This window comes from Oncorhynchus masou, chromosome 20 (genome assembly GCF_036934945.1).
Source record: "Oncorhynchus masou masou isolate Uvic2021 chromosome 20, UVic_Omas_1.1, whole genome shotgun sequence".
NCBI lineage: Eukaryota > Metazoa > Chordata > Actinopteri > Salmoniformes > Salmonidae > Oncorhynchus > Oncorhynchus masou.
Window position 1 is genome coordinate 7,297,886 of NC_088231.1, and position 134,217 is coordinate 7,432,102.

Sequence of the window (134,217 nt, forward strand, 5' to 3'; positions counted from 1 at the left end):
TGACCTCTCCCTCGATCTCATACCCTCTTTCTCTCCTTCGAACTCATACCCTCTGTCTCCCTCATCTCATACCCTCTGTCTCCCTACGCTCATACTCTCTCACTCTTCTTTTATGTCTCTGCAATCTCTCCCTGTCTCTTTCTCCCTTGCTCTTTCTCTCTCCCTATCTCTCTAACCTCATTTCTCTCTCTCTCTCTCTCCCTCACTTTATCGTCCCCTCTCTTTCATCATCTCTCTCCTTCAGTAGAGGACAGAGGACTGTAAAGAGCTACCAAGTGAATGACAGTTATTTGGGTGTGAAGGGCTAAAGCAAGACCTAGCTGAGCCCTCTAGGGCCCGAGTAGTGTGCAGACAGTGCAGCGGGCCAGTCCCGTCCTTCAGGCTATTGTAGCTATGTTGTTGTGGCCTGTCTCGTCGGGTCACACACACACACACACACACACACACACACACACATAGGGCTGTGGCGGTCATTACACTTTGTCAGCTGGTGATTGTCAAGCAGATAACTGCCTGTCTCATGGTAATTTACCTTTAATTAACATAAACAAATGTAGCATCTCCTAGTAATGACGTGATTTGGCGCTATGTTCATTGTTGTTTAACTAGCTAATGTTTCCAGGCTGGCTTGTTAGCTAACATTATGTGACGTGTGTGACCTGGACAAGGCCCTTCTCCCCCGATTGCTCCGTTTGGCCAGCCAGCTCTAGGAACAGTCTTGGTGGTTCCAAACTTCTGCCATTTAAGAACGATGGAGGCCACTGTGTTCTTGGGGACCTTCAATGCTGTAGAAATGTTTTGGTACCCTTCCCCAGATCTGTGTCTCAACACAATCCTACCTCGGAGCGCTATGGCCAATTCCTTCGACCTCATTGCTCGATTTATGCTCTTTCGTGCACTGTTAACTATGGGACCTTATATAGACCGGTATGTGCCTTTCCAAATCATGTCCAATCAATTGCATTTACCACAGGTGGACTCCAATCAAGTTGAAGAAACATCTCAATGATGATCAATGGAAAAAAGCTGCATATGAGCTCAATTTCGAGTCTCGTAGAAAAGGGTCTGAATAATTTTGTAAATAAGGTATTTATGTCGTTTTTTTTATAAATTTGCAAACATTTCTAAAAATCTGTTTTTACTTTGTCATTATTGGGTATATTGTGTAGATTGCTGATTTTTTTAAATAATCCATGTAAAAAATAAGACTAACAAAATGTTGAAAAAGTGAAGGGGTCTGAATACTTTCTGAAGGCACTGTATATGCTTAATGTATAGTTATTTATGCAACTTTAGTTGTGATACAAATGTTGGGCTATATGTCTCCAAGATATATAAACTATTATTAGCCAATGCCCTTCACACAGGAATCGTGGGTCCTTCTCACAGGCTACAAGTGAAGACAGACACATCGGGGATGCAACGGCTCGCGTCCTTATCGAATTCTGCGGCACACGGTGAGTATGTCAGAAGAACTGTCCACATGTACTTTTTGACAGCCAACAAGATTAGCAGGCTTAGGCCTTATGTTCGTTAGCGAACATCAAAAGCACTAGCCTACATCAATCTACCCTCCCCCATGGTACAAATTTAGATCTATTCTATTTTGTGCGAGAAATTAATATTCTAAATATTGTCTGGGATAGTTGTGGGATGCGATAGATTCCAAATGAATACAACCATTTGTCACGCCTTGGTCATTGTATTTTGTGTTTTCGTTATATATTTGGTTAGGCCAGGGTGTGACATGGGTTTATGTATTGTATTTTCGTTTTGGGGTTTGTAGTATTTGGGATTGTAGCTGATTAGGGTTGTGTGTGTTAAATAGGTTTGGCTGCCTGAGGCGGTTCTCAATCAGAGTCAGGTGATTTAGGTAGCCTGGGATTCGCTTTGCATTTCGTGGGTGATTGTTCCTGTCTCTGTGTTAGTTTTCACCAGTCAGGCTGTAATAGGTTTCACGTTCCGTTTGTTGTTTTGTATTTATTAGTTATTCATGTATAGTTCGTTTGTTTGTTTCACTAATAAACATGAGTAACTTACACGCTGCATTTCGGTCCGACTCTCCTTCGACAAAAGAAGAACGCCGTTACAGAATCACCCACCACACTCGGACCGAGCAGCGTGTTAACAGGCAACGACAGCTGGAGAAGCAAAGGGAGGAGGAATTATTCGGAGAATGGACATGGGAAGACGTGCTGGATGGTAAAGGTTGTTACACTTGGGAGGAGATATTGGCCGGAAGAGATCGCCTCCCATGGCAACAGGTGGAGGCACTAAGGAGAGCAGAGGCAGCCGGAGATAGGAGCCGACGATACGAGGGAACACGGTTGGCAAGGAAGCCCGAAAAGCAGCCCCAAAAATTTCTTGGGGGGGGCTATCAGGGAGTATGGCTGCGTCAGGTAGGAGACCTGCGCAAACTCCCTGTGCTTACCGGGGGGCTAGAGAGACCGGGCAGGCACCGTGTTATGCAGTGGTGCGCTCGGTGTCTCCGGTTCGCCTACATAGCCCAGTGCGGGCTATTTCTCCTCACAGCACTAGCAGGGCAACCGAGAGTACTCAACCAGGTAAGGTTGGGCAGGCTCGGTGCTCAAGAGCTCCAGTGCGCCTGCACGGTCCCGGTCTATCCAGTACCACCTCCACACCCCAGCCCTCCGGTAGCAGCTCCCCGCACTAGGCTTCCTGTGCGTGTCCTCGGCCCAATACCACCAGTGCCAGCACCACGCATCAGGCCTTCAGTGCGCCTCGCCTGTTCAGCGCAGCCAGCGCTTTCTCCCTCTCCTGCCTGTATGGAGCAGCTAGAGCTGCCAGTCTACATGGAACAGCCAGAGCTGCCAGTCTACATAGAGCAGCTAGAGCTGCCAATCTGCATAGGGCAGCCAGAGCTGTCAGTCTGCATAGGGCAGCCAGAGCTGTCAGTCTGCTTGGAGCAGCCAGAGCTGCCAGCCTGCATAGAGCAGCTAGAGCTGTCAGTCTGCTTGGAGCAGCCAGAGTTGCTAGTCTGCATGGAGCAGCTAGAGCTGCCAGTCTGCAAGGAGCTGCCAGTCTGCAAGGAGCTGCCAGTCTGCAAGGAGCTGCCAAAGTTGTTAGTCTGCATGGAACAGTCAGAGCTGTCAGTCTGCAAGAAGCCGCCAGAGCTGTCAATCTGCATGGAGCAGCCAGAGCCGCCAGTCAGCATGGAGCAGCCAGAGCCGCCAGTCAGCATGGAGCAGCCAGAGCCGTCAGTCAGCATGAAGCAGCCAGAGCCGTCAGTCTGCCAGACTCTTCCAGTCAGCCAGACTCTTCCAGATCTGCCAGTCAGCCAGACGCTTCCAGATCTGCCAGTCAGCCAGACTCTTCCAGATCTGCCAGTCAGCCAGACTCTTCCAGATCTGCCAGTCAGCCAGACTCTTCCAGATCTGCCAGTCAACCAGACTCTTCCAGATCTGCCATTCAGCCAGACTCCTCCAGATCTGCTAGTCAGCCAGACTCCTCCAGATCTGCCAGTCAACCAGACTCTTCCAGATCTGCCAGTCAGCCAGACTCTTCCAGATCTGCTATTCAGCCAGACTCTTCCAGATCTGCCAGTCAGCCAGACTCTTCCAGATCGGCCAGTCAACCAGACTCTTCCAGATCTGCCAGTCAACCAGACTCTTCCAGATCTGCCAGTCAACCAGACTCTTCCAGATCTGCCAGTCAACCAGACTCTTCCGGATCCGCCAGTCAGCCAGGATCCGCCAGTCAGCCAGGATCCGCCAGACAGCCAGGATCTGCCGGATTCAACTGCCTGGCTGGGCTTCATCTCAGTACTGGGCTTCTTCTCAGTACTGGGCTTCTTCTCAGTACTGGGCTTCTTCTCAGTACTAGGCTTCTTCTCAGTCCCAAGCTGCCCCTCAGTCCCGAGCTGCCCCTCAGTCATGAGCTGCTCCTCTGTTATGTAGGGTTCTGGGTGAGGACTATTCGGCCATGGTCGGCGGTGAGGGTGGATTATCCCAGGACGCGAAGGGGAGGAACAATGACATTTATGAAGTGGGGTCCACGTCCGGAACCAGAACCGCCACCATGGACAGACGTCCACCCGGACCCTCCCTATGGTTTTGAGGTGCGTTCGGGAGTCCGCACCTTAGGGGGGGGGTTCTGTCACGCCTTGGTCATTGTATTTTGTGTTTTCGTTATATATTTGGTTAGGCCAGGGTGTGACATGGGTTTATGTATTGTATTTTCATTTTGAGGTTTGTAGTATTTGGGATTGTAGCTGATTAGGGGTGTGTGTGTTAAATAGGTTTGGCTGCCTGAGGCAGTTCTCAATCAGAGTCAGGTGATTCTCGTTGTCTCTGATTGGGAACCGTATTTAGGTAGCCTGGGTTTCGCTTTGCATTTCGTGGGTGATTATTCCTGTCTCTGTGTTAGTTTTCACCAGTCAGGCTGTAATAGGTTTCACGTTCCGTTTGTTGTTTTGTATTTATTAGTTATTCATGTATAGTTCGTTTGTTTGTTTCACTAATAAACATGAGTAACCTACACGCTGCATTTCGGTCCGACTCTCCTTCGACAAAAGAAGAACACCGTTACACCATTAGCACCAAAAAAACTTCTGAAAACAATGAGTCTGATGCAAGTTCAAACCCCCGAGCTGACAAGGTACAAATCTGTCGTTCTGCCCCTGAATAGGCAGTTAACCCACTGTTCCCAGGCCGTCAGTGAAAATAAGAATTTGTTCTTAACTGACTTGCCTAGTTAAATAAAGGTAAAAAAAATAAAAGATAAGAATTAGCTTAAAATGTTGATAAACTAAGCTATTTCTTCACATTACAAGTGCAGCAATGTGCACACGGCAGTAGGCCATAACTGTGAATGTTCTAAAATGCAATCAATTAGCGATTCGCAAATGCGTTTACACATTTAATGCTTTATGGTGTATTTTGATGGCGATAAGGATCTTCCCCAAACATGAAAGTCATGCGCCGCCTATGTATGCCAGTTACATGCTGACCACACATACATGTTATTCAATCATTGCACCCACACTGCTCAACGAGCGTCTGCGTAGCCAGGCGCTAAGATTGTCATGACTTTCACCGAAGTCGGCTCCTCTCCTTGATCAGGCAGCGGTCGACGTCACCGGCTTTCTAGCCATCGCCGCTCCATTTTTCATTGATCCATTTGTTTTGCCTTGTTTTGCACACCTGGTTTGTATTTCCCAATCACACTGCATGTATTTATTCCTCTGTTCATTTCTCTGTTTATTCCTCTGTTCCCCCTCATGTCTTTGTGTGATATTGTTTGTGTTACTTGTCATGTTTGACGCGTCAGTCTGGTGTTCGTATATTCCGTGTTTTTGTCACGAGGTATGTTTATTTGTTTGAACATAATTATTGTGACTGCGCATTTTGCACTTTTGCCAATTGGCTGGAAGTTTGACGCATTGGCGTCCGTCTGTTGGTTTCTCCTGCCTCAATAAAGTGTGCGCCTGTTCACAACTCTATGTTCTCCTGCATGTTCTCCTGACTCCGCTACCAGTACGCACACCATTGACAAAAATAGAACTTGGTTCTATTTGTGACGCTTGACGCACTGCAAGTCCGGCCTCTCCCATCTCCTCATTGGTTTTTAGGAGCATATACCCACGTGGGTGATTGAAAGACGAACTGAGGTCCACACTCCAGTCCAGTTAGTGATGGTAATGCACCTTAAAGTTGGTTACCAACCACCATACAAAGAAGAAGAAGAAGAAGTCTGAAGGAGGAGAAAAAAACTTTTACTCTCATCTGTAGATACCTTTTCCGGGGAGAGGACCTTGTGCATTTCAGGTAAAACAACAACCCAATTTTATATCCCAGGACAAATTAGCTAGCAAGAGGAAGCTAGCTAGCTAAATTGCCATAAATGTTTAATGCTTATCAACCTGTCCCCAAATTAATGTAGTTGGTTAAGAGTTTGTTTTGATGGTCATCAGTACCATGACAAAGTTACCGTGACAAAAAGGTCACGTGGAATTTCAATGCAGTCATCACTCATGACCGCTGATGTGGCGGTAATACGGTCACCATAACAACCCCACTCTCTCTCTCTCTCTCTCTCACACACACACACACACACACACACACACACACACACACACACACACACACACACACACACACACACACACACACACACACACACACACACACAGGCTACTGCAGCTACAGTAGGGTCTGATCTGGTCGTCTGCAGCGGTTACAGCCTTCTGACCTCTGTGTCTGTCTGTATCTGTAATGAAAGCCCCAGGGCCCTATATGCCCACTGCTGTTAAGGGGACAAAACTTTACATAATCGATGCTTGTCTTCTATGAAATGGGGCCTGGGCAGCGGTTGGGGGTGTGTCAACAACTACAGGAATAAATGTGTGGGTAGCAGTGTGTGGGTAGCAGTGTGTGTGTGTGTGTGTGTGTGTGTGTGTCTACCAGTATGCACCCACACACGCATACACACACACACTAAGAAGAGACTGTCAGCCTATTGGCAGTATCCAGTATGAATGTTCATGTCCACAGAAACACGCACACACACTGACAACTCAAAGTCACCTTGTTTAAATATAGCATTGTAAATGTAGCATTAAATGTAGCATTGAATATGTCGCATTGGCCAGTGATTAATTAAGCAATAAGGCCCGAGGAGGTTTGGTATATGGCTAATATACGACGGCTAAGGGCTGTTCTTATGCACAACGCAATGTGGAGTGCCTGGACACAACCCTTAGCCGTGGTATATTGGTTATATATCACAAACCCCTGAGGTGCCTTATTGCTGTTATAAACTGGTTACCAACGTGATTAGAGTAGTAAAAATACATGTTTTGTCATACCCGTGGTATACTGTCTGATATACCACGGCTGTCAGCCAATCAGCATTCAGGGCTCGAATGTCCCAGTCTTTAATAGGAAATAGACATTTGAAGCACCTTGAGTTCTGAGGCGCCTATATCCATGGCTCCAAACACCATCTGTCAAATCAAAGGGAATATTAGCTCCTCTAGCCCTCCTCTATCCCTCCCTAAGCCTCCCAATCCCTTACCCATATTCTGACATTAATCCCAATGGATATATTAGACTTTTAGCGGAATCAGGGAATGGGCAAATATGCACATGGCGTAAGTCCTAAAATCGCCAAAGTCTGGAGTTGTCGGAGGACTGTTGTCAAAAGAGAAGAGAGTTTACGTTCAGCAATCCAATTTAATTGCATTTCTTTTTTTTAAGGATTGGGGGATTTTGTGGAAAGGTGTCTTGTATTCTCTTGAGCGTTGTACTCCGTATTGTTTTTCGCAAGGAGACATTATGGGAAATATTTATTCATTAATATCGACATATTAACCCTCCTCCTGTGTTCCGGGTTGAATTGGACCGATTTACAAGTCTTCTCTCTGAAAAATGCAGTTAATTTAATCTGACTGTCATAAGGTTCTGTGACTTTGTCAACACAGGGCATCTGAGCACACCAAATGCATTCTACCGATCCTCGACTTCAGTGATGTCATCTATAAAATAGCCTCCAACACTCTACTCAACAAACTGAATGCAGTCTATCACAGTGCCATCCTTTTTGTCACCAAAGCCCCATACACTACCCACCATTGCGACCTGTACACTCTCGTTGGTTAGCCCTCGCTTCATACTCGTCGCCAAACCCACTGGCTACAGGTTATCTACAAGTCTCTGCTAGGTAAAGCCCCGCCTTATCTCAGCTCACTGGTCACCATAGCAGCACCCACTCGTAGCACGCGCTCCAGCAGGTATATCTCACTGGTCACCCCCAAAGCCAATTCCTCCTTTGGTCGTCTTTCCTTCCAGTTCTCTGCTGCCCATGACTGGAACGAATTGCAAACATCTCTGAAGCTGGAGACTCACATCTCCCTCACTAGCTTTAAGCACCAGCTGTCAGAGCATTTTACACTGCACCTGTACTTAGCCTATCTGTAAATAGCCCATCTATCTACCTACCTACCTCATCCCCATACTGGTATTGATTTATTTATTTTGCTCCTTTGCAACCCAGTATCTGTACCTGCACATTCATCTTCTGCCGATCTACCATTCCAGTGTTTAATTGCTATATTGTAATTACTTCGCCACCATGGCCTATTTATTTCCTTAACTTACCTCATTTGCACTCACTGTATATAGACTTTTTGTTTTCTTATGTTCTACTGTATTATTGACTGTATGTTTTGTTTATTCCATGTGTAACTGTGTTGTTGTATGTGTCGAATTGCTACGCTTTATCTTGGCGAGGTCGCAGTTGCAAATTACAACTTGTTCTCAACTAGCCTATCTGGTGAAGGTGGAAAAAAAAATGTTTGATGATTTTCATTACATTTTGGTCGTTTTATTTAACTTTTCTCCACCAGTGGTGTTCCCAGTCAAAAATGAACGGTCATTAGAAATGAATGGGGTGAGACTACAATTAGTGTATAAAATTGAGTTCAAGCAAATGCCAATTGATCAGATGGACACACTTCCTCTCCCAGACCCCCACATATGCATGTGTGTTTGAGCCAAATGCACACACCTCACTCCCCTTCTCGGCTTCCATGGCAACCCCCACAAAAACCTTTCCCCAGTAGAATTTTCTCCCCACGGGAGCCACACCTGTTTTCATTCCCACAAACAATCGCAACATTATTTCAATAATATATAGAGCTTTTCTCGCAGCTCTGGTATATAAAAGCTTTTTTTGAGGCCTCTCGCTCACAATTCATTCTGCAGCAGCACAATCACCAAACAATATATTGTATGTGAGGCTCTTGATCATATATTTGATCGTGACACTGGTGAGGAGGTAAGAGGTCAGGAACCTGACAGTGAAGATGCATTAGAGGAGGAAGTGTCAGGAGTTGAAGACAACACAGAATACGATCCAGACAAAGAGACAACCGATGTGGAACGATCCAGTGATGAGGAAGAGGGCCCTGCTGAGGTTGTTGTTGCAATCCAGTGATGAGGAAGAGGGCCCTGCTGAGGTTGTTGTTACATTCCGGTCAAAGAATGGGAATTTGTCCTGGTCTTCATCCCCACCTGAGAGGAGAGGTAGGCTGTCGGCTAAATATGTTATCAGGATGACCCCGGGGTCAACGAGATACGCCATATCCCGGGCTGATGACTTAAAGTCCCGCAACTATTTAAAAATGTGAAATGGTTTCAAAACAAATGTCCTCGTTAAACTTTGACACAAAGTAGTCTGTGATAAATAGCACAATATGTTTCATCTGAGTGTTTGTTATAAGTCAAAATAATCCATGCATTATGCTTTTTTTTTTTACTCAAAAACGAGTTGTATGAACTCGGGTTAATGAAGCCTACATGCCATAAATAGCAAATAGAAGTTCAACACGTGTAATGTTCACAATAACTTAAGTTGATAAAAAGATCTTACACAACATTAGGTGATAATATATGTGTTACTATGGATTTATAATCAGCTATAATGGGGCGGTCGTTGTGGACCGGGAACACAGAATTAATTTAACACGGAACAAAAACAACCGGGTTAAAGGGTTTGTTGCTTTTTTCAAATATATTTATCTCTTGATGAACATCCTATCCCTGTAAATTAGGTTTCTTTGCATGCCGTATACAGCCAATTTAGCTGCATAGAGGGAGAAAATGCAGCACAGCGCTACTCTTCTATTCTCCATAATGTATTGAACAGACCTCCCACAAACCATTTCGATCCACAGACCTTCCATGTGATATTAGGACATAGCATTGGTGTTGTGCCAACATGAAGCGCTATGCCTTTAGGATGAGAGGCACGCTTCACACACAAGCCGATCATACATGACCTATTAGCGCTGATGGTAGCATATGGGGGAATTGAACTCTACTCTACCCAGCATATGGGTTTTACTTCCCTTCCTTCCTGAAATAACCTCCATGTTTCTCCATCTGTCCATCTAGCCACACTCCTGGGCAAGTGTGACAGGTTAAGAGGATAAGGGCTTGGGATAGTAGCTGATTGGTCGCTGGTTTGAATCCCTGAGTCAACATTGTGAAACTAGGTGTTGATGCAACTAGGTGAAACTAGGTGTCCCCTGTCAACACCTAGTCGCATCAACACCTAGTTTCACCAAGTCGACTCAGGGACTAGGCATTGACGCGCATTGAGGAAGGAACTAAACGTAATTGGCCGTGTAAGTCTCTCTGGGTAAGAATGACTGTAAATGTAAAATGTCTAACACAACCTACTGTAGGGACAAGGACAGTGTGTGTAGAGCTCAAGATCCACTTAGAAATTTAACGTCTGTCCTGGATGTCAGGAGTTGTCTTGAAAACTTGCCACTAGGGGCCAATGGTGAATGCTCTGGCACCTAGGGTTGTGTGCTCAATCCCAGTGCTAGGCTCGGATCTGTATTTACTTTGAACCATATCCCAACCCTCAACTTAACCATTCAGAATGAATGCCTAAACTTAACCTTTGAAATTGGACCTTTATGGACAAACTTCAGAGTCTGCAGTGGGTCTGCGAGAGCTTGTTGCAGCGAGCATGTGCGTGTGCGTGTGCGTGTGCGTGTGTGTGTGTGTGTGCGTGTGCGTGTGTGTGTAAGACCACGCTGTCCTCTAACATTATTACTCCCTACCCAGTGAGCAACATGCTCCTCTTGCCTGGTTAGGGTAAAAAACCCGCGCACACATATACGAAAACCCCACCGAGGCATGAATGGCCGCCTAGGACCTTGCTCCAGCTAGGGGCATCCCTCTGGCTCCCTCCATCTTTCCTTGTGAGTTTCCACCCATCATTTCTCCCTTCCCCACTTTCATTTCATCCTGGCCTGGTGGTGCTTTTTATGGCAGTCATTAAATGTAGAAAGCTCACAAAGAGGACGCCACTGCACACGCTAATTCCGTGTTCAGACGACATCATCCGTGATGTCGCCGGAATAGATTGGGCAGTCTGAATATGCCACTTTATAATGAAAAGCTCTAAAAATAAACCGGAGCTGGCAGCCTCATCTCTTAATGGAGTGCTTTAGCCATTTTGAAAACCCTGGCCTGTGTCCTAAATGGTGCCCTATTCCCTAGTGCACTACTTTTGAAGCAGGGCCCATAGGGCTCCAGTCAAAAGTAGTGGACAATGTAGGGAATAGGCTGCTATTTGGAACTAAAACCCCTTCAGTGGGATCTTTGGTCTTTTACGCTTTGAGATGTCAACGCAAAGTGCACAGCTATTTAGCGAAAGGTCCGCCACAGACAGCCTAGATTTGCGTCCCAATGACACTTTTGACGGGAAAAATGTGTTTCTGGGAGTTCTGTTGGATCTGCTTTGGGAGGGAGACATTGAGTCTACATTGATGAGATGGTGGTGCGACAGTTATGTGACATTTGTGTTAATTAACTAGTACCCTTTTCAAACTAGTGGGCTGAGCTGAACTGAATTGCTAATGAAAACTATACAATATATATATAAAAAAAAATGCTGAACAGTCTAGTATGTCATTGGAAATGACCAAGAAGCAAAAGTAGCCTTTTATCTTCACATTTCTCACTGATCTGTCACATTTCCCTGCTTGCTCACTGAGCAGTCAATCACGTTTTGGTCAGATTATGGCTTTTTGTTCATTAAAATCACATCTCCAAATCTGTCAGTAGAACATGTGGTATTAAAAGGCAATGTGTGTGAATCAGTGTTGGCTAAATTCAGTTGAATGCAAAACATACACACGTGCACATGCACGCATACTCTCATGCATTGATACACACACTCGTGCATATGCACGCATGCTCTCACACAGACACGCACATGACCGCACAAACACACACACACCCACGGTGCAGCTCCAATGCAGGCTTGCAATTGGTCGTGACCTAATTAACCACTCATGTGCAAGCACACTCTTTCTTTTCTCCTGCCAGAGGTTCTAAAATTATCCACACATGCTCAATGAAATATGACTGCACTTCAGTCTAAATAATATAAAGGGCTGGTTGAAGAGGTAGACGGCTGGAATATCGTAGGCGGCACATTCACAGCCCTGGCCAACACCTCACGTCCACCAGATGCATCAAACTCTTTGCTTTCCAGCGGAAGTCGTTCATTGTCAATGGAGCAGTCTGCAACTCTACGTTGGGGGTGCCGCAGTAGGCTGCGGTGCATTCTGTGTACCGTGTGCTTTCAATATTCTCAACTCGTACTGTTGTTTTACTGTGCTTTCTAATTAACTCCATGTGTGAGGGTGTTTCCCAGTTCAAAACCATATGGTTCTCATGTGCTAGCTGGGAAAGCTTCTGGCACGACTGATTGAGTTCTAATCTACCAAGGTTATGGGTGAAGGACCATTTCTCACATTATTCAAGTGGATGAAAGGTGCAGAAACAATTCAACTGGTTATAGTTATTCAAGACCTTATTTTCCTCCAAACCACATTGATACAGCAAGATTACTGGTATGGGTAGTATGGCCAGTAGTGGAATAGGGAGATTGGAACAAAGCTCCCAATGTAACGACGTTCTTCTTTTGTCGAAAGAGAGTCGGACCGAAATGCAGCGTGTAGGTTACTTATGTTTAATAGTGAAACAAACAAAACAAACTATACATGAATAACAAATAAATACAAAACAACAAACAGAACGTGAAACCTATTACAACCTGACTGGTGAAACTAACACAGAGACAGGAACAATCACCCACGAAATGCAAAGCGAAAAACCAGGCTACCTAAATACGGTTCCCAATCAAGAGACAACGAGAATCACCTGACTCTGATTGAGAACCGCCTCAGGCAGCCAAACCTATTAAACACACACACCCCTAATCAGCTACAATCCCAAATACTACAAACCCCAATACGAATACAACAAACAATAAACCCATGTCACACCCTGGCCTGACTAACTAATAAACTAAAACACAAAATACTAAGACCAAGGCGTGACAGAACCCCCCCCCCTAAGGTGCGGACTCCCGAACGCACCTCAAAACCATAGGGAGGGTCCGGGTGGGCGTCTGTCCATGGTGGCGGTTCCGGCTCCGGACGTGGACCCCACTTCATAAATGTCATTGTTCCTCCCCTTCGCGTCCTGGGATAATCCACCCTCACCGCCGACCATGGCCGAATAGTCCTCACCCAGAACCCTACATAACAGAGGAGCAGCTCGTGACTGAGGGGCAGCTCGGGACTGAGGGGCAACTCGGGACTGAGGGGCAGCTCGGGACTGAGGGGCAGCTCGGGACTGAGAAGAAACCCAGTACTGAGAAGAAGCCCAGCACTGAGAAGAAGCCCAGTACTGAGAAGAAGCCCAGTACTGAGATGAAGTCCAGCCAGGCAGTTGAATCCTGGCTGACTGGCGGATCCTGGCTGACTGGCAGATCCTGGCCGACTGGCGGATCCTGGCTGACTAGCAGATCTGGCAGATCCTGGCTGACTGGCGGATCTGGAAGAGTCTGGTTGACTGGCAGATCTGGAAGAGTCTGGTTGACTGGCAGATCTGGAAGAGTCTGGTTGACTGGCAGATCTGGAAGAGTCTTGTTGACTGGCAGATCTGGAAGAGTCTGGTTGACTGGCAGATCTGGAAGAGTCTGGCTGACTGGCAGATCTGGAAGAGTCTGGCTGAATAGCAGATCTGGAAGAGTCTGGCTGACTGGCAGATCTGGAAGAGTCTGGTTGACTGGCAGATCTGGAAGAGTCTGGCTGAATAGCAGATCTGGAAGAGTCTGGCTGACTGGCAGATCTGGAAGAGTCTGGTTGACTGGCAGATCTGGAAGAGTCTGGTTGACTGGCAGATCTGGAAGAGTCTGGCTGACTGGCAGATCTGGCAGCTTCATGCTGACTGACTGCTCTGGCTGCTCCATGCTGACTGGCGGCTCTGGCTGCTCCATACTGACTGGCGGCTCTGGCTGCTCCATGCTGACTGGCGGCTCTGGCTGCTCCATGCAGATTGACAGCTCTGGCGGCTCCTTGCAGACTGGCAGCTCCTTGCAGACTGGCAGCTCTAGCTGCTCCATGCAGACTGACAGCTCTGGCTGCTTCATGCAGACTGGCAGCTCTTTGCAGACTGGCAGCTCCTTGCAGACTGACAGCTCTAGCTGCTCCATGCAGACTGGCAGCTCTGGCTGTTTCATGCAGACTGACAGCTCAGGCTGCTCTATGCAGACTGGCAGCTCTGGCTGCTCCATGCAGACTGACAGCTCCTTGCAGACTGGCAGCTCTAGCTGCTCCGAACAGGCAGGAGGCTCCGACAGCGCTGGAGAGGAGAAAAGCTCCGACAGGGTAGGAGAGGGAGAAAGCGCTGGCTGCGCTGAACAGGCGAGGCGCACTGAAGGCCTGATGCGTGGTGCTGGCACTGGTGGTATTTGGCCGAGGACACGCACAGGAAGCCTAGTGCGGGGAGCTGCTACTGGAGGACTGGGGTGTGGAGGTGGTACTGGATAAACCGGACCGTGCGGGCGCACTGGAGCTCTTGAGCACCGAGCTTGCCCAACCTTACCTGGTTGAATACTCTCGGTTGCCCTGCCAGTGCTGTGAGGAGAAATAGCCCACACTGGGCTATGTAGGCGAACCGGAGACACCGAGCGCAAGGCTGGTGCCATGTAAACCGGCCCAAGGAGACGCACTGGGGACCGGATGCGTAGAGCCGGCTTCATGGCATTTGGCTCGACGCTCAATCTAGCCCGGCCGATACGCGGAGCTGAAATATACCGCACCGGGCTATGCACCCGCACGGTGCGCACCACTGCATAACACGGTGCCTGCCCGGTCTCTCTAGACCCCCGGTAAGCACAGGGAGTTTGCGCAGGTCTCCTACCTGACGCAGCCATACTCCCTGATAGAAGCCCCCCAAGAAATTTTTGGGGCTGCTTTTCGGGCTTCCTTGCCAACCGTGTTCCCTCGTATCGTCGGCTCCTATCTCCGGCTGCCTCTGCTCTCCTTAATGCCTCCACCTGTTGCCATGGGAGGCGATCTCTTCCGGCCAATATCTCCTCCCAAGTGTAACACCCTTTACCATCCAGCACGTCTTCCCATGTCCATGCACCGAATAATTCCTCCTCCCTTTGCTGCTCCAGCTGTCGCTGCCTGTTAACACGCTGCTCGGTCCGAGTGTGGTGGGTGATTCTGTAATCCGAGTGTGGTGGGTTATTCTGTAAAGCTCCCAATGTAACGATGTTCTTCTTTTGTCGAAAGAGAGTCGGACCGAAATGCAGCGTGTAGGTTACTTATGTTTAATAGTGAAACAAACAAAACAAACTATACATGAATAACAAATAAATACAAAACAACAAACGGAACGTGAAACCTATTACAGCCTGACTGGTGAAACTAACACAGAGACAGGAACAATCACCCACGAAATGCAAAGCGAAAACCAGGCTACCTAAATACGGTTCCCAATCAGAGACAACGACAATCACCTGACTCTGATTGAGAACCGCCTCAGGCAGCCAAACCTATTAAACACACACACCCCTCATCAGCTACAATCCCAAATACTACAAACCCCAATACAAATACAACAAACAATAAACCCATGTCACACCCTGGCCTGACTAACTAATAAACTAAAACACAAACTACTAAGACCAAGGCGTGACACCCAAAATGAAAGAAACAATTATTTAATGGTGGTGAGTTCCTAGGGAGATGTTTCCCCAAAACCAGGGCAGCTAGAAAAGTATGTGTTGAATGAAACTTGTCTCAAAGTTGGATAAAACACAGACTTGCCAGAAATAAGGCATTGGGGGACGTGGTGAGTGCAATAATAGTATTGCAATAAGAGTATCGATAGGAAAACCATAAGGATTCAACATAAGTAACACAACGAATGATTTTATAATAGAACTTAAAACGTTAGAACCTCGGATTGTGTCCTGAAGGGAAGTTGAAGTCCAAATCCAAGGAAATAGCCCCCCCAAAAGATAAATAGGTCATACCAACACAACTCCGTTATAAAGTCAGTAATCCAACATAAATCCAAAAGGCCAAATGAAAACAGATGGCTTTGAGCTATTCAATGTCTATTTTCAACCAAAGCAGTGTGCAAACAATGTTCTCCTCAGACTGTGGGCCTGCAGCCTAATTCGTTGTAATGCGATGCACGACACCGACTCTTCGGGGCTTTTGCGTCAAAATTTCAACGCTGTCTGATGCAGAATGATCGATGCTTGAATCAAATTTCAATTATCGTGATCAATGACTTCCCGAACCGATCGGACAAAAACTCGTTGAATCAACGTTGTTTCGACATCATTTCAACAACAAAAAATGTAATGTGATGACGTTGAATCAACGCGTCAAACTGATTGGATTTGCAGAAGGACTTCTGGTCTAAGACACTGCATCTCAATACAAGAGGCGTCACTGCAGTACCTGGTTTGAATCCAGGCTGCATCACATCCGGCTGGGATTGGGAATCCGATAGGGCAGCGCACAATTGGCCCAGGGTCGTCTGGGTTTGGCCGGCGTAGGCTGTCATTGTAAATAAGAATTTGTTCTTAACTGACTTGCCTAGTTAAATAAATGTTACATCAACGGTAGGGAATTTTAACCTAAATCCAATGACATGGTGTTTTTTGTTGTTGATTTCACTCTGAACTCACATAAGTTGACAACTCAAACAAATGTAAATCAAAACTATACGTTAAACTGATGTCTGTGCCCAGTGGTAAGTTTCATTGAACTCGGGTACTTTTTCGAAAAACGTGTGTTCCATTGGTCACAGGAAGGCCACAAAGGTAATAAGAAGGCCAGCATCCCGGAGTCGCCTTTTCACTGTTGACGTTGAGACTGACTGTTTTACGGGTACTATTTTATGAAGCTGCCAGTTGAGGACTTGTGAGGCATCTGTTTCTCAAACTAGACACTCTAATGTACTTGTCCTCTTGCTCAGTTATGCACCGGGGCCTCCCATTCCTCTTTCTATTCTGGTTAGAGCCAGTTTGCCCTGTTCTGTGAAGGGAGTAGTACACAGCGTTGTACGAGATCTTCAAGTTTCTCACATGGAATGGCCCTCATTTTTCAGAACTAGAATAGACTGGCGAGTTTCAGAAGAAATTTTCTGGCCATTTTGAGCCTGTAATCGGTCCCACAAATGCCGATGCTCCAGATACTCAACTAGTCTAAAGAAGGCCAGTTTTATTGCTTCTTTAATCAGAACAACAGTTTTCAGCTATGCTAACATAATTGCAAAAGGGTTTTCTAATGATCAATTAGACTTTTAAAATTATAAACTTGGATTAGCTAACACAAAGTGCCATTGGAACAACAGGAGTGATGGTTGCTGATAATGGGCCTCTGTACGCCTATGTAGATAATCCATTCAAATTCAGTAATTTCCAAACAAAAGTCATGTACAACATTAACAATGTCTACAATATATTTCTAATCAATTTGATGTTATTTTAATGGACAAAAAATGTGATTTTCTTTCAAAAACAATGACATTTTTAAATGACCCCAAACTTTTGAATGTGATTTTCTTTCATAAACAAGAACATTTCTAAATGACCCCAAACTTTTGAATGTGATTTTCTTTCAAAAACAAGGACATTTATAAATGACCCCAAACTTTTGAACGGTAGTGTATATTCTGTATTCTATTCTACTGTATTTTAGTCAATGCCGAAATTGTTCAAACTAATATTTATGTATTTCTTAATTTCATTCTTTTACTTTTAGATTTGCGTGTATTGTTGTGAATTGTTTTTAGATACCACAGCACTGTTGAAGCTAGGAACACAAGCATTTCGCTACATCTGAATTAACATCTGTTAAATATGTGTATGTGACAATAAAATTTTATTTGATTTTAACGTGGTCTTTGCTGACTACATACACTACATGACCAAAAGTATGTGGACACCTGCTCTCCGAACATCTCATTCCAAAATCACGTGCAGTAATATGGAGTTGGTCCCAGATTTTCTGTTATAACAGCCTCCACTCTTCTGGGAAGGCTTTCCACTGGTTGATTGAACATTGCTGTGGGGATTTGCTTCCACTCAGTCACAAGAGGATTAGTGAGGTTGGGCATGATTAGGCCTGGCTACTGATTCAAGATCAGTCTGCGTCCCAATTCATACCAAAGGTGTTCAATGGGGTTGAGGGCAGGGCTGTGTGCAGGCCAGTCAAGTCCCAGACCATTATTCCTCTTCCACCAAGCTTTGCAGTTGGCACTAAGCATTGGGACAGGTAGCGATCTCCTGGCATCCGCCAACCCCATATTCATCCTTCAGACTGCCAGGTGGTAAAGCGTGATTCATCACTCCAGAGATCACGTTTCCACAGCTCCAGAATCCAATGGCGGCGAGCTTTACACCACTCCAGCTGACACTTGGTATTGCACATGGTGATCTTAGGCTTGTGTGCAGCTTCTCGGCCATGGAAACCCATTTCATCAAGCTCCCGACGAACTGTCCTTGTGCTGACATTGCTTCCAGAGGCAATTTTGAACTCAGTAGTGAGTGTGGCAACCGAGGACAGACAATTTTTATGCGCTACGCACTTCAGCACTCAGCGGTCCCATTCTGTGAGCTTGAGGGGCCTACCACTTCGCGGCTGAGTCGTTGTTATTTTCATCATTTCATCATTTAATTTCTTTAAGTACTTTATTTACTTTTTTATTGTTTTATTACATTGTCATTTTATGCTTTGATGGTAGTGTGTGTTGCAAACTCTATGGCTCTCCAGAGGATGATTGTTGGGTGAGTCATCAGCGGCAGACACTCTCTTCCAAAATCTGGATTGTTTCCAGATGAACCATCCTCACTAGTGATCTATATCAACTGATTCCTGAAGTCCATGTTTCTCCTGTTACAAGTGTGAGTGGTTTATAGCGACATCTCCTCCTGTCCTCCTTCGTGGCGGCTAAGGAGTGACACATTTGGCCCAGATGGAGTGGGGAGAAACGCTTCCATTGTGAAATTCCCCAGGTCTCTACAAATCACCTTATTCCTTCCTCCCTCTTCCTCTCACACTACTTAACGCCTAGGCGGATCCATATAAGCCAGCTTAGATAAGGAGCCACTGCTTAATGATGGCGGTAATACTACTAATTACTTCTAATCTCCAGTGGCGTGGATGGGGGGGGGTGTTTGATCCTAAGCTCTCAAAGGTAATGTTGGTGGGTGAATAGCAATAGCAGGAGCCCCTTATTACGCTTCTGTGTTTTTGTGCTTCATGTCCCTTCATCTGCTGCTATGATGAAGGTCAAAATGGCCGCCAGATTGGGGTTGCGGCGGGATGAAAATAACTCATCGTTCATTTGATGTAAATCAAAGCTCATTGCCGTTTGGTGCCACTTCTAGCGGCACTTTTAAAAGAAGACATGTTTAATTAAACACTATGTTTAATCACTTGAGTTGGTTTAACTAGTTAATTATCAAACCGGCTGTATTAGTCATAGAAGATTGGGTGGTAATTGTTTTTGAACTCATTTTGATCCACGGTCAGGATTCAGTATTCTGCCTCTATGTGGAAAGAAAGTTCCAGAACTTTAACGGTGGTTGGTAGAAATACATTTTCCAAAGATTTAGATCTAAGTCAACCATGACACAGTAGTCTTTACTTGTGGGATGTTCAGGTGTGTGTCTGACATGGCCAAGTCCTAGGCTGTGTTCATTGGGCACTAGGCGAAAGAAAAAGGTCTGAAACATGGAGGGCCCACCTGTACTTGTCCAATACCAAAAATTCACTTTCATTGTGAAATGTCGTAAAATGTTACTCGTTGAGTGCACTAATGAACATGACCCAGGCACTGTAAGCAAGGACGGGGCAGGCAGATCACTTTTCAAACCCCATTCACAGCCATTTGCGTGGCTGTTTTAGGCACTCATCCCACTCTGTCACTGGGGCACAGATATCATCAGGAGGGGGGGAAGATGTCTACGAAAAACGTTTCAGGTACCGTTGACATTGGTATGAATTACAAATGGCGTCAGTTGATTCATTCCCCCTACTGAGATGCTATTTTGAAAAAAAAAGAAAGGAGGGATGGAGAGATGGGAGAGCAGAGAGTGGGGGAGGAGGAGGTAGCTGTGAGAGACTTTTGAATGCCAACACATATATTGATTTGGATCTCAAAAATTACATTACTGTTCCGGGGCTTGTGACGCACAAGTCTGCCCGACGAAAATAGCCAAAAATATTACCAGAATGGATAATGCAGAGAGGCTGGTTTAGACTGCATGTTTAGGCCTTTACACAGACAATGGATTCAAGCACCCAGCTCTGCACGCGCTGACCAATGTCATCGTATGACACTGGAAATATACGACTGGACAATAGAGACAGAAAATAACATAACCTCTCAAATTCATTTCTTCTAAAGAGTTATTGGGCTAACAGTGATAAAGATGAAAATGTATATGAATGGTTAACCCATTACATTTTAAATTGAGGGGGGGGGGGGTTCTACTAAGCTGTATGCAATTGTTTTAATAAAGACATACCAAGGATCATTTTTCTATTTGATTTAGAATTTTAAGACCCCTTGAAGTATCCCAAAAATATAATACAAAATTGTTTGATGAAGCATTATATTCGGCCCTACTTCTACTAGCCCATATAAACGCATTGAATAACAGACTCACTACACGGAACAACAGATAGTCCCCAAAAAATCGAAAGGAATTTTGTTCTAAAGTGTCTGTCCCCTTATTTTTTTGGCTCTAAACAGTCTCCATAGTATACTGCACGTCCATTCAAGGTCCATTCATGCACGTCCATTCAGGCCTGTGGCCGTACTAAAGCAAAACAATTGACATGTAAGTGTTGGTGAAAGTCTTGCCTTTCCACCGAGGAGTTATTAGTGTGTAGGCCAAGATGTTCAGACCCTACAGACAGAAGTGGGCAGATCAGCTGTACCGATCTCAGACACGTCCCACAACGCTTGTGGGGGTCATGGTTCAAAGTATCTTTTCATTCCATAGAGGGGCTAAACCATCCATAGGCTACAGACGATTTTTTTGACTGATGACTGATGGTCTGACACACGCCACTCTAGCGCTGTCACCTTTCACCACAGATGCTCCTGCGTGGCTCAGTTGGTAGAACATGGTAGAGCATGGTGCTTGCAACGCCAGGGTTGTGTGTTTGATTCCCAAAGGGGACCAGTATGAAAATGTATGCACTCAAAACTGTAAGTTGCTCTGGATAAGAGGGTCTGTTAAAATGTTGAAGTGTGACGTTGATGGGTTGAGATGCACCAGATATTTCTAGTTTAAAACTAACAGATTTGTATGAGTTTTTTTATTTTATTGTCCTAAATCGATTTCTGTGGGGGGCGCGGACATTGACTTTAGGTTAATGTGTCCATTTATTCATGTTTTTTCTAGATATGTTATTGTATTGTCATAGCATTATATTGTCATTTGAATAACTGTTTGGCCATCACCTGTTCCAACTTACCTCGTTGTACAATAACACAAAGGAGAGCCTTGAAGTAACATCGGTTGGAGAAACTAGATGCTCCAACCAGTCCAGAGAAGCAAGTCAAAAATTATAGGCAATTGTATTGGAACATAACACCTACCCACCTGAATGATATTGTGATACATGAGAGAGAGAGAGAGAAAGGGAGAGAGAGACAAAGGGAGAAAGTCAAGGGAGAAAGAGTGGAGAGGGAGAGAGAGAGAGTGGGAGGGGGCTCAGAAGGCCTGGAGTAAGCAAAGAGGTCACTCACCATACTCAACCGGACTGCTGACGCCCAAATAATGTACAATGCAACATAATGAGACGTTAAAATATATTTAATAATTTTCTGATCCAGAGGATCACATCCACGGCTTTGTCGGCGGCGAGGGCCAGTCTCCAAACTGTCACAAGAGAAATGGTCTGACGAGCACCGCCAGGTTTTGTTTAATCTGTAAATGAATGGGCTATCACTGGGGAGTAGGGTGAAGTGGCCCATAGACACTGATCTTGCTAGTTTTGCATTTTCCCCACTAATGATTAGGATTGGAAGAGGGAAAGCTGATCTTAGATCTGTACCTAGAGCAAACTTAACCTCAGTTTATCCCTGGACATCAGTCTAGACCATTGCTGTCATTAAGGTCAATATCAAAGGTGGCCAGAACACACACTTGTGTGACAGACTTGTGTCATGTGACATATTTATATGTCATTTCTCTTCTTGGTGATGGCGGTATTTTAGCGTGGTTCACCTTCCAAAGCATGGTGAATGTTTGGAGGTGTAATGGACTCTGTTTCCCCGGGGGTATAGCTCTTGTAACATCCTTTAGCATCACACTCCTGTATCCCCTCTCTGCTTACAGCTGACGTTGTGGCCACCCCTTCCCTGTACTTTGTGAAGTGTGTTTGAGTGCATTTGTGTGCATGCGTGTGTGTGTGTGGGCATGTGTGTGTGTGTGTGTGTGTGTGTGTGTGTGTGTGTGTGTGTGTGTGTGTGTGTGTGTGTGTGTGTGTGTGTGTGTGTGTGTGTGTGTGTGTGTGTGTGTGTGTGTGTGTGTGCGTGTGTGTGCGTGCGTGCGAGTGTGCGTGTGTGCGTGTGTGTGTGTGTGTGTGCGTGCGTGCGTGCGTGCGTGTGTGTGTGTGTGCGTGTGTATGTGTGTGAAGTACACAGGCTTGGGGGTTGTGTGTATACAAAATATTTAAGTTCCTTTGAATGGGGTATGGTAGTATGTGCCAGGCACACCGGTTTGTGTCAAGAACTGCAACGCTGCCGGATGTTTCACGCTCAACAGTTTCCTATGTATCAAGAATGGTCCAGGCAACTTGACACAACTGTGGGAAGCATTGGAGTCAACATGGGCCAGCATCCCTGTGGAACGCTTTTGACACCTTGTGGAGTCCATGCCCTGATGAATTGAGGCTGTTCTGAGGGCAAAAAGGGGGGGGGGTGCAACTCAATATTAGGAAGGTGTTCCAACCAAGATCCCTTCTCTGTTCCTGAAAAGACATAGATTTAACACAAGACACACATCGCAGAGGGCACTGCACACATCTTCTATGGACTCGTCCAGAATGGTACACGTAGTGCACTACGTACTTATAACCAGGGCCCATATAGATGTAGGATCTTTATTTGATCACTCTTTTGTTGCTCAGAATTTCCTGCACAACAGGAAATGCAAACTTGTGGTGTATGCAAGGTTTAAAAGGCTTCTAAAGCTAAAATGTCAGACTTGATTTGCCCTAACTAAGAATGTTTCATCCCCTACAAAAAAATGTCAATTTAATCATAATCCACATAATAATTCACATTTCCTGTTGCTGCAGGATTATTTTCCTGTTGCAGCAAACAGCCTCAAATTAAGAACCTACATCTGTAGGGCTCTGGTCAAAGATAGTGCACGATATAGGTTGCTGCCATTTGGGACTCAGCCCATGACTAATGTGGCACTTAGCTGAGCCCAGGATTAATCCTAATCTATATGCAGGATAGAGCATCATCCAGAATCACCCAGCCCCCCCTGATTCGATTTTCCAGAGTGTTGGATGAGCTTCCCGATCCCTTTGGATGAGCGTCCACGTCACTTCCTGTTGAAGGCAGAACGAGGGAGAGCTCTGGGTTTTTTTGTTTTAGGAAGTTTGTTGTTTTGGAACGTTTTGAAAGTCTGGATCCCGTGTAGCGTTTGGCGTCACCTTCTGGGACCTCTACTATCTGTCCAGGGATCCTGACGACCAAGGCCGGGTCTGAGGAGCCTGCTTAGTGTAGCAGTAGCAGCAGATCTATCACCTTGCTGCCAGCTCTTGCTGATGATTCAACCATATACGCATCAGCAACCAGAGCTAATGAAGTCACTGAAACCTTTAACTAAGACTTGCAGTCTATTTTGGAATGGGTGGCCAATAAATAACTGGACCTGAACATCTCTAAAACTAAGAGCATTGTATTTGGTACAAATCGTTCCCTAAGGTCTAGACCTCAGCTGAATCTGGTAATGAATCTGGTAATGAATCTGGTAATGAATCTGGTAATGAATATGGTAATGAATATGGAAATGAATCTGGAAATGAATCTGGTAATGAATCTGGTAATGAATCTGGTAATGCATCTGGTAATGCATCTGGTAATGAATCTGGTAATGAATCTGGTAATGAATCTGATAATGAATCTGGTAATGAATCTGGTAATGAATCTGGAAATTAATCTGGTAATGAATCTGGTAATGAATCTGGAAATGAATCTGGTAATGAATCTGGTAATGAATCTGGTAATGAATCTGGTAATGAATGGTGTGGCTGTTGAACGAGTTCAGGAGACTAAGTTACTTGGTGTTACCTTAGATTGTAAACTGTTATGGTCAAAACATACAGATTTAATGGTTGTAAAGATGAGGAGAGGTCTGTCTGTAATAAAGAGATGCTGAAGTCCTGCAGGCTTTAGTTTTATCTTCTCTTGATTATTGTTCAGTTGTATGGTCAAGTGTTGCAAAGAAAGACCTAGTTAAGATGCAGCGGACCCAGAACAGAGCCATATCTGTTGCTCTTAATTGTAAACAGACGGCTAATTCACAGTCTCCAGGTCTTTCCACAGTCCCCAGGTCCAGAACACACTTACCCCACCAGACATGCCACCAGGGGTATTTTCACAGTCCCCAGGTCCAGAACACACTTACCCCACCAGACATGCCACCAGGGGTATTTTCACAGTCCCCAGGTCCAGAACACACTTACCCCACCAGACATGCCACCAGGGGTATTTTCACAGTCCCCAGGTCCAGAACACACTTACCCCACCAGACATGCCACCAGGGGTATTTTCACAGTCCCCAGGTCCAGAACACACTTACCCCACCAGACATGCCACCAGGGGTATTTTCACAGTCCCCAGGTCCAGAACACACTTACCCCACCAGACATGCCACCAGGGGTATTTTCACAGTCCCCAGGTCCAGAACAAAATCAAGGAAACATAGAGTATTATACAGAGACATGAGTGCATGGAACTCCCTTCCATCTTATATAGCGCAAGTGAACAGCAAACCTGGTTTCAAAAAACAAATATACTAACAGCTCACGGCACAATGTCTCTCCTCCATGTGATCTACTTGTTGTGTACATGTACTGACATGTATGAGTGACTGATAGATGCACACTCGCACACACACACACACACTCCATGTTAATGTTTTTAAATGTATGTAAATTATATGTAAATAAAATGTAATTATTCACAGTGTGTCGGACCCCAGTAAGACTAGCTGTCTCCATTGGCGTCGGCTAATGGAGATCCTAATAAATCAAATTTAAAAAACAAAATTAAATACTTGTTTATGCCTTCTTACGCAAATGAAAAATGGCCAATATGAGAGACCCCACTGGGCACAGAGGTCAGCTCAATGATTTAAATTTCATTAACTAATATTCATTCATTCAAAATGAAATAAAATTCATATGTAACCATGTCATTGGATTTAGATCAGAGGTTGGGTGGAGAAAAAGACAACAATTGCTGAGGTTCCTTTATGACTCTTTCAAATCACTTTTCAACGTTTATTCACCCATTTTGTGTCCAGTGGGACCTGAATGTTTCAAAAATGTTCTGTTGCGTTCATGAATATGGCCATGCACAAATGAATAGGACCTTCATCTTCAGATGTGAGTGAATGAACAATATTTGATGGTTGTTGGTCTCCTCCTAAATGGACAGAACACCTTTTCCAAATCATGGGCTTCTTGCCTGGCTATCCAGCAACATCTCTCCGGCCAAATTACATTTCTTCTCCACGATTTGCCTCCCTCAAGACAATTTCTAGAAAATTAACACATTCTGACTGTTCTGATTGGTCCCAGAAACCAATAGGTTGGGCCAGAGCTGCCATACATGATGACGGTATAAACCTAGAAACTGATTGGTTCCGTTTTTTTAGAGACCATCCAAATGCTGATGAATTTGTTTTGTACAAATTCACACAAACAACTTCTAGGATGGCAGTGTCAGACTGAATATATGTAGCAATCGATAGAGCAAAGGAATTCAATTCAGAATGAGTTGTCTGGCTATTTGGTCTGGCCCGCTGATGGGTGGTTATGGGATGTGTGTGTGTGTGTGTGTGTGTGTGTGTGTGTGTGTGTGTGTGTGTGTGTGTGTGTGTGTGTGTGTGTGTGTGTGTGTGTGTGTGTGTGTGTGTGTGTGTGTGTGTGTGAGTGTGTGTGTGTGTGTGTGTGTGTGTGTGTGTGTGTGTGTGTGTGTGTGTGTGTTTGTGTTGTACAAGGCTGTGTGCGTGTGTGTCCTGGACATCCTCTGCATTGCGACCACATTATCTCAACTGTCAGTGCTCTCTGGTTGGCTGGATGTAGCATGGAGCGAGTAGCACAATATTATGCTGGCAGACACACTCATGTCCAGTAGCTCAGCAGGGCTTACGTGAAACATTATGAGGAGAGGAACGTTGTCACACACACACACACTCACTCATATAATTCTATAACCGAGGGTTAGGGAAGGAGTAAGGGGAAAACATTCACTGATAATAGATAATATGTGTAATAAATAAGTTGTTCATCCATGTACTGTGGCTTTTGCTTATTTACTGGTTTGTTTGACCAATTATTTCTAGTTGTGTATTTTGGAAGCCGGACTATTCCAAGTGTGTTTTATGAGAACGTGTCAATGGCTGCATGGTTTTTTTATTGTTTAAAAAAACAACAACATTTTTCTCAACAGAGACAACTGGTGAAAAAGGAGCGTCCTTGTCATTCAATGTTGAACCCATCTCTCTCTCGCTCGCTGTCGCGCCCTGGTCTTAGTATTTTTGTGTTTTCTTTATTATTTTGGTCAGGCCAGGGTGTGACATGGGTTATTTATGTGGTGTGTTTTGTCTTGGGGTTTTTGTAGGCTATAGGATTGTGGTGTAGTATAGTTGTCTAGGTAAGTCTATGGTTGCCTAGAGTGGTTCTCAATCAGAGGCAGGTGTTTATCGTTGTCTCTGATTGGGAACCATATTTAGGCACCATATTATTTGAGTTTTTCGTGGGTGATTGTTCCTGTCTCTGTGTTTGTTTGTACCAGATAAGGCTGTTTAGGTTTTTACGTTTATTTGTTTAGTATTGTATTATCTTTATTAAAGATGTATGAAGATAACCACGCTGCATTTTGGTCCGATCCCTGCTACACCTCCTCTTCAGAGGAGGAGGAAGAAGAAAACCATAACACTCGCTCCCTCTCTTCTTGTCTCATTCTGTCTCTACCCTTCTTCATGGATGCACTATGTGGGGCCCTATCTGTCCTCATTGCCCTGATTGGTTGGGCAACACCCCGAGTTGACATGGTCCATTCAGAAGACGGGGAATAGGAGTGTATCATCATGGGATATGGGGTCGACAGGGAGGTTTCTTTCTCAATACATTTTCTCATGATTTCTCGCATCCTCTCTCCACACATCCTTCATAAAACCGCTTAAAGAAGTTCAGAGGGGTGAGGGAAAGAGGTGAGGAGATAGGATGGGAGGAATCGTGGAAAGACATTATGAAAGAGCTCTATATAGAGAGAAAGAAACACCCGACCGACCAAATGATCATTTCAACATGGATAATTGGATAATTGGGTAATATTTGGTTGAGACGTCGATCAACGAGATTACGACTCAGCCCAGCCACAACCTATATTCACCCACTCAAAAAGACAGCCAAAGGGTAGATTATCACAGCAATTGGAAAGATCTCCACAGACCTGCGACAACCTATTTTGAACATGCACGCTTTATATGATTACATTAGTTTACGATAGAAGTCACCCCCAAAAAAATTCCCATGGATGTGCTACTCATTTTAAGGTTGAATGTTCGATTCTTTTGTAAGATAGCTATTTTTTGTTTTACAAAAGTAATAAAATGCATTGCAACTAGATATCAAGATTTAAAGGAGATGTATCTAATGCTTGGATGGTCTGAAACACTGGCTTAATCCCATTCTTTAAACTTTTCTTTTTGGTTCAATTGGAGATGTGAATCCAACATATAATGGGCTATTTATTGTATTTCAAAAGTGATATTGAATTTAATTCCATTTTGTCTACTAATTAATAATTGATATGTTGGATTCACGTCTCCGTCTCAACAAAATATCTCAACCAAATATCAAAATCAAATCAAACCTTATTTAAAGTCTATTTAATGTTTGAATAGATTTTAAAAAATTATTTTTTATTTATTTCACCTTTATTTAACCAGGTAAGCTAGTTGAGAACAAGTTCTCATTTACAACTGCGACCTGGCCAAGATAAAGCAAAGCAGTGTGACATAGACAACAACACAGAGTTACACATGGAATAACATGGAACAAACCATAAACAAGCCAATAACACAATAAACAAGTCAATGACACAGTAGAAAAAAAGAAAGTCTATAAACAGTGTGTGCAAAAGGCATGAGGACGTAGGCAATAAAGAGGTGTAGTAGCGAAGAATGACAATTTAGCAGATTAACACTGGAGTGATAAATGAGCAGATGCTGATGTGCAAGTAGAGATACTGGTGTGCAAAAGAACAGAAAATTAAATAAAAAACAGTTTGGGGGGGAGGAGGTAGGTAGATTGGGTGGGCTAATTACAGATGGACTGTGTACAGCTGCAGCGATCGGTTTGCTGCTCAGATAGCTGATGTTTAAAGTTGGTGAGGGAAATATAAGTCTCCAGCTTCAGCAATTTTTGCAATTCGTTCTAGTCACTGGCAGCAGAGAACTGGAAGGAAAGGCGGCCAAATGAGGTGTTGCCTTTGGGGATGATCAGAGAGATATATCTGCTGGAACGTGTACTACGGGTTGGTGTTGTTATCGAGACCAGTGAACTGAGATAAGGCGGAGCTTTACCTAGCATAGACTTATAGATGACCTGGAGCCAGTGGGTCTGGCAACGAATATGTAGCGAGGGCCAGCCGACTAGAGCATACAGGTCGCAGTGGTGGGTGGTATAAGGTGATTTGGGAACAAAACAGAAGGCACCGTGATAGACTGCATCCAATTTGCTGAGTAGAGTATTGGAAGCTATTTTGTAGATGACATGGCCGAAGTCGAGGATCGGTAGGATAGTCAGTTTTACTAGGGTAAGTTTGGCGGCGTGAGTGAAGGAGGCTTTGTTGCTAAATAGAAAGCTGATTCTAGATTTGATTTTGGATTGGAGATGTTTAATATGAGTCTGGAAGGAGAGTTTACAGTCCAGCCAGACACCTAGGTATTTATAGATGTCCACATATTCTAGGTCAGAACCGTCCAGGGTGGTGATGCTAGTTGGACGGGCGAGGAGTGCGGGCAGCGAATGGTTGAAAAGCATGCATTTGGTTTTTTACTAGCGTTTAAGAGCAGTTGGAGGCCACAGAAGGACTGTTGTATGGCATTGAAGCTCGTTTGGAGGTTAGTTTACACAGTGTCCAAGGAAGGACCAGGAGTATACAGAATGGTATTGTCTGCGTAGAGGTGGATCAGGGACTCACCCGCAGCAAGAGCGACATCATTGATATATACAGAGAAAAGTGTCGGCCCGAGAATTGAACCCTGTGGTAGCCCCATAGAGACTGCCAGAGGTCCCGGACAACAGGCTCTTCGATTTGACACACTGAATCCTGTCTGCAAAGTAGTTGGTGAACCAGGCGAGTCATTAGAGAAACAAAGGCTATTGAGTCTGTCGTTAAGAATACAGTGATTGACAGAGTTGAAAGCCTTGGCCAGGTCGATGAAGACGGTTGCACAGTTCTGTCTTTTATCGATGGCGGTTATGATATTGTTTAGTACTTTGAGCGTGGCTGAGGTGCACCCGTGACCGGCTCGGAAACCGGATTGCACAGCGGAGAAGATACGGTGGGATTCGAAATGGTCAGGGATCTGTTTATTAACTTGGCTTTCGAAGACTTTAGAGAGGCAGGGCAGAATAGATATAGGTGTATAGAAGTTTGGGTCTAGAGTATCACCCCATTTGAAGAGGGGGATGACCGCGGCAGCTTGCCAATCTTTAGGGATCTCGAACGATACGAAAGAGAGGTTGAACAGGCTGGTAATAGGGGTTGCAACAATGGCGGTGGATGGTTTTAGAAAGAGAGGGTCCAGATTGTCTAGACCAGCTGATTTGCACGGGTCCAGGTTTTGCAGCTCTTTCAGAACATCTGCTTTCTGGATTTGGGTGAAGGAGAATCTGGGGAGGCTCAGATGAGTAGCTGTTGGCCGGGGTTGGAGTTGCCAGGAGGCATGGCCAGCCATAGAGAAATGCTTATTGAAATTTTCGATTATCATGGACTTATCGGTGGTGTCCGTGTTACCTAGTGCTCTTGTTCTCCGTGGACTTTACAGTGTCCCAAAACTTCTTGGAGTTAGAGCTACAGGATGCAAATTTCTGATTGAAAAAGCTAGCCTTTGCTTTTTGACTGACTGTGTGTATTGGTTACTGACTTCCCTGATCAGTTGCATATCGCTGGGACTATTCGATGCTATTGCTGTCCTCCACAGGATGTTTTGTGCTGGTCAATGGCAGTCAGGTCTGGAGTGAACCAAGGGCTATATCTGTTCTTAGTTCTGCATTTTTTTTAAATGGGACATGCTTATCTAAGATGGTGAGAATATTACTTTTAAAGAACGACCAGGCATCCCCGACTGACGGGATGAGGTCAATATCCTTCCAGGATACCCGGGCCAGATCGATTAGAAAGGCTAGCTCGCAGAAGTGTTTTAGGGAGCGTTTGACAGTGATGAGGGGTGGTCGTTTGACCGAGGACCCATAGCAGAGACAGGCAATGGGACAGTGATCGCTGAGATCCTGATTGAAAACAGCAGAGGTGTATTTGGAGGGCAAGTTGGTCAGGATAATGTCTATTTAGTCCTTTGATTTAGTCCAAACTTTGATATTTTGTGGAAATGGATATGTGAATCCAACATGTGAATGTCAATAATTAATGTGTAGACTATATCTGCATTTTTGCATTGGATGTGTCTCAATCCACCGCATCCGCCTATGTCGTACTTCCACATCTGCGGTGAAAGGTGACACAGCTAGAGCGGTGTTTGTCAGACCATGAGAACTCGCGAAAATCGGTCTTCTCACAAAATGATCTGTAGCGTCCCAGCGGTTCAGCCCCTCTGTGGAAAGATGAGACTCTCATGAACACGATGGTATTCTCCGTTTTGCTCTACACCCTCCAAAAATGTAAGGAGACTCGTCTGAAATTGGTACAGCCGATTTGCCAACTTCTGTCTGCAGCATCCGAAAGGTTTGGGCCACACAAAAATATGACCCCTCTGTGGAAAGGTGAGATTCTCACAAACACGTACATGTCAGTGGCCCCACAAGACTCGTCTGAAGGTCCCCAGGACCAGTTGAAAAAATGTATGGAAGTATCTATGTAGACTTTTTAGTATCAAAAATATATTTTTCATTTTTTGTTGCCTTACAACCTGGAATTAAAATAGATTTTGTGGGGGTTTGTATCATTTGATTTACCCAACATGCCGACCACTTTGAAGGTACAAAATATCTCTATAAGCTTGGCACATCTAGCCACTGGGATTTCTGCCCATTCTGCAAGGGTTCCGCTGATGTACAGCAATTTTTAAGTCATACCACAGATTCTCAATTGGATTGAGGTCTGGGCTTTGACTAGGCCATTCCAAGACATTTAGGTGTATCCCCTTAAACCACTCAAGTGTAATTTTAGCAATATGCTTAGGGTCATTGTCCTGCTGGAAGGTGAAACTTCGCCCCAGTCTCAAATCTCTGGAAAACTGAAACAGGTTTCCTTCAAGACCTTCCCTGAATTTAGAGCCATCCATCATTCCTTCAATTCTGACCAGTTTCCCAGTCCCTGCCGATGAAAAACATGTCAACAGCATGATGCTGCCACCACCATGCTTCACTGTGGGGATGGTGTTCTCGGGGTGTTGAGAGTTGTTGGGTTTGCACCAGGTTTTCCTTGATGGCCAAAAAGTTACATTTTAGTCTCATCTGACCAGATTACCTACTATATGTTTGGGGAGTCCCACATGCCTTTTGCGTACACCAAATGTGTTTGCTAACATTTTTTCTTTAAGCAATGTTTTTTTTTCTGGCCACTCTTCCGTAAAGCCCAACTCTGTGGAGTTTACAGCTTAAAGTGGTCCTGTCGACAGATACTTCAATCTCTGCTGTGGAGCTTTGCAGCTCCTTCGGGGTTATATTTGAAACACTGGGAAATGAGGCCCAGGTTGGTGGTGAGATCATCACACATTTATTTTGTCTCGCTTCACCCTGATGAACACTCCACCCACACATATCCGACCAGGGTCATGTTCATTAGGGCACGCAACAGAAAATTGTAAACACATTTTGCAACGGAAAATGAAGATGAGCATTTCCCATTAGACCAGCTTGTCCCTTCCTATTTCAGTCTGCTTTCTTCCATTCTGTGCCTGATGAACACCAGCCAGGGGAATATTTGTTCCAGAGCCAGGGCCAAGCCTCCCAGCAGTCATCCCACAATCAAGTCACCATGGTCAGTCACCTACGGTTCACTTCACCCCCTTCTTCCTGGCCTCCCGAGGAGGACAGACGCTCAGTGAAAAAAATAGGCAGGACAGAGACTGGAGCAAATATAAAAATCCCAGGGATTTACGCCCTGCTCAAACAGAATTATACAGTAATCTGGTCCCTTCCTGCAGACTTTTATAACCTCCTTTGGCACTAGGATCTACAACACACACACAAACACACACACACACAGAGGGAGGAAAACATGTAACACTGTGTTTTCCCCCTCATCATCTCCCAGACCTCTGTGTGTGCATTTCTGTGTGTGTGTGTGTGTGTGTGTGTGTGTGTGTGTGTGTGTGTGTTGTAGTTCCTGGGTCCAAGGGGAGGTTATAAAAGTCCCCTTGGGGGACCAGATCACTGTATAAATCTGTTTGAGGAGGGCATATATCCCTGGGATTTGTATATTTGCTCCAGTCTCTGTCCTGCTCATTAATTCCCTACAACACACAGCTCACAGGATTAGCAGGGGGATTGTACGGGGAGGTGGGGAAGAGGTAGGGAGAACGATGACCTGGCTCTTTCGGAGTTGGTTGGTTCAGTGGGTGGAGGATGGTGTTGGATGGTCAGAGTCCATCAAGTGGATGTCAAATGCTCAGTTCAGCCTTTTGCAACCAGTGCAATTGTAGCGGTTTATGCTGCTTTTGTCTGTGGCCCACGAACCACCGCTGCCCACACACGTCAGGCAACAACAAGGACAAGGGGGGTGAGCGGCGTCGCACACAATCGAGCCCCCTATGACATTGGTCCTTAAACAAAGGCAATCCTGCTCACTATGAAACAAAGTAGCCCATAGCCGGCCCAGATTGACATGCAGAAAAGATTGATCAAAGCGGAAAGAGGATGGGATCTGCATTGAATACTGAAAGTGGGCATTGATTTCACGAATCTGCTTTATTCAAGTTTATTTGCTACTCGTCTATAAATCTGTGCGTGACAGCAGGATGTTCGAGAATGCACAGACTGAAAATGCACCATCCTGAATGCACATGATGCGCTGTTCCAAGTTGCCAACGAGGGTGTGTAAGGTCATGAAAAGTAATGGAAAATTTGTTTAATAACTTTTGTTTATGTAATTCATGAAGGCACACTTTTAAATATTATCATTCACAACAAATTGACACGTCATTCCATTAACATAATGACCCTTCAGTGTGTGTCTGTGTGTGCTAGTGCGAATGGCACGTTGCCCCAGGAGAGAGAGCGCAACATTTTAGCGGCAGGTATAACATAATGACAGACAACAGACTAACTAGATAGCCAATTCAAAACATAACTTGCAGTAGTTCTCGCTCTAGTTAACTAAACATTAATGTCGTTGTTTCTTTTCCACTGGCACTGTAGACAGCCTTAATAAATCGGGGTCCGTTGGAACGCTGGGATTCCACTCTATTAAACAGCAGCCATGTAATTGTGACGTCCAAAAATATTCTGAGAATAGCCTAATTGACAAATACCTTGCTGCGCATAGATCTCCCCTCAAACACGAATATTTGAGACTGATATATAAACATGTCTAGCTTGATACCTCGCTTTTAAAGTAACCTGCCTTGTCCATTTGATGTCTGATTCATTGAATGAGGGGATTATTTTAGAAAGACAAATGTAGTTGATTGTAATGTTGCAATATTTTATATCAAGGGTGGCAACCATCCTCCAGGATAGCTACTGGGTGTGCAGGCTTTTGTTCCAGCACTGGTCTAACCGAATTGTAGCCTAAACATCAGCTGCTCAACATGACCTTGCTAAGCAGCCTCGGGTGTTTCAGGACTGGATCAAAAGCCAAAAGTGAGCTCTCCAGATGGAGGGTTGACCACATATTGACAGCATGTGACTAACAGTGCAGTTCTACTTTGTGGAGGGTTTACGTGCCTTGATCAAGGGAACAATGGCAGGAGATGGTAGACCTACATGGGATCAGACACAGCAGCTTCCCAGTGTCAATAATGCTTTACTTTTTAATGAAGGCTATAATAAGTCATGGTTAAAAGTAATGGAGACGTCGTGAAAAATGTGTATTTAACCCTTAACTGTGAATAATCAGAGGTTTCTATAGCTTTATAGCATTCGAATAGACCGCATTGGATAAAGACAGCTCCTGCACTTCTTTCATCCCAAATCAAACACTGTTTCCAGGTAGTTGTTCAAATGTTTGATGGAAAATCTGGTTTGTTAGAGCTAGAATACCTGAAAGCTATCAAACTATATCATGAGCAGTGTTAAACGAATTGACCTTTGCCATGAGAGATAACGAATACAGTCTTCTTTCAGTACTGGTTTCTCGTAGCCTGGAATCCAAACTGATATAGTCCATTTCACCATAATAAGGATAGATATTTAGTTGGTTTACAGCTACTGTTAGTGATTGGGCCAGGTCAAATCACATATTACCTGGGCAGATTTGTAGCACCGCCGTCACTGTTGATCTCTGGTTTCTGGGCCAAAGAATAGGGTTGTGGAGCCAGGACCTCAGCCAAGTTGGGGGACATCAATTAACGTTGCGCATCGATACGGGCCCCAGCCTGAGACAGATTTGTTTGTTTTCTAATGGCAATTAAAGTGTAATCAGTGGGTTTGAAAGTGTATTTGTCTTAGCGAGTGCCGTTGGACAAATGTTTTCTTCAAATAAGTCCTAAGGAAGCTGCTGAGCTGTGAAAACCTACTGGCTAATAGCAAGGTAATCCATTTGAGCCAAATGTCTTTACTAAGTATACTACATTATGCATCGATATAGCATGCATGAATTTTCCAAGAAAATATCAACAACAACAACAAAAAGATGACATTGGATTTGAACAAACCGGACTGCAATATGTGTGTGCTTGTGTGTTGTTGTGCTGTACTGAAATAGTTGCACACATCTGCATCTGATCCTTTATTTTGCATATTAAAGATTCTTCAGATCCATGCATAAAAGGAGCTCACAGAGATAGAGAGAGACAGAAAGAGAATGAGAATGAGAAGTGAGTGAGAAAGAAAGAAATCCCATACTTACAAACATATTCCACCGAATGATGGGAACAGTTTTGCAGGGCATCGCGACACAGCAGCAATCCAAACATATTGCTTCCTCCTCCAAAGGAAGGAGTGTAACAGTGTCACACCCCAACAAAACGGATCATTAACATCGGTCAAATCTTTAACAAACGCTTTTGGTAATGTTTGTGACCAGACATTGCCGAATTCTTCTGGCTTTCACGGTATGATATATTTGTCATTTGTAGGTTTGCAAAATGCAGATTTTCTATGAATCTTGAATGCTGCTTATTCCCTCCTGATTCTGGGAATATTCCAACTGGGATTTCTGAAAAACCTGTTAATTTTTGAGAAGTTCCAGGAATTTTGCAACCCTAGTCATATTATTTCATCAGATTATTGATGTTGGTGAAATGAACCTGATATATATTCTCGTACATCTATATAACATATACTTCATATAAAATAAAAACATATAATATGTCATACATAGAGTCACTGTTATCATCACTGTAAACATGAAAACAAAAGTACATGATCACTTTTTTAAGTACCAAAAAAACGAACAAAAGTGCTTTTTGCAAAAGACAAAGATACATTTTCCCCGTTTCGCTTTGACTGTATAGGAGGTGAAGATAGCACAAATCACGGACGGTTCAGAAAGTTTCGTTTTTGTATTTGGTAATTGTTCTCCGTTCACTTGGATTTCTTTAACTAATCTTGCTATTTTATGTCACGTTGGTTCCCTTAAGCCTCCCTCCCCCTTCGTTCATGCGTGTGTGTTAGTATCACCCGGTCCCAAATCGCTCCCTACCCCTTCCCCTGGGCTCCTTAACTCCTCCAATGTTTGTAGATCTGCAGTGTACTGGATAGGTACAAGAAGCGAAATGGGGCAGCTTGAGCTTCCGCCATATTGCTTCCTTCCACCTTACAGATGTATAGACATCGATGGGTTCGCACCATGGGGGAGGGGTAGGGAGCTCACTGGGACCAGCTGGTCCTCTCACACCAACTCCAACTTGACCTGGTTGTTGTTGGTGATGAGCGGCGACGGCTTGCTCTTGAGCCGCTCGGCCGCGTCGTTGGAGCTGCCGTGGAAGAAGATTCGCGCCGTGCAGACCGACACCACAATGCGCTTGTACTCGCGCCGGAAGTTCTGGTTGAGCACCCCGTACACGATGGCATTAAGGCAGCTGTTGAAGTAGGCCATGAAGTAGCTCGCCACGAAGAGCCACTCGGGGATGAGAGGCACCACCACCTCTGGGTTGATGGCCACTGCCAGCCCAATGAAGTTGAGCGGCGCCCAGCACACGGCGAACAGCACAAACACCACGAACATAGTCACGAAGTTCCTCACGTCGTGTGGTGTCAGTTTCGGTCTATTGTCCGGTTTGACACGTCGCCTAACCTGAATGACCAGGATCCAGATCCTCAGGTAGCAGTAAGTGACGATCATGATTGGTAGGATGAAGTGGAAGAAGACCACGGCGATGGTGTACGCCGAACTCGCAGACTGCTCGAACGTACACGAATACACCCTGGGGTCATACTGCAACGAACCCACGAAGAGATTCGGCACGATGGCCACAATGGTCAACGCCCAGATGAGTAGGACGTAACACACTGAGTTCTTGTCGCTGTACAGCTTGTCGTACTTAAGGCTGTGACATATATAACAGTAGCGGTTGATGGCAATGCCGGTGATGTTGAAGATGGAGCCGATGACGCTGACGCCCATGAGAAAACCGCTGATCTGGCAGTGGACATAGCCCAGGTTCCAGCCTTTGTGGAAGATGGAGGTGAGGACCAGAGGGTAGGGGTAGATGGCCACCACCAGGTCGGCCACGGCCAGGCTCACCACGAAGATGTTTCCTAGAGCGAGAGAGAGAGAGAGAGAGAGAGAGAGAGAACAAAGATCATGGAAATTATAAACTATTCTATCCTATCACAATGAGCACAATCAAAGTCATCAAGACAAACACTATGTTAATGTCACTGAATAAGCGGCTGAATGGACGCACAGGTAATTGTGTTTCCATTCTTTCAGCCAGAAGGGCTTGACTAATTTATTTACATATACCATTTTGCATACCTCACAACACAGCAATCTGCTTCAAGGCTACTACTTTGACAACTAGGTGCCAACTAGATGCCTTTGAATCTGCATATGCTTGTGTAAGTGTGTATGTCAGTGTGTCAATGTCAGTGTGTGTGTGTATGTTTCTTTGTTTGTTTCTTAGTTAAGTACCATCAATCAATTACACAATGTAAATTAACCAATATTTTCATGTTGCACACCTTTTAGTTTATTTGTCTATGAATTTCCACAATTTATAGTTGTTATTAGGTTTTAAAGTCATTGACATTTGGAGCTATTGAAATTTTAGCATATTCTCCCATGTACATTGTGTAATTTACTGATGGTCCCTAACTAGCACCATACGGATATCCAAAGTCAACCCAAATTTACCACAGACATTACGATTGGGTCGCATGCAGCAAAGATGGTGGATAAATGAAGATAGTTCACTCAGGCCATTAGCTATTGAAAAAAATGTATTACGTTCCAGTCTGCTTAATTGGGTGTGTCTCCCATAGACACCAGTGTAATAGCAGCTGGGTCTGGTCAACTTCATTTATTAACTTTCATTTAACCATAACATTTTACAAAATAATCGGCAAATGTGGTGTCTCGCTTCTTCTTCCATCTCCGGCGTGCATCTGCACTCTGAATTCATAATTACTTGTGTGCTGCCAGCTCTGGGCATGTGGACAGGATTGAAAGTTTGAAACCAACCCAACCTTCATTTACATTGTGATGCAGTCATGACTACCACAAGTCTCACGAAAATACATTTTGGACAAGACTGACTTTATGACCAAAATTATCCTATTTACACTTGGTAGTCAGTTTTGACAGTTGTCATGACTTCCCTTCTGGGTAATGATCAAAGAGTGCACCCCCCTCTCTCCCACCAGAGAGGAAGGGGTGGAAATTGGGCCGGTTGATGACTTTAACAACCAGTCGTAAACTTTCTCTCTCTGGCCCCCTGCAGTACGGAGAATGGAATGTCTGGGTATTAAAACAGAGAGATACTTTTCAGTACTTTAACAACAGAAGGTTGGATATTGAAACAATATTTATATCATAAATAGTGTGGGAAATGGTTGGTGGGACTCCAAACAATAATCATGTCAAATCAGTTGTTGTTTTGTGATATCATTAAGGACGGTATAACTAAATAACAGTAACTCTACCAATGTATACGTATGTCCGAGTTATCAGATTTACATCTAGATGTTGTGGACTTTATATGATTAAATATGAGACTATTTGTGAGAAGATGAAATGTGATTCTAGCCTTCTAAATGAGATAATTGTTTTTCCTAAGAAACATTTGCCAAGTCAGTAACTACGCCCACGTGAGCACAGACATTGTGGCAACGTGAAGTATCCGCCATCCAAGGCAAGTGCATAAAAGGACAGCGAACAACATTTAGTGGTGTGGGGGCTGTGCTTTGGCAAAGTGGGTGGGGTTATATCCACCCTGTTTGGCCCTGTCCGGGGGTGTCCTCAGATGGGGCCACAGTGTCTCCTGACCCCTCCTGTCTCAGCCTCCAGTATTTGTACTGCAGTAGTTTATGTGTCGGGGGGCTAGGGTCAGTTTGTTATATCTGGAGTACTTCTCCTGTCCTATTCGGTGTCCTGTGTGAATTTAAGTGTGCTCTTTCTAATTCTCTCTTTCTTTCTCTCTCTCGGAGGACCTGAGCCCTAGGACCATGCCTCAGGACTACCTGACATGATGACTTCTTGCTGTCCCCAGTCCACCTGGCCGTGCTGCTGCTCCAGTTTTAACTGTTCTGCCTTATTATTATTGGACCATGCTGGTCATTTATGAACATTTGAACATCTTGGCCATGTTCTGTTATAATCTCCACCCGGCACAGCCAGAAGAGGACTGGCCACCCCACATAGCCTGGTTCCTCTCTAGGTTTCTTCCTAGGTTTTGGCCTTTCTAGGGAGTTTTTCCTAGCCACCGTGCTTCTACACATGCATTGCTTCCTGTTTGGGGTTTTAGGCTGGGTTTCTATACAGCACTTTGAGATATTCATATTCATTGATCTGGCCAAGGCTTTCGACTCTGTCAATCACCAGATCCTCATCGGCAGACTCGACAGCCTTGGTTTCTCAAATGATTGCCTCGCCTGGTTCACCAACTACTTCTCTGATAGAGTTCAGTGTGTCAAATCGGGGGGGGGGGGGCGCTGTACGGACCTCTGGCAGTCTCTAAGGGGGTGCCACAGGGGTCAATTCTTGGACCGACTCTCTTCTCTGTATACATCAATGAGGTCGCTCTTGCGGCTGGTGAGTCTCTGATCCACCTCTACGCAGACGACACCGTTCTGTATACTTCTGGCCCTTCTTTGGATACTGTGTTAATAACAACCCTCCAGGCAAGCTTCAATGTCATACAACTCTCCTTCCGTGGCCTCCAATTGCTCTTAAATACAAGTAAAACTAAATGCATGCTCTTCAACCGATCGCTACCCGCACCTGCCCGCCTGTCCAACATCACTACTCTGGACGGCTCTGACTTAGAATACGTGGACAACTACAAATACTTAGGTGTCTGGTTAGACTGTAAACTCTCCTTCCAGACCCATATCAAATATCTCCAATCCAAAGTTAAATCTAAATCAAATCAAATCAAATCAAATTTATTTATATAGCCCTTCGTACATCAGCTGATATCTCAAAGTGCTGTACAGAAACCCAGCCTAAAACCCCAAACAGCAAGCAATGCAGGTGTAGAAGCACGGTGGCTAGGAAAAACTCCCTAGAAAAGCCAAAACCTAGGAAGAAACCTAGAGAGGAACCAGGCTATGTGGGGTGGCCAGTCCTCTTCTGGCTGTGCCGGGTAGAGATTATAACAGAACATGGCCAAGATGTTCAAATGTTCATAAATGACCAGCATGGTCGAATAATAATAAGGCAGAACAGTTGAAACTGGAGCAGCAGCACGGCCAGGTGGACTGGGGACAGCAAGGAGTCATCATGTCAAGTAGTCCTGGGGCATGGTCCTAGGGCCGCGGTTCAGTTGAAACTGGAGCAGCAGCACGGCCAGGTGGACTGGGGACAGCAAGGAGTCATCATGTCAGGTAGTCCTGGGGCATGGTCCTAGGGCTCAGGTCCTCCGAGAGAGAGAAGGAGAGAATTAGAGAACGCACACTTAGATTCACACAGGACACCGAATTGGACAGGAGAAGTACTCCAGATATAACAAACTGACCCCAGCCCCCCGACACATAAACTACTGCAGCATAAATACTGAAGGCTGAGACAGGAGGGGTCAGGAGACACTGTGGCCCCACCCGAGGACACCCCCGGACAGGGCCAAACAGGAAGGATATAACCCCACCCACTATGCCAAAGCACAGCCCCCACACCACTGGAGGGATATCTTCAACCACCAACTTACCATCCTGAGACAAAGCTGAGTATAGCCCGCAAAGATCTCCGCCACGGCACAACCCAAGGGGGCGCCAACCCAGACAGGATGACCACATCAGTGAATCAACCCACTCAGGTGACGCACCCCCTCAGGGACGGCATGAGAGAGCCCCAGCAAGCCAGTGACTCAGCCCCTGTAATAGGGTTAGAGGCAGAGAATCCCAGTGGAAAGAGGGGAACCGGCCAGGCAGAGACAGCAAGGGTGGTTCGTTGCTCCAGAGCCTTTCCGTTCACCTTCCCACTCCTGGGCCAGACTACACTCAATCATATGACCCACTGAAGAGATGAGTCTTCAGTAAAGACTTAAAGGTTGAGACCGAGTTTGCGTCTCTGACATGGGTAGGCAGACCGTTCCATAAAAATGGAGCTCTATAGGAGAAAGCCCTGCCTCCAGCTGTTTGCTTAGAAATTCTAGGGACAATTAGGAGGCCTGCGTCTTGTGACCGTAGCGTACGTGTAGGTATGTACGGCAGGACCAAATCAGAGAGATAGGTAGGAGCAAGCCCATGCAATGCTTTGTAGGTTAGCAGTAAAACCTTGAAATCAGCCCTTGCTTTGACAGGAAGCCAGTGTAGGGAGGCTAGCACTGGAGTAATATGATCAAATTTTTGGTTCTAGTCAGGATTCTAGCAGCCGTATTTAGCACTAACTGAAGTTTATTTAGTGCTTTATCCGGGTAGCCGGAAAGTAGAGCATTGCAGTAGTCTAACCTAGAAGTGACAAAAGCATGGATTAATTTTTCTGCATCATTTTTGGACAGAAAGTTTCTGATTTTTGCAATGTTACGTAGATGGAAAAAAGCTGTCCTTGAAATGGTCTTGATATGTTCTTCAAAAGAGAGATCAGGGTCCAGAGTAACGCCGAGGTCCTTCACAGTTTTATTTGAGATGACTGTACAACCATTAAGATTAATTGTCAGATTCAACAGAAGATCTCTTTGTTTCTTGGGACCTAGAACAAGCATCTCTGTTTTATCCGAGTTTAAAAGTAGAAAGTTTGCTGCCATCCACTTCCTTATGTCTGAAACACATGCTTCTAGCGAGGGCAATTTTGGGGCTTCACCATGTTTCATTGAAATGTACAGCTGTGTATCATCCGCATAGCAGTGAAAGTTAACATTATGTTTTCGAATAACATCCCCAAGAGGTAAAATATATAGTGAAAACAACAGCGGTCCTAAAACGGAACCTTGAGGAACACCGAAATTTACAGTTGATTTGTCAGAGGACAAACCATCCACAGAGACAAACTGATATCTTTCCGACAGATAAGATCTAAACCAGGCCAGAACTTGACCGTGTAGACCAATTTGGGTTTCCAATCTCTCCAAAAGAATGTGGTGATCGATGGTATCAAAAGCAGCACTAAGGTCTAGGAGCACGAGGACAGATGCAGAGCCTCGGTCCGATGCCATTAAAATGTCATTTACCACCTTCACAAGTGCCGTCTCAGTGCTATGATGGGGTCTAAAACCAGACTGAAGCATTTCATATACATTGTTTGTCTTCAGGAAGGCAGTGAGTTGCTGAGCAACAGCCTTTTCTAAGATTTTTGAGAGGAATGGAAGATTCGATATAGGCCGATAGTTTTTTATATTTTCTGGGTCAAGGTTTGGCTTTTTCAAGAGAGGCTTTATTACTGCCACTTTTAGTGAGTTTGGTACACATCCGGTGGATAGAGAGCCGTTTATTATGTTCAACATAGGAGGGCCAAGCACAGGAAGCAGCTCTTTCAGTAGTTTAGTTGGAATAGGGTCCAGTAAGCAGCTTGAAGGTTTAGAGGCCATGATTATTTTCATCATTGTGTCAAGAGATATAGTACTAAAACACTTGAGCGTCTCTCTTGATCCTAGGTCCACGCAGAGTTGTGCAGACTCAGGACAACTGAGCTTTGAAGGAATACGCAGATTTAAGGAGGAGTCTGTAATTTGCTTTCTAATAATCATAATTTTTTCCTCAAAGAAGTTCATGAATTTATCACTGCTAAAGTGAAAGTCATCCTCTCTTGGGGAATGCTGCTTTTTAGTTAGCTTTGCGACCGTATCAAAAAGGAATTTTGGATTGTTCTTATTGTCCTCAATTAAGTTAGAAAAATAGGATGATCGAGCAGCAGTAAGGGCTCTTCGGTACTGCACGGTACTGTCTTTCCAAGCTAGACGGAAGACTTCCAGTTTGGTGTGGCGCCATTTCCGTTCCAATTTTCTGGAAGCTTGCTTCAGAGCTCGGGTATTTTCTGTGTACCAGGGAGCTAGTTTCTTATGAGAAATGTTTTTAGTTTTTAGGGTGCAACTGCATCTAGGGTATTGCGCAAGGTTAAATTGAGTTCCTCAGTTAGGTGGTTAACTGATTTTTGTCCTCTGGTGTCATTGGGTAGACAGAGGGAATCTGGAAGGACATCAAGGAATCTTTGTGTTGTCTGTGAATTTATAGCACGACTTTTGATGTTCCTTGGTTGGGGTCTGAGCAGATTATTTGTTGCAATTGCAAACGTAATAAAATGGTGGTCCGATAGTCCTGGATTATGAGGAAAAACATTAAGATCCACAACATTTATTCCATGGGACAAAACTAGGTCCAGCGTATGACTGTGACAGTGAGTGGGTCCAGAGACATGTTGGACAAAACCCACTGAGTCGATGATGGCTCCGAAAGCCTTTTGGAGTGGGTCTGTGGACTTTTCCATGTGAATATTAAAGTCACCAAAGATTAGAATATTATCTGCTATGACTACAAGGTCCGATAGGAATTCAGGGAACTCAGTGAGGAACGCTGTATATGACCCAGGAGGCCTGTAAACAGTAGCTATAAAAAGTGATTGAGTAGGCTGCATAGATTTCAATCTAGAATTGGCTATTCCTATTTCGCAACAAAGCATCCTTCACTCATGCTGCCAAACATACCCTTGTAAAACTGACCACCCTACCAATCCCCGACTTTGGCGATGTCATTTACAAAATAGCCTCCAATACCCTACTCAACAAATTGGATGCAGTCTATCACAGTGCAATCCGTTTTGTCACCAAAGCCCCATATACTACCCACAATTGCGACCTGTACGCTCTCGTTGGCTGGCCCTCGCTTGATACTCGTCGCCAAACCCACTGGCTCCATGTCATCTACAAGACCCTGCTAGGTAAAGTCCCCCCTTATCTCAGCTCGCTGGTCACCATAGCATCTCGCACCTGTAGCACACGCTCCAGCAGGTATATCTCTCCAGTCACCCCCAAAACCAATTCTTTCTTTGGCCGCCTCTCCTTCCAGTTCTCTGCTGCCAATGACTGGAACAAACTACAAAAATCTCTGAAACTGGAAACACTTCTCCCTCACTAGGCTTTAAGCACCAACTGTCAGAGCAGCTCACAGATTAATGCACCTGTACATAGCCCACCTATATTTTAGCCCAAACAACTACCTCTTTCCCTACTGTATTTATTTATTTTATTTATTTTGCTCCTTTGCACCCCATTATTTTTATTTCTACTTTGCACATTCTTCCATTGCAAATCTATCATTCCAGTGTTTTACTTGCTATGTTGTATTTACTTTGCCACCATGGCCTTTTGTGCCTTTACCTCCCTTATCTCACCTCATTTGCTCACATCGTATATAGACTTATTTACACTGTATTATTGACTGTATGTTTGTTTTACTCCATGTGTAACTCTGTGTCGTTGTATGTGTCGAACTGCTTTGCTTTATCTTGGCCAGGTCGCAATTGTAAATGAGAACTTGTTCTCAACTTGCCTACCTGGTTAAATAAAGGTGAAATAAAATAAATAAATATCAGCTGATGTACAAAGGGCTATATAAATACATTTGATTTACATTAGACCAAAACATGCCGGGTGTGTAAATTGCTGTACCCTGAACAGCTGTACCCTGAACAGTCATAACTTAGACTAGGGTTCGTGCAGATTTGAAGTCAACGACATTCAGAATGAGACTGATACGAGGTAATAATTATTAATGGATGATGGTATGATAACGATTTATAACAATATATTATTGAGTTAATTCGTGAAACGGTAACTCATTAAACCAACTATTTCCATGGTGCCCCAAGATTGCTAATGAGTTGGTGTTACATGATTATTTTTTTCACAATAATAATTAAACATAATTAATTGATTTGATAAAATAACCGTCATCACATTAATCGATAGTCATGTCACGACACAGTAGAATAAATGTTTCTGATTCATATTGATGCCACATAGGGCTTTTTCTAAATGAGAAGTTGGTTTTTAGACTGTTTCTTGGTCGTCTTAAACAAATCTACTTTGAAACACAAGAATACACCTCACACACATGGTTATGGGCAACAACAACAAAAAAAGAAGACACCCATACCAGATATACAGATTGAAGCAGATATACAGGCAGATATACCGTTGAAGAAATGTTTTCAATTTCGAGTTTGCATCCCAACATTACACTTCATATACATCACAGAAGATTGAAATATAACAAAACCGTTTGACATAGAAACATCATTTGTTTATTTTTTATCTTCTTTATTCATTATGAAAAAACATTCCACAGATGCTTTTGGTCATTGACTCACCAGCAAGTGAAGGGAGTTCATGACATGCCACTTCACACAGAGAAGGAGGATGAGAACATATCTCTCATTATATTCTCACAGGACCACGCTCAGGCTCGCACACGCAAACACACACTAGTTAGTTCCAAGTTTGCTTTAAGTATGCAAAGTCAGTGTTTTTCCCCGCGTTTGCCAGGCAGATCTTCTGAAGAGTGAAATTGTATGCATAAAGGCAAAGATTGAATTTACTCAATCAGGCAGTTAACAGCTTTTACCTACAGTGCCTACAGTACTGTATGTGTGTCATACACCTGGTCCTGTTAGTGAGGAGTTCCTCTTGTGTCAGACGTGAGCTAAACATAAAGGCAGCAAGTACTACGCTTCGACAACATCGCTACAGCGACTCAGCAACATTGCAGAAGCGCTGAAGTATCGTCTTTCCACACCCATCACTCCTTGACTTCCAGCCACGATCTATCACACGGATCAGTCGCCAGACACTTCTGGGAAATGTGTCACTCTCTCCGGGAGTGACCGGGTGGCACAGACACGCAAGCACAACAAAGCCAGGTCTGCCCGGTGCCTTCCCTCTCTTTCTGTCTCCCCTCTCCCTTGTAGCATACCAGAAATTATTTCATGGCCGAAGACCTTTCCTGCAATAAAATGAAGCTTTGTCCTCCTGGATCTGTCATCCAGGAGCCCTCTGTAAGAGGATTATGTGCACCTGCGTTGTGCACCTGCTATTGTAGCTGGAGGAGGAGACTTAACAGAAGGTCTGGCGGCTAAAACAAAGAGATGTTTCTCAAGCTATGGCGTGAGAGCTTAAGGGTGGAGACAGCAAGGGTCGAGGAGTTTGCCTTTAAGACCTCTAAGACCAAGATTGCACTACCCCTAAACGTGAGACTCGCTAAAGCAAAGCTGGGGCCAGGGTTAAGACTATTTGAGCTGCTTGGAGTGTTCATACAGAGCCTAGACCTTGACAAGGTTGTGAGACAGAGCCCTACAGCCAGCTCGGCTGGCATTCAAGTGCCCTGAGGCCTGGCTTCTATCGGCTCTTGTCACTGTGGAGGCTAGACCCGCTGATTGACACACCACTCAAAGTATTAATTTGGCTTAAGGGGAGATACAGCCCAGCTCTTCCAAGTTTTAATTTTTCATTCACTTGCCACCGACTTTGATAAGGATTTAGGCATGAGGGAATACCCTCAGGTCTTTTTCTGTGGCAGGCAGTGGAGATACATTTTTTTCAATGGCGCAGCATGGATAAGATAACTTGAATACCTTGAGCGGTGTGCCCTTTTTGAAGGACAGCAGGTAGAGCGAGTCAGAGTGAGTCCAAGCACGTCGGCGCCGGCCAACTGTAGCCTCACGGCTATGCTCCGCTAATGAGGTGTGAATTTCAACGCCTAGGGTCAAAGTGTAAACTCCACAACTTGAGGGTCAGCGAGGCACCAAGGTCGAAGTGTCAGCAAGTGGGAGAAGGTCCCAAGGGCCCTAACTCTATTGCCCCTGGCAGATTATTATGCATAGGCTAGATAGCTGTTATAAAGTAATCTATGATAATGTATGCCAGTGGTTCCCAAACTAGGGGAGATGACCAAATGAAAAAGGAACGTTCAACTTACAGTACTCTTGAATGTTGTAATAGTAAAAGGTGCAATTTCAAAATTGGGAAGTGCATCAGAGGTTTTTTCTCTTGTTCAGTCAGTCATTGTAGAGAGAGCTATCTATTTATTTAGCCCATGTCATCTAATGTTTTGATTTTGTTGTAAAGTTTGAGTCACTCAGATATCAGATGAAATCACGTAAGACATACATTGCAGGGAATTAGCTTTAAAACAGCACATAAATCCTCCACCCTATGGCAAAATGTAAATGTTTGCAGCGAGCATGTATACCATTTCAGGAAAAAAGCATTGAATATGCAAAACAAGACGGGTGTGAACTGTTTGTGTGATGAACAGGGCTTGTGCCCATAGAAAAAGAAGTTGGAGAATGCATATCTGACATTCATGAATTGTAACTTCACATGTAACGTTCACCTTCTGTACTTAGGCATCGATAGAATGGTTAATAATTGAAGTGTTTCTTTCACAAAAGCAATGTGGAAACACTGGCTTATTTAAGTCAATGATGGTGTCACAGATTGGGCATGGTGGGCATTTAACAAGGGCTAGTTGGAATTCACCCAAAATATCCCACCGCTGCCACCAGCACAACAATGATCAAATTGGATTACGATGGCTCCAACTCCCTCACAGCACCACTGTGACAGATCAGAGTCAAACACATAACGGTGAGATGGAGCTACTGTACTGAGACAAAAGTGGACGCAAACAAACAAAAAATGAAAATGAGTGTGTCGTCTCTCTATGGCACTCACTGTAATCTGGGTCCTCCATATAAGAGAGGGAGAGAGACAGAGAAAGAGAGGGAGAGAGACAGAGAAAGAGAGGGAGAGAGCAAAAGGGACAGGGAGAGAGAGAGAGAGAGAGAGAGAGAGAGAGAGGGGGCGAGATAGGCGAGAAACATGAGCGATGTCCCTCGTGACATTATTGGATTTGCAGATATAGTGTTTGTGAATGAGGGCTGGTGACAGGCGTGGATGATGAGGCATGCCTCTCCAGAGTTAATCTGTTCTCTCCTCTCTACTAAGGCTATTTCAAGAGCAGACCATAAAACAAACAGCTTAGAAAGAAAAATGGACAGCATTTGGAAAGCATGCTGAAACAATATGTTAATGCGAGCAGTATAGAGTATCAGCGAGATCACAACAGATATTACTTCAATACTCTATTCAGATCCCCAGGATATCAGGAGATGCCTTCAATACCATCCACTAGAGGCAACGTGAGCACATATTACCACCTAGTAGGGAGATGCCTTCAATACCATCCACTAGATGCAACGTGAGCACGTATTACCACCTAGTAGGGAGATACCTTCAATACCATCCACTAGAGGCAACGTGAGCACGTATTACCACCTAGTAGGGAGATGCCTTCAATACCATCCACTAGAGGCAACGTGAGCACGTATTACCACCTAGTAGGGAGATGCCTTCAATACCATCCACTAGATGCAACGTGAGCACGTATTACCACCTAGTAGGGAGATGCCTTCAATACCATCCACTAGAGGCAACGTGAGCACGTATTACCACCTAGTAGGGAGATGCCTTCAATACCATCCACTAGAGGCAACGTGAGCACGTATTACCACCTAGTAGGGAGATGCCTTCAATACCATCCACTAGATGCAACGTGAGCACGTATTACCATCTAATAGGGAGATGCCTTCAATACCATCCACTAGATGCAACGTGAGCACGTATCACCATCTAGTAGGGAGATGCCTTCAATACCATCCACTAGAGGCAACGTGAGCACGTATCACCATCTAGTAGGGAGATGCCTTCAATACCATCCACTAGATGCAACGTGAGCACGTATCACCATCTAGTAGGGAGATGCCTTCAATACCATCCACGAGAGGCAACGTGAGCACGTATCACCATCTAGTAGGGAGATGCCTTCAATACCATCCACTAGAGGCAACGTGAGCACGTATCACCATCTAGTAGGGAGATGCCTTCAATACCATCCACTAGATGCAACGTGAGCACGTATCACCATCTAGTAGGGAGATGCCTTCAATGCCATCCACGAGAGGCAACGTGAGCACGTATCACCACCTAGTAGGGAGATGCCTTCAATACAACCTGCCCGCTCAACAACCTGCCCGCTCGACCCTATCCCCTCCTCTCTCCTCCAGACCATTTCCGGGGACCTTCTCCCTTACCTCACCTCGCTCATCAACTCATCCCTGACCGCTGGCTACGTCCCTTCCGTCTTCAAGAGAGCGAGAGTTGCACCCCTTCTGAAGAAACCTACACTCGATCCCTCCGATGTCAACAACTACAGACCAGTATCCCTTCTTTCTTTTCTCTCCAAAACTCTTGAACGTGCCGTCCTTGGCCAGCTCTCCCGCTATCTCTCTCAGAATGACCTTCTTGATCCAAATCAGTCAGGTTTCAAGACTAGCCATTCAACTGAGACTGCTCTTCTCTGCATCACGGAGGCGCTCCGCACTGCTAAAGCTAACTCTCTCTCCTCTGCTCTCATCCTTCTAGACCTATCGGCTGCCTTCGATACTGTGAACCATCAGATCCTGCTCTCCACCCTCTCCGAGTTGGGCATCTCCGGCGCGGCCCACGCTTGGATTGCGTCCTACCTGACAGGTCGCTCCTACCAGGTGGCGTGGCGAGAATCTGTCTCCTCGCCACGCGCTCTCACCACTGGTGTCCCCCAGGGCTCTGTTCTAGGCCCTCTCCTATTCTCGCTATACACCAAGTCACTTGGCTCTGTCATAACCTCACATGGTCTCTCCTATCATTGCTATGCAGACGACACACAATTAATCTTCTCCTTTCCCCCTTCTGATGACCAGGTGGCGAATCGCATCTCTGCATGTCTGGCAGACATATCAGTGTGGATGACGGATCACCACCTCAAGCTGAACCTCGGCAAGACGGAGCTGCTCTTCCTCCCGGGGAAGGACTGCCCGTTCCATGATCTCGCCATCACGGTTGACAACTCCATTGTGTCCTCCTCCCAGAGCGCTAAGAACCTTGGCGTGATCCTGGACAACACCCTGTCGTTCTCAACCAACATCATGGCGGTGGCCCGTTCCTGTAGGTTCATGCTCTACAACATCCGCAGAGTACGACCCTGCCTCACACAGGAAGCGGCGCAGGTCCTAATCCAGGCACTTGTCATCTCCCGTCTGGATTACTGCAACTCGCTGCTGGCTGGGCTCCCTGCCTGTGCCATTAAACCCCTACAACTCATCCAGAACGCCGCAGCCCGTCTGGTGTTCAACCTTCCCAAGTTCTCTCACGTCACCCCGCTCCTCCGCTCTCTCCACTGGCTTCCAGTTGAAGCTCGCATCCGCTACAAGACCATGGTGCTTGCCTACGGAGCTGTGAGGGGAACGGCACCGCAGTACCTCCAGGCTCTGATCAGGCCCTACACCCAAGCAAGGGCACTGCGTTCATCCACCTCTGGCCTGCTCGCCTCCCTACCATTGAGGAAGTACAGTTCCCGCTCAGCCCAGTCAAAACTGTTCGCTGCTCTGGCCCCCCAATGGTGGAACAAACTCCCTCACGACGCCAGGACAGCGGAGTCAATCACCACCTTCCGGAGACACCTGAAACCCCACCTCTTCAAGGAATACCTAGGATAGGATAAGTAATCCTTCTCACCACCCCCCCCCTTAATGATTTAGATGCACTATTGTAAAGTGGCTGTTCCACTGGATGTCAGAAGGTGAATTCACCAATTTGTAAGTCGCTCTGGATAAGAGCGTCTGCTAAATGACTTAAATGTAAATGTAAATACCATCCACTAGAGGCAACGTGAGCACGTATTACCACCTAATAGGGAGATGCCTTCAATACCATCCACTAGATGCAACGTGAGCACGTATTACCACCTAGTAGGGAGATGCCTTCAATACCATCCACTAGATGCAACGTGAGCACGTATTACCATCTAGTAGGGAGATACCTTCAATACCATCCACTAGAGGCAACGTGAGCACGTATTACCATCTAGTGGGGGATGCCTTCAATACCATCCACTAGAGGCAACGTGAGCACGTATTACCACCTAGTAGGGAGATGCGTTCAATACCATCCACTAGAGGCAACGTGAGCATGTATCACCACCTAGCAGGGAGATGCCTTCAATACCATCCACTAGAGGCAACGTGAGCACGTATTACCATCTAGTAGGGAGATGCCTTCAATGCCATCCACTAGAGGCAACGTGAGCACGTATCACCACCTAGTAGGGAGATGCCTTCAATACCATCCACTAGAGGCAACGTGAGCACGTATTACCACCTAGTAGGGAGATGCCTTCAATACCATCCACTAGAGGCAACGTGAGCACGTATTACCATCTAGTAGGGAGATGCCTTCAATACCATCCACTAGAGGCAACGTGAGCACGTATTACCATCTAGTAGGGAGATACCTTCAATACCATCCACTAGATGCAACGTGAGCACGTATTACCATCTAGTAGGGAGATACCTTCAATACCATCCACTAGAGGCAACGTGAGCACGTATTACCACCTAGTAGGGAGATGCCTTCAATACCATCCACTAGAGGCAACGTGAGCACGTATTACCATCTAATAGGGAGATACATTCAATACCATCCACTAGATGCAACGTGAGCATGTATTACCATCTAATAGGGAGATGCCTTCAATACCATCCACTAGAGGCAACGTGAGCACGTATTACCACCTAGTAGGGAGATGCCTTCAATACCATCCACTAGATGCAACGTGAGCACGTATTACCATCTAATAGGGAGATGCCTTCAATACCATCCACTAGATGCAACGTGAGCACGTATCACCATCTAGTAGGGAGATGCCTTCAATACCATCCACTAGAGGCAACGTGAGCACGTATCACCATCTAGTAGGGAGATGCCTTCAATACCATCCACTAGATGCAACGTGAGCACGTATCACCATCTAGAAGGGAGATGCCTTCAATACCATCCACGAGAGGCAACGTGAGCACGTATCACCATCTAGTAGGGAGATGCCTTCAATACCATCCACTAGAGGCAACGTGAGCACGTATCACCATCTAGTAGGGAGATGCCTTCAATACCATCCACTAGATGCAACGTGAGCACGTATCACCATCTAGTAGGGAGATGCCTTCAATGCCATCCACGAGAGGCAACGTGAGCACGTATCACCACCTAGTAGGGAGATGCCTTCAATACAACCTGCCCGCTCAACAACCTGCCCGCTCGACCCTATCCCCTCCTCTCTCCTCCAGACCATTTCCGGGGACCTTCTCCCTTACCTCACCTCGCTCATCAACTCATCCCTGACCGCTGGCTACGTCCCTTCCGTCTTCAAGAGAGCGAGAGTTGCACCCCTTCTGAAGAAACCTACACTCGATCCCTCCGATGTCAACAACTACAGACCAGTATCCCTTCTTTCTTTTCTCTCCAAAACTCTTGAACGTGCCGTCCTTGGCCAGCTCTCCCGCTATCTCTCTCAGAATGACCTTCTTGATCCAAATCAGTCAGGTTTCAAGACTAGCCATTCAACTGAGACTGCTCTTCTCTGCATCACGGAGGCGCTCCGCACTGCTAAAGCTAACTCTCTCTCCTCTGCTCTCATCCTTCTAGACCTATCGGCTGCCTTCGATACTGTGAACCATCAGATCCTGCTCTCCACCCTCTCCGAGTTGGGCATCTCCGGCGCGGCCCACGCTTGGATTGCGTCCTACCTGACAGGTCGCTCCTACCAGGTGGCGTGGCGAGAATCTGTCTCCTCGCCACGCGCTCTCACCACTGGTGTCCCCCAGGGCTCTGTTCTAGGCCCTCTCCTATTCTCGCTATACACCAAGTCACTTGGCTCTGTCATAACCTCACATGGTCTCTCCTATCATTGCTATGCAGACGACACACAATTAATCTTCTCCTTTCCCCCTTCTGATGACCAGGTGGCGAATCGCATCTCTGCATGTCTGGCAGACATATCAGTGTGGATGACGGATCACCACCTCAAGCTGAACCTCGGCAAGACGGAGCTGCTCTTCCTCCCGGGGAAGGACTGCCCGTTCCATGATCTCGCCATCACGGTTGACAACTCCATTGTGTCCTCCTCCCAGAGCGCTAAGAACCTTGGCGTGATCCTGGACAACACCCTGTCGTTCTCAACCAACATCATGGCGGTGGCCCGTTCCTGTAGGTTCATGCTCTACAACATCCGCAGAGTACGACCCTGCCTCACACAGGAAGCGGCGCAGGTCCTAATCCAGGCACTTGTCATCTCCCGTCTGGATTACTGCAACTCGCTGCTGGCTGGGCTCCCTGCCTGTGCCATTAAACCCCTACAACTCATCCAGAACGCCGCAGCCCGTCTGGTGTTCAACCTTCCCAAGTTCTCTCACGTCACCCCGCTCCTCCGCTCTCTCCACTGGCTTCCAGTTGAAGCTCGCATCCGCTACAAGACCATGGTGCTTGCCTACGGAGCTGTGAGGGGAACGGCACCGCAGTACCTCCAGGCTCTGATCAGGCCCTACACCCAAGCAAGGGCACTGCGTTCATCCACCTCTGGCCTGCTCGCCTCCCTACCATTGAGGAAGTACAGTTCCCGCTCAGCCCAGTCAAAACTGTTCGCTGCTCTGGCCCCCCAATGGTGGAACAAACTCCCTCACGACGCCAGGACAGCGGAGTCAATCACCACCTTCCGGAGACACCTGAAACCCCACCTCTTCAAGGAATACCTAGGATAGGATAAGTAATCCTTCTCACCACCCCCCCCCTTAATGATTTAGATGCACTATTGTAAAGTGGCTGTTCCACTGGATGTCAGAAGGTGAATTCACCAATTTGTAAGTCGCTCTGGATAAGAGCGTCTGCTAAATGACTTAAATGTAAATGTAAATACCATCCACTAGAGGCAACGTGAGCACGTATTACCACCTAATAGGGAGATGCCTTCAATACCATCCACTAGATGCAACGTGAGCACGTATTACCACCTAGTAGGGAGATGCCTTCAATACCATCCACTAGAGGCAACGTGAGCACGTATCACCACCTAGTAGGGAGATGCCTTCAATACCATCCACTAGATGCAACGTGAGCACGTATTACCACCTAGTAGGGGGATGCCTTCAATACCATCCACTAGAGGCAACGTGAGCACGTATTACCACCTAGTAGGGAGATGCCTTCAATACCATCCACTAGAGGCAACGTGAGCACGTATCACCACCTAGTAGGGAGATGCCTTCAATACCATCCACTAGAGGCAACGTGAGCACGTATTACCATCTAATAGGGAGATGCCTTCAATACCATCCACTAGATGCAACGTGAGCACGTATCACCACCTAGTAGGGAGATGCCTTCAATACCATCCACTAGAGGCAACGTGAGCACGTATCACCACCTAGTAGGGAGATGCCTTCAATACCATCCACTAGAGGCAACGTGAGCACGTATTACCATCTAATAGGGAGATGCCTTCAATACCATCCACTAGAGGCAACGTGAGCACGTATCACCATCTAGTAGGGAGATACCTTCAATACCATCCACTAGATGCAACGTGAGCACGTATTACCATCTAGTAGGGAGATACCTTCAATACCATCCACTAGAGGCAACGTGAGCACGTATTACCACCTAGTAGGGAGATGCCTTCAATACCATCCACTAGAGGCAACGTGAGCACGTATTACCATCTAATAGGGAGATACATTCAATACCATCCACTAGATGCAACGTGAGCATGTATTACCATCTAATAGGGAGATGCCTTCAATACCATCCACTAGATGCAACGTGAGCACGTATTACCATCTAGTAGGGAGATGCCTTCAATACCATCCACTAGAGGCAACGTGAGCACGTATTACCATCTAGTAGGGAGATACCTTCAATACCATCCACTAGAGGCAACGTGAGCACGTATTACCATCGAATAGGGAGATACATTCAATACCATCCACTAGATGCAACGTGAGCACGTATTACCATCTAGTAGGGAGATACCTTCAATACCATCCACTAGAGGCAACGTGAGCACGTATTACCATCTAGCAGGGAGATGCATTCAATTACCATCCACTAGAGGCAACGTGAGCATGTATCACCACCTAGCAGGGAAATGCCTTCAATTACCATCCACTAGAGGGAACCTTGAGAACGTATTACCATCTAGTAGGCACATGGGTCCGAGGATCACAGGTTCAATCCCAGTGCTCTGCACTGGTTTACCTTTTTTCAGTTTTAACATTATCCCAAACCTTAAACCTTAAGCCTTAACCAGTCCGAATAATTTGGTAGATTGGGGATTGTCTGCCTGGTTCAATCTATCTCTCGCTCTCTGGGCATAGGCAGATTCTGCAATTACAATCAACACAGACTAAAGCATCACAACCTTGCATAGCATATGAACTAGAGGTCGACCGATTATGATTGTTTGACGCCGATACCAATACCGATACCGATTATTGGAGGACCAAAAAAAAGCCGGTACCATTTAATCGGTCGATTTTTATAAATATATTTGTAATAATGACTATTACAACAATACTGAATGAACACTTTTATTTTAACTTAATATAATACATCACTAAAATCAATATAGTCTCAAATAAATAATGAAACATGTTCAATTTGGTTTAAATAATGCAAAAACAAAATGTTGGAGAAGAAAGTAAAAGTGCAATATTTGCCATGTAAGCAAGCTAACGTTTAAGTTCCTTGCTCAGAACATGAGAACATATGAACGCTGGTGGTTCCTTTGAACATGAGTCTTCAATATTCACAGGTAATAGGTTTTAGGTTGTAGTTATTATAGGAATTATAGGACTATTTCTCTCTATGCCATTTGTATTTCATATACCTTTGACGATTGGATGTTCTTATAGGCACTATAGTATTGCCAGCCTAATCTCGGGAGTTGACAGGCTTGAAGTCATAAACAGTGGAATGCTTGAAGCACAGCGAAGAGCTGCTGGAAAACGCAGGAAAGTGCTGTTAGAATGAATGCTTACGAACCTGCTGCTGCCTACCACGGCGCAGTCAGACTGCTCTATCAAATCATAGACTTAATTATAATATAAGAACACACAGAAATATGAGCCATTAATATGGTCAAATCCAGAAACTAGCATTTCTAAAACAAAACGTTTATTCTTTAAGTGAAATACGGAACCGTTCCATAATATTGCTGTTACATTGCACAACCTTCAATGTTATGTCATAATGCGTCACCTGAGTGGGTTGATTCACTGATGTGGTCATCCTGTCTGGGTTGGCGCCCCCCCTTGGGTTGTGCCGTGGCGGAGATCTTTGTGGGCTATACTCAGCCTTGTCTCAGGATGGTAAGTTGGTGGTTGAAGATATCCCTCTAGTGGTGTGGGGGCTGTGCTTTGGCAAAGTGAGTGGGGTTATATCCTTCCTGTTTGGCCCTGTCCGGGGGTGTCCTCGGATGGGGCCACAGTGTCTCCTGACCCCTCCTGTCTCAGCCTCCAGTATTTATGCTGCAGTAGTTTGTGTCGGGGGGCTAGGGTCAGTTTGTTATATCTGGAGTACTTCTCCTGTCCTATTCGGTGTCCTGTGTGAATCTAAGTGTGCGTTCTCTAATTCTCTCCTTCTCTCTTTCTTTCTCTCTCGGAGGACCTGAGCCCTAGGATCATGCCCCAGGATTACCTGACATGATGACTCCTTCCTGTCCCCAGTCCACCTGGCCATGCTGCTGCTCCAGTTTCAACTGTTCTGCCTTATTATTATTCGACCATGCTGGTCATTTATGAACATTTGAACATCTTGGCCATGTTCTGTTATTATCTCCACCCGGCACAGCCAGAAGAGGACTGGCCACCCCACATATGCTCTCTCTAATTCTCTCTTTCTTTCTCTCTCTCGGAGGACCTGAGCCCTAGGTCCATGCCCCAGGACTACCTGACATGATGACTCCTTGCTGTCCCCAGTCCACCTGACCGTGCTGCTGCTCCAGTTTCAACTGTTCTGCCTTATTATTATTCGACCATGCTGGTCATTTATGAACATTTGTACATCTTGGCCATGTTCTGTTATAATCTCCACCCGGCACAGCCAGAAGAGGACTGACCACCCCACATAGCCTGGTTCCTCTCTAGGTTTCTTCCTAGGTTTTGGCCTTTCTAGGGAGTTTTTCTTAGCCACCGTGCTTCTACACCTGCATTGCTTGCTGTTTGGGGTTTTAGGCTGGGTTTCTGTACAGCACTTTGAGAAATCAGCTGATGTACGAAGGGCTATATAAATAAATTTGATTTGATAATTATGTACAATTCTCGCAAAATAATTATGGTCTTTGTTAGGAAGAAATGGAACACACAGTTCGCAATGAGCCAGGCAGCCCAAACTGGTGCATATACCCTGACTGCTTGCACGGAACGCAAGAGAAGTGACACAATTTCCCTAGTTAAAAGAAATTCATGTTAGCAGGCAATATTAACTAAATATGCAGGTTTAAAAATATATAATTGTGTATTGATTTTAAGAAAGGCATTGATGTTTATGGTTAGGTACACATTGGTGCAATGACAGTGCTTTTTTTCGCAAATGCGCTCGTTAAATCATCACTCATTTGGCGAAGTAGGCTGTGATTTGATGATAAATTAACAGGCACCGCATTGATTATATGCAACATAGGACAAGCTACCATGTGTAGTTAACTAGTGATTATTTTAAGATTGATTGTTTTTAATAAGATCATTTTAATGCTAGCTAGCACCTTACCTTGGCTCCTTGCTGCACTCGCGTAACAGGTAGTCAGTCTCCTCGTGGAGTGCAATGTAATCGGCCATAATCGGTGTCCAAAAATGCAGATTACCGATTGTTATGAAAACTTGAAATCGGCACTAATTACTCGGCCATACCAATTAATCGGTCGACCTTTAATATAAAAGCAATATGTTATCCTAAATGTAATATGTAAACATCTGGCATTCGACCAATTCACACCAGCAGACATAATAAAGCCGAGACAATGCAAAGCAACAACAACGGAATACAGAAGACGACCACAAAAGACTAACTAGACAACACAAAACCTACAGTTTGAAGCAGTATAAGTGAAAGCTGGTTCTGCAGTAAGCTGCCCCTCGTGAACTGTCATTGTCACCAGTTAATAAATCACAGGAGTCAAAGCTATCATACGAGGCGGACCAGTGCCAGAGAAGAGAAGAAAGAACCCAAATGCAGACCGAAGAGATTCACATTACCACAGGTATTTCAAGGCACTTACCTAACTCTTGACATTTCGGAAAGTGCTTTTAACTTGTTCCATCTTCTGGGATTCTGTCTCTTTTTCTCTCAGTGCAGGTTTTGGCCTTGCAGACAGACTGTCAGGTCAGGGTGTTTCCCCTGTGTCTGTATTCAGACAGAACTCTTCAGACAAGGGTGAGTTTTTAGTTCTGTGCACATTGACATTTTTCTAACTGCGACAAACTACTTTGGGCTCTTGAAAACCTCAGGAAAGGACTTTCACTGTTATATTCATGGAAACGGAAAACAAATTGTCAAGTTCTTCCAATTCCCTATTTATTTATCTTAGTGTTCGGCACAATAAGACGAATCCTAGGGTGTGATAGCGCTGTGGTTTAACAGTACTCAGATAGACATGAATCGTACATCCCACCTACTCACGGAACATGCCACAAAACAAATCCTCCAAAGTTGCTCATCCTCCCTAGTTCACGGTCTCATTCTCAATTTGCCGGGCTGCTAGTCAATTTTTACGGACCGCTATACCATTGCGTGTCGCAGCTTTGAGGACCATGCGCTGTGCATGTACCTGTCCGGTGCACTCACAGTCTCTCCTCGGGAAGCTGAGGAAGCCGCGATGACAAAACACCATGGGTGTTGTCACAATGGGATGTCAACACGACCCACACAGCTGGTAGCATGAAGAGAGATGACAGGACCAGCTACGGTGGACGTGGAGCCAGACAGAACCCCCCCTTGGCGGAGTTGTTTGCTGTCATGTTGTCAATCCGATTACGCTATCCCTCATTTGTGAAGTTTCGCCGTCTCCAATGTTTAATTGCAACTTCTCCTCCAAAAACATTGACGGAAAACATCAAACCTGTGAACGAGGCGCTAGTTAAGGTATCGTATCGTATTTGTTCATACCTAAACTGAGTGACAAAGGCTGTTTGCATCACCGTTCTAGATGTGGCACAAACCTGCAGGTTTAAAAAAAAAACAGATAACATCTTCAATGTGTCATTTTGACCAAGAAACTACGATTCGGTCCAACACGAGGATCTGAAAAGCTGTGTTTTAGGCTAGCTAGCTGTTAGCATGTGAGTCACTGCTACACAATAACACATTAGCTGTGTAATTTTCCCAAACACTCATCTTGCTTCTAGTTCTGAGCAATTAGTGCTTTTCGAGGTCGGGTTAAGTCTCCATTCGATTATTCAGGTTGAATACTGTAACAACACAGAATAAAATAATGAATTAAAGTCCTATGATGGTAGTGACTGTTCATTACTGCTGATCACTTCTTAACCATCATGTAATTCACATTACTTTACTTTAAAAAAAAATATTTCAGTTGTTGTGTATCATACATGTGTTTTATTTTACTTCATTTTTTCATTCCAAGTCAACGAATTTCTATCGAGCGACTGCATACAGTATGTTGTCTGACAAAATTCCTATTTCGCAGTTCTTCAAAGTAAATAAGACATACTTTTATGACTGGATCATTTATTTTCAGGTATTGCTACCTCGCGAAGCAACAGCTGCTCTCTATATCCCCTCAGACCGGACAAGTAGATGTGCAATGGATTATGATCATTGTAGTCAATTACCACGTTTTATGTGCTAAACCATGTCGAATATTTGCCTGTTGGAAACTACAACTCCCTACTACATCACACAGTTCAGGCTGCTCTGATTTACCTCTAGAAAAACTGTGCACATTAATAAGCCTACAGAAAAGAAAACAAATGGAATTCAAATCATTGAACCGATGTCGGTCTATTAGTTGTAAAAAAAATAATAATGAATAGGCTTCCTGGGTGGCGCAGTGGTGACATCAGAGACTCTGATTTCGAGCCCAGGCTCTGTCGCACAATTGGCCTAGCGTCGTCTGGGTAAGGGAGGGTTTGGCCGGTAGGGAATATCCTTGTCTTATCGCGCACTAGTGACTCCTGTGGAGGGCCAGGCGCAGTGCACGCTAACCAGTTTGCTAGGTGTACGGTGTTTCCTCCGACACATTGGTGCGGCTGGCTTCCGGGTTGGATGCGTGCTGTGTTAAGAAGCAGCTTGGTTGGGTTGTGTTTCGGAGGATGCATGACTCTTGACCTTCGTCTCTCCTGAGCCCGTACGGGAGTTGTGGCGATAAGACAAGAGAGTAACTATTAATAATTGGATACCACGAAAGTGGGTAAAAAAAAAAAACGAATGTAAATTTGAAAAAACAACATTTTGTTTAATCATTCAGCACTACTTTCTTCACATGGGGCCCTGGCCTGTTGTGTACAGGCTACTGTACTTAAGGCCCTGAGGGGGGTAAACCATGTGGTTTACGGCTTGTTGTAGCCCCGGGCACCACTGCACCTCACCTCAGCTGCTCACCAGAGATCCACCATCAGATATTGTAGAAAGAGAAAAATACATTCACAGAACCACTCGGACAGACAGAAAGCCCTCAATGCACGACAGCTGCTGTCACTGATCCACTTCCTGGGCACTTTGAATGCAAAACTAGGACCCTACACTGGCACTGTGTTGCACTGTTTTGGACTCTGCGCTAGAGAAAAGGATGTCAAAGCGCCAGGCTGTCCATTTCCGGATCCATACTGAGCGGGTTTGCAAATAAATCCATTTGGTCCTAAATTCCAATCCCATCAAACCTTTTTCTGTGCCGTTAAATATCTGAGGTTCAAAGCGAATTCAGTGTCCCACCAGAGGTCCACTGTAATGATGGCCACCACTTCAGGAGTATCAAAGGGTTGTTGGAGCCTGCCGGGGTGCTTTGGGCAAGCCCCAGGGGCCAACTCCATTACTTTCGAAAGGGGCCTTTTGATTTTGAGCTTTGGGGCATAAGGATACAAGCCAGGGATGGCCTAGCAGCAGGATTCCATGTGTTGTCCATAGCAAACACACAGTGCCACAAATTTGGGGAGGGCAAGTGTGGGGATTATCATCTTCCCTCCACCTCCAATTAGACCCCCAGGTGAATTTGTTTTGAGTTTTGATTTGGAGAGACGAGCCTGGGCACCACACAGCAGGGAACTGATGAGGTGACCCAGACTGAAAGTTCTGCCAGGACACAAGAATTACAGGACACGGTCGAAGCGTCTGCATATACGCTCTCTGTGTCCTATACGAGCGTGAGAGAGGTCTTAGTTGGAAGTGATTCCAGGGCTATTCTCAATGATTTTCCTCAAGGAATACTAAGTGGCTAACAGGCTAACAAACCATATAGTGCAGTCGAATCCCATTAGGTGTTGGAATGCGAACGCTAATTAAGAGTACTGGAGAGAAAACTCATAGCGTCATGATATACAGAGAGGAGGTTTTCCCCTCCTTTTTTCTACCTTCTCATATGGTTGAATAAACGTTGTTTTCACGTCATTTCAACCCAAAAAAATTCACAGATGAAGTTGAGTCAATGTGGGGAAATGATAGGATTTTCTCAAAAGTCATCAATGTAAGAGAATGTTCTATTTTTTTCATCCAACTTTTAACCTAAATCCAATGCAACGGTGAAATGTTTTGCTGATTTCACTTTGAATTCACATTAGTTGACAACTCAACCAAATGTAAATCAAAACTAGATGTTGAACTGACGTCTGTGCGCAGTGGGTATCCTGCATATAGGAAACCAATTATGAAGGGTTTGGGCTCCATTTTGCAGTTATCAGCAGGGGTTGTAACCGGATCAGGAAACAGAACCGAAAACCTGAAAATTTAATTTTTAGAGGAACAGAATCAGAACTGGGAACGAAAGTGATCTATAATGTTCCGGAACAGTTTAGTTCTTTTAAAAGCATGGGAGCCAGTTAATAACGTTATTTTATGGGCATTTTTTTCCAGTCTCACAAAAAAACAGACACTCTTGTCAGTCAGAAACGTATTCCAGTGTCTGCCTGCCAGCTGAAAATCTATTCCCAGTGTGTCTGCGTGCATGCGTAGGCTACCTACTCCTGACCCTCCAAAGCACAGGCTACTGTAGCCTACTGATGTTACAAGCATGATTCAGAAATGAAGGAGACATTTTTTTATTTGAGAAGAATGGATTCACTTTTTCAATGCTAGTTAAGGATACTACAGCTATCACGTTTCATTTTGGATGTAATAGCTACAAAAGGGTAAGAAGTGTTTTTATTTGAATTCAGGTGCCGCTCTGCATTTCACAAGCTTGTTAGCTAGCTAGCTAGCTCTGGTCCAATGTTAAAAAGGAGATAGCCTCCATGGCGCAGCCCGTGCTGTCACAGACACTGTAATGGCTCAGATACAAAAATGAGTCCTCTATCTCTCTCTATGGGCCATCTCCATTTTGAAGTAGTAAATCTTCTTCTACCTCTTCTATTAGTTGGTAAACAAACTAAAAGGGTGAATACCGCCACCTGGAGTGTGTTGTTTGAACAGGTATAAAGCGAAGGTTGGCGATTTACTGCCACCTGTAGTTATGAAATGTTGCTTCATGAGTCTAATTAATTGGCTGATCCCTCCTGAAGATCGCGAAAGAATTATGTGATCCTTCCTTCAACCATGAGGAGTCCCACCCAGTTGACTACTTTGAAAGTCCTCATTGGCAATGTCCATGCAAACATTTGTTATTTCCAAGTAGCGATCTCTATTTATCTCTATGGATTGAACGCATTACGCCTTTTGGCTTTTGAAGTCCTCATAAAGACACCATTTAATGATGAGCTACTCGCGGTCTTTAAAATGATAAACAGGTCGACCCATTAAAAATGCTACCTATAGGTAGACAAAGACTTTTTGGTAGCATAGCACTATGCTGGCTGTTTGATAAATGGCGGGAGATTGGGGGAAGGCTGTGGGTGTTTTTTTCTTGATTAAGTTATTAATTACAATGGTATATACAGTATGATTCACATACATTTTTTTAAAGGATGATTACCTTTGGAAAGGAAGACTGGGTGCATTACAGTTCGCTTGTTTGCATGGTACTGAATATCCCCATAATTACAATAGAATATTAAGATGGACTAGATAGTGGGTCATTTTCCAAAGAATGATGGGTTAAAAGTTTAAATGTTGTGCCCTTTAAATCTGAACTAAATGAATATGAGCTTGGTACATTGGCCAAACTCATTAGTGTGGAGACCATGAAGCCTTCTATAAGAACATATATTTACCGGGCTGCAATATCTCACATTATACCTACACCTACCTCTTGATTGTATTCCTCCCAAATGGAAACACCTCGACATACTGTGAGTTTGAAATGACCATTTGAAAAAATGACCGTGTTTAGTTTGTGGCCTACAGTAGCTGAATACTACACACCTACAAAGTACCAATACACATCTGGTAAAACATACACAATTAATATTCCTTTAAGGAATAAATATGTTGTTTATCGGTGTAGGTTGAATTTGCCCCTGGATGCTGATCTTTTTTGCCTTGTTAAACCTCACTATTGGTTAAGGTTAGGATTGGGGGAGGGGAAGCTGATCCCAGATCTGTACCCAGGGTAAACTTCACCCCGGAGTATGGTTTATCTATTGCTACCGTAAGTGACAGTTCAGTGTTTTGATGAAAATATGTTGGCCAACCGGTGCCTAGCCAATGGTTTAACATCTGCCTGCTGAGCCTCTAAACTCCGATTGGCTGGCGTGACGGTTGTTAGTCTTATCACCCATTTATTAAGCAGATGACCTGGCTGACTTAAAAGACCTCAAATTTAATCTCCTTAAACTTTGAATGGGAATGTGTTGCATAATATGTCAATCTCATATCTTCCCATTTTCCAATGACATTCTATGACTTTGCTGTCGTGTGTCTTTTCTAATGAAACCAACCCCCCTTGATGAAAAGATAAACCATGTCGTTTATCCCTCCCACGTGAATAATGTGGCCCTATAGGATGACAAGCAGCCAAGCCTTCTGGGTCATGTTCAGTAGGTAAAACAACATTTTGAAATGTTTCGAAATGGGGAGGTACTTCCTGAACCTGTCCAATCGGAAAAACACATTTTTTTGTTTTCCATTTCAAAACGTTTTGGTACGGTGTACCCGACTGAACACCACCCTGGTTAGTAAGGGACCTGTCAATGCATAAGCTGTCACCCAGGCCACCAATTTTCTGTTTATGCAACGTGTTCACCATCAAAGTCGTGCCAATATCTTATCCGGAATTCTGAGCATTTCGTCACATTTATTAATCCCTATATTAAAAAACCCACTATCTTCAATTCATCATTAAAATGAATCCTATTTTCCACGACAGTGAGTAGATCCCATCCGTTCGCCTGCCTCCCACCACTTTCTCCCTCCATCCCAGACAGCTCAGACACTCCTGTAATTACTTTTCTGACAGCTCGGCGAGTGACCCCAAAAATACACAAAATAAATAAGCCACACATTGGGGTGGACAGAACACACACACACACAAACACTTTCCCTGTCACACACACACTAACTCTCTCTTTCCCTTTATGTGCTCTCTCTCTCTCTCTCTCTCACACCCACACATAAACACACAACAAAACAGATTAAATCATAGCAATACACAGATAGTAACACAACTGCACTTACACACTCTAGGGATGTGCATCTCTCCTCTCATGAATGATTCAATACGCCTCTAGATGCATGGGATCCGATATGATACAGGAACAATGTTTTAGTTTGAAATGATTCGGTGCCATTCAGTTTGATTAGAATAACAAATCATTGCGATTTGGTTCGATATGATACGATGATTTGTTTTTTTTGCATGAACATTAATTTTCCATTTTAAATTAATATCTGCTGCTGATGTGAGCTCAGGAGTTGGGCCTGTGTGTGTGTGTCCGTGCGTGCGTGCCAAAGTCAATGGTGTGTGTGGGCACCTGAGCTGAGCCATTGGGAAGATTGAGCATGTACCACCCCACTGTCAAATTAGAGGTGGGGGAAATGTATGTTCTTATTCCCACCACTTGTTTATTGAAATCACCATCACCCACTGATTAACTTCGCATTTTTGCAGATTGAAAATGTTTTGAGCTAGTACTATGTCAATATTTATATTTAGACATGAGCAATGGTATTTTGAGAATTAATATAATGCAGCTTTGGATACCAAAAAGCCCAAAAGGCCGGCAGACAGCGATGTTGATTTGTGTCATTTTACCATCCAAGTGCATTATATGCAGCCGACAATACATTGGTATCTCTCGCGGATCGGTTCACACCTAAAACATTCTCCATTCAGGCTGCTCAGGCTTGGATTTCCTCCTTAACTTTATATGATGGAGATAAGGAGGGGAAAACCAGGGGAATATGCATACTTTCCTTACACAACATCCAGGATTAGCATTTAGACACTTCTAGCATGATGGTGGAAAATGGTGTTTCATAAAGAAAGTACGCATATTTCCCCCGTTTTTTTTTCACACCTTCTCGCCATTAAATAAGGTTAAGGAGGAAATCAAAGCCTACGCAGTCTGATTGAGAATATTTTAGGTACGAACCGGTCCACTAGGGATACCAATGTATTGCCGGCTGTATATAATGCATTTGGATGGTAAAATGACACAACTCAATATCGGCATATGTCCGCCTTTGGGCTAGGATTAGGTCTACCGCTCGTTGGCGTGAGCATCTGTGTCTGCTGCACTGTTGTTATCTGACAGGCATACACAGTTACATGCATAAAGGTTGTTGTGGTCATTTCCTGTATTACTAAGTGAAAGGAGAGTTTACAAACCACACACATGTCAGTTATACTTTAAACTTCATCTTTCAATAATATGAGCTTCACCATAGCCCTTTGACTCTCAGATCAATTCGGTGTCTATTAATTAATTCTGAGAGTGTCAACATAATGGCAACTGAGATCTTTTGTAGCAAAGATCCACCCCTCAACTCACAATGACGAACCACAGGTCTTAGGAAAACTGCACAAAGGAAGACTTTTACTTGAGAGAGGAGTATCCCATAGCCAGACAGCATTAGCTATAAATTATCCTTCAGTTTGCTCTCTAAGACAAGGTTCTACTTCTCGTTCTTGATATTACCAAAACATTACCTCATCTAATGGCATATATCAATTGTCAAATCTAGATACTCCCATCTCAAATGCAACCCTCCTGGACAAGCTCACGGAGAGTAGTGAGGTCATATACTAAATCAAGACAAGTTTCGACATCAGAGGGGACATACAATGGTTCCAGACACTGTCATACTCCTCCTCCCAGTAGGGAGTGACTGGTGTACAGACATTGTAGAGCCCTTCACATGGTTTAACAGATCACATATGAAGACAATCCTGACCTCTCCCCTCTCTGAGCCCCAAGTGACTTTACCCACATAAGCACATTTATGAAAGTAGATAAAACATCTTATTTAACAATGTTACCTAACTAATTCTGATTCTGCTACGACAAAGTTCGATGGGCTACTGAACTGAAGGAGAGGATTCATCAATTCAGACACAACTGATAAGAAGATTTTTGGAACAAAACAATAGGAGTAAAAAAAAAGTACCAATGCATGCTTTCATTTGGATCGGTTTGGGCAGACTGATGCACTCTTATCTTAAACATTTGAACCAGGACCAATGTGTATCAGTGAATTGTTACATCCCTAACACACACACACACACACACATAGACAGAAGTGCACAAACACACACATGCACACACCCACACTCTCTCTCTCTCGCACACCTCATGCAGGAATGATAAGCTCTAATTACCAGACTTCATTCCCACCTCCCGTACACACATTGTTAGGGTTGTCACGATACCAGTATTGCATTACTCCGGCACCAGATTTTCCATGGCAAAAAAAACAACACACGAATGATCCTATAAAAAAACAACTTTATGTAAAATGGTGGGTGTTATAGCTTGCAAAATAAACAAATGTGCCTCTAGGTGATACATAATAGGACTGTTTTTCTCAAGAAATGTTTTGTTTCCTTGCCACAATACTTCCGAGTATCGCGACAACCCTAATAAGACACCCCTCCCCTCCCACCCTACAGAGCTGCCTCTCAGGAGACAGAGAAATACCAGCTCCAAGCCTAAACGTGGGGTTATTCTATGGGATCCAGGCTCCTGATATTAGTTCCATATCTATTTTTAAACACATTTGCCAGATTCCGTGGCACGCCATCTGCAATCGGAAGCCCATGGCCCACAATGTACCACAACAAGGCGGCCCTTTTGACGGCACTTTCCGTTTCTATATTTCATTGTGATCTCGCCTACTGTGGGTTTGGGGGGGGGTCACACACAGATGTGTAGATGTGAAACATTGAATAGTGCTAAGACACACACTGGAGAGAGAGATACACACACACACACACACACACACTGGAGACAGATACACACACTCACTCACACACAGAAACTGGAGACAGAGCTATAAATACACACAGAGATACACACACACAGACTGACACACATACACTCACACCCCACACACACACAGTCTACTCAGACTCAGTGACCCATGTAAAGGTAATGCATACGTCTTTATTTTCCATCTGCTGCAGCTGGTGTTGTTGTTTTGAGCACCCACACGGTTCACAGTCTCCTTCTACATGTATGCATCAGTACAGTATATGTCTGAGTCAGTGTAAACATATCACCTCAGTACCTTGATAATACCTTTGTTGTCTACATACAATTAAGGACTATTTTGTGTGTCATGTGCAACACAATTCTACAATTCTAGTGGCATTCATACTGGTTCATCGAGAAGAGACTCATACTTTGAAAAACATATATATATATTTTTTTTTTTTACATATATTTTTCGATTCGTTGATCTCCTACATTTCAACGACTGACTGGGTTCGAACACGAATATCTTCCATGCCACAACACTGTTTTAGCCAGGCTTACCTCAGGTACCTATAGCGCAAGTCTTCAGGCCTTAGATTTCAACGTTTGAAAACACTGACAACTCTTGGGTGATGATTAAGATACATACCAGCAGGCAGAAACGTAACAAACAGGATTGGGCAGAATATTCCAGAGAAACAGCAGCTCGCTTTGCAGCCCTCTGATTTTCCTTCCCAATCTGGTCCAGCCTAGCTGCTCCGACTGAGTCCACATAAACAACTACAGGCTATGCACATCTACACCAACACATATGAGCATGAGCGTACACACACACACGCTCTCTCTCACACATAGGGTTGCAAAGGGTTGGAAACTTCAAGACTTCTGCCTGAAGCCCATACACGCTGCAGCGTACACGTTGGACCCCAAGTATGCTGGCAAGAGCATCCTGTCTGGTGCAGAGATCAACAAGGCCTATGGTGTCATCACTACCGTGTCTCGCCACCTTGGCCTGGATGAGGGCAAGGTTCTTGGCGGTCTGGCGAAGTAGACTTCCAAGCAAAGGCTTTGGGATGGAGATGCAATATGGCACTCGTGCCAACATACAGTGGCATGCGAAAGTATTCACCCCCCTTGGCATTTTTCCTATTTTGTTACGTTATAATCTGGAGGATTTGTATCATTTGATTTACACAACATGCCTACCACTTTGAAGATGTAAAAAGAAAATCTTGTGAGACAAGCAAGAAATAATACAAAGAAACAGAAAACTACTCACATTTTTAAGGTAATTGGTTGCACCAGATCTTGTTTAGGAGCTTCATAGCAAAGGGGGTGAACAGACATGCATATACCACTTTTCTGTTTTTTATTTTTTTTGAATTTTTTGAAACAAGTTATATTTTTAATTTCACTTCACCAATTTGGACTATTTTGTGTATGTTCATTACATGAAATCCAATTAAAAATCCATAGGGCTGGGCCCATTTTTTCTCGTGCCCAAAGTAAACTGCCTGTAACTCAGGCCCTGAAGCCAGGATATGCATATAACTGGTACCATTGGAAAGAAAACACTTTGAAGTTTGTAGGAATAATAAAATAATGGATGAGAATATAACACGATAGATATGGTAGTAGAAAATCCAAAGAAAAACTAACCGGAATTGTATTTTTTTGGAGACCATCCTCTTAGAAATGCAAGAGTAAGGGCATATTGAAAATTAGCTCCCGCGATGCAACTCCTATGGCTTCCACAGGGTGTCAGTAGTCTATGTTCAAGGTTTCAGGCTTGTAACTTCAAAATCGAATAAGAAATATCAGGTTTAGCAGAAGGACACAGTCTTGGAAATTTGTGTTTGCGTGCGCGATGAAGACATTACGCACCTGCTAAAATCGGTTTCCTATTGAACATACTTCTTTCCGTAAGAAATCATATAGTTTGATTACATTTTAGGGTATCTGAGGAGTAAATAGAAATGTATTTTTACTTGTTGAAACAGAGTTTAGGGGTAGATTTTGGAATTACTTTCTCTACATGTTGAACGAGTGGATTACTCAAATCGATGGCGCCAACTAAACTGACTCTTAGGGATATAAAGAAGGATTTTATCCAACAAAAATGACACTACATGTTATAGCTGGGACCCTTTGGATGACAAATCACAGGAACATTTTCAAAAAGTAAGTGAATATTAAATTGTTATTTGTGAATGTATGAAACCTGTGCCGGCGGAAAAATATTTTGATGTGGGGCTTCGTCCTCAAACAATCACATGTTTTCACTGTAGAAGCTACTGTAAATCGGACAGTGCAGTTAAATTAACAAGAACTTAAGCTTTCAGACAACATAAAACACCTCAGAGCGCAACTGGTCTTTGTTTGGGAACACACACACCAAAGCACACAAACAGGCTGACCAATACAAGGATTGAAAAATTGGTGGCCATCCGGACAAATTTCTGGATTTTTGAGCCTGACAACGAGCCATCCTCAACAAGGTTGGAAAGTGACAGTGAAGATGAGGCCTTATATTTTGTCTGATGTTCAAGAGGTGGACATTGAGGAGGTCCAGGGAGAAGACATGGAAGCCTGATAGGAAGAAAACTTTAGTTTCTAGACTATCATTTTACAGATGTATGTTGAAAACTTTTTTGGGAGAGGCAATTGATCATTGGGGAGGATTCAATATTCCCTTTCTTTTGTTGTTCAGTGACATCATCCCATGTGAAGAGTTAACTACTCACACACACACATGCGCTCTAGCTCGCGCTCGCAAGTGTGCACAAAACACACACACACACACACACACACCCCTTACTACAAAAAAGCACTATAGCGTTCCTATAAGATTCCCATAAGAAACTGTACATTTTTTTATAATACCCTATAGTTAGCAAAATAATATATCAGCATACTATAAGCTATGAAAATACTGAAAATAGAATAATTATAGGAGTCTCTATAGTATGTATTTTTTTACCTACAATAACCTCAAAATATCCAATATGTTTTCAATAGTACAAATATTATACACTATCTCTATAATATTCTTTTGAATTTAAACAGCGTTCCTGTATTATTTTCGTTAGTATTCCCCTGAAGTTATTGAAAGCATTCCTATAGGCTATTCCAGTCGTGTTTTTAGTAGTATTCTATTTGAGGTGATGAAAAATATCCAAGAAAAAAACATTTTCTACAAGCAAAAAAAGAAAGCCAACCAATATTTATTTTATATGCCAACATGGGTATTATAGCCAGGTTACTTTTAAATTAGGGTGAATTTTTGGGATGGATACTTTCAATAAATTAAATCCATCAAACACATGTTGCATCTTAGTGAAAACAGACCAGTAATATTAATGTTCATTTATTTTTATTAAAAAAAATATCTATTCCACTGAACAAGTTAACCACATGTACAATACAATTATATACAAGCGATGGCCCTTGCATCACTGACGTATGTTGCTGATAAGTTATCAATGAGACATACGATTAGAATCACACAGATTCATTGACATACAACACACATTCTGTGATCTCCAACTATTGCTCAATCCCAGTGAAACTAAATGCATGCGTTTTAACTGGTAGCTGCACGTCCCTAACATATCCTCACATTGGACGGACCTGAATTAAAGTACTGTATGTTGGTTGGATGCTTTTCTTGGCCAGGTCACCATTGCAAATGAGAATCAGCTCTCATTATCAATCAGCACAATAACATCAACCAGCTCTTTAAAAAAAAAACATTACTAATCTCTCTCATAAGTGTTTGACAGAGGGACAAACCAGCCATCCACATAAATACATTTACACTTGATGTCTTCCAAAGAGAAAAAGTGTTTTTTTGTCTCGACCTCTCAACTTTCACATCCATTTTTTTTGATGAGATGCCTAGATTGCGGTTGATGAACAAACTGTCTGCTTGAATGACATATGTGTAAGGGTTTTCCTCCTCCTCTTTGTCTGAGAAGCAAGAAGGATCGGGGGACCAATGCGTAGAGTGGTAAGTGTCCATGGTTGTTTATTTAAAAACATAAACTGAACACTCAATGAATACAAAACAACAAATGTGGAAAAACCAAAACAGTTCTGTCTGGTGCAGACACACGAAGACAGAAGACAACCACCCACAAAAACCCAACACAAAACAGGCTACCTAAATATGGTTCCCAATCAGAGACAACAACTAACACCTGCCTCTGATTGAGAACCATATCAGGCCAAACATAGAAACGGGAAAACTAGACACACAACATAGAATGCCCACTTAGCTCACGTCCTGACCAACACTAAAACAAAGAAAAAACAAAATAACTATGGTCAGAACGTGACAATATGGTTGAACCCCAACAATGGGAATAGGTTGAAATAAGCAGTTTGTTTGACAAATGCAATTAAGTCTAAAGAAAAGAAAAAGAACAGCAGTTGTGCACAAAACACCTTTTTTTCTGAGATTTTGTAGTTAGTTGTGTAATAAACAATCTGTTCATAAATGAATCGGTCGTATGACTCCACAGGTTGTGACGGGACAGATCTGGTAATTAGTTATTCAACAGCAAGTTATTCAGAAGCTGTGAGATGAAGAGGTAATGATTTTCCAAGAGCTTTGAGAGAACCTGAGATTTTTTTCTCCTTTCAGTTTGCTGTCTGCAAGCTATGTACGGAATATATCGAACTCTGACTCTGGGTGAAATCCTAAAACACTAAGACGTTTGAGAACATTTCGCCAAAGAAGGAAAAGCTGGAAAATGTGTTGTGGAACACACTGCGTCCCATGGAAAAGAGATGTCAAACTTCCATTGTTACCCTCAAATTTAAAAGATGGTGTTGCCCATAGAGACCCCCAGATCCTTGAAGCAAAATATGCATGCAGAATGTAAATTGAAAATAAATGTTGTAGAAATGGAGCCGGAAGGAGGATGCCCGGCAGAACAGTGGTTGAATAAAACAGAAGGAAATGTATGACACTCCGACGCGTTCCAAAATGTTCTTATATGCGGTGATCGCGCTATTCTTGTGATTTCCTTTGGTGGCTTGAGATGTAGCAGTCGAGAGTCTAATTCTGTAATGTGTCGACCTATGTACCATGGATTCAAACAGTTGCACGTGTCCAACCGAAGAGACCGAAGCTGTCGAGTTATGCCGAGGAGAACAGAATGCACGTAGTTAGGCACAAAACAAAACACAATGTTGAACAATGGAAGCAAAAACAGTGTTGACAACCCCTTTACACCATTTCACAGAATGTCAGTGCGAGCAGCATGAAATGCATTATCCTTATATTGATTGTGTGATCTTTCAATTTGCAGTTGTTGACTGTAAGGACAGGATCTTACATAACCTCTGCCTTTGGGGACAACTTTACGGGGTGCAAGCACCAGTCACAACCACATTCCCCATTGAAATGCTTACGGTAATGAAGGATTGGCCTGGCAATTGCATCCGAGGAACAAATCAAGGAGAATACCTTTGTCCTCTTCAGAATCCCACTGTTATCTCTCCAACGCAATGAATCGCAACATTCATCAATAAAAGGTTTTAAAAGGTTATCCATTCTGGGGTTTTCTGGGCCAAACCAAAGTCCTGCAATCATCATATTTTCTTTCCGATTGTATGTAAGGCAGTTCATTTCTGGTAAATGGAAGGGGCCAAACTGAGTAATTTGAGGAGTTAAAAACGGATACTCCATCACAGTTCCAGGTTCATATTAAATCATCTAGAAGAAAAAGAAACGCACACCTATTAAGACGAGGTGCTGGCTATCGGAGTAGAAAACTTGAAAATAAAAGAGAGCCGCACACTCTAGGAGCTCAGATGCAAAAATGTAATTACCAACGTTTCGACAGCCAAGCTGTCTTCATCAGGGTATAATGTTGTCATATTAAATCATCAGCAGATAGCCTCTTCTCTTTCAGTAATGTCTGGTACATCTTTCCATCCATGACATCCTCAATTTCATATTCTTCTTCCTTCACTGTTTTCCTCAAAATATCTATTCCATGGTTCTCCAGTGTATCTCGCAGAAGGTCCCTCAAAGGTATTGACCCAAATAAACATTTTGTTTCTCTGATGAAGGATGTTCCACATTGCTTTCCTAAGTAATTTTGGCATTCAACACAAAATAAATGAGAGACAGCTGTCAGGGCTGGGTTACCCAACATTCTTTTGAAGAGATATTTAGATGTTGGAACCAAATGGGGGACAAGCAAATTCAGCAAGGCAAGTAGGTCTATCAGTGCAGTTCCAGTCAGGTGATGATGCAGAACAAAGAGGATTTTTGCTATAAGACATTGCCCCTTTGTTACTGATGCCCCAGGGTAAATCATTTCTTTGTTCTGAAAAGAGTTAGATGCAAGGTATATTTAGACATTTGTTTAAGCCAGAAGGAAACGTACAGTGCTTTGCGAAAGTATTCGGCCCCCTTGAAGTTTGCGACCTTTTGCCACATATCAGGCTTCAAACATAAAGATATAAAACTGTATTTTTTTGTGAAGAATCAACAACAAGTGGGACACAATCATGAAGTGGAACAACATTTATTGGATATTTCAAACTTTTTTAACAAATCAAAAACTGAAAAATTGGGCGTGCAAAATTATTCAGCCCCTTTACTTTCAGTGCAGCAAACTCTCTCCAGAAGTTCAGTGAGGATCTCTGAATGATCCAATGTTGACCTAAATGACTAATGATGATAAATACAATCCACCTGTGTGTAATCAAGTCTCCGTATAAATGCACCTGCACTGTGATAGTCTCAGAGGTCCGTTAAAAGCGCAGAGAGCATCATGAAGAACAAGGAACACACCAGGCAGGTCCGAGATACTGTTGTGAAGAAGTTTAAAGCCGGATTTGGATACAAAAAGATTTCCCAAGCTTTAAACATCCCAAGGAGCACTGTGCAAGCGATAATATTGAAATGGAAGGAGTATCAGACCACTGCAAATCTACCAAGACCTGGCCGTCCCTCTAAACTTTCAGCTCATACAAGGAGAAGACTGATCAGAGATGCAGCCAAGAGGCCCATGATCACTCTGGATGAACTGCAGAGATCTACAGCTAAAGTTTGCCACAAGCCACCTGGGAGACACACCAAACATGTGGAAGAAGGTGCTCTGGTCAGATGAAACCAAAATTGAACTTTTTGGCAACAATGCAAAACGTTATGTTTGGCGTAAAAGCAACACAGCTCATCACCCTGACCACACCATCCCCACTGTCAAACATGGTGGTGGCAGCATTATGGTTTGGGCCTGCTTTTCTTCAGCAGGGACAGGGAAGATGGTTAAAATTGATGGGAAGATGGATGGAGCCAAATACAGGACCATTCTGGAAGAAAACCTGATGGAGTCTGCAAAAGACCTGAGACTGGGACGGAGATTTGTCTTCCAACAAGACAATGATCCAAAACATAAAGCAAAATCTACAATGGAATGGTTCAAAAATAAACATATCCAGGTGTTAGAATGGCCAAGTCAAAGTCCAGACCTGAATCCAATCGAGAATCTGTGGAAAGAACTGAAAACTGCTGTTCACAAATGCTCTCCATCCAACCTCACTGAGCTCGAGCTGTTTTGCAAGGAGGAAAGGGAAAAAATTTCAGTCTCTCAATGTGCAAAACTGATAGACATACCCCAAGCGACTTACAGCTGTAATCGCAGCAAAAGCTGGCGCTACAAAGTATTAACTTAAGGGGGCTGAATAATTTTGCACGCCCAATTTTTCAGTTTTTGATTTGTTAAAAAAGTTTGAAATATCCAATAAATGTCGTTCCACTTCATGATTGTGTCCCACTTGTTGTTGATTCTTCACAAACAAATACAGTTTTATATCTTTATGTTTGAAGCCTGAAATGTGGCAAAAGTTCACAAAGTTCAAGGGGGCCGAATACTTTCGCAAGGCACTGTATAATAAATATGTAAAGGTAGAACAGATTGCCAAGGCCTGAGAGTTGTGTGTGTTTGTGCACCTGACACTAACCATCTCAGAGGCATCATCACAGTCTAAATGATCAGAGCCAGGTTGATTGAGGTGTGTCAGGGGGTCCTAAATTAGGAATACATGGAGAAAACCAACACTATCTAACTGAAATATTTGCTAGAATACATAACACTGACTTCACACGGGTGAGGCTAAGAAACTGAATGTCTGTGTGTGTACCACATGTATGTTGTCATGTGAGTACCTGATGTCCCCACATGTATACAAAAACCGGACAAATTCGGACATTGTGGAGACATTTGGTAAGTCCCCATGAGGGGAATTGCAATTTTTGGCTCGGGGGTTAAATTTAGGGAAGAACGTACAATTGTGCATAGTGTTAGAATTGGGGTTACTATTAGGTTTAGGCATTGCGGCTTAAGTTTGGGGTTAGGCATTAGGGCCAGGTGAATTTTAACCTTAACCTTAACCTCAATTACCTAAATGTTACGGTTAAGGTTAGGGTTAAGATGAGGGTTAGGGTTACGTTTAGGGCTAGGGAACATGAATTTTTGGGTCAAGTTTAGGTCTCGAGTGCCCACAAGGAAAGAAAAACAAATATGTGTGTGTGTACATGTGTGTGTGTTTGTGCACCTGACACTTACCATCTCAGAGGCATCATCATAGTCTAAATGATGAGAGCCAGGTTGATTGGGGTGTTTCAGGGGGCCCTAAAAAATGAACAGAGAAAAACCATCACAGAACAATATCTAATGAAAATATTAGCTAGAATACATGACTCTGACTTCACAAGGGTGAGGCTAAAAAACTGAATGTGTGTGTGTGTGTGTGTGTGTGTGCGTGCGTGCGTGCGTGCGTGCGTGCGTGCGGCTGGGTTCCGTGTGTACCTGACACACAACTAAATCCTCATTAAGCTCTAAATAATCAGAGCCATGTTGATTGAGGTTTGTAAGTAGCTAGCTAGAAACTAGATACTGAATACAAACACTGACAATGTACCATCTAGGTAGCAAGTTAACTAGCTACTGTATCTAGCTAGCAGATATACAGCTAGTGTATACATAACAGTAACAGCATAGCATAAGCCATTGAACACCCCAAGCAGTATTAATTATGGTTGTAGCTACATACAAAACTAAATCTAGTTTTCTAGAGCTCACACCTAGATAAGGCAATTTAACAACAACAATACCTTAATATTTCTGCTTGATCTGGTCTGTTGAGGAAAAGGGAAGTTTCCATCACGCATCCATTTTTTATATGGTCCCCTTATCACTTGGACTGGAGCCATTTCTTACAAGGGTAAGCAAATTAGCTAATTGATGAAAACTGTTTGCATCATGTCAACTGCTAATGAAACTGATGGCGTAGTTAGCAATAAAAAAAATTGCAGCAAAGCATAAAAGGTGCCAAGCTCTACGTAACTAAATCGTGCGCATGGGCGAAAGTTAGAAAACTAGGCATGAGCGAAGAAAATAACTGTTTACTCTCAGTATGCACTTTGCAGCACAAGCAAAATATCACCAAACTTGTGGATTTTTTGAAGAAGGGACATCAGAAATTATTCCAGTGGAAAATATTGAAGAGTTTGATGGGACGTGCGATAATTTGAAAGAATGTATTGTTAATTGGCAGCACACAGGGAAGAGATATGCCACCTATGTCATGGCTCTGGATGGTAAGCTATCTAGCTAGCTATCCAGCTAATAACACAGTATAACGTAGCTAGCTAACAATATATGTTTTATGTCATCAATCGTTAAACTTAGTTATACAAAAGAAATACAGCCAAGACATTGGCTATAACACTAAAAACTGATGTAGCTAACATTAGCTAGCTAAGGAGCTAGTTATATCACTTAAGTTCATTAGTATGTGTAAGAAGCATGCTAACCACTGGCTAGTTAGCTGTTCGGCAGGCCGATCCAACAGCTAACTAGCTACTGGTTAGCATGAATGCTAGCTAACACATACTAACTGGGCTGATTGCCTGGCCATTGTTGTAAATAAGAATTTGTTCTTAACTGACTTGTCAGGTAAAAGAAAGGTAAAATAAAATATATAGCTAGCTAGTAAGCTAAGGTGCAAACACAGCTTATAATATTATGGGTTGAGGGGGGTACGCATCATGGTGAGTGATGTGAGTCGCTCCTAGCTATCGCCTAGATAATAATGTTCATTTTTACTTTTTAGAAGATCGCAAGAGACTCGCAGAAATGTCCAAAAAAGGACCAGGTCAGAATGTGCAAGAGAAGTAAGGGAGAATAATGAGGGTGGGAAAGAAAGAACCGGCATTATGTGGAAGAAGCTGAAAATACTACACAAAAGGTACACGAAAGGGATGCTTTCTTGTGAAATTGACGAGCTACATCTTTATGCAAAACCTGTAATTTCCTGACTGTTGCTATGTTACTCTAGCAGAGTGTATCACAGAAAAAGAAGAGGGCAGTGTCTGGAAAAAACATCAGGCGGAACTAATGACCAGTGTATCACGTCAAGTAAGTTTCTAACACTTTGTAGCATTAGTTGTGCAATTTAAATTGATGCATTGAAGGTGAATTTAACCCTGTCTCACTTACTTAATGTACTAATCACTAATATTAGCATAACACTTTGTGCATAAAAATCAGATTTCTCCTCAACACAACCAAATACATAAAAAAATAGTTATGTGGTTAATAATTATGTTTGAAACTTCCAATCATTGAGACTAAAAAACATCAAAAATTGTCAATTGGTGGATGTTGTCTTTAAAAAAACATGTCCCCTATTCATGTCTGAATGTGTAAGTTGTACAAAGAATCTTTGTCCTTCCAGGCCAGACCTCAAAGTGGTACAGAGAGTGGGGAGGACCTCACCTTAGTGTCAAAACAGGGAATGCGAATGCAGATAACCACTGCAAACTTTCAAATAAGAAAAGCAGCACTCAGACAATCTCTCTCCGTGATTGAAGGTAAAGCTTTCCTGTTTGTGGATGCTCCCACAGAATATTCTCACCCTGCATGCAAGTCCAGGTTTAGTTGTGTATATTACCCATAGATACAGTGATTAGGTTCATTTGTAGGTGTATCTGTGAGTAGGTGCAGTTGTAAAGTGTCTACCAATCTATTAGTTGAATGCATATTGCATGCAAGTGTAATGATAGCACATTATGTTCAATATTTTCAGAGTTGCCCGGTTTTCTCCAGGAGGTGAAAAACCTCAAAAGGGAGAGAATGAGACACACAACTTCAAAGGGTGTCTGTGTGTTTGGTTTAAGTATGACGACCAAAATAGGAGCAGTAGAGAATGAGATTAGGAAAGATTATTAGAAGTTGGAAAGAGGTGGTTGAATTAATCTGTATTCACTTTCTCTAACTGTCATACTGTGTTCCCAGACATGGCTGGTGGTCTGAGACCCATCCCCAAATCTCACAATAGTGAGAGAGGAAAAACAGTTTCTAATGGTGTGTTATAGATTGTTGTTGGTTGATGATCAGAATATAAGGAGTAGAGATTGAGAGTAGGAGGGATGATTAGAAGTTGTAAGGAGGTGGTTGAATGAATTACATCTCCTGTATTACATCTCCTTAACTGTATGTCATACTGTGTGTCCCAGACCTCATGGCTGGTGGATCCACACCCTTCCTCCAATCCCCAAAAGCAGCACTGCAAAACATAGCCGTCACAAACCTACCAGACAGCATGGTAGGGTGACAACAGACCATGAGCTGTAAAGCAGGGATGCAAACTAGTCACAATTTGAATACAAAAGTAGGTGTACATTGTAACAATACAGCAAGCAGAAAAATACTGTATACGTGCAGTTTTTCTTAATTTCACGTAACATTTTAATGCATATTGTAGTACAATAATATTTTGTCTTATAAGTGTTTTAACTTATAAGGCGCCATATAGGATTATGCAAAACATACTCATGAAACTATTTCTCGTTAACTACTAAAACTATCTAACGAAGTACAGCAAGCAAACAACTTGAGTCATGGCAGAAAGGAAATGGTTTTATAATTCAAATACATTTACTTACTTAAAGGGGTGGTTCATCGAAAAATACTTTTAACCTCTCCGCGAGTAAGGCTAGTTTCCTGAATTACCGCCTGTCTGACGTGCCCAAAGAAAACTGCCTGTTACTCAGGCCCAGAAGCTAGGATATGCATACAATTGTTAGGATTGGATAGAAACCACTCTGACATTTCTAAAACTGTTACAATAATGTCTGTGAGTATAACCGAACTGATGTATAGCAGGCGAAAACCTGAGGAGAAAAAATTGGATGCAATGCTATTGAAAGTGCTCATATTAGTAACAATAATTTTTTTGTCCAAATACTCTGCCCACCCATATTAAAGACATACTGGAGATGATTGCGCAAACAAGGCACGTTTTTTATAGAACAGGTGAACACAAATTAGAAGTCAGAGCAAATCCTAATATTAAAGTACTGTAGTGATTTCAAGCATATGTTTTTTTTTATATTCTAATATCATTCAAAAAACTAAGTTTCAGTCCATCACAAAATACATCGTTGATAAGTATTACAGTACCGTACAAAGAGCACATTTTGACCACAGCATCTAAAGGCCCAAGATCATGTGTAACTGGCTTAATGTTTTGTGTCTTTTATTAAAGTTGTTGTTTATTGAAGTCTTTCAGGTGGAATTGGCAGAGGGTGTTAAACTCCAGGCAAACATTATCACTCGACTGAGCAAAGAACCATCAATGTGCATTTCTGAGCTCATGACAGTTCTGTTTCCCAGAGAGATGATGGCTGTCTCTTCGTTGACAGGAAAACATTTTAATGCATTCTGGGACCAGGAGGCAAAGAAACAGCTGTGCCCAACCAAAGTGGCTGCAGTAAGTTGCTTAGTCATTTTTTTACTATAAATGCTGTACAATAACATGTAGAATTGTGAAATATAAGACTTCACCTTCAAAATACTGTAGAACTACTATTACTGTAAATGCCCAAAAAGGGGATTAGTAGTTTATTTTATTATTTATTCATTACAAGAGGGTGAATTTGTGTGTATAACCTCATCTCAGGTCTATTACAAGCTATTCTATACTCAAAGAAAATTTGTTAAAACCCTCTATTCTTTTTCTCCACAGAATTTTTAATTAGGCGAAACCAGATGGAGAAGGATGTCTTAAAAATAATCTGAACAATGAGTTAATATTACTTAAGAAGTCCAATATTTAGGTTTAAAACTGCTTTTTTTATTCAAAGGGAGTAACTTGGAGGCTAAAGCCTAACCTTTTGATTTGTTAACTCAGTGAAAAAGTATCAAAATTTATAATTTTTCAAATATGATGTCCTCGTATCTGTCAAATTCTTAATGTAGACTGAACAAAAACATTTCATCGAACAAAACAAACATTTATTGTGTAACAGGGACCCTTGTGACTGCAACCATATGAAGATCATTAAAAGGTAAGTGATTCATTTTATCTCTATTTCTGATTTATGTAATTCCTTTACTTGATTGTAAAATGTTTATATGCTTTTGTAAGCGGTTTGCGCATGAATTCATTAAAAATCGTACAATGTGATTTTCTGGATATTTTTTTCTAATTTTGTCTGTCATAGTTGAAGTTTACCTATGATGAAAATTACAGGCCTCTCTCATCTTTTTAAATGGGAGAACTTGCACAATTGGTGGCTGACTAAGTAATTTTTTGCCCCACTGTATATGCACGCACCACTTTTCCATTTTGAATTGTTTTGAATTTTTTTAAACAAGTTATTTTTTACATTTCATTTCACCAATTTGGACTATAATGTGTATGTCCATGACATAAAATCCAAATAAAAATCAATTTAAATTACAGGTTGTAATGCAACTAAATGGGAAAAATGCCAAGGAGGCGAATACTTTTGAAAGGCACTGTATGTGAGAATGCTATTCATTGACTACAGCTCAGCGTTCAACACCATAGTGCCCTCAAAGCTCATCAATAAGCTAAGGACCCATGGACTAAACACCTCCCCCTGCAACTGGATCCTGGACTTCCTGACGGGCCTCCCATCAGGTGTTAAGGGTAGGTAACAACACATCCATCACGCTGATCCTCAACACATGGGCCCATCAGGGATGCGTGCTCAGTCCCCTAGTGGACTCACTGTTCACTAATGACTGCACGGCCAGTCACGACTCCAAAACCATCATTAACCTCTTACATCTATGGGGGCGCTATTTCATTTTTGGATGAAAAACGTTCCCGTTTTAAACAAGATATTTTGTCACAAAAAGATGCTCGACTATCTATGCATATAATTGATACCATTCGAAAGAAAACACTCTGACGTGTCCAGAAATACCAAGATATTCTCTGTGCGTGCCCTAGAACGTGAGCTTCAGGCAAAACCAAGATGAGATGGCATCCAGGAAATGACAAGGATTTTTGAGGCTCTGTTTTCCATTGTCTCCTTATATGGCTGTGAATGCGAGAGGAGTGAGTCAACCCTTTCTGTCGGTTCCCCAAGGTGTCTGCAGCATTGTGACGTATTTGTGGGCAGATCATTGGAAGATTGACCATAAGAGACCACATTTACCAGGTGTCCGCCCGGTGTCCTGCGCCGAAATTGGTGCGCAAAAGTCACCTGCCAGTATTTTTCCATGCGATACAGAGAGGAAAGCAAGCTTCCACGAACTGCATATCAATGAAGAGATATTTGAAAAAACACCTTGAGGATTGATTCCAAACAACGTTTGCCATGTTTCGGTCGATATTATGTAGTTAATCCGGAAAAAGTTTTACGTTGTAGGTGACTGAATTTTCGGTTCGTTTCGGTAGCCAGACGCAATGTAGAAAACGGAACGATTTCTCCTACACACAGACGCTTTCAGGAAAAACTGTGCATTTGGTATGTAACTGAGAGTCTCCTCATTGAAAACATCAGAAGCTCTTCAAAGGTAAATGATTTTATTTATTTGGTTATCTGGTTTTTGTGAAAATGTTGCGTGCTAAATGCTACTCAAAATGCTATGCTAGCTTTGCATACTCTTACACAAATTAGTCAATTTCTATGGTTTAAAAGCATATTTTGAAAATCTGAGATGACAGTGTTGTTAAGAAAAGGCTAAGCTTGAGAGCAGACGCATTATTTTCATTTTATTTGCGATTTTCAGAAATCGTTAACGTTGCATTATGCTAATGAGCCTGAGGCTTTAGTCACAAACCCGGATCCGGGATGGGGAGTTTCAAGAAGTTAAGTTTGCCGATGACACAACAGTGATAGGCCTGATCACCGACAGCGATGACACAGCCTATAGGGAAGAGGTCAGAGACCTGGCCGTAGATTGCCAGGACAACAACCTCTTCCTCAATGTGATCAAGACAAAGGAGATGATCGTGGGCTACAGAATAAGAAGGACCGCGCACACCCCCATTCTCATCGATGGGGCTGCAGTGTAGTAGATTGAGGGATTCAAGTTCCTTGGTGTCCACATCACCAATAAACTAACATGGTCCAAGCACACCAAGACAGTCGTGGAGAAGGCACAACAAAACCTATTCCCCCTAAGGAGACTGAAAAGATTTGGCATGGATCCTGAAATCCTCAAAAGGTTCTACAGCCGCACCATTGAGAGCATCCTGACTGGTTGCATCACTACCTGGTATGGCAACTACAGAGGGTAGTGCGTAAGGCCCAGTACATCACTGGGCCCAAGCTTCCTGCCATCCAGGTCTTCTATACCAGGCAGAGGAAGGCCCTAAAAACTGTCAAAGACTCCAGCCACCCAAGTCATAGACTGTTCTCTCTGCTACCGCACGGCAAGCGGTACCAGGGAGCCAAGTCTAGGTACCGGAGCGCCAAGTCTAAACAGCTTCTACCCCCCCAAGCCATAAGACTCCTGAACGTCTAATCAAATTTACGCTGCTGCTATTATCTATGCATAGTCACTTTAATAACTCTACCTACTTGTACACATTACCTCAATTACCTCGACTAACCGGTGCCACAGCACATTGACTCTGCACCGGTACCCCCTGTATACAGCCTCGCTATTGTTATTTATTGCTGCTCTTTAATTATTTGTTCCTTTTATTTCTTATTCTTTGATTTTTTTTTAGGTATTTTTTTTAAACTGCATTGTTGGTTAAAGGCTTGTAAGTAAGCATTTCACTGTTAGGTCTACACCTCTTTTATTCAGCACTTGTGACAAATAAAATATGATGTATTGATTTTGATTTTCAATAACCAGGAGTAGAACTCTAAACTCACTTTGAGAACTCAACGATGTAAAATGACTGGGATTCTATGCACAAAAAAAAGCACATTATTACAAGTCAAAATGATTTCACTCTATTCCCACACCTTCTGCCCCCACAATACTGGATAAATTAATATTGTTATGACAGTTTGGACAGAGAATTACAAACTGTTGACAGCATATGACAATGTAATGCTTAAATATATTATAAACTAAGGCAGGGAATTGCCAGGAACCTCACAGTACGATATTATCACGATACTTCGGTGCCAATGGCGCCAGAGAGGATGGCTGATGTTTTATTGGCTTTTAACCAACTGTGCTATTTTGTTACTTTTTGTTGCATTGTTTGTAAGTTATCTTGTACATAATGTTGCTGCTACCATCCCCGCTATTGTTATTTTACTGCTGCTCTTTAATTATTTGTTATTTTTATCTCTTACTTTTTGGGGGGTATTTCCTTAAAACAGCATTGTGGGTTAAAGGCTTGCAAGAAAGCATTTTACTGTAAGGTCACCTGTCCTATTTGGCACATGTGGCAAATCAAATTTGATTTGATTTGATATGCTATGTATTGCGATTCTCACGATTCTATATGTTTTGCGATTCAATTCTGTGATTTTATTGCAATCCGATATATCAAACATAGTACTCGCCATATGTCTGCTGCAGTGGGACGAGAGAGCCATGAGAAAAAACGAGATTTTGGAAATAAAAGTGCTGAAAACAAATTGGAGGTCCAGCCAACTCTTCCTCTCTTTCCTTCTGTTACGAGCAGCAGAATGAAAAGTGGGGTAACCCACTAGGTAACCACAGCAAAGGTGTGGTTTCTGACGGAGGGAAAATATCTGTGAACCGCCTCTGCTCCACCGGGGAGAAAGTAGTCTGACAAACACACACACAGCAGCCATGCACCCACCTTCCAACTGCCAAAATGCATCAAAACCTCTCAGCAGCCCTGCTTATCAACGTTATATTTTCCCCTAAAATACCACAAGTGATGTCAATCATGGACAAATCTGAGGCTGTCTTCACCACCGCATTAACACGGATTCATCCTTTGGATTCATAACACATCAAAAAGGTGCTTCCTGACGGCCTCAAGGCCTCTGAGAAAATACGGCTCGTCCGAGTGTCGGATGTGAGGGTAGTTTATGGGCGAGATCATCCTATTTCCTACTGCATCATTTTCACTTTTTTTTTTTTGGACTGTGCCCAAATGGCCCTGACGGTGGAGGCTCTCAGACTAGCTGGCTTGGACAAGGGCTGAGCAGCCAGGCATGAGGAGAGAGATTGTAAACGGATTAGAAAGTCTATGAAATTGATGAATTCATGTTGTGAAGCATTTCAAAGAGTTTGTTTATGGCCTGTTAAAAGAAAACATACAGCTTGGAAGGAAAACCATTTGCACCCCCTTACACGTTAGCGTTAGCAAATGGAAAGTTAGTATTCCATCCTCTGATGGACTAAGTTTGCACGGCAATTGTAAATTCTAAAAGAAATATATATATAAAATTATACAAGAGATGTGCAGTTTGTGACATACAGTACACATACTGGAGGTAACACAATCTGGCAGTTTGGCAACGCAATCTGCTCCTATTACACATTTTCTGTATGTAGCACAATTCATTATGCAGTTAGCCTAGTGGTTAGAGCATTGCGCCAGTAACTGAAAGGTTGCTGGATCGAATCCCCGAGCTGCCAAGGTAAAAATCTGTCGTTTTGCCCCTGAACAAGGCAGTTAACCCACTGTTCCCCGGTAGGCCATCATTGTAAATAATAATTTGTTCTTAACTGACTTGCCTAGTTAAATAAAGGTTAAATAAAACAAATACAAATAAATGTATGCGTTAATTAAGGCTTCATTAATGCATTTACTGTAAATATAGGCTGTTACTAGGAGCCACTAGCTGTTCTAAAGTTCCTCACTATGTGACAATGACAGTGGAGGAGAAGTCAGAGGGGGTGCTTACTTGGCCCTAAGATCCATCCATACAAGGGAATGTATACTGCCCTACGGGAGAAGCTGACACTAATGTCCTCTGACGCATGGATGGCCCTGTCACCACAGTGGCACATGCAGTACTGTGAAGTGCAATTGCGGTCGTTGACACAATGCTCCACATCCCAAATGTCACCCTATGCCCTACACAGTGCAACTACTATGGGCCCTGGTGAAAAGTAGTGCACTACATAGGGAATAGGGTGCCATTTGGGATGCAGGGTGTGCCACAACAATACAAGCCATTAGCGCTTGGTCAGTTCAATGGAGTGGCTATTGAAAACGTATAGGGTGATATTGGCATATCGTGTAAAGAGGACGGGTAAGCCAATTGGCTTATCTTGGCAGTTCACAGCTACGTGGTTTTCGCTGGTCCTCTATGGCTCAAGTTATAGGAACGTGGCTCTAGCAAAATAATGTTTATTTTCAGAACAAAATCATTGGAAAATAATTTGGATTCCAACCGCTGCTGAAAACCCAGATACAGTAATTGATCCTAGCCCTAGAAGTAAAAACAAACGTTTAAATGTTTTATCACATGGAAAGCATCTTGCCTTGGGGTGGAATTGGCTTTCTTTCTAAACCCATTTGATAAAAGTTTTGTCTCTGTAATTACACTTTGAGCATTGTGATACTTGATCATTTTCAACAAATCTTTTGCCCAAAATAAAGACGCGCATTAGACACGATTTTTCTTTAGTTTTTTTTGTTTCATATTTTGGCCCGTCTTGTATTCCTCCTGCACACAAAGACAACAGTAATGTTTCATCACATCGTGTGGGGGAATCTCTTGTTCACGTTCATCTATGATACATCGGTTCACTAGTTCCAAAGTGAATGTAGTAATATCTCCTTTTTTTCAGATTCCTGAGTTTAACCAGAATTCAAAATGTGTCACGTGATGTATGACATTTTCTGGTTGTGAATCGGTTACCTGGTCGTAGAGTAGACAGATAAATAAATCTTTACCTGGTTGTAATCTGGTCTTCTGGTCTCCAGAATCAGCATATAAAACCTGCCCATGATGTCACAAAAGATGTTAGAATGACATCATTGCAACCCCTTTTGCCTGTAAGGTAGCCCACTCATATTTGGCTTAGTCTGATGGGAAGGGGGAGAGAGTGGAATCAAACATAAGTGGATCATGCCCAAGCTCTTTTGGGAAAACAGACAGGCACATCAGAGGGGAGACACACCAGAAGTACATTCATTTTCAACGGAACGCTGCGTTTGCCTTGCAACATTGCGTGTCAGAGGCAGTTGTAGTGCGTTCAGTGTGATGCATACGTTGAATTTAACAAACGTCTGTATCAAATCGTATGTGTAGAAGGCTTGACATAAATGGTAGCAGAACCTGAACGTTGAATTTTCAGATTGTGCTGCATACCATTTTGCGCGATGGCGTAAATGTGGGTGCGTGTGTTCAAAACATCTCTTATACTCTAACCCGGCATACACTACCATGTGCATAAGTTGTGCACGGTTCCCCGCGGACGAGCATTAGGTTATACTGAGCCCGCCAAATTGCGTCATCCCCAGTGCACTTCAAGCAGAAAGAGGTTTACACTGTATTATATTGTAAATGATTAAATACAGCCCCTGAAAGAGGGAGGAAAAGCAGGAGAAAGAAGAGGAAGGAAGAGGTGGGGGTTAAAGAAGAGGAAGGAAGAGGTGGGTGATAAAGAAGAGGAAGGAAGAGGTCAGGGATAATGAAGAGGAAGGAAGTGGTGGGGGTTAAAGAAGAGGAAGGAAGAGGTGGGGGTTAAAGAAGAGGAAGGAAGAGGTCAGGGATAATGAAGCGGAAGGAAGTGGTGGGGGATAAAGAAGAGGAAGGAAGAGGTGGGGGTTAAAGAAGAGGAAGGAAGAGGTGGGGGTTAAAGAAGAGGAAGGAAGAGGTGGGGGTTAAAGAAGAGGAAGGAAGAGGTCGGGGATAATGAAGAGGAAGGAAGTGGTGGGGGTTAAAGAAGAGGAAGGAAGAGGTCGGGGATAATGAAGCGGAAGGAAGTGGTGGGGGATAAAGAAGAGGAAGGAAGAGGTGGGGGTTAAAGAAGAGGAAGGAAGAGGTGGGGGTTAAAGAAGAGGAAGGAAGAGGTGGGGGTTAAAGAAGAGGAAGGAAGAGGTCGGGGATAATGAAGCGGAAGGAAGTGGTGGAGGAAAAATAAGAGGAAGGAAGAGGTCAGGGATAATGAAGCGGAAGGAAGTGGTGGGGGATAAAGAAGAGGAAGGAAGAGGTGGGGGTTAAAGAAGAGGAAGGAAGAGGTCGGGGATAATGAAGAGGAAGGAAGTGGTGGGGGATAAAGAAGAGGAAGGAAGAGGTCAGAGATAATGAAGAGGAAGGAAGAGGTGGGGGATAAAGAAAATGAAAAGGTTAGGGATAAAGAAGAGGACGGCTCAGGGGCTATAGGGAGTTGTGAGAGTATTGAAGACAGAGAGACACACACACATACATACATACATACATACATACATACATACATACATACATACATACATACATACATACATACATACATACATATATATACACACACACAGTATATCACAAAAGAGAGTACACCCCTCACATTTTTGTAAATATTTGAGTATATATTTTCATGTGACAACACTGAAGAAATGACACTTTGCTACAATGTAAAGTTGTGAGCTTGTATAACAGTGTAAATTTGCTGTCCCCTCAAAATAACTCAACACACAGCCATTAATGTCTAAACCGCTGGCAACAAAAGTGAGTACACCCCTATGTGAAAATGTCCAAATTGGGCCTAAAGTGTCAATATTTTGTGTGACCACCATCATTTCCAGCACTGCCTTAACCCTCTTGGGCATGGAGTTCACCAGAGCTTCACAGGTTGCCACTGTAGTCCTCTTCCACTCCTCCATGACGACATCACGGAGCTGGTGGATGTTAGAGACCTTGCACTCCTCCACCTTCCGTTTGAGGATGCCCCACAGATGCTCAATAGGGTTTAGGTCTGGAGACATGCTTAGCCAGTCCATCACCTTTGCCCTCAGCTTTTTTAGCAAGGCAGTGGTCGTCCTGGAGGTGTGTTTGGGGTCGTTATCATGTTGGAATACTGCGCTGCGGCCCAGTCTCCGAAGGGAGGGGATCATGCTCTGCTTCAGTATGTCACAGTACATGTTGGCATTCATGGTTCCCTCAATGAACTGTAGCTCCCCAGTGCCGGCAGCACTCATGCAGCCCCAGACCATGACACTCCCACCACCATGCTTGACTGTAGGCAAGACACACTTGTCTTTGTACTCCTCACCTGGTTGCCGCCACACGCTTAACACCATCTGAACCAAATAAGTTTATCTTGGTCTCATCAGACCACAGGACATGGTTCCAGCAATCCATGTCCTTAGTCTGCTTGTCTTCAGCAAACTGTTTGCGGGCTTTCTTGTGCATCATCTTTAGAAGAGGCTTCCTTCTGGGACGACAGCCACGCAGACCAATTTGATGCAGTGTACGGCGTATGGTCTGAGCACTGACAGGCTGACCGCCCCCACCCCTTCAACCTCTGCAGCAATTCTGGCAGCACTCTATTTCCCAAAGACAACCTCTGGATATGACGCTGAGCACGTGCGCTCAACTTTTTTGGTCGACCATGGCGAGGCCTGTTCTGAGTGGAACCTGTCCAGTTAAACCGCTGCATGGTCTTGGCCACCGTGCTGCAGCTCAGTTTCAGGGTCTTGGCAATCTTCTTATAGCCCAGGCCATCTTTATGTAGAGCAACAATACATTTTTTCAGATCCTCAGAGAGTTCTTTGCCATGAGGTGCCATGTTGAACTTCCAGTGACCAGTCAGTATGAGGGAGTGTGAGAGCGATGACACCAAATTCAACACACCTGCTACCCATTCACACCTGAGACCTTGTAACACTAACGAGTCACATGACACCGGGGAGGGAAAATGGCTAATTGGGCCCAATGTGGACATTTTTACTTAGGGGTGTACTCACTTTTGTTGCCAGCAGTTTAGACTTTAATGGCTGTGTGTTATTTTGAGGGGACAGCAAATTTACACTGTTATACAAGCTGTACACTTACTACTTTACATTGTGGCAAAGTGTCATTTCTTCAGTGTTGTCACATGAAAAGATATACTCAAATATTTACAAAAATGTGAGGGGTGTACTCACTCTTGTGATATACTTAGTTTGGAGTAATTAAAACTTGTTTTTCAACCACTCCACAAAATTCTTGTTAGCAAACTATAGTTTTGGAAAGTTAGTCAGGACATCTACTTTGTGCATGACACAAGTCATTTTTCCAACAATTGTTTACAGACAGATTATTTCACCTATAATTCACTGTATCACAATTCCAGTGGGTCAGAAGTTAACATACACTAAGTTGACTGTGTCTTTAAACAGTTTGGAAAATTCCAGAAAATTATGTCATGGCTTCTGTTAGGCTAGTTTACATAATTTGAGTCAATTGGAGGTGTACCTGTGGATGTATTTCAAGGTCTACATTCACACTCAGTGCCTCTTTGCTTGAAATCGTGGGGAAATCAAAAGAAATCATCCAAGAACTCAGAAAAAAAATGTAGATCTCCACAAGTCTTGTTCATCCTTGGGAGCAATTTCCAAATGCCTGAAGGTACCACGTCCATCTGTACAAATAATAGTACGCAAGTATAAGCACCATGGGACCACGCAGCCGTCATACCGCTCAGGAAGGAGACACGTTCTGTCTCCTAGAGATGAACGTACTTTGGTGCAAAAAGCGCTAATCATTCCCAGAACAACAGCAAAGGACCTTGTGAAGATGCTGGAGGAAACAGGTACAAAAGTATCTACAGTGGGGAGAACAAGTATTTGATACACTGCCGATTTTGCAGGTTTTCCTACTTAGAACTGAAAAAGTGTGTGACAGCAAGGAGGACTACAAACCTGACTCAGTTACACCAGCTCTGTCAGGAGGAAAGGGCCAAAATTCACCCAACTTATTTTGTGGGAAGCGTGTGGAAGGCTACCCAGAACGTTTGACCCAAGTTAAACAATTTAAAGGCAATGCTACCAAATACTAATTGAGTGTGTGTAAACTTCTGACCCACTGGGAATGTGATGAAATAAATAAAAGCTGAAATAAATCACTCTCTACTATTATTCTGACATTTTATATTCTTAAAATAAACTGGTGACCCCCCCCCCCTGAATTAAGACGGGGAATTTTTACTAGGATTAAAAGTCAGGAATTGTAAAAAACTGAGTTTAAATGTATTTGGCTAAGGTGTATGCAAACTTCCAACTTCAACTGTATATATTTCATTTATTTAACTAGGCAAGTCAGTTAAGAACAAATTCTTATTCACAATGAAGGCCGACCCAGGCCAAGCCCTGACACAGGACCAATTGTGCACCGCCCTAGGGACTCCTGTAACGGCTTCTAGAAGTAGTGAGTGGAGGAGTCAGGCGCAGAGAGCAGGGTAGTTCAAAGATGTGGATCTTTTACTTCCAAAAAACAGAGAGACGGTCACACCACACACACAAGGGCGCATGAAGACCCAGTCCAACAAACAGGACGAAACTGTTCGGGAAAATGGAATCCACAAAATATTCACACACCATAAACAGAAAAACAAGCCGCACAAAAGCCGGCGGGCCTGCTGGGTTTAAAAAGCCCAAAACAAAACCCAAACAAGAAACAGGTGAAACTAATCAGACAAAACTAAATGAAACAGAAAAGGGGATCGGTGGCAGCTAGTATGCCGGCGACGATGAACACCGAGCGCCGCCCGAACAGGGCGAGGCACCATCTTCGGCGGGATTCGTGACAACTCGCAATCACGGCCGGTTGTGATACAGCCTGGAATCAAACCAGGTCTGTAGTGACGCTTCTAGCAGTGAGATGCAGTGCCTTAGACAGCTGCGCCACTCGGGAGCCCTATAAATAGCAACACACTGGGCAAAAACTGGTTGAATCAACGTTGCTTCCACGCCATTTCAATGAAATGATGTTTGAACAAACAAGAAATAGACGTTGAATTGACGTCTGTGCCCAGTGGGAACGGAATAGGCAAAATAATAGGGGCCCAGAAAAGTGCTCTATTTTCATCTTTAAGGAACAAATTCCACAGATGAAATGTCTCTGTATCCCTCCCTTTCTATTAGTCTCTCTCTACCTCTCTCTCTCCCCCCTCCGTCCATCCCCAAAGGAGTGATGATAACAGCAGAATTATAACTGAACCGAGAGCATCCTGACCGGTTGCATCACTGCCTGGTATGGCAATTGCTCGGCCTCCGACCGCAAGGCACTTCAGAGGGTAGTGCGTACGGCCCAGTACATCACTGGGGCAAAGCTGCCTGCCATCCAGGACCTCTATACCAGGCGGTGTCAGAGGAAGGCCCTGAAAATTGTCAAGGACCCCAGCCACCCCAGTCATAGACTGTTCTCTCTACTACCGCATGGCAAGCGGTACTGGAGTGCCAAGTCTAGGACGAAAAGGCTTCTCAACAGATTTTACCCCCAAGCCATAAGACTCCTGAACAGGTAACCAATGGTTACTCAGACTATTTGCATAGTGTGCCTCCCCAACCCCTCTTTTTTGCTGCTGCTACTCTGTTTATCTTATATACATAGTCACTTTAACTATACATTCATGTACATACTACCTCAATTGGGCCAACCAACCAGTGCTCCCGCACATTGGCTGCATTGTGCATTATGCATTGTGTCCCACCACATGCCAACCCCTATTTTTACGCTACTGCTACTCTCTGTTCATTATATCTGCATAGTCACTTTAACCATACCAACATGTACATACTACCTCAATCAGCCTGACTAACCGGTGTCTGTATATAGCCTCACTACTGTTATTTTCAAATGTATTTTTACTGTTGTTTTATTTCTTTACTTACCTACACACACACACACACACACACACACACTTTTTTTTCTCCGCACTATTGGTTAGAGCCTGTAAGTAAGCATTTCACTGTAAGGTCTACACCTGTTGTATTTGGCGCACGTGACGAATAAAATTAGATTTGATTTGAACCACACAACACAATCCAAACCTTTCATTAAGTTTGCTCACTGCTCCAGGGTGTCTTGATAGACACACATCACACACACAGACAGATGTTCTTGTCTATTAATGTTCTGGATTATGTCATGTTTCGTGTGGACCCCAGGAAGAGTAGCTGCTGCTTTCGTAACAGCTAATGGGGATCCTAATAAAATACCAAATACACACACACACACACACACACCACACACACACACTGGCAAGCCTACTTGAAGAGGTTTTGACGACTTTCCCTTTTTTATTGCCCTAGTTGACTGGAGGTGATGTTGAGACTGATTTACGGCCGATGTTAAGTGGGTTATGACGAGAACTAAGGAGAACGTTGCTTAGCCAGGCCTCGCTCTCTAATCCACTTCTTCCTAACAAATTATTAATTTATGTAGCTCGGACACACACACACACACACACACACACACACACACACACACACACACACACACACAAAGCCACCAACACACACACATTAGCGAAGCCACCAACACAGACACACACGCATACAATAGGAAGCTGCCAACACACACACACACACACACACACACACACAGGGAAGCCACCAACACACATACACGCAGCGAAGGCACCCCCAGGTCATGCACTCCCGCGGCCCTCACCTGAGTTTACCCACCATCCTCCTTGCTCCTGACAACATGCCCTATCCCCCCACCACTGCTTGACTCCTAGTGTTGTCAGTCGCCGCGGCAACGGACATCAACAGGAGCATGCAGCTTTTTTGGCCAAGGCTCACTGGTAAGAGTTGACAAAGATGTCGATCGCAATGTGACTATCTGGTTATCGTTTTGAAGCATTGCGGTGCTGTTTTAAACATGTTCTTATGCTGAGGGAACGGTACCAATTCCCTTGTTAGGCAAGCTGTGCTTTGTGTAGTGTAGCGAGGCAAACTCTGTGGTAACAGACTGGTTCTCGGCGGATGGTTTTGTAGAAATTCCAACTGACAAGACATCATGAAAAGTTTGAGCATATCAACCAAGGTTACACATATCCAACTTAGAAAGCTATGCAACTAAAGAAGATAGGGACAATGTCTACAGAGAAGAATAAGAAAGCAGATTACTGCTATTCATTGAGTGATGCGTCATGTACACAATAGAGTCGATACGGCCACCGTGTCAGTGTCTCTGTGGAAATGTGAACAGGGGTTTCAAGGAGGTAGTTAATGACAGCTTCTCCGTTGCACCCGGAGGAAAAAGAGAGCCGGCACAGTGTCAGAGTAACAATATGTCAAATGCAGCGGCGTTCATAGTGGTGGCGGATTTCAAATACTTAATAAACATATCAGCCAGCCGCTGTTCAATTTCACACACGGTGGCAGTGGACACCTGGTGTGTGGCACTAAACCCACATTCAAATCACCTATAGCTGCACTGATCTTAAAGAAGGAGCCTACCGGGCCAAGTCAAAATGGGGTCCCGGCCGGTCTCAAATTAGCGCCAGTCGCACTTTCCGGTGTGAAAACTAATGATACTACCAGCCCACTGGATTTTTATAATTTAACCTTTATATAACTAGACAAGACAGTTAAGAACAAATTCTTATTTAAAATGACGGCCTACACCGGCCAAACCTGGACGACACTGGGCCAATTGTGCGCCAGCCTATGGGACTCCCAATCACGGCCGGATGTGTTGCTGCCTGGATGGGGAAGAAGGACACAGACATCTCATCCCACTTCACGGATGCAAACTTTACACTGTTTCAAAGAGTGGAACTGTTGCTGCTTTGTTTGAGAGCTTTTGGGATTTGCATTAGATGCAACAGCCAATATCAAAAACATTTTTGCACCATTTGTTGTCCAAGCAAGGAGTCTACACAGCATGGGCCTGTAGCATGGGCCTGTAATGGGGCGCCAGGAAGCCTAGTGGTTAGAGCGATGGTCTAGTAACCGAAATGTTGCTAGATCGAATCACTGAGCTGACAAGGTAAAAAGCTGCCATTCTGCCCCTGAACAAGGCTGTTAACCCACTGTTCCTAGGCCGTCATTGAAAATAAGAATTTGTTCTTAACTGACTTGTCTAGTTAAATAAAGGTAAAATAAAATAAAAAATGGGTATTGAGTGCTATTGTCTGGCAGTATTCAGATTTTCATACCATACAATTCCTGTTCCATACCGGAGTAAACATTTTTTTGTGTGTAGGTGGCGCACAATGCTAATTTTGCCAGCAGGGATGTTGATTCAGGAGGGGATTGATTGTCTCTGCTGTAACCAAGAGACTTGATCTTGCAAGTCTCACTGATCTAGCAAGTTAGCAAACCAAATGCGTAGCTGGAGCCATTAGCTGGAGATCATTTATTTGGCACATCCCTTTTTTTTACGGTATTGAAAATCATACAGTTGTTATTTCAAAATACCCCGGTATACCCTATACTGCCCAAACCTATTGAACGTGTCACTCAAAAACAGGTGGTGTTGACATCTTTATGGAACAGCATGACAGCTCACTTTGATAGTTTTATTTATTTATTTTTACCCCTTTTTCTCCCCAATTTCATGGTATCCAATTATTTTAGTAGCTACTATCTTGTCTCATTGCTACAACTCCCATACGGGCTCGGGAGAGACGAAGGTTGAAAGTCATGCGTCCTCCAATACACAATCCAACCAAGCCGCACTGCTTCTTAACACAGCGCGCATCCAACCCGTAAGCCAGCCGCACCAATGTGTCGGAGGAAACACCGTGCACCTGGCAACCTTGGTTAGCATGCACTGCGCACAGCCCGCCACAGGAGTCGCTGGTGCGCGATGAGACAAGGAAATCCCTATCGGCCAAGCCCTCCCTAGCCTGGACGACTCTAGGCCAATTGTGCGCCGTCCCACGGACTACCGGTCGCGGCCTGTTGTGACACAGCCTGGGCACGAACCTAGCTGTCGCTGCAGTACAGCGCCCTTAACCACTGCGCCACCCGGGAGACCTCACTTTGATATTGTTTTGACTACACAACAGAAGTTGACTGCTGCAACTAGATCTAACAAATTGACCTGGTGCCAACATGTACTCATTCCAATCCTTGTAATGTAAATACAATACACTACATTCTGGCAATACTATGTTTGTCACGTGCATCCAGCAAAAGGAACCTTGAACTTTACAAGACAGGTCTAAAATGGGACTCTTCTTCTGTCTGGTTGTCACGAACGTCGTCAGAGAAATGACCGGACCAAGGTGCAGCGTGGTGAGCGTACATTTTCCTTTATTAAGAATGTCATCAACAAGACAACCAAACGCCAAACGTGCAGCTTCCTAGGGCTATACAGGCCACTAACAAAGACAACTACCCACAACTAAGGTGGAAAAACAGGCTGCCTAAGTATGATTCCCAATCAGAGACAATGATAGACAGCTGTCCCTGATTGAGAACCATACCCGGCCACAACATAGAAATAGAAAACATAGAAATAAAGAAACTACAATGCCCACCCTAGTCACACCCTGGCCTAACCAAAATAGAGAATAAAAGCCTCTCTATGGCCAGGGCGTGACACTGGTACACTCCAATGACATATATTGGGCAGCAGATTGTCAGAGAGGTGAACAAACAGCTCTGGTCACAACACCCCAGGTATTTCCCTGTCACTCAAACATTCTAGGCTGTCCATTGACAGATGATTAGTGAATACTAGACCGGGGCCATATAAAAATAAATTCATGAATTTGTATGTCTGATGTTATGACTATATCAAGTCTCTCTTTTGCTGTGGAATCTCTTTGAACGCAGTGCAAATTTTGTACCTAATACACATTTCTGTGTAAAGACACAATAAAGTACTATCTAATCGAATCTAAATATTTTAAACACAGTTTTATACTTTAGTGTTGCTGTTGGTTCGGTGTGTCTAGTACAACAGAATGGTCTCTAAAAACAAACCTCAATCTAGTTTGACCCAGAGTTCAATTGGGATTTAAAATGTCTTCCCCTCTAGATGAAATTCAAACTTGACTCTGAGGGAAATCACTGCAATTAAAAATATCAATTTCCCTCCAAAAAGAAGATTTGTCTTTTGTTTTTTCACTGAGCTCTCTAATTTGACGTCACCGTGCTGTGTACCAATTTCCGTTAAAGAGGTTTAGCAACAAAGCCAGTGGGATATTTAGGGGCCGTAAACGCTTGTCATAAATGGAGACATACGCAAAGCACTTAATGCCGTATTATATGCTTAGAAATCATGTATTATGCTTGGAGCTACAATAACAGACTCTGGAGGGGCAGTGGGGTGTGGATTCTATGATGATCCAAAATAACATTTCATGAAACAAAAACAAACTTTGGAACTTTGAAGTTTGAATCTGAGGTTTACCTAAACATCATTGAAACTTGTAATGTGTATACATGAAAAGACATGAATTTGACAGTATACGAATGGCTTGTAGACCATATATAGCTTTTAACCCAGACTCTATAATCAGACTCTGTAGTGTAGACATACAGTGCATTCAGGAAGTATTCAGACCCTTTGGCTTCATCCACATTTTGTTACGTTACAGCCTTATTATAAAATGGGTGACATCTTTTTTTCTTCCTCATCAATCGACACATACAGTACCAGTCGAAGGTTTGGACACACCTACTCATTCAAGGGGTTTTCTTTATTTTTACTATTTTCTACATTGTAGAATAATAGTGAAGACATCAAAACTATGAAATAACACATGTGGATTTGGAGTAACCAAAAAAGTGTTCAACATATCAACATATATATTTGTATTTGTTGCCTTGATGACATCTTTGCACACTCTTTGCATTCTATCAACCAGCTTCACCTGGAATACTTTTCCAACAGTCTTGAAGGAGTACGCACATATGCTGAGCACTTGTTGGCTGCTTTTCCTTCATTCTTATGGTACAACACATCCAAAACCATCTCAATTGGGTTGAGGTTGGATGATTGTGGAGGACAGGTAATCTAACCCAGAACTCCATCACTCTCCTTCTTGGTCAAATAGCCCTTATACACCCTGGAGGTGTGTTCGGTCATTGTCCTGTTGAAAAACGAATGATAGTCCCACTGAGTGCAAATTAGATGGGATGGCGTATCTCCGCAGAATGCTTTGGTAGCCATGCTGGATAAGTGAGCCTTGAATTCTAAATAAATCACAGACACTGTCCCCAGCAAAGCACCCCCACACCATCACACCTCCTCTTCCATACTTCACGGTGGGAACCACACATGCGGAGATTATCCTTTCAACTACTCTGCATCTCACAAAGACACGGCGGTTGGAACCAAACAGCTCAAATTTGGACTCACCAGACCAAAGGACAGATTTCCACCGGTCTAATATCCATTGCTTATGTTTGAACTTCTGTGAAGCATTTATTTGGGCTGCAATTTCTGAGGCTGGTAACTCTAATGAACTTATCTTCTGCAGCAGAAGTAACTCTGGGTCTTCCTTTCCTGTGGCGGTCTTCATGAGAGCCCGTTTCATCATAGCGCTTGATGGTTTTTGTAACTGCACTTGAAATTTTCCGCGTTGACTGACCTTCATGTCTTAAAGTAACGATGGACTGTCATTTCTATTTGCTTATTCGAGCTGCCATATTATGGACTTGGTTTTTTAACCAAATAGGACCATCTTCTGTACCCCTACCTTTTCACAACACAATTGATTGGCTCAAATGCATTAAGAAGAAATGAAATTCCACAAATGAACTTTTAACAAGGAATACCTGTTAATTTAAATGCATTCCAGGTGACTACCTCCTGAATCTGGTTGAGAGAATGCCAAGAGTGTGCAAAGCTGTCATCAAGGCAAAGGGTGGTTACTTTGAAGAATCTCAAATATAAAATGTTGATTTGTTTAACACTTTTTTGGTTGCTACATGATTCCATATGTGTTATTTCATAGTTCTGATGTCCTCACTATTATTCTACAATGTAGAAAATAGTCCAAATTAAGAAAAACCAAGGAATGAGTAGGTGTGTCCAAACTTTTGACTGGTACTTTAATACCCCACAATGACAAAGCAAAACAGTTTTGGGAAATTTTACCAAAATTCTTTAAAAAAAACAACAGAAATATCACATTTACATAAGTATTCAGACCCTTTACTCATTACTTTGTTGAAGCACCTCTGGCAGAGATTACATCCATAAGTCTTCTAGGGTATGACGCTACTAGTTTGGCACATCTGTATTTGGGAAGTTTCTCTAATTCTTCTCTGCAGATCCTCTTACGCTCTGTCAGGTTGGATTGGGAGCATCGCTCCACACCTATTTTGAGGTCTCTCCAGAGATGTTCGATTTGGTTCAAGTCCGGGCTCTGGCTGGCCACTCAAGGACTTTCAGAGACAGGTCCTGAAGCCACTCCTGCATTGTCTTGGCTATGTGCTTAGGGTTATTGTCCTGTTGGAAGTGAACATTCACCCCAGTCTGAGGTCTTGAGCGCTCTGGAGCAGGCTTTCATCAAGGATATCTCTGTACTTTGCTCCGTTCGTCTTTCCCTTGATCTTGACTAGTCTGTGAGTCCCTGTCACTGAAAATCATCCTCACAGCATGATGCTGCTGCTACCATGCTTCACCGTAGGGATGATGCCAGGTTTCCTCCAGACGTGACTCTTGGCATTCAGGCAAAAGAGTTCAATCTTGGTTTCATCAGACCAGAAAATTTTGTTTCTCATGGTCTGAGAGTCTTCAAGTGCTTTTTGGCAAATTCGTAGCGGGCTGTCATGTGCCTTTTACTGAGGAGTGGCTTCCGTTTGGCCACTCTACCATAAAGGCCTGATTGGTGGAGTGCTGCAGAGATGGTTGTCCTTCTGAAAGGTTCCCCCATCTCCACAGAGGAAGTCTGGAGCTCTGTCAGAGTGGCCATAATGTTCTTGGTCACCTCCCTGACTAAGCCCCTTCTTCCCCATTTGCTCAAATTGGCCAAGCTCTAGGAAGAGTGTTCGTGGTTCCAAACCTTCCATCAAAGAATGATGGAGGCCACTGTATTCTTTGGGACCTGAAATTCTGCAGAAATGTTTTGCTACCTTTCCCAGATCTGTGCCTCAAGACAATCCTGTCTCTGAGCTCTCGGGACAATTCCTTCAAACTCACGGCTTGGATTTTGCTCTGACATGCACTGCCAACTCTGGGACCTTATATAGACAGGTGTCTGCCTTTCTAAATCATGTCCAATCAGTTGAATTTACTATAGGTAGACACATGGGGCGGCAGGTAGCCTAGTGGTTAGAGTGTAGGTCCCGTAACTGAAATGTTGCTAGTTCGCATCCCTGACAAGGTAAACAGCTGTTGTTCTGCGCCTGAACAAGGCAGTTAACCCACTGTTCCTAGGCAGGTATTGTAAATAAGAATTTGTTCTTTAACTGACTTGCTTTGTTAAATAATGTTGTTTTTTTTAATCTCAAGAATGATCAATTGAAACAGGCTGCACCTGTGTTTAATAGTAAATAGTATACTTATGCAAATAAGGTATTTCTGTTATTTATTAATTAATACATTTGCCAAAAATTCTAAAAAACAATTTCCTCATATTCATTTTTATTTTTTTATTTTTATTTTATTTCACCTTTATTTAACCAGGTAGGCTAGTTGAGAACACGTTCTCATTTACAACTGCGACCTGGCCAAGATAAAGCATAGCAGTGTGAACAGACAACACATGGAGTAAACAATAAACAAGTCAATAACACAGTAGAAAAAAAGAAATAAAATTGTGTGTAGATTGACGAGGAAAACTTTTTTTCGTCCATTTTAGAATAAGGCTGTAATGTAAGAAAATGTGGATAAAGTTAAGGGGTCTAAATACTCTCCCAATGCGCTGTACAGGTATGTCATGTCTTCAAGTTCTCTGTTGCCATGATTTATTGTCTGGCACAAGTTGAATGATGAATTGAAATTGAATGACCTGCCCTAACTCATACACAACGACAAGTAAACACTGTTGTTGTGCCTGGTGTACCTCAAACACACACACACACAAGCGTGCATGTAGCGTGTATTCAAAACTTTGGCACACAAACAACATTCTGCTTCTGAAAGGATGGAAAGCAATGCAACATCGCTGGGTTGAGAGAGAGTGCTTCAAATTAAAGTTCAATGTGCAGTCAATCACACACACACACTCTTCTGCGGCACAGCCATTCTGTTCGCTGGCAAAGGGGCAGGCCACATGGGCAGAGGTGGTGGTGGCTTCCACGTTCCCCGGATGCCCAAAATGAGCCTTACTCCACGATTGGACCAATCTGTTTTAGCAACGCTATGGGACTTTGCACTTTGTCTGAAGTTTACAAAATACTTAGATATCCGCTGAGGAGAAAATAAGCATGATCAGTGTCCCAAATGGCTCGCTATTCTCCTTATGGGCCCTGGTCAAAAGTAGTGCACTGCATAGAGAGGGTGCCATTTGGGATGCATGTTAATGGAAACTTGCACGGAATTCAAACCCATTCTGTTATTTCAGTTTATTCCCATGCCTGAGTTTTCCCATACCACAAAACCCCATTTTGGTCAGCATCAACAAACAGACTTTGGTTGTCTGCGGTTTATCCATAGCTCGCAGACTGCTCGAGGAGTCAAGTCATAATCCGTGTTTACATTGACAAAACGAACCGGCACATGCATTCCATTCCATCCCATAAATAACAACCATGTCAAACATTATGTAGCCTGGTGAGACAACTCCATGCCAATAGACCTAGAAAATACTAAGGAAAAGTGTCAATCAATATAGCTGCCATGAGGCATACGTTTTGCCAATGTAGGGTTTTTTCCTTTTTTTGGGAGGCTTGAATAGAAAGAAAATTGTGAGGGCTTTGAGTTGGACATGCACCATCTTTGGGAACAGGGCAGGGAAAGTGCAAACGCTCCTGACAGGCATAAAACTAAGGATACAGGGAAACTGGGTGGCTGGCCTGCTTAAGGGATGTTAGTATTCGCCAAACGCTGTTGTGGAAACAGTGTTAGAGAGATACCACATTTTTTCACGTGGCTCAATTGAAGCCTGTCACATAGGTCCATTATTAATGACATCATACAAAGCCAATTATTGTTGTGTAGAAAGCTGACAAAAGACTGAATGGATATTCATGTCAGTGTAAATGGTTTCATTCAAAGCAGATATTCTAACTAGGGTTGGACGGTATTTCATACCTTCATACCGTTCCTGTACCATCCCGGGGTAAACGGTATTGCCAGCAGCGCAGACAAGGACCGCTATTTCTTTCCAAGCATAAAAATAAAATAAATGAAAAAGCATTTATGCAGCAGGGATCTTGATCCAGGAGGGGATTAATTGTCTCTGCTGTAACCAATAAGCTTGATCTAGCAAGTTAGCCACTTAGCTCACAAACCACATTTTTTATTTATTTAACTATCAAGAACAAACTCTTATTTACAATGACAGCCTACCCCGGCCAAACCTGGGACAATTGTGCACCACTCCCTAGGGGAGTCCCAATCACAGCCGGATGTGACTCAGCCTGGATTTGAACCAGGGTCTGTAGTGATGTCTCTTGCACTGAGATGCAGTGCCTTAGACCACTGCACCACTCGGGAGCCAAAATACCTAGCTGGAGCCCTGAGCTGGAAACAATTGATTTGGCACATCTTAGATACTTAATTTATAGTTCGTTTTCAGCAGTGGCGTAGCAAGGATTTGCAACTATAATGACAATGCAAGGAGATAACTGACAAACCAAAGAATAACTTTAGGGTGAGTGTGTACAAGGAAAAATAGGACACCAGCTACTGTGAAGTTGACAACAACGGCTTCCTCTCAACAGTCTAAAGTAGCTTCCTCGACGTGTCTCCTTTCCTTCATCTGCACTGATGTGAAAGGACTGGACTAGACAGGTGAAGCAGTTTAATAATTCGGGACTACCATTAGGACTTTCAGATCGGTGCAAATGAAGCACATGGGACAAGGAGTGGGCGCCACTTTAGACTGTTGAGATGCAGCCATTATTGACGCAGAAGGAGGAGAGGGAGCCACGTCAGACTATTGAGACGCACCCAGAGAGACTGCACTTGCTAAATCAATTGAACTCTGTGCACTTAAATGTATCATCCCTCCCGTCTTCAAAGATGTGCTCCCTAAATAAGTATCGTTTTTTTGGCCACAGACTGGGCACCATAAAATGTGATCAAACATGTCATACCAAATTAAAAAGATGTGTTTTTTTTCTGCACCTGATGGAATGTTCAATTCTATTTGCTGTATAAACTATTAAAAGACTCACATCCAGGACAAAGCGATTGTGCAATTCTGTGTATGTTTAAACCAATCGGAAGTGATTATAATGATAAATCAGGATGGAGAGGGGGGTGGGACAAGGAATTACAGGAAGTCTTATTAATAATAATATTCTTCACATTAGGGGGAGGGTCTTAATATGATTGGCACAAATATATTTTTCTTAAATCACTTAAAAGATGCTCTGCGTTTGACATTAGGTCTTGGCTGTGTCAATCAAACGCAACTAATATCACGAAACGTCAAAGGAAAAAAAGTCATTTGGGGGGTAAAAAAATTGTCATTTATCTAGATTCACATTCCAGTAAACTATAAACCCTCAGTTCTGTGTACAATGTGGATTCATCTAAAATTCCAATCTGTCATTGAATGGCCAGAGCGGCACCGGATCCCAAAGCATGTCCATTTGGTATTTGGAGAACTCACCAGTCAGTGATAATGTAGGACTAAATATGTATTTTCTCAACAGCTTAACTTCTATCTGGCACACATGTTATCTGTAGCCTATCAAATCACAATGTTATTACTGAAGAGATTTTATTTTTATGATATGTATATTATTGCGTTCTCACTCAAGAATGTCGTAGGTTCATATCACAGGGTTACAGCAGTACTGTACTTTGGAATAGAATCATTAAGACATGAAATATCCAAACATAAGTTAAACAACCACGCCACAGTACAATACTATAATGCATTTAAAATATACACACTGTACAACATACAACATTATCCTACATACAACATTATCCTACATTATAATATCAAACCCATTCTATATCCAATCTGCCATCTGGTGATAATAGGCAGGACACAGCAGCCCCACTCTGATCCCAATTGATAAAAACCCAAGTGCGCACGTGACGCATCTTCCGTCACTTCATCCAATTTTTACATTGAAAAATAAAACGGATAGTTGAAGATGTTCTCATTCAGACATCCCAGTTTAGTTACATGATTGATAGGATGAGAAATGCAAACTCAAACTAAGCATGTGGAGCCTGTGGCGCACATGTCTGCTGAAATACACTGCTGTCCATCCTATAGTTTATCTTGAGTAGCTGCGGGCGGCGCGTGTCAATCTATCTCCGCGAGTCTATTTTTCATTGACCCTCTCTGGCTATTGTTATTGCCTGGGCTATAATATCATAGGGTATGCGATCAGGCTACCAACATCGGCACGGCACCCTCTATAACGCGCGGGTAGCTACCTCCAAATGCCACCGGATCATTACTTTCACCGTAGCTTTAAGCTCAAACTAAATTCATTGGGATAGACCCGTGCATTTTATTGCTTTTCATCGATGTAGGTAGTAGGTCGATCACAAATTCTGCTCAAATAAGCCTACTTGTTTAGTTAATTTCTACATGTGCGCGCGAACAGCGTATATAGCTTTACCCAAACGCATGTCCTTTATTGTTGTCATATTTCGGACTGAAATGTAATCAAAACAATGTCGTGTCAAATACAACAATTTGAAACTTGTTTATAAACACAATACAATACTTTGGCTACTCCGACCTCGTGCACAATAGTATACATTACTCACCTGCATTCCTTAGCTTCTTATTCCGGTAGACAGAGAATATCACCAAAAGGTTGCCCAAAATATCAACCACGATAGTGAATATCAGGAAGCACCCCAAAGTTGTAGTAACCCACGGAGGGCGGTTCAACACTTCCTCGTACGGGTCCAGCGACGACCTGTTCAGATAAGACCCATTTATAATCATTGTATATTTTGTAACTTTCCCAATTAGCGAAATAAACGTGCCGCCCGTCCCATAATATGCAGTCTACATTTTGGACACAGGGATGCCGTGGTATTCTCCCGTGGCTTTCCTCCTCTCCATATTGCGCGTTATAAGATCCCGAAGACAACCTTCTGTTTAACCTTCTAGTCACAGTGCTCGTGTGTCAGCGTCTACACTTATATGGCTACATGTGTCCCCATCACATAGTTGGTATGTGACATTCAGAGGCAACTTCAGACCTTCCCATGTTAACATGATGTGATTACAGTGGGCCCGTCGTGGTTGGATGACGGGTAAGTGGTAGCCTCGTGATGCCTCTCAGCGGCCGAAAGAGGGAAAAACAGTGGACGGCACGCGGCGGCACTCGTTTCCAAGTGTCCTTTGAAGCATGTTTGCGAGCTCTCCTCGCAATTATTGCTTCGCTTCCAGCGACTTCGTCGTTCATTTATTGAATCGTTCACTGATACGTTTTTTTGTTGTTGTTGAGGAATCGTTCATAATTTTTTAAAATCCTTTTCCACGTTGATTCATTCACAAACAAAGAAACAGCTAACATGCACCTTTTTTAATATAAGATCAACATAAGGATGTTGACTCCACTGTGCTATTATTAAGATCATCATGATGATTATGCGTAATATCAATTATTGGAATTACTCCAATTACTATGATAGAGAAAACACTGTTAATTCAAATAACATAACATTATGTACTAATATTATGGAGACAGAAAGATTTAGACAGATGTACAGATGTCATGTAAATCTCTCTCTCTCCCTCTCATATCTGTGTCCCAACAGCAGGTGTTGTAAAGAGTAACCAACATGATAAGTATCTGCAGAATATCAAGATAAACTACAAACTCTAACATAGAAACATTAATTGTGTCTCAAATGGCACCCTATGCACTAGTCAAGATCAGGGCTCATTTGGGATCTGGTCAAAAGTAGTGCACTATATGGGAATATGCAGACTTATAGAGACAGGTTGAGGAGACTGCTTGTAGCTGAGCTGGGGAAATGTGTTGGACCTGACATGAAAAACCAACACATGGTAAATCAAATTTATTTTACCAAAGGAAACTGCGCCCCTGTGACCTATAAGTACAATTGTAATCGCTTCCTTCTGCACAAATTCCCCCACACGCACGTACAAACGCGCACACACAGAGACACACACACATATCAGCGTGTGGCAGGTACTTTACACTCCACCTACCCTTACACAAACACACACACAAACACACACACACACACACACACTGTTAAGGGGTTGTCACCTAAACCTCATCTGCCATGTGAATGCAACTTTAATGTGTAGACATCCCACTAATAGGTCTGCTGTGATGAAGGCAGTGCATTAAAAAGGTCTGTGTGGGCTATGTTCTCTCTCCCTTTAATTCTCTCTCCCCTTCTCTCTTTCTTTCATTCACTCTCTTTCCCTCTTCAGCTCTCCCTCTCCACATTATCCTTCTCTCTCTGTGAGTGTGTGTGTGTGTGTGTGTGTGTTACCATTGAAGCCTTTTTTGCCCGAGTGGAGTTGCAGAAAAACACATTTTATAGTGATTGGAACATCTTCAACCAGTCAGAAAACAGAAGCCACAGTGCTGCATTTTGCAGAAGTAAAACAAGCACTTGCTGTCGTTGCAGAGGAAGACACATTGAGTACCAGGCCATAAACCAACTAGGTCTGACAATTAGACATTCATCCATGTTTCACAAACAACCTTCGAAGTCAAATGTTGACGTGTTTACGGTTAAGTTTAGGCATTCATTTAGAATGTTTTAGGTTATAGGTTAAGTTTAGGCATCAACCCCAAAATCTTAAGGTTAGGCATTAGCTCTGAATGGTTAAGGTACGGGTTAAGGTTTGGGATATAGGCTTGAACAAAAATCTCAAAAACAACTTTCTTGTATCGCAGTGACCTGGCTGCAAAAGTATTTCAGCTAACGCCTGCTTACTACCTTCGCTCGAGCAAAGAAATGCCGACTGAACTGAAGCCATATAGTGCCTGTCAACAGTGGCGATTCGCGTTCGTCGTCCGACAGAACGGTGAGGGCATCAAGCTCACATCCTCCACTCCCAGCCAGATGTAATGTAGCAAAACAGTAAGTAAACTCGTAAGACTTCTGGGCGGTTGTACGAGGTTACAGGTTAGTCTCATTAAGATGACATCTGTTTTGCTAAAACCACCTCTTCACGATAGCAGCAGCTTCATCTTGACACCTTGTTCAAAGGGCTATATAGATGCAATTTGATTGATTGGGTACTACTCAAGTAATTCAGTTGGACGGGACAGGCTCTGTTCCAAATGGCACCCTATTCCCTATATAGTGCACTAATTTTGACCAGAGCCCTAAAGTGCACAAAAGGGAATAGCGTGCTGTTTTGCGATGGAAACACTGTGTCTGACCCAGCAAGGCGACTATATGAGGCTACTTTGTATGTCCACCATGCTTTTAGCTTGTCATAAAATGTTAACATATTGCCCTGAAAGCCAATATGAAGTACTCTTAGACCCATTACTATCTGTCATAAGGTTGGAATGTGTCCATAAGTGGTAGTAAAAATAGTATCCAAACTAAATTGTTAGTGAACCAGGAATAGACTTGAGTTAAGTTGAAGAGAGGGCAAAGGTTACTCCAATCAAAACATCATGATTACTTTGGGGTGGGCTCTCATCCTGTCCAGCCACACGCGCACACACACATGTTTATGTTCGCATGCACACGTACGGACATATACATACACACACTAACACACACACACACATCCGCACACACACACGTCTCATGCGACCAATTGCATGTCTTTGATGTGGCTTCGTCCCACACTCATTAAGGCGGACAGAGGTTTGACTGCTTGTGAAAATGGCCGGCTTCAGTCAGCTGATTCTAGCCATTACTTCTGGTTAGTTCTAGTTGGGCAGCTTAGTCTCCAACTTTTGTTAGTGTCTTATTGGTCAAGGTCATGCCAAACACTTATCACCACATCTCCTTCAGCCTATCAGTGGCTTTGATTCCCAGGACTCCAGTTTCAGTTAGTCTATGACCCCAGCACGCTGTGTGGTCCGAAACATGCTTTCTCCCATCATAATGAACACTTCAAAAAGTTGTCCCTCCTGCTGAACTTTTCCTCCCCGAGACTGAATCCCTCTACGTCTGATGTTTTAGTGTGCGTGCATCCAAACCACCACATAGTTCATGTCAGTTCTCAGATGTGTGCATGTGGACATCTTCTTCCATTAAACTCCCCCTAACCCGGTCATCCGCCACATGCTGGTTTTGACCAGACATCCTGTAGTGGTTACGAGCGGCCTTAAGCCAGCACCTACGGTTTCTTATTACATTCATGGTCCTTTGATTCTCTACAACCCTACCTCTATTTTTCACTGCTTAATCTCATGATACACTACAGATAGAGAGAGGAAGAGTGAGAGAGGGGAAGAGAGGGATATTTACTGTTGACTGTTTGTTTATGTCACTTTTGTTTATCCATTTCACTTGCTTTGGTAATGTAAGTGTGTTTCCCATGCCAATGAAGCCCCTTGAATTGAATTGTGAGAGGGAGGAGAGATAGAGGGTGGGAGAAAGAGAGAGCAGGCAAGAGAGATGTAGGGAGGGGAGATAATGAGAGAGGGGAGAGAGAGAGACAGGGAGAGAGATAGAAAGAAAAAGAGAGAGATTCTGAGCTCCGAGACCCTTTGACACATTGCTGTGATCTGTTGAGATTTCTATCATCCACTTTGGGTCTGATATTGGCCATCCAAACCCAAACACCCCCAAACTATTTCAGACAATAGAGTCGGAGTGGGAATACCAACACATCCAAACGCTTTAGTCCAAACAAGAACCCTAGTCACAGTGGAACTGAGTCTCACAAAGGATCTGCAATGAAGCAGAATCATGCACATGGTTCTGCTGCATTGTCAGTCGATAATAAATCAATGGTTTGAATAAAATACAAAGGCACTGACGTGAGCAGAGACGGTGAAGGGGGAAGACTGACGAAAGGGCATGCAGGCAATGAACAGAACATTGACCTCAGAACAGAGCACACACTTCTGAATGGGAGCAAGAGAGGGGGGGTCAGATTGTGTGTGTGTGTGTGTGTGTGTGTGTGTAATGTGTGTGTGTTAGTGTGTATGAGAAACAGAACAAAGACAGAGAGTGAGTAGAAAGACAGCAACACAATTAGACCCAAACAAATCATGAGAAAACAAAAAGATAATTACTTGACACATTGGAGAGAATTTACACAAAAAAACGAGCAAACTAGAATGCTATTTGGCCCTAAACAGAGAGTACGCGGTGACATAATACCTGACCACAGACTCAAATAAAATAAAATACAATTTTATTTGTCACATATACATGGTTAGAAGATGTTAATGCGAGTGTAGCGAAATGCTTGTGCTTCTCGTTCCGACTATGCAGTAATAACCAACGCGTAATCTAACATATTCACAACAACTACCTCATACACACAAATACACACAAATGTAAGGGGATGAATAAGAATATGTATAAATATATGGTTGAGCGATGGCGTGCAGCATAGGCAAGATGCAGTAGATGGTGTAGAATACAGCATAAACATATGAGATGAGTAATGTAGGATATGCAAACATATTAAAGTAGCATTATTTAAAGTGACTAGTGACACCTACACTTAGGTTTGAGTTATTAAAACTTGTTTTTCAACAACTCCACAAATATCTTATTAACAAACTGTAGTTTGGTAAGTCGGACAGGACATCTACTTTGTGCATGACAAAAAAAAATCCAACAATTGTTTACAGACAGATTACTTCACTTATAATTCACTGTATCACAATTCCAGTGGGTCAGAAGTTTACATGCACTAAGTTGACTGTGCCTTTAAACAGCTTGGAAAATTCCAGAAAATTATGTCATGTCTTTAGAAGATCTGATAGGCTAATTGACATCATTTGAGTCAATTGGAGGTGTACCTGTGGATATATTTCAAGGCCTACCTTCAAACTCAGTGCCTCTTTGCTTGACATCATGGAAAAATCAAAATAAATCAGCGCCAAGACCTCAGAAAAAAATTGTAGACATCCACAAGTCTGGTTTATCCTTGGGAGCTCAGCAAGGAAGAAGCCACTGCTCCAAAACCGCCCAAAAAAGCCAGACTACGGTTTGCAACTGCACATGGGGACAAAGATCGTACTTTTTGGAGAAATGTCATCTGGTCTGATGAAACAAAAATATAACTTTTTGGCCATAATGACCATCGTTATGTTTGGAGGAAAAAGGGGGTGGCTTGCAAGCCGAAGAACACTATCACAACCGTGAAGCATGGGGGTGGCAGCATCATGTTGTGGTGTGCTTTGCTGCAAGAGGGACTGGTGCACTTCACAAAATAGATGGCATCACGAGGGTGGAAAATTATGTGGATATATTGAAGCAACATCTCAAGATATCGGTCAGGAAGTTAAAGCTTGGTCACAAATGGGTCTTCCAAATGGGCAATGACCCCAAGCATACTTCCAAAGTTGTGGCAAAATGGCTTAAGGACAACAAAGTAAAGGTATTGGCGTGGCCATCACAAAGCCCTGATCTCAATCCAATATAAAATTTGTGGGCAGAACTGAAAAAGCGTGTGCGAGCATGGAGGCCTACACACCTGACTCAGATACACCAGCTCTGTCAGGAGGAATGGGCCAAAATTCATCCAACTTATTTTGGGAAGCTTGTGGAAGGCTACCCGAAGTGTTTGACCCAAGTGAAACAATTCAAAGGCAATGCTACCATATACTAATTGAGTGTATGTAAACTTCTGACCCACTGAGAATGTGATAAAAAAAATAACATTGAAATAAACCATTCTCTCTGCTATTATTCTGACATTTCGCATTCTCAAAATAAAGTGGTGATCCTAACTGAGCTAAGACAGGGAATTTTTATGAGGATTAAATGTCAGGAATTGTGAAAAAATTTAGTTTAAATGTATTTGGCTCAGGTGTATGTAAACGTCCGACTTCAACTGTGCATGTAAACATTATTAAAGTGGCATTATTTAAAGTGACCAGTGATACCTTTATTAAGTTAATTTATTTAAGTGGCCAGAGATTTGAGTCAGTATGATGGCAGCAGCCTCTCTATGTTAGTGATGGCTGTTTAACAGTCTAATGGCCTTGAGATAGAAGCTGTTTTTCAGTCTCTCGGTCCCAGCTTTGATGCACCTGTACTGACCTCACCTTCTGGATGATAGCGGGGTGAACAGTCAGTGGCTCTGGTGGTTGTTGTCCTTGATGATCTTTTTGGCCTTCCTGTGACATCGGGTGCTGTAGATGTCCTGGAGGGCAGGTAGTTTGCCCCTGGTGATGCGTTGTGCAGACCACACTACCCTCTGGAGTGCCTTGCGGTTGAGAGCGGTGCAATTGCCGTACCAGGCGCTGATACAGCCTGACAGGATGCTCTCGATTGTGCATCTGTAAAAGTTTGAGTGTTTTAGATGACAAGCCACATTTCTTCAGCCTCCTGAGGTTTAAGAGGCGCTATTGCACCTCTTTCACCATGTTGTCTGTGTGGGTTGACCATTTCAGTTTGTCTGTGACTACTGTCCCATCGATGTGGATGGGGGGTTCCGTCTGCTGTTTCCTGAAGTCCACAATCATCTCCTTGGTTTTGTTTACGTTGAGTGAGAGGTTATTTTCCTGACACCACACTCTGAGGGCCCTCACCTCCTCCCTGTAGGCCGTCTCATCATTGTTGGTAATCAGGCCTACCCCTGTAGTGTCGTCTGCAAACTTGATGATTGAGTTGGAAGCGTGCATGGCCACGCAGTCATGGGTGAACAGGAAGTACAGGAGAGGGCTGAGAACGCACCCTTGTGAGTACCCAGTGTTGAGGATCAGCGGTGTGGAGATGTTGTTTCCTACCTTCACCACCTGGGGGCAGCCCGTCAGAAAGTCCAGGACCCAGTTCCACAGGGCGGAGTCAAAACCCAGAGTTTTGATCTGAATGATGAGTTTGGAGGGTACTATGGTGTTAATAAATGCTGAGCTGTAGTCAATGAACAGCATTCTTAAATGATGGCGATTGCATCGTCAGTGGACCTATTGGGGTGGCAAGCAAATTGGAGTGGGTCTAGGATGTCAGGTAGGGTTGGGGGGATGTGATCCTCTCAAAGCACTTCATGATGAGTTCAATGGGGTGATAGTCATTTAGTTCAATTACCTTAGCTTTCTTGGGAACAGGAACAATGGGTGCCATCTTGAAGCATGCAGTGACAACAGACTGGGATAGGGATTGGTTGAATATGTCCATTAGCATACCAGCCATTAACACACCAAACAGGTGTCATTAATACAGGTAACGAGTGGAGGACAGAGGAGCCTCTTAAAGAAGAAGTTACAGGTCTGTGAGTGCCAGAAATCTTGCTTGTTTGTAGGTGACCAAATATCTATTTTCCACCATAATTTGCAAGTAAATTCATTAAAAATCCTACAACATGATTTTCTGGATTTTTTTCTCATTTTGTCTGTCATAGTTGAAATGTACCTATGATGAAAATTACAGGCCTCTCTCATCTTTTTAAGTGGGAGAACTTGCACAATTGGTGGCTGACTAAATACTTTTTTGCCCCACTGTACATCTCATGTTTGAGCCGTTGAATTGCGACTCTACTTTGTCTCTATACTGACAAGTTGCTTGTTTGATTGCCTTGCGCAGGAAATAGCTGCACTGTTTGTATTCGGTCATGTTTCCGGTCGCATTCCCATGATTAAAAGCGGTGGTTCGGGCATTCAGTTTTGCGCGAATGATGCCATCAATCCACGGTTTCTGGTAAGGGAAGATTTTAATAGTCACAGAGGGTATGACATCTCCGATGCTAATAAACTCGCTCACCAAGTCAGCGTATACATCAATGTTGTTGTCTGAGGCTATCCGGAACATATCCCAGTCCACGTGATCGAAGCAATCTTGAAGCGTGGAATCAGATTGCTCAGACCAGCATTGTATTGACCTGAGCACAGGAGTTTTAGTTTCTATCTATAGGTTGGGAGCAACAAAATGGAGTCATAGTCATACTTGCTGAAGGCAGGGCGGGGGAGGGCTTTGTATGCATCGCGGAAAGTAGAAAGGATCCAGAATGCTACCAGCTTGTGTCGCATATTCGATATACTGATAGAATTTAGGAAGTATTGTTCTCAGGTTAGCTTTGTTAAAATCCCCAGCTACAATAAATACAGCCTCAGGATATATGGTTTACATAGAGTTCAGTGAAGTTCTTTCAGGGCCGACAAGGTGTCTGCTTGGAGGGGATATACACGGCTGTGACTATAATAGAAGAGATTTCTCTTGGAAGATAATCTTTCCTTAATTTGACCTCCGGCCCGCACGGACGCAGTGCACACTGACACCGTTGCCAGGTGTACGGTGTTTCCTCCGACACATTGGTGCGGCTGGCTTCCGGGTTAAGTGGGCATTGTGTCAAGACGCAGTGTGGCTTGGTTGGGTTGTGTTTCAGAGGACGCACAGCTCTCGACCTACGCCTCTCCCGAGTCCGTACGGGAGTTGAAGCGATGAGACAAGACTGTACCTACCAATTGGATACCACAATATTGGGGAGGAATGAGGGGTATAAAGAAAATATATATTAAAATAATATGTACAGACTCAGTGAGCATAGCCTTGCTATTAAGAAAAGCCACCGAAGGCAGACATGGCTCTCAAGAGGAGACAGGCTTTGTGCACACTGCCCACAAAATTAGGTGTAAACTTAGCTGCACTTCCTAACCCCCTGCAAAATGTATAACCATATTAGAGACACATATTTCCCAAAGATTACACAGACCCACAAAACTCCAATATCTATTGGGTGAAATACCACAGTGTGCACAGCAGCAAGATTTGTGACCTGTTGCCACAAGAAAAGGGCAACCAGTGAAGAACAAACACCATTGTAAATAAAACCTGTATTTGTTTATTTATTTTCCCTTTTGTACTTTAACTATTTGCTCAATATTACAACAACGTATATAGACATAATATGACACTTTTTTGAAACCAAAATTGAACTCTTTGTCCTGAATGCCAAGCGTCACATCTGGAGGAAACTTGGCACCATCTCCACAGTGAAGCATGGTGATGTAGCATCATGCTGTGGGGATGTTTGTCAGCAGCAGGGACTGGGAGACTTGTCAGGATCGAGGCAAAGACCCCAAATACACATGTGCCAGGCTTGTAGTAGCATCATACCCAAGAAGACTTGATGCTGTAATCTCTGCCAAAGGTGCTTCAACAAAGTAATGAGTAAAGGGTCTCTCTCACTCTCACTCTCTCACTCTCTCACTCACTGTGCAGCGGTATTTCGTTGGTGTTCTTGTTTTGGTAGGTTACCACAGTGACTGGAGAGCCCGGCAGGGCCAGAGAGAGAAGTGTATTCTGTGAGACAGAGGTGGTCTGTATGTGTGGATGTGGCTGAGAGCGAGGGTTATTTATAGGTCCGTCCCTGTATATTTTGAGAGGGATGTCTAGGCACTGAACAGTGAGATTGCTCGATTTGGTTCGAGAGGTGATGCCACAGAAATCCTTTGCTTTGCTGTTGTTTTTTTTAAGTAACTCATATGTACAGTATGCTTGTAAACACATGCATGTTCTCGTACACACACACACACACACACACACACACACAACACCCCAATGGAGTATGAGGAACAGTGGAGGCTGGTGGGAGGAGCTATAGGAGGACGAGCTCATTGTAATGGCTGGAATGGCATAATTGGAGTGGAGTCAAACGTGGTTTCTATATGTTTGATCTGTTTGATACCATTCCATTTATTCTATTCCAGCCATTACAATGAGCCCGTCCTCCTATATCTCCTCCCACCAGCCTCCACAGATGTGTACCCACGAGAAAGGACAAAAGAGAATCACCCTTATCCCAAAATACCGCCCCCCCCCTACCTCGGTTCCTAATGATGGAAAGGGAGTTGAGGCAGTGGGCTGGAAAGGCAGTATAGCTTGAGTGAAGGGGGCATTGACGGTACAACCAGAGACAAAGAAAGACACACACAGCCACTAACATGCACACGCACGCACACAATAGCAGGAGGGAAAAGAGGATGTCTATCAGCCCCTTGTGAGAAATAAACAATGTCACTTTTCACTTCACTTCATCACATGAAACAATGAACCTGACACCTACCTCCATTATTAACATACTTAGCTTCCAACTGTCATTATTAACGCAGTACTAGTGGTTAGAGCGTTGGACTAGTAACCGAAATGTTGCAAGTTCAAATCCCCAAGCTGACAAGGTACAAATCTGTCGTTCTGCCCCTGAACAGGCAGTTAACCCACTGTTCCTAGGCCGTCATTGAAAATTAAAAGTTTGTTCTTAACTAAACTTGCCTAGTTAAATAAAGGTTAAAAATATTAATAATAATAATGTTCTCCGATAATAATATACTGAACGTATCTGTCACACCCTGACCATAGTTTGCTTTGTATGTTTCTATGTTTTGTTTGGTCAGGGTGTGATATAAGTGGGCATTCTATGTTGGATGTCTTGTTTGTCTATTTCTATGTCTGGCTTGATATGGTTCTCAATCAGAGGCAGGTGTTAGTCATTGTCTCTGATTGGGAACCATATTTAGGTAGCCTGTTTGGTGTTGGGGTTTGTGGGTGATTGTTCCTGTCTCTGTGTTAGTTTGCACCAGTATAGGCTGTTTAGGTTTTCTCATTACGTTTATTGTTTTTGTGCTGTTTGTGTTATTTTTTCATTAAACATGAATCTAAAAAGCCACGCTGCATTTTGGTCCTCCTCTCCTTCGACTCAAGAAAACCGTTACAGTATCTACTTCTTTGTGTTGTCTGTTCACACTGCTATGTTTTATCTTGGCCAGGTCGCAGTTGCAAATGAGAACTTGTTCTCAACTAGCCTACCTGGTTAAATTAAGGTGAAATAAAAAAAATTAGAATAGCTTTCAGAGAATCTCAAAAAGGACATTTGTGACCCAGAATCTCTTTTAGGTCTTACGTTCCAACAATTTAGCATGGTTCACACCCTCTAAAACCACTCGTCTCTTAAAGAATTCGCATTAGAACACGTGACTGTGGCCATGTGCTAAAGCAGTGAGGTAGTGCTTAAAAAACAAGCATGTCAGGTCACTATAGGCCAACAACCCATAACTGGGCCGTATATATGGAAGAAAACTGACCTAAAGGGATCACCTGAATTTGTCCGATAAGAAACCCTTGTTTTCGTTTCCTTTGCAAAACAGTTTGCTATGGTGTGCACTAATGCATAAAACCCCTGGCTGTGCACCTAAATCATCCTATGTCGGTATTGACAGTGTGATTTATAACGGTGATGACCTATGATTAGCATTCCATTACAATGGTTCCCCTGACCCTCGTGGTTTTGGTAAGAAAAATGGTATTCATGTTATTAGTTTGTTTATAACATGTCCTGAACATGTAGCCCAAGGCACTTGCGGTAGGTCGACTGTATGTTAGGCTTGTCATGTTGACAACAAGATGTACTCCCCCCCCCCCCCGTTTGATTTTCTGCATTTTTGCATGTTTTTTACACTGAATATTATTAGATCTTCAACCAAAACATAATATTATGTAACGGGACCATGAGTGAACAAATAACAAAACATGTATACATATTTTATTTAATGCCCCTGTGTGAAAAAGTAATCACCCCCTTACGTTCAAAAACTGGTTGCTCCAATTTTAGCTGCAATGACTGCAACCAAATGCTTGTTGATCAGTCTCTCACTTCAATGTGGAGGAATTTTGGCCCACTCTTCCATGCAGAACTGCTTAAACTCAGCGACGTGTGTGGGTTTTCAAGCATGAACCGCTCATTTCAAGTTCTGGCACAACATCTCAATTGGGATTAGGTCGAGACTTCGACGAGGCCATTCCAAAACATGATTGGGTGTTGACTTGATTGTGTGCTTTCTATCATTGTCTTGCGGCATGACCCAGCTTCACTTCAACTTCAGCTCACAGACGGCTGGCCTGACATTCTCCTGTAGAATTCTCTGATACAAAGCAGAATTCATGGTTCCTTCTATTAAGGCAAGTCGTCCAGGTCCTGGGGCAGCAAAGCCTCCCCAAATCATCACACTACCACCACCATGCTTTTTACAACAGATTTCACAGTACATTGTCTGCCCTCCGGCCACTACAAAACACAATCCAGGTGTATATGTGTGTATAATGTGTATGTTATGTGTGTTTGTATGTGTGTGTGTGTGTCTCTTCACAGTCATTGCTGTCCCATGAGGTGTATTTTTATATTTTTTCCTAAATCTAATTCCACTGCTTGCTTCAGTTACCTGATGTGGAATAGGGTTCCATGGAATCATGGCTCTATGTAGTACTGTGCGCCTCCCATAGTCTGTTCTGGACTTGCGAACTGTGAAGAGACCTCTGGTGGCATGTGATGTATACATGGGTGTTGGCGCTGTGTGCCAGTAGTTCAAACAAACAGCTTGGTGCAGTCAGCTTGTCAACACTTCTTACAAAAACAAGTGGTGATGAAGTCAATCTCTCTTCCACTTTGAGCCATGAGAGATGTACATGCATATCATTAATGTTAGCTCCCTGCGCACTTTTAAGGGCCAGCCGTGCTGACCTGTTCTGAGCCGATAGGAAAATTACAAAGTCCCTCTTTGTGACACCTGACACCACACGACTGAACAGTAGTCCAGCATAACGTGCACAAGCGCTACAAATAAACATTTCCGGCGCGTGTAGCGGAGTATATCAGAATGTCATCAATATACACCACTACACCCTGCCCCTGCAGGTCCCTGAAAATCTCATCTACAAAGACTTGGAAGACTCATGGCGCATTCATCAACCCGTGTGGCATGACGAGGTACTCATAGTGCCCTGAGGTGGTACACGGGTGCAGACCTCCCTCCTTCTTCTTCACAAAAAAGAACCTTGAGGAGACAGGTAAAGTGGAGGACCGAATGTCTCTACATATGTCTCCATAGCCTCGGTCTCCGTCTGTCGATATGGTGGTAATTGAGTCGCCTTCTTTTTGGAGAAGGCGAGAGCCAAATCGGCATACTCAGGGGGAATGAGCACGGTGGAGACCTGGTCTGGACTTTCCACCGCAGTAGCACCAATGGAAACCCCTAAACACCTCCCCGAGCACTCTTACGACCACCCTGTGAGAGCCCTCTGTGTCCAAGAAACAGTGGGGTCATGACAAACTAACCAGGTTAGGCCTAGCACCACGGAAAATGCAGGAGAGTCAATAAGGAAGAGACTAATTCTCTCCTGGCTAGAAGACCGGTGACATTCACAGCCGAAAGCCACCCGAACAAGGAGAAGGGAACAAATTTGGTGGAAGTAGTGACATGTTGTATGTCAATGTGTGTTAATTGTTATATGTATTAACTTCTTGCGTCGAGCAATCCCGGAGCCGGGATCCTATTTATAGCCTCAAGCTCATTAGCATAACGCAACGTTAACTATTCATGAAAATCGCAAATGAAATTAAATAAATATATTTGCTCTCAAGCTTAGACTTTTGTTTACAACACTGTCATCTCAGATTTTTAAAATATGCTTTTCAACCATAGCTAAACAAGCATTTGTGTAAGAGTATTGATAGCTAGCATAGCTATAAGCCTAGAATTCAGCCAGCAACATTTTCACAAAAACAAGAAAATCATTCAAATAAAATCATTTACCTTTGAAGAACTTCAGATGTTTTCAATGAGGAGACTCAGTTAGATAGCAAATGTTCAGTTTTTCAAAAAAATATTATTTGTGTAGGACAAATCGCTCCGTTTTGTTCACGTTTGGCTATGAAAAAAACCTGTATCCAGTTATAGCCTCAAGCTCATTAGCATAACGTAACGTTAACTATTGATGAAAATCGCAAATGAAATAAAATGAATGTGCTAGCTCTCAAGCCTAACCTTTTCTTAACAACACTGTCATCTCAGATGTTCAAAATATGCTTTTGAACCATAGCAAAACAAGCATTTGTGTAAGAGTATTGATAGCTAGCGTAGCATTTAGCGGGCAACATTTGCACAAAAACCAGAAAAGGATTCAAATAAAATAATTTACCTTTGAAGAACTTCGGATGTTTTCAATGAGGAGACTCGCAGTTACATAGCAAATGTTCAGTTTTTCCTGAAAGATTCTTTGTGTAGGAGAAATCGTTCCGTTTTGTACATCACGTTTGGGTACCAAAACAAAACGAAAATTCAGTCATCAAAACGTCAAACTGTTTTCCAAATAAACTCGATAATATCGACTGAAACACGGCAAACGCTGTTTAGAATCAATCTTCAAGATGTATTTCACATATCTCTTCATTGATATATCGTTCGTGAATGTCTACTTTCTCCTGTGAATCACTTGGAAAAAGACGTGCAGTTGAAGATGACGCACCAATTTCGACGGAGGACACCGGGCGGACACCTGGCAAATGTAGTCTCTTATGGTCAATCTTCCAATGATATGCCTACAAATACGTCACAATGCTGCAGACACCTTGGGGAAACGATAGATTGGGCAGGCTCATTCCTTGTGCATTCACAGCCATATAAGGAGACAATGAAAAACAGAGCCTCAAAAATCCTGCTCATTTCCTGTTTGAAGTTTCATCTTGGTTTCGCCTGTAGCATTAGTTCTGGGGCAGTCACAGACAATATCTTTGCAGTTTTGGAAACATCAGAGTGTTCTCTTTCCAAAGCTGTCAATTATATGCATAGTCGAGCATCTTTTTGTGACAAAATATTGCGCTTAAAACGGGCACGTTTTTTTATCCAATAATGAAATAGCGCCCCCATAGATGTAACAGGTTAAGAACAGTAGCTCACCTTCTGAGAGTTGGGAGTACTGGGGTAACTTCCAGAAGGGTACTCAAGAGTAGTTAGGAACAGAATCTGTGTCTGAGAGAACAGTTCTGAAACAGGTGATAACCTATGGGACACCTGAGATAAGTTGTTTAGTTAGGGACAGAAGCTTCATCTGAGAGACCAGTTCTGAACAGTCGATAACCTCTAATCAGACACATACAGAATGGTATTGTCTGCATAGAGGTGGATCAAAGAATCACCAGCAGCAAGAGCGACATCATTGATGTATGCAGAGAAAAGAGTCGGCCCGAGAATTTAACCCTGTGGCATCCCCATAGAAACTGCCAGAGGTCCGGACAGCAGGCCCTAAGATTTGACACATTGAACTCTGTCTCAGCAGTAGTTGGTGAACCAGGCGAGGCAGTCATACGAGACACCAAGGCTGTTTAGTCTGCAGATAAGAATGCGGTGATTGACAGAGTCGAAAGCCTTGGCCAGGTCGATGAATATGGCTGCACAGCATTGTCTTTTATCAATGGCAGTTAGGATATCGTTTAGGACCTTGAGCGTGGCTGAGGTGCACCCATGACCAGCTCGGAAACCAGATTGCATAGCGGAGAAGGTACGGTGGGATTCGAAATGGTTAGTAATCTGTTATTAACTTTGCTTTCAAAGACCTTAGAAAGGCAGAATAGGATAGATATAGGTCTGTAACAGTTTGGGTCTAAAGTGTCTACCCCTTTGAAGAGGGGGATGACCGCGGCAGCTTTCCAATCTTTGAACAGACTAGTAATAGGGTTTACAACAACTGCGCCAGATAATTTTAGAAAGAGAGGGTGCAGATTTTCTAGCCCAGCTGACTTGTATAGGTCCAGATTTTGCAGCTCTTTCAGAACATCAGCTATCTGAATTTGGGTAAAGGAGAAATGGGGGGTGCTGAGCTGTTGACTGGGGTAGGGGTAGCCAGGTGGAAAGCATGGCCAGCCGTAGTAAAATTATCATGGATTTATCAATGGTGACAGTGTTTCCTAGCCTCAGTGCTGTGGGCAGCTGGGAGGAGGTGCTCTTATTCACCATGGACTTTACAATGTCCCAGAACTTTTTGAGTTTGTGTTGCAGGAAGCAAATTTCTGATTGAAAAAGCTAGCCTTGGCTTTTCTAACTGCCTGTGTGTATTGGTTTCTAACTTCCCTAAAAAGTTGCATTTCACGGGGGCTGCTCGATGCTAAACGCCACAGGAAGTTTGTGTGTTGGTTAAGGGCAGTCCGGTCTGGAGTGAACCAAGGGCTACATCTGTTCCTGGTTCTACATTTCTTGAATGGGGCATGCTTATTTAAGATGGTGAGGAAGGCATTTAAAAAAATAACCAGGCATCCTCTACTGACGGGATGAGGTCGATATTCTTCCAGGATACCCGGGCCAGGTCGATTAGAAAGGCCTGCTCGCTGAAGTGTTTCAGGTAGCGTTTGATAGTGATGAGTGGAGGTAGTTTGACCTCTGACCCATTACGGATGCAGGCAATGAGGCAGTGATCGCTGAGATCTTGGTTGAAAACAGCAGAGGTGTATTTAGAAGGCAAGTTGATTAGGATGATATCTATGAGGGTGCCCGTGTTTACGGCTTTGGGGTTGTACCAAAGCTTAGATTTGTGGTTGCATCAAGCTTAGATTGTAGGATGGCCGGGGTGTTAAAGCATGTCACAGTTTAGGTCACCTAGCAGCACAAGCTCTGAAGATAGATAGGGGGCAATCAGTTCACATATGGTATCCAGAGCACAGCTGGGGGCAGAGGGTGGTCTTTAGCAGGAGGCAACGGTGAGAGACTTGTTTTTAGAGAGGTGTATTTTTAAAAGTAGAAGTTCAAATTGTTTGGGTACAGACCTGGATAGTAGGACAGAACTCTGCAGGCTATCTCTGCAGTAGATTGCAACACCGCCCCTTTTGGCCGTTCTATCTGGTCTGAAAATGTTATAGTTAGGGTTGGAGATTTCAGAGTTATTGGTGGTCTTCCTAAGCCAGGATTCAGACACGGCTAAGACATCCGGGTTGGCAGAGTGTGCTAAAGCAGTGAATAAAACAAACTTAGGGAGGTGGTATCTAATGTTAACATGCATGAAACCAAGGCTTTTACGGTTACAGAAGTCATCAAAGGAGAGCGCCTGGGAATAGGAGTGGAGCTAGGCACTGCAGGGCCTGGATTCACCTCTACATCGCCAGAGGAACAGAGGAGGAGTAGGATAAGGGTACGGCTAAAAGCCATGAAAATTGGAGGTCTAGGACGTCCGGAACAGAGAGTAAAAGGAGCAGGCTTCTGGGGGGCGATAAAATAGATTCAAGGTATAGTGTACAGACAAAGGTATGATAGGATGTGAATCCAGTGGAGGTAAACCTAGGCATTGAGTGATGATGAAAGAGATATTGTCTCTAGAAACATAATTGAAACCAGGTGATGTCATCGCAAATGTGGGTGGTGGAACTGAATGGTTGGATAAGGTATAATGAGCAGGGCTAGAGGCTCTACAGTGAAATAAGCCAATAAACACTAACCAGAACAGCAATGGACAAGGCATATTGACATTAAGGAGAGGCATGCTTAGGCGAGTGATCATAAGAGTCCAGTTAGTAGTGAGGTTGGTTGGGGGTCACGGCGATTCAGACAGCTATCCGAGCCATGGGTAGCAACCTAGCAGAAGATGGAGGTCTGTTTTTAGCCACCTCGTGCGTTTCCGTCAGTAGATTAGTGGGTTCTGTGTGGTAGAGGGGCCCAAGAAGATTATTCAATAAACCTGTTCAGAAAGCAGCCCATATGCTCAAGACAGCTAACAATTAGCGGTCCACAGTTAGCAGATGGGCATTCAGGTTACATCCCGATGGAGGGGCCAGTTGAATAACTCCCTCAGGCAGATAACGTCGGTATTCCAGTCATGAAGGCCCGGTGGGGCTCCGCATCGGCAGTAAAACGGGTCCGGATAGGTGATTGTAGCCCAGGAGTGGCTGATGGAACTCTTCAGCTGGCTAGCTCCGTGATAATTGGTGTTTGCTCCGGAATCGAGGTTAGCCAATAGTCACTCGGATAGCAGCTTGTTAGCTGTAAGATCCAGGTGTAAATGTCCAGAGCTTGCGATAGAAATCAAGGGATATGGAGAGAAAATAGGTCCGGTATGCTCTGGTCTGAGTCGCGTTGTACAAAACTGGCGATAGCTTTCCGAGCTAAAGGAGAGCTGATGACCGCTAGCCGTTGTTAGGTGAATACTAACGTTAGCTAGTGAGCTGGCTAACTTCTGGCTAGGTTCTGTTGTGGATTTCAGATACTAGGTGAATAATGCTTTTGAAAAGAAAAACAGATCCGCACCAACATTTTGTGAGGCAGGTTGCAGGAGAGTGTTTTGAAGTTGAGTTTCTTGAAAAAATATACAAAAAGATATGCGAAGAAAAAGACAAAGACATAAAACACATACACACGGGACAAGACGAGGACAAAGGACATCTGACTGCTACACCATCTTGGAAACCTTGAAGCTATAGAAATAGAATATAAACACAATAGAAGTGTTGTTTCTTGTATTATTGTCTCTTGTGTCTTTAGAGGACTGTTTCACTTTGATGTCCTTTTTCTTCTGTCCTTAATTTTGTCTTTCTTTTCTTATGTTAACTAGATATTTTTTGTTATTCTTTGTTAGCTAGCTAGCTTCTTCCAGGAGAATCCCTAGCAACTGCTTAGCAACTGATAAACAATTCTGCTAGCTAAGATAACTGTACAATTTTATGAAAAAGTTACTTTTTCAAAAGCCTATCTTCTTTGTTTATTGCTTGTTTTGTCTCAAATTCAGTCTTGCAATTGATTTTGCTTTATTCCAATGTACCATTCACTATTTGTAGGAGCTCATTTTTTCAGCAGCTTCTGCTCAAATTGGAACTCTGGAACAACAAATACAATTCCATGTACAGATAAATAGTTAAGCATTTACATTAAACTACTCTTTTGTAAGATGCATGTTTTAAAATGAAGCATGTATGGAAAAAGTTGAATTAACACTCCTCAGTTAGCAGGCTTAAGCAAGCTAAAACCCACATGGTAGCAAAAACTAAGTAGCATAAATTGTTAACAAGTTAGTTAACAAAAAAATCATGTATGTCATATGAAATATATTCACCCCACCCAGTATTGTAATCTAAATTTACCAGAAAGTATGTAGTCCTTGGCTCAGGCAGTGCAGTAGAGTGGGCTCAATTGCATCTCATTAGTGTGCAAGATCTTGAGAATCAGCTGTACATGTGATGGAATCACTATGCATGCAGAGGGTTGCAATTCCATTGAATTTGGGATATCCAAAATATGCCACAAGACCTAGAATTGCCTTATTTCTAAGGTCTTCGAAAGCCAAGTCAACAAACAGATTACCGACCATTTCGAATCTCACCATACCTTCTCTGCTATGCAATCTGGTTTCAGAGCTGGTCATGGGTGCACCTCAGCCACGCTCAAGGTCCTAAACGATATCTTAACCGCCATCGATAAGAAACATTACTGTGCAGCCGTTTTCATTGATCTGGCCAAGGCTTTCGACTCTGTCAATCACCACATCCTCATCGGCAGACTAACAGCCTTGGTTTCTCAAATGATTGCCTCGCCTGGTTCACCAACTACTTCTCTGATAGAGTTCAGTGTGTCAAATCGGAGGGTCTGCTGTCCGGACCTCTGGCAGTCTCTATGGGGGTGCCACAGGGTTCAATTATTGGACCAATTCTCTTCTCTGTATACATCAATGATGTCGCTCTTGCTGCTGGTGAGTCTCTGATCCACCTCTACACAGATGACACCATTCTGTATACTTCTGGCCCTTCTTTGGACACTGTGTTAACAACCCTCCAGGCAAGCTTCAATGCCATACAACTCTCCTTCCGTTGCCTCCAATTGCTCTTAAATACAAGTAAAACTAAATGCATGCTCTTCAACCAATCGCTGCCTGCACCTGCCCGCCTGTCCAACATCACTACTCTGGACGGCTCTGACTTAGAATATGTGGTCAACTACAAATACCTAGGTGTCTGGTTAGACTGTAAACTCTCCTTCCAGACCCACATCAAACATCTCCAATCCAAAGTTAAATCTAGAATTGGCTTCCTATTTCGCAACAAAGCATCCTTCACTCATGCTGCCAAACATAACCTTGTAAAACTGACCATCCTACCAATCCTCGACTTCGGCGATGTCATTTACAAAATAGCCTCCAATTTCCTACTCAACAAATTGGATGCAGTCTATCACAGTGCAATCCGTTTTGTCACCAAAGCCCCATATACTACCCACCATTGCAACCTGTACGCTCTCGTTGGCTGGCCCTCGCTTCATACTCGTCGCCAAACCCACTGGCTCCATGTCATCCACAAGACCCTGCTAGGTAAAGTCCCCCCTTATCTCAGCTCGCTGGTCACCATAGCATCACCCACCTGTAGCACGCGCTCCAGCAGGTATATCTCTCTGGTCACCCCCAAAACCAATTATTTCTTTGGCCGCCTCTCCTTCCAGTTCTCTGCTGCCAATGACAAACTACAAAAATCTCTGAAACTGGAAACACTTATCTCCCTCACTAGCTTTAAGCACCAACTGTCAGAGCAGCTCACAGATTACTGCACCTGTACATAGCCCACCTATAATTTAGCCCAAACAACTACCTCTTTCCCTACTGTATTTATTTTATTTATTTTGCTCCTTTGCACCCCATTATTTTTATTTCTACTTTGCACATTCTTCCACTGCAAATCTACCATTCCAGTGTTTTAATTGCTATATTGTATTTACTTTGCCACCATGGCCTTTTTTTGCCTTTACCTCCCTTATCTCACCTCATTTGCTCACATCGTATATAGACTTGTTTATACTGTATTATTGACTGTATGTTTGTTTTACTCCATGTGTAACTCTGTGTCGTTGTATGTGTCGAACTGCTTTGCTTTATCTTGGCCAGGTCGCAATTGTAAATGAGAACTTGTTCTCAACTTGCCTACCTGGTTAAATAAAGGTGAAATAAATAAAATAAAATTATGTGTATCCTACTTTTTTGAGGAATTTAAGCCGGGCTTTAATTTCCATGAAAAATATCCGGAAAGTTTCCGACCCTTTGCAACCAGTGTTGCCAACTTAGCGTCTTTGTCACTTAATTTAGTGAGTATTCATTCCCCTCTAGCGACACATTTTCAAAAAAGTGATTAGCAGCAAATCTAGCTACTTTTTCTGGTGTTATTGGAGACTTTTGGAGACTCTGACGTGACTCTGACGTATCGTTCTTACTCTTCTCAATGAGCAGCGGATGCCACCCCTGTCCCACCCCTTCCCAAAGCACTCACAGGCGGCCCAGTCCTTGCACAGTAGTCCCTCCCAGCTGCAGTTGGGAGATGTTCACCCCTCTGCGTCCAGACTGCAAATGAATCGTGCATGTGGGAAGCCACAGCCGGCTGATCCCACCCTGGCTTACTTTTTTTTTTTACTATTAACCTGAATTAGGGCCAGACTAGTTACCATCATTTTCTCACATTGCCATTGACAGTTTTATCTATTGTCTCTTTTTGATCCATTTAGATTTTTTTGTATACCATCTACATTAACAATGTAAAAAATGTTATGGTTAAAATTGTTCATGTTTTATTGTGACTTGTTATAGGCTCCTAAGTGGATCATACGTTTAAAAACCAAACCAAATGAAGAAAACTAAACAAAAAACAAAAGTAAATAAATAAATTCACAACTAAGTAACTCCGTAAGAGTGTCTCTTTTCGGTCGCTTTTGCCAGTCCCAAGCCTGGATAAAGGAGTAGGGTTGGAATTGTGACATTAAAAAAACAAGAATCGACAGAAGAAAGTTCATTTGTACTTCTAAACATATTTAGGGTGTTTTTTACTCACTTTTTTTGTCTCTCCCACGACATTATTTCTCTCTCCTACAGCGTCCATCACAATTACACGCACATGGCCAATTATGTAAATTAGGCGATGCCGTCATTTAGCGACTTTTAGGACAGCCAATAGCTACTTTCCAGAAGGGGACTCCAAGATGGCGTCGCTGTGAGAGGGAGTGTTTTCCGCTCTTCAAAGCAATATTGAGGGTTTGGTGGTTACCAGTCAAATATTGGCTATTAATATTGAAAGGAACTAACTATAACTTTTTTATGGAGATGGGATAAGTTTAGAGTTAGTTTTTGTCAAGTTGAATGGGAAGAACATGACAGAAAGACAAAAGTAGTCGAAATATCCGAGTCTCACAGAAGACAGCTGACATGCTAGCTAGCCACAACGAGGACCAGAGCAGCATGGATACACAAGAAGCCGCGATCTCAAGCAAGAGAAAGAACAAACTGACCAGGATGAAATCCTTGCAACCTCTTTACCTCAGACCCCAAGTAAAAATCCACCGGTTAAAAAAGTAAAAGAAGACATTTCCATGTCGGAACTTTTCTCTGCAATCCAGTCCCTGTCTACTAAACAAGACGCCACGCTCTCCAAAGTGTCCATCATAGAGCGGGCTACAGAAGAAACATCAAAGAAGATCGATAATCTGTCAAACTGTCAATCAACTACACAAAATTGTGAGCGAGAACAAGGAAAAGATAACGAGCAATGCAAACCAAAAATAATGAGCTGTGTGAGAATGTAGCTGAACTTCAAAGGTACTCTCGTAGGTGGAAACTGAAAATCCAAGGTGTAAAAGAGGTAGAGGGAGAGGATTTTAGAGAAGTAGTCATTAATATCCTGGGAAAACCATGCATCAAAGACAGGCTAAGATACGTGATTGATGTGGTCCATCGACTTGGGAAACGAAGATCTGATGGACCCCCTCGCAAAATGGCCAAGGGGAAAAAATGTCTGGACGAGAAGAAACTCCGCATCAAAGAAGCTCTGATACTGCAGGATCAAGCTGCCAGAGAGAAACTGTGGCCGCTTATACAGAAGGCGCGACAAAAAGGCGGGGTTCAAGGGCCCACGCGCGTTTATCGAAGGAAGAATGATTACTGGGTAACTCTGTTGACATTAAGCAAATTGAAACTGTGAGTACTACCATGAGTACAGTTAATGTACTGCCAATTATACATGTACCGTTCGAACTACAACTGATGAACACTTGCCAAAGAAAAGGAAGTAAATAGATTTGTTATTCTGTTAACCACCGCTACCTCATCTGAGCGCAGTTTTCCGTCAAGTGATCCTCTCAAGGTTCACCGTTTGTTTTATTGTTCACGTTAATACTTGTTATCTAATTTGTGCTTATTTTTTAATGGAGGAGTTTGTTTTACATTCACTCAATATCATTAGTCTGAATGCTAGGGGTTTGAGAAATCCTACAAAAAGGAGAGCTTTATTTTTATACTGTAAACGCAGTAATGCAGATTTTGTCCTTCAGGAAACTCATTCGGGTGAAAGTGATTTGAAATTTTGAAAAGCACAATGAGGAGATATGGCCTATTTCAGTCATGGATCAAATCATTCTGCTGGTGTGTTGACACTTATTCACAAGTTTAAAGGTGTCATTCTAGAATCCACATCTTCACAAGACGGCAGATGGGTCATAGTAACTGTTAAACTTGACAATGCTATTTTCATCATCTGTAATGTATACGGACATAACTCACATGCTCCTAATAAGACCCTTTTTTTACCCAATTTACCAGGAAAGTACAGGATTTAAACAACAAATACTCTGAGGCTTTTCTAATTATTTCAAGGGATTTTAATGAAACACCTGATGCATCTGCTGATTGTTTTCCTCCTAGAACGAGTCAAAACCTTCAAGATAGTAACATTATCATTACATTATGCAAGGATCTCTGTGTTGAGGATGCCTGGCGTTATATTTCAATTCGGATGCTAAGGGTTATACCTGGACCAAACAAACTATGTCACGTAAATCTAGAATAGATTTATTCCTAATTTCCCCTTTTTTGTTACAATTTGTTATAGATGTAGATCATCAGTTGGCTCCCTTTTCTGATCGTCACTTGATTTTCCTGAATTTACAACAAAAAAATCAAAAATCAAAAGGTACTCGAGGATATTGGAAATTAAACAATACACTTCTTAAAGATACTGATCTCATTGAAAACATCAAATCATTAGCTAAAGTTATTTTTGCTAGAAAAGACTTGGGTCATGGAAGGCGATGGGAATTTTTCAAACATAAAGTCAGTGGTAGCCATTAAACGCGCCAAAGAGCTGATGCAATTAAAGAACAATAGAGAAAAGGAGATAATGATTAAGCTTGACAGTTTTCTAAAGAAAGATAATCTATCTGAAGAAGAGGAGTCTGTGTTCAGGTCTTTACATCTAGAATTAGAACAGACTTACACTGATCTGGCAAAGGGCGCCTTAGTAAGGTCAAGTGGACTGAAGAGGGGGAAAAAAACACTAGTAACTTTGATGCACTTGAAAAGAGAAACTACAAAAGAAAATCTATAACTGCACTCAAAATTAACCATGTTTAATACAAAGATCCCATTACAATATCATCATTTGTCAATTCCTTTTATGAAAACCTTTACAACTCTCAATTTCAGGAAGATGGTTATGAAAGTTACATTTGCCACATTCAGAATTGTGTCCCTGTAATTGAGGATGATTTCCGCTCAGTTTGCGATTCACCTGTGTCAATTGGAGGAATTAGAGAGGCTCTGATGAATTCAATGAAAAGAGGGAAATCACCCTGATGGCCTGTCAGTTGAATTCTATAGACAGTTTTGGGAATTACTAGAAGACCCGATTTTCAATATGCTTCAAGATTGCATTAAAAAAGGGAAAATGGTCTCCACTATGAAACAGGGCATTATTTCACTGATTCCGAAGCTTGATAAAGACCTTTCTCTCATTGACAATTGGAGACCAATTACTTTATTAAATACTGATTACAAATTGATTGCTCTGCTTTATGCCTAAAGATTAAAGAAAGGAATAGATACCATTATAAATGAGACTCAAACAGGATTTATGACGGGCCGTCACATAAGCTCTAACATTCGTTTAGTCTTGGACCTTATAGATTGTTCAGATGCAATTGACTCAGATGCAGTTGTCCTATTTCTGGACTTCTGTAAAGCCTTTGACACAATTGAACATGAATTTCTCTTTAGGTCTCTTAAACTTTTTGGATTTGGTGAACATTTTATTAAAGTAAGTTGCATGTTTTACAAAGATATAAATAGTTCTGTGCTACTAAACCTTAATACTTCCAAAAGATTTAGTATCTACAGAAGTGTACGACAGGGATGCCCAATTTCGCCATTTTTATTCATTTTGGTTGTGTAACTTTATCTCTAGATATTCTGAATGATGCAAATTTGTATGGCTCAACCATTTTTAACAAATAAATCTAAATTTCCCAACTGGCTGATGATACTACTCTTTTCTTAAGAGACAAAGACCAGGTCGCACATGCCCTTAATGCTATAACTGCATTTTCTGTTGCATCAGGATTAAAACTGAATGTTTCTAAATGTGAAATTTTATATTTATTTGACTCTGATGATAAAGAAATTGAAAATATTCCTGTAAAGGACTGTGTTAAATATTTAGGAATACTTCTGTCAAAAAACCACTTAGTCAGACAACATTTGAATTTCTCTCCTAAAATTAAGAGAACTAAAAATATATTTTAATAATTTGCTACAAAGAGATCTTTCTATACTTGGGAGAGTACTTCTGTCCAAGGCAGAGGGACTGTCTCGTTTTGTATACCCCTCATTATCGTTATGTGTAAATCCAGCTACTTGTAAAGAGATCAATAAGACCTTTCTTGACTTCATCTGGAAAAATAAGCCTCACAAACTAAAAAAATATGTCCTTTCTAACCAAAGAGCTGAAGGCGGTCTAGAAGTGTTGGACTTTGTTGACATAAATAACACTTTCAAGATAAACTGGTTGAAAAAATGTTTGCTCGATACTGATTCAATATGGTATTTAATTCCAAATAATGTGTTTAATAAATTGGGAGGTCTTCAATTTTTACTGAAATGTAATTATATCCCTGAAAGATTACCTGTTAAATTGGCTAGGTTTCACCAACAAGCTTTACTGGCCTGGAAAATATGTTTCCTGCACAATTTTTCCCCTCATAAAGCTCTTTTGTGGAATAATTCAGACATAACTGTAAGGAAGAAGTCATTGTTCTACCCCAGCTGGCATGAGAGGAATATTGACTTTGTCCTTGATATTTTCGACAACAAGGATAATATTCTCACATATGAACAATTTATAACATTGAAAGAGTTTCCAATACCTTTCATAGAGTTTATTTCTGTGATAAAAGCCGTTCCCAGTGGTCTAACCACACTTAAATTTGTGTCCGAATTTTGGGAAAACCTTGCCCAGTACTTATTTACCATTATGAACACTGCCTATAATTTTAACATAAAATATATAATATGTTACTATTGCAATGATAACAAAACCGCTGAAATGATTGTTAATGTTTTTATTATTGTTGCCAAATACTTTATACACAAACAAAAATTCAAAAGATCTATACCAAAATTACCAATTTTTCTGATTGAATTTAATTATCGTATTAAAACACTAACCCTAGTGAATAACAAAAAGAATAACACCTTCATGAATCATTATATTTTATTATGTTTGCAATTGCAACAAATAATCTGCTCAGACCCCAACCAAGGAACATCAAAAGTCGTGCTATAAATTCACAGACAACACAAAGATTCCTTGATGTCCTTCCAGATTCCCTCTGTCTACCCAAGGATGCCAGAGGACAAAAATCAGTTAACCACCTAACTGAGGAACTCAATTTAACCTTGCGCAATACCTTAGATGCAGTTGCACCCCTAAAAACTAAAAACATTTCTCATAAGAAACTAGCTCCCTGGTACATAGAAAATACCCGAGCTCTGAAGCAAGCTTCCAGAAAATTGGAACGGAAATGGCGCCACACCAAACTGGAAGTCTTCCGACTAGCTTGGAAAGACAGTACCGTGCAGTACCGAAGAGCCCTTACTGCTGCTCGATCATCCTATTTTTCTAACTTAATTGAGGAAAATAAGAACAATCCGAAATTCCTTTTTGATACTGTCGCAAAACTAACTAAAAAGCAGCATTCCCCAAGAGAGGATGACTTTCACTTCAGCAGTGATAAATTCATGAACTTCTTTGAGGAAAAGATTATGATTATTAGAAAGCAAATTACGGACTCTTACGGACTATTCCTTCAAAGCTCAGTTGTCCTGAGTCTGCACAACTCTGCCAGGACCCAGGATCAAGAGAGACGCTCAAGTGTTTTAGTACTATATCTCTTGACACAATGATGAAAATAATCATGGCCTCTAAACCTTCAAGCTGCATACTGGACCCTATTCCAACTAAACTACTGAAAGAGATGCTTCCTGTGCTTGGCCCTCCTATGTTGAACATAATAAACTGCTCTCTATCCACCGGATGTGTACCAAACTCACTAAAAGTGGCAGTAATAAAGCCTCTCTTGAAAAAGCCAAACCTTGACCCAGAAAATATAAAAAACTATCGGCCTATATCGAATCTTCCATTCCTCTCAAAAATTTTAGAAAAGGCTGTTGCGCAGCAACTCACTGCCTTCCTGAAGACAAACAATGTATACGAAATGCTTCAGTCTGGTTTTAGACCCCATCATAGCACTGAGACGGCACTTGTGAAGGTGGTAAATGACATCTTAATGGCATCGGACCGAGGCTCTGCATCTGTCCTCGTGCTCCTAGACCTTAGTGCTGCTTTTGATCACCACATTCTTTTGGAGAGATTGGAAACCCAAATTGGTCTACACGGACAAGTTCTGGCCTGGTTTAGATCTTATCTGTCGGAAAGATATCAGTTTGTCTCTGAATGGTTTGTCCTTTGACAAACAACTGTAAATTTCGGTGTTCCTCAAGGTTCCGTTTTAGGACCACTATTGTTTTCACTATATATTTTACCTCTTGGGGATGTTATTCGAAAACATAATGTTATCTTTCACTGCTATGCGGATGACACACAGCTGTACATTTCAATGAAACATGGTGAAGCCCCAAAATTGCCCTTGCTAGAAGCATGTGTTTCAGACATAACGAAGTGGATGGCTGCAAACTTTCTACTTTTAAACTCAGACAAAACAGAGATGCTTGTTCTAGGTCCCAAGAAACAAAGAGATCTTCTGTTGAATCTGACAATTAATCTTAATGGTTGTACAGTCGTCTCAAATAAAACTGTGAAGGACCTCGGCGTTACTCTGGACCCTGATCTCTCTTTTGAAGAACATATCAAGACCATTTCAAGGACAGCTTTTTTCCATCTACATAACATTGCAAAAATCAGAAACTTTCTGTCCAAAAATGATGCAGAAAAATTAATCCATGCTTTTGTCACTTCTAGGTTAGAATACTGTAATGCTCTACTTTCCGGCTACCCGGATAAAGCACTAAATACACTTCAGTTAGTGCTAAATACGGCTGCTAGAATCCTGACTAGAACCAAAAAATTTGATCATATTACTCCAGTGCTAGCCTCTCTACACTGGCTTCCTGTCAAAGCAAGGGCTGATTTCAAGGTTTTACTGCTAACCTACAAAGCACAAAGCATTACATGGGCTTGCTCCTACCTATCTCTCTGATTTGGTCCTGCCGTACATACCTACACGTACGCTACAGTCACAAGACACAGGCCTCCTAATTGTCCCTAGAATTTCTAAGCAAACAGCTGGAGGCAGGGCTTTCTCCTATAGAGCTCCATTTTTATGGAACGGTCTGCCTACCCATGTCAGAGACGCAAACTCGGTCTCAACCTTTAAGTCTTTACTGAAGACTCATCTCTTCAGTGGGTCATATTATTGAGTGTAGTCTGGCCCAGGAGTGGGAAGGTGAACGGAAAGGCTCTGGAGCAACTAACCGCCCTTGCTGTCTCTGCCTGGCCGGTTCCCCTCTTTCCACGGGGATTCTCTGCCCCTAACCCTATTACAGGGGCTGAGTCACTGGCTTACTGGGGCTCTCTCATGCCGTCCCTGGAAGGGGTGCGTCACCTAAGTGGGTTTATTCACTGATGTGGTCATCCTGTCTGGGTTGGCGCCCCCCCCTTGGGTTGTGCCGTGGTGGAGATCATTGTGGGCTATACTCAGCCTTGTCTCAGGATGGTAAGTTGGTGGTTGAATATATCCCTCTAGTGTTGTGGGGGCTGTGCTTTGGTAAAGTGGGTGGGGTTATATCCTTCCTGTTTGGCCCTGTCTGGGAGTGTCCTCGGATGGGGCCACAGTGTCTCCTGACCCCTCCTGTCTCAGCCTCCAGTATTTATGCTGCAGTAGTTTATGTGTCGGGGGGCTAGGGTCAGTTTGTTATATCTGGAGTACTTCTCCTGTCCTATTCGGTGACCTGTGTGAATCTAAGTGTGCGTTCTCTAATTCTCTCCTTCTCTCTTTCTTTCTCTCTCTCGGAGGACCTGAGCCCTAGGACCATGCCCCAGGACTACCTGACATGATGACTCCTTGTAGTCCCCAGTCCACCTGGCCGTGCTGCTGCTCCAGTTTCAACTGTTCTGCCTTATTATTATTCGACCATGCTGGTCATTAATGAATATTTGAACATCTTGGCCATGTTCTGTTATAATCTCCATCCGGCACAGCCAGAAGAGGACTGGCCACCCCACATAGCCTGGTTCCTCTCTAGGTTTCTTCCTAGGTTTTGGCCTTTCTAGGGAGTTTTTCCTAGCCACCGTGCTTCTACACC

General features: G+C 43.2%; 1 protein-coding gene across 1 annotated transcript; it reads right to left on the reverse strand.

Annotated features, from left to right (window-relative positions):
- Nucleotides 1-35,872: 35,872 nt before the first annotated feature.
- On the reverse strand, nucleotides 35,873-104,807 carry mtnr1aa (melatonin receptor 1A a). Its single transcript, XM_064926167.1, has 3 exons — nucleotides 104,727-104,807; nucleotides 104,476-104,630; nucleotides 35,873-37,240 (listed from the first exon to the last, which is right to left on the reverse strand). The coding sequence occupies exons 1-3, from the start codon at nucleotides 104,777-104,779 to the stop codon at nucleotides 36,372-36,374; spliced, it is 1,077 nt and encodes a 358-aa protein (XP_064782239.1). The 5' UTR covers nucleotides 104,780-104,807; the 3' UTR covers nucleotides 35,873-36,371.
- Between the last annotated feature and the right edge of the window lie 29,410 nt (nucleotides 104,808-134,217).

Bases quoted from the DNA above. Each gene is read 5' to 3' on its own strand.
- mtnr1aa (XM_064926167.1), bottom strand. From the start codon at position 104,779: ATGGAGAGGAGGAAAGCCACGGGAGAATACCACGGCATCCCTGTGTCC. The intron at 104,631-104,726 runs GTAGACTGCATA...TTATCTGAACAG, and splicing joins GGCATCCCTGTGTCCAAAAT to GTCGTCGCTGGACCCGTACG. The intron at 37,241-104,475 runs GTGAGTAATGTA...CTCTCGCTCTAG, and splicing joins TAAGAAGCTAAGGAATGCAG to GAAACATCTTCGTGGTGAGC.